General features: G+C 34.2%; 9 protein-coding genes and 2 pseudogenes across 14 annotated transcripts; 4 read left to right on the forward strand and 7 right to left on the reverse strand.

Moving 5' to 3' along the window:
• Nucleotides 1-5,524: 5,524 nt before the first annotated feature.
• On the forward strand, nt 5,525-15,254 carry LOC145604782 (uncharacterized). Its single transcript, XM_081660734.1, has 12 exons — nt 5,525-5,958; nt 7,000-7,110; nt 8,558-8,644; nt 8,801-8,854; nt 9,051-9,196; nt 9,303-9,453; nt 9,536-9,673; nt 10,304-10,375; nt 10,461-10,534; nt 10,636-10,777; nt 13,551-13,629; nt 14,824-15,254. The coding sequence occupies exons 1-12, from the start codon at nt 5,812-5,814 to the stop codon at nt 14,919-14,921; spliced, it is 1,299 nt and encodes a 432-aa protein (XP_081516860.1). The 5' UTR covers nt 5,525-5,811; the 3' UTR covers nt 14,922-15,254.
• A 10,275-nt stretch (nt 15,255-25,529) lies between these two features.
• LOC145604914 (RNA polymerase I-specific transcription initiation factor rrn3-like) lies at nt 25,530-36,543 on the forward strand. Its single transcript, XM_081660900.1, has 15 exons — nt 25,530-25,828; nt 26,867-26,950; nt 27,048-27,119; nt 27,804-27,875; nt 27,946-28,188; nt 29,580-29,693; nt 29,858-29,974; nt 30,182-30,316; nt 30,418-30,486; nt 31,915-32,021; nt 32,485-32,568; nt 32,708-32,795; nt 33,978-34,097; nt 34,226-34,410; nt 35,808-36,543. The coding sequence occupies exons 1-15, from the start codon at nt 25,700-25,702 to the stop codon at nt 36,109-36,111; spliced, it is 1,923 nt and encodes a 640-aa protein (XP_081517026.1). The 5' UTR covers nt 25,530-25,699; the 3' UTR covers nt 36,112-36,543.
• A 509-nt stretch (nt 36,544-37,052) lies between these two features.
• LOC145606302 (PHD finger protein MALE STERILITY 1-like) lies at nt 37,053-39,972 on the forward strand. The gene is made up of 3 exons (XM_081662316.1): nt 37,053-37,368; nt 37,957-38,266; nt 38,489-39,972. Exons 1-3 carry the CDS (start codon nt 37,053-37,055, stop codon nt 39,885-39,887), a joined length of 2,025 nt encoding a protein of 674 aa, XP_081518442.1. The 3' UTR covers nt 39,888-39,972.
• Nucleotides 39,973-41,176: 1,204 nt separating this feature from the next.
• LOC145606073 (uncharacterized) lies at nt 41,177-43,772 on the forward strand. Its single transcript, XM_081662132.1, has 2 exons — nt 41,177-41,305; nt 42,922-43,772. The coding sequence occupies exon 2, from the start codon at nt 42,952-42,954 to the stop codon at nt 43,366-43,368; it is 417 nt and encodes a 138-aa protein (XP_081518258.1). The 5' UTR covers nt 41,177-41,305; nt 42,922-42,951; the 3' UTR covers nt 43,369-43,772.
• Nucleotides 43,773-54,609: 10,837 nt separating this feature from the next.
• LOC145605739 (uncharacterized) lies at nt 54,610-65,549 on the reverse strand. The gene is made up of 12 exons (XM_081661809.1): nt 65,414-65,549; nt 63,634-65,037; nt 63,119-63,126; nt 61,628-61,800; nt 60,891-60,951; nt 60,707-60,805; nt 59,381-59,475; nt 57,520-57,633; nt 56,851-56,918; nt 55,733-55,843; nt 55,243-55,477; nt 54,610-54,946 (listed from the first exon to the last, which is right to left on the reverse strand). The coding sequence occupies exons 2-12, from the start codon at nt 64,935-64,937 to the stop codon at nt 54,836-54,838; spliced, it is 2,379 nt and encodes a 792-aa protein (XP_081517935.1). The 5' UTR covers nt 64,938-65,037; nt 65,414-65,549; the 3' UTR covers nt 54,610-54,835.
• A 2,128-nt stretch (nt 65,550-67,677) lies between these two features.
• Nucleotides 67,678-70,930, reverse strand: LOC145605127 (LEAF RUST 10 DISEASE-RESISTANCE LOCUS RECEPTOR-LIKE PROTEIN KINASE-like 2.1). Its single transcript, XM_081661151.1, has 3 exons — nt 69,883-70,930; nt 69,038-69,067; nt 67,678-68,887 (listed from the first exon to the last, which is right to left on the reverse strand). The coding sequence occupies exons 1-3, from the start codon at nt 70,721-70,723 to the stop codon at nt 67,776-67,778; spliced, it is 1,983 nt and encodes a 660-aa protein (XP_081517277.1). The 5' UTR covers nt 70,724-70,930; the 3' UTR covers nt 67,678-67,775.
• A 5,516-nt stretch (nt 70,931-76,446) lies between these two features.
• LOC145604663 (LEAF RUST 10 DISEASE-RESISTANCE LOCUS RECEPTOR-LIKE PROTEIN KINASE-like 2.1) lies at nt 76,447-79,404 on the reverse strand (annotated as a pseudogene). The gene is made up of 3 exons (XR_014104948.1): nt 78,559-79,404; nt 77,919-77,948; nt 76,447-77,760 (listed from the first exon to the last, which is right to left on the reverse strand). The product of XR_014104948.1 is annotated as an LEAF RUST 10 DISEASE-RESISTANCE LOCUS RECEPTOR-LIKE PROTEIN KINASE-like 2.1 (transcript).
• On the reverse strand, nt 78,815-86,552 carry LOC145604664 (LEAF RUST 10 DISEASE-RESISTANCE LOCUS RECEPTOR-LIKE PROTEIN KINASE-like 2.1). Of its 5 annotated transcripts, none has more exons than XR_014104950.1 (6): nt 86,270-86,552; nt 83,814-84,098; nt 83,309-83,341; nt 81,969-83,071; nt 80,710-80,788; nt 78,815-78,858 (listed from the first exon to the last, which is right to left on the reverse strand). XR_014104950.1 is itself a non-coding variant. In XM_081660573.1 (5 exons), exons 2-4 carry the CDS (start codon nt 84,085-84,087, stop codon nt 81,975-81,977), a joined length of 1,404 nt encoding a protein of 467 aa, XP_081516699.1. In that variant the 5' UTR covers nt 84,088-84,098; nt 86,270-86,552; the 3' UTR covers nt 80,687-80,788; nt 81,969-81,974. The 5 variants fall into 5 exon arrangements, 3 of the variants coding, with proteins under 3 accessions (XP_081516699.1, XP_081516700.1, XP_081516698.1); XR_014104949.1 differs by lacking the exon at nt 78,815-78,858 and adding an exon at nt 79,270-79,332; XM_081660573.1 differs by lacking the exon at nt 78,815-78,858 and having other exon boundaries at nt 80,687-80,788.
• A 422-nt stretch (nt 86,553-86,974) lies between these two features.
• Nucleotides 86,975-89,932, reverse strand: LOC145606289 (LEAF RUST 10 DISEASE-RESISTANCE LOCUS RECEPTOR-LIKE PROTEIN KINASE-like 2.1 pseudogene; annotated as a pseudogene).
• A 2,763-nt stretch (nt 89,933-92,695) lies between these two features.
• On the reverse strand, nt 92,696-96,843 carry LOC145605407 (LEAF RUST 10 DISEASE-RESISTANCE LOCUS RECEPTOR-LIKE PROTEIN KINASE-like 2.4). The gene is made up of 4 exons (XM_081661451.1): nt 95,985-96,843; nt 95,178-95,315; nt 94,849-94,881; nt 92,696-93,980 (listed from the first exon to the last, which is right to left on the reverse strand). The coding sequence occupies exons 1-4, from the start codon at nt 96,802-96,804 to the stop codon at nt 92,836-92,838; spliced, it is 2,136 nt and encodes a 711-aa protein (XP_081517577.1). The 5' UTR covers nt 96,805-96,843; the 3' UTR covers nt 92,696-92,835.
• Nucleotides 96,844-100,955: 4,112 nt separating this feature from the next.
• LOC145606290 (LEAF RUST 10 DISEASE-RESISTANCE LOCUS RECEPTOR-LIKE PROTEIN KINASE-like 2.3) lies at nt 100,956-105,031 on the reverse strand. Its single transcript, XM_081662310.1, has 3 exons — nt 104,272-105,031; nt 103,791-103,823; nt 100,956-102,073 (listed from the first exon to the last, which is right to left on the reverse strand). Exons 1-3 carry the CDS (start codon nt 105,029-105,031, stop codon nt 100,956-100,958), a joined length of 1,911 nt encoding a protein of 636 aa, XP_081518436.1.
• Nucleotides 105,032-115,556: the final 10,525 nt, after the last annotated feature.

The following is a 115,556-nucleotide window of genomic DNA, read 5'->3' on the forward strand; positions in this document are numbered from 1 at the left end:
GTCCTATACCGCTCTCCGGTGTTTGACGATGTTTTGAAAGGTCGGGCACCACCAATTAGTTTTATGGTAAACGGCCATGAGTACAACATGGGATACTACTTAACAGATGGTATATATCCGAACTGGGCAACATTTATACAAGGTATCACATATCCTCAACTCCAGAAGGACAAGTTATTTGCAGATAAACAAGCTGCAGCTCGGAAAGACGTTGAACGTGCGTTTGGAGTTCTACAGGCTAGGTTTGCCATATTACGACAACCCTCACTTGCTTTCGACGAAGACATTTTGAGCGACATAATGAAAGCTTGTATCATTATGCACAACATGATTGTCGAGGATGAACGACACAATTACACTCGTGCCGAAGTTTTGAGAAGGTATTATGAAGAAGATCGCCCTCAGCTTCATAGAGCAAGGTCCGGTCCGAGTACAAGTGCCACAGTGAATAACAACGAGCCTTTCGAATTTGACGTTGGCCGACCACCAAACGTTGATTTTGACGCGTATATTCAAAGAAGAATTACCCTGCGTGATAGCCAAACCCATTTTTCTTTGAAAGATGATTTAGTTGAGCATATTTGGCAAAAATACGGTCGTAATGAATAAATAGTTTTGTAATCGTTAATTTATTTGGTTTGTATGATTGGTGTACGATCATTATGTTCCAATGTTGTAATCGTTAACGTTGTACTAATGAAAAATGAAATTTCGCATAAAATAATGACACAAATAATTAATATTGTACTCATAAATAATTTAATCAATAAAAAAATTTAGTTAAGAATAAATATTATTATTTTATTAAAAAATACATTTTGCATAAATTAATATTAAAAATAATTAATATTGTACTACTCTCATAAATAAATTAATTAATACAAAATTTTGTTAACAATAATATTAAGAAATACTAAATTACAAATTTAATGATGTGTAGGAGAGATAAATATTGGTGGGGTATAGGATTAAAAATAGGAGAGAGAATGGTGGGGATTATAATTTTTGACCATTGGTGTAGAATAAAAATGACCAAGAAAATACCCATGGGGAGGAGGAGTGAGAAAGTGGTTAGAGAGAGATTGGGCAACCAAAAAAATGCCCACTAGTGGCAATGCTCTAATGTATTTCATCTACTTTCTCTTTCTATTTCTTATATACCGTGAAAAAACACAAATAGAAACTATATAATAGGACAAAGGGAGTCCTTTTTTGTTAATACACAATAGAAGTACAATTGAAAAATGCAAATACTAAAGCAACATATCACATATTTTTATTATTCCTCAACTAATTTATGATTATGATACTTTTTAATCAATAATATGTAACTATGTATAACTATACATTACCGTATATGTCATGTATAGTACGAGATATAACCTAACAATTCTACATTACACGAGGTTTAATCTGTTAAAAATAAATGTAAAATCTATCTATATATATTAAAAGGCGTTCCTTTTAAAGGAACGGTGCCACATGGCACTTTTCATGTCACAATGCCACGTTATCATCTAAAGTAATGCGCCATGTAAGCTAGTCACTTCGTTTAACAAATTAAAATATGCTTTTAAAAAGATTTGAACCTATAACCTCCAACATATATAGGTAATACTTTTACAATCTCAACCAACTATTATTAATGTTTCAACTTTCACATAATATTATAATGGTGTTACCTATAATACGATAATCAGAGGTTATATAATCAATAATGACTTGTCAAATGCTTTATACTATTGTGATCTTATGGTTGGAAAAGGATTTGAAGCTGATGCAGACACTTTGTCATTGTTTGTTGGCCTATAGTCTTCTGATAACTTAAGTGACTCAGACAAGGTCCTGCTTCAGAAGTTTATCAACTGAATATCAGTTAATATGTATGCAAAGATTTTGGACTTTGGATATTAGAGTGTTTTTCTAAGTGTTATCAATTTTGTTATGTCCTCCATAAGGCCCTGAAGGTAATCTGCAGCATAAAGTCAAAAGCTGTTGTGCTGTGCTTTGGTTTGTTGTTTAGAAAGTAGAATTCATTTGAATACTTGTTTCTATATTTGCACGTAATTTATAATTAGACTTGTAATTCAACTTTGATCATGATTTTCCTATATTCGACTCAATTCCAACTCGATATTATTTTTATTTTCTAAGCAAAGCACTATTAATTTGTATATATCAGCAGTGTTAATTTCAATTAGTACTCAGTCACTTGTTTTCAGTATTGAGTATATAGGCTTGACATCCTTGTGCATTGTTCTAAGAACTATAGTAACTTGCTCTTCCTGTTCTTCGCTTGAACAAGATGAAAGAAGTTCTTTTGCAGTTTCTCCATCAGGAAAACACCCAGCATCTATCATTTGCTCAAATATCTCCAAGCACATCTTGTACTGCTTCTTCCTCGAGTAAGCTCCTAGGCGCGATGTCCATGTTACAACATCAGGTTTCATATTTTTATTGCCAAGTGAATGGAACAGCTGTTCCATTTTCTCAAAGTTGATCAGGAACCTTGAAAGCATATAATTAGATACTAACTTGTAAGCTTCCATCAGCGCATTGTAAGCATAAACATCAGGCTCAAGGCCAGCCGCTTGTAACAACTCAAATATTTCTTCTGCTTTCTCACATTGTCCGTCCCTTGCAAATGCATTGATTAGTGCAGTGTAAGTGCAAATATTTGGCTTGGCTTTACGAGTTCTCATTTCATTGAACACCTTGAGGGACATATAAGATTTATTTGCCGGCATACATAATGGCCATTTATTTGTAATTCAATCTGATCAAATTATGTCCGACCTATACATTTGATCGAATAACAATGCCAAGAAACAGAATGGTGTTTCAGACCTGTAACTGATTGCAGAAAAACTGCATGAAACTAGTTACAATATAAATATATGACATTGATTTAGGATCAAGAGAAACAGAGAAACCGATTTTAGATGCAATGTATGACAAAACAATCTAGGTGACAGGACGCGATTGATTTGTACCAACTGTATTGTTCTCTTTTCATCATACGAAGTATATAGTTTGATGCCTTCAAGCTTTGATGGCTTTGTTGCCAATTAACCTCAAATTTGACACTCTCTTTTCTTCTGTCCTATGAAGTGTATAATCACAAAATCGCGATGGGATTTTAACCACATCACCCATCCTTTTAACTCTTCTGCAGATGGTTGAAAGCTTTATGTAACCCCTGAATTGAAATTCAATTTGTTCATTTATGTTATTGATACTCTGAGCTGGAAATTTTCTTTTTTGTGCATGTGGATATCTTTAGTAATAGTATTTATAGTGGATGATATTGCAGAGTATGAAAGTTATAACCTGTAAATGTAATAGTTTCTGAACTTAGGGAAGCCACACCAAGCTACTGACTCCAAATGGCTAAGGTTAAAAATGCAAGTTGATCATTACAGCAGGCAAATTCACTAGTCTCACGCTCACACCACGGTAAGTATAGGATGACTTTCTTCTTCTTCCTTGTGTTACTTGTTGAGTATAACACTAGTTGAGTTACTTGTGTTATACTCTGTTGATTTTTGTTGTTTGTTTCTAATTTTTTTGTACAATTATATGGTGAATTTACTACTTACTGTTGAATTGTGAATTTTTTTTTTCTAGTTTTGTAAGGCTTATAACCATGACTGAACCACAGGAATCCTGGCCATGAGCGAAGCTCGATTCTCTGCTGCCTTTTGCCTGCAAGTCTACAATACTCTCATCGATGAGCTAACATGACCAACACTCTCATCACTAAGCTAAGCATAAATTACATAACCTAGCATTAACAAAGTAGATGTCTATATTTCAAAGCAGCTAATGGTTAAAATTCTTGTTTGGGTAAATTGTGATCGTCTCAAGGACCTTGTAGTTGTGCTTCCATCATCCATCCAAGATGCATCAAGTCCACCTAAAAAGACAAAGTTGGAAATGATTATTTTGTATTTTTCTCAACCACATTTGTTTGGAGCCTGTTTATCTTTATTGTGATTTGTGAGTTTACCTTGTAACAAATTTGGGCTGACATGCATATTGCAAATATTTAGTTGCTTGCACTTGACAGCTTTCTTTTCCCTTTCATTTCAGGGATGAGGAGGCGGCCAAGTGTAACAAGATACAGCACCAAGAAATTGAGAAGTATGTGTCTGAGAGAGAGCACTGGCACAGATCCACGGTGGGAAGAAGATTGAGATGAAGAAGATTACTCTGGGAGGACGAGCTGGAGAGGGAGTACGATGCTGCCTTGATCAATCGTGTATCCAACTGACATCCAATATGCTTCGAGTACGACTGTCTTGTTTTTTGAATTGGTCTTGTTGAAGTGATTAATTGAATTTTTGAACAGGTTTTGAGTAATGTGTTAAGAAGTGTGGAACTGATGATGTGCAAACAAGGGTGATAGTAAAAACAGCTATGAAGGACTTTAGGAGTTATCGAGTTATTGTACTGGTAGAACAGACTGAAAATGTTGCAGCTAACGAGTGTCATGAAGGATACTGGTCTTTCTCCTTCCTCTGATGGGAAAAGAAGACCATCAAACTACAGAAACATCCTGTGATTTCAGTGTCATGTACCATGAAACTTGGAAAAGAGAGAATAAAATCTGATTTGTGCAGAGCTTAGGAGAAAGAAAAAAAATATTGTACTGTACTAATTTATCACTATCTATGTTAATATTTATGTTGTGTATTAAGCTTTAAGCTTGGTGCCACCTGCTATGCCTCAATCTTCATTGTTAGCTGATTTGTCTTGAGAACTAAGTATGGAGTATTATTATACTTGACAACTGAGTTTATTATCGTCGTCCCCCTCATCGTCGAAAATAATTGACTAGCTATGTTTGTGAATATTATTAATCATGGATCTTCCAAACCTATTTTAGATTGGTGGTACAGAATAGCAAGGATCTACAACATTAATGTGTTTTTTTTTTTAACACTATAACTTTTTTCACTATTTATTTCATGGCTTTGACTTAGTGAAATACATTTGCTCCCCCCTTGGCTTATTATTATTTTTGGCGTATCTCGGTATCCATTACGGAGTATTGACAAATGCATTTGCTCAATAAAAGTTATATACGGACATACATGAAAGGTAAAAGTACCTGATGATGCAGTGGTAATTGAGGCTGCACTTGGTAGGGAGAACCGCGTGTTCGAACCCCAAAAACTTTGGGAGGGGATTGGAATCTATCAACCCATAACTGAGCCCTGAATCAGGATTAGCTCAAAGGGTAATTCGGATAGACACCATAAAAAGAATTCATGAAAGGTGAAAATAGTGACATTTTGGGAAGAAAAAAAAAAGGGATGAAAAATTGAAGATAATCACTCTCAAGTCTCGGCACGGGATTCAACAAGAGCAGTAGATTGGATCGCATATGTTGAACATCTTGTTAATGTTAATATGGATATTACTTTTTGTAGAAACTCAACATTGTACCCCATTTTCTTTTGCAGATGCACTAGGCATTCCCCTCGGGTGCCCAACACTTTCCCCCTTTTTCTTACATCATTAAAAAATGCAAAAATAAATCCACAATTGTTAAAAGACGTGAGGGTTGAGCTTTGGTCAGGTTCTTCTCCTTACCTTAAAAATATTACAAGTACAAAAATTTATTTACCGTGTCACTTGATTTTTTAATTACTTGTACTCTATTTATTTTTAATTTAGTTTGTGTACAAGTAAAGAGTTTCGAAACGCCTAAAAACCCAAATCATTTCCTTTCTCTTCTACTCTCCTTCCCCTTCTCCACACTCTCTCTCTCCTCTGCAATTTCCGACGAACCCAAATTTGGCGACGATGATCAGCGTCGATGAATCGAAAGCGTTGTTTTCGCTTCTGAATTCAGAACAAAGGTCTTTCGATGAAGTTATGGCGGATTTCACCTCGAAATTCCCTTCATTTCTCCATTTCAGGATATGCACTGCTCTCGCCACACTTATCGAGGTATATATATATGTATATTTGTATTGTATTCATCCTATTCTTGATTTTCTATAGATTGAGCTTATTTGATTTAGATTTTCGAAGTTTTTTACTAGGGTTTATTGTACTTTTGTTGGAACTGGAATTGTTGAACTTGTTTAGGGTTTGGATGATTTCTTGAACTTGTTTAGGATTTGGATGAGTAATCGAACTTGTTTCGGGTTTTGATGAATTGTTGGTGAAATTGATGGATTTTGAATGTTAGGATTTGGTGTGATTTGAACTGGTGAGCTGAAAAAATTAATTGAGATTTTGCATATGTATGTGAGTAACGAAGAAAGTAAACTCTTTTTCGGCTGAGATTGTGCAACTACTCAAAGACATTTTGATTTCGGGTTTTAATTGTGTAACTAAAATTATTTATTGTTCCAAATAAGGTGTGATGGTGATTCTCTCTACAATGTCGGGTTGAAGATGTTGAATTTGAGCTAATTTGTTTCTCTGCTTGAGTGTGATGGTGTGGTGTGTATGGTAGAGTTGAAAAACGTTGGGGTGTTGAGTGTCATTTCAAAATTGAAGGATAACCTTTGCTTGAAGCTATTCCTATGTTTTGAGATCCTAGGGCCCATATTCTGTTTAAAATTGTTTATCCCTTACACTTTATGTTATTCATCAGTTGCTTGCATTATCCGAAGATGTTTATCGTTCTTCGCTGCAGATCAGACAAAAGGGCTTCAGTTCAATTATCTAGACTTTCAACAAATCCATGCTTTGCCATTGTTGCTAGTTAACTTTCACTTTTGTGATGGAATTATGTATCACAGTTTGGAGGTGTAGTATGAAGGCCTAAAGTTATTTCAAGGAACTGCATTATATGATCTATGGACTAGTGTGAAACTTTTTGTGGGTTCTAGATGGCCTTTTTTCCATGCATAATTGCATGATTTGCTTTTACTCATATTTATCTGAGTCATTCACTGCCACAAATAATTTTGATTGTAATGAGCCTTGGGATTTGCTTAACTATTAAACTTACTAGTCTTGATGATTTTGTTTTTGCAGGACAAACCCATGCTTTTTTCGAGTCAACGTCTATATGCAATCTGTATACTCTATCAAGCATATTCTTCCCAGCAACCTTCAGAAAATCCGTTTATTTCCCTTTTGGTCAATGTAAGTATATGTGATTCTCCTTTTCAAAGTATGTCTTTGAATCCAGTTATCACTCTAGTTGATATAAAACACTTTTATTTGAGGCTAAGACACAGCGTATGTATCAGACTAGCTTTTGACACTTACTATGTGCTAGTTTTTCTTTCTTTGGTTGATGGATTTTAAGTATTACTATGGTGAATTGGTGATATTAATATGAATTTCTATTACCCTTTCCCTTGTACAGGTGCCAAGTAGTATTAAGCTATGTAATAGTGTAGTTCTTGTCATTATTAAGTCCCCTCACATTTGCAAGGATATTCTTTATCTTCTGCCCACTAGTACCTCGAGGTTGGTTAGGGGAAAAGAAGGCTTTGACTTTAGTGCCTCGAGGTTGTCTAGCATTGTAAAGCTTTTGAACTTACTGCAATTTTGATATTAGACTGTGATAGGCTGAAAGTTGTAAAACAACTGTATTGCTCCTAAAAGTGGTTCATTTTATTGTTTTTGCAACTGCGTCAGATGTGTAAACCCTAACTCAAATACATGATTTCATGATTCCGTGTTGCTACTGATTTGAGAAACAGTAAACCACTTTTTCTTGTGTCAATTGTTTATCTAAGGATGTCAATCCTTATTTGGAGTTGTAACTATTAATCTACCACTTTTTCTTGTGTCAACTGTTTATCTAAGGATGTCAATTCTTATTTGGAGTTGTAATTATTAATCTATCAAAAGATTTATGAGAAATTCTCCGTTTGCTCACAGATCTCACCAATTTGCCTTAACTTGTAATGTTATTGTTTTTGGTTGTCTTTAAATGGCGCTGCCAGCTACTAACCTTTGTTCCATGAGTTGGTACTTTATATTTATTATTTTTGCACAAATAACTGAAAGAAAGGATGCTCGCTTTTTGAGAAATTGCGGTACCAGAATAACCAGACTTGTGACTTGCAAGCTTTTCTTGATCTGATTATAAAATCAAGGACTACACTGTTCAAGAAATTCAGATTTGATACACTTCTGTGACAAATTCATGCAATTTCTTTGGTTGCCGCCTCTCTATGACTCTATGGATACATATTTTTAAAGCTTTGGTTGACTTGGGAACTAATATTTCAATGTATCAAGTCTGAGGCTTTTTATTGCACTGTAAATCTGCAAAATTATTCATGTGACTGGTGACTTCCTTATCCTCTCGAGTTGAGGAGGTTGAGTTAAGCAACATGTAGGCTACTGATCCTGATATTATTTGCAGTTTTGCCCTTGTGATTAATTTATTTTTTTCGACTTCGAGTAGGACATTATCTGTTGACTCTTCGGTCTTTTCTTGGCATGAGTTTCTGAGATAGCCGGTTTTACTCCAATCTTTTTTTGTGTAATGTGAATTTGCAGTTAGTTCATCTATAATCTTCTTTACTTTGTGCTACTAATTATTACCACCTTTCCCCCTCTTTTCTTTCCCCAGATTGCATCTGATGAAGAAGTTGCCAAATATGAGAGGGCACTGATTCTCCACTTGTTGGGATCAGCTGCCAATGAGAATAACAAGGAGGTATTTTTAATTATTAATCTTCTTCTTTTAGCATTTTGAGTTTGTTTTAAGCTCCTTATGTGTGAGTTGTGCTAGATAAATGAATAATGGTCCAGTGCATTAATACGAAATATTTTCCTGTTAGTGATGTATTTTAGATTTGGTTCATTGATGCAGGTTCTCAAATTGTCCGCTTCAGACTATATTAAAGGCTTTGATCCTTCATCTATTGTAAGTTCGAAAAGCTATACATTTAGGATCTTTTTTTTTTTTTTTTTTTTTTTTTTTTTTTTTTTTTTTTCTAGCTGAAATACCCACATGTGATGTCATTGAGATGCAATGACAATGCAATAACAAATGATTATAGCATTTTAAATGTAGCTTCTTATTGTTGATGAAATGTTTATTTGATCCTTTCCTCCTCCAGACTTTCCCAGCTCGTGAACAGTTGCAAGAGCAATTTTGCAATAAAGTTCTTCCAGAGCCTTATAATTGCCTATTTAAGAATGCTTCTGTCAAAAATGTGATTCCAGATCCGGATGTGCCACCTCAATGTGACGCGACTTCAGAAGAGTATAGCTTCTTGCCATATTTGCATTGTCAATATCTTGAACTTGATATTCAGTTGATTTGTCAAAATTTCCTTCATGTCCTACTCACTCATGGATTTTTTTGTCAGATTTGACCTCCAACCTGGAGCCAAACCCAAAATAGGATCTGGTAATAGAGATGAAACAATAACAGGGCTATTACAAAATCTATCTCTCGAGGGGCTAGAACCTAAGTGGATGAGGCCTCTTCCACCGAGGTTTCCTCTTCAAGACGGGGAGGTTAGACCCTCAGTTAGTTTATCGAATTTGTGGGGGTACCATTTATATGTTATTGGACTTAACCTGTTTAAGCCCTTTACAGCTGGTTTGGCTCAACCCTGACAATAATCATGAGCTTTTATGGGATTATGGCATGTGTGCGGATACAAGTAGAGGAGCAGCTGTGAGAGATTTGATTGCAAAGGCTTTGAAAGGTCCACTTGCTCCTACGCAACAAGAGGTGCTTGATTATATTACTGAACTATGACGGTGATAAAATGTTGTACAATTTAGGTTTAGCATCCTTTTTGTGTCCTATTTATTGGACTATTTGCAAAATGTTTGATTTGTTGTATAGTTTTATGGTTGTCGTCAATTGTAATTCATATTCCTATCAATATTGTACTCAATACAGATCCATCTAGATTTCTAAAAATTATAGATCAAAATTATGGTTGAACAATTACTTGATTGTTCTGTATTGTGCCGATTAAACTTTGTTGTTTTCCTTTATCCTTAAATGCTACTTACCATGCAGTATCTAGCATTGAAGGTGATCTCAGCAAACAAGAAAGATTTTATTGTCTGTTATGGAAATTTGATTGGATTTTTTAATTTTTTTTTTTAAATTTTTATTTATATTTAATGGGGTTGGGGGAGGTATGTTGAATATGCAAGCAGTTACATTTTTAACCTCTTTAAGCTTGTGCACTTGTCTGTTTCTCACTTGTATATTTCGTTGTGAGTTATGAGTGAGTCAGTGCTGTAAATTATATATATTAAGTCTAAAGTTTCTTATTATTTTTTATTTAACTTTATAATTAATATTCCTCTAATCCTTCACTCATTATCTTTTTTTCCTTTTGGTTAGCAAGTTCTGGTGGAATTGGCAAATGATCCTAAGCTGGTCTATCACTGTGGATTGACTCCAAGAAAGCTTCCTGTAATTAATTTAATGATTTGTCTTCATGCTTTAATGCAATGGTTATTACATTGATGCTAATAGGGAACTGTATCTTGCTTTTCAGGAATTGGTGGAAAATAATCCCCTCATAGCAGTTGAAGTTCTTATCAAGCTGATGAATTCACCAGAAATTTCAGAGTGCGTCTTCTAAATTTTGTTATTGTCTACTATCCTCCCCATCCCAACTCCACCTGATTTTTTTCTTCTTTTGATTTTTTTCACTTCTTGGTTGAATGCAGCTATTTCACAGTTCTTGTCAACATGGATATGAGTCTACATTCTATGGAAGTTGTAAACAGGCTTACAACAGCAGTGGACCTTCCTACTGAATTTGTGCATATGTACATAACAAATTGCATATCCTCTTGTGAAAACATCAAGGTTAATTCCTTCACCTTTCTGTCACATGTCTGTTTCAGCTTTTGGATGAACAAATATAAATGCCACTTTCTTTGAGAGTTATAATTTTCTTGATCCCTGGGAGTTCTGCTATCAATTTTTTTCTATAAATGCAAGCATGAGGGTTTTATATTAGGGCCAGTTATTTGCTTAAATTATGTTCTTATGACTTGCTTTTTGTGCATAATTAAGGAAGTGTGGATTCTGGTTGGATCTGTTTCTTTGTAAATTGGGGGACCTGGTTGGTGTATATGCTTCGAGTTAAACAATCTAAGTTTAGATGTGAATCTTGGCCATTTTTGTCGGCATATGCAAAAGCTATTTAGCAAACTTACATCAAATGATTGTCTTAAATGTTGGAAGAGGATAAATTTGATACCTTATATATGCAATTGAATTTATTCGTAGAAGCAAGGTGGTTTATCAAAAAGCTTACTATTTTGCATATCGTGATTGTAACTATTAAATACTCTGTAATGAGAGTGTATGATTTTAGCGTGATGCATGATATAGGCCAAACCACCAAACTATGATCTTGAGGTCATGTCTATGTTGTAAGTGGTGCGAATGAAAGGTTGTGTTCTTGTGCATGCAAACTTGAGGCACTTCTAACTTCTTGTTAACATTTGAATTGATACACGTGAATTGTGAATAAAACCATAAACTGTGTCAATAATGTGATGATTAATCGTGTGAGCTCCGGTCTGTGTATTGGTATTTTCTTGTTGGGCTGATTTAATCAGTACTTCTTAGGTTGTTATTAATTGAAGCTATCGATCCTTATTCATCAAAACTTTCTAAGATACCTAATAATTGAAGCTATTGATTCTCATTTCTCAGTATATTTTTTTAGGAGTTTGTTAGCTGTTGCATTACCATTTACCCTTTAAGATGCTATTTGTACACAACTTCATACGGTTGGCACTTTTTTACACTTAAATGGCCAGTGGGAGTGGTGTGAGCAAGAGCCTGAAATACTGTTGTTTCACTTTTTGGAGTGCTATCGTCTTTGCTCAAAGCATTAGGAGTTGAAGAGTGTCCTTGGGAAACAATAAGGAAAATCACTGATTTTTTTTGTAAGTGGTATGTAATGAAACTAGGCTTTATTATGCAAGAAGGGGGTCTTAGCTTGTGGTTTCTCATAGTGAATTTGCAACTGTAGCCCTCTGGGGTTTCTTTCTTCTTTCTTGTCCTCTGTATGTATGATTTGGTTTTCATCTCGTGGTTTCTCATGGTGGATTCGCAACTGTAGCTGAAGTTGCTCTCTTGTCCTCCATATGTTTTTCAAAGGGGTTTTTTTGTGGTCGGTGTTTGGATTTTGAGTTGGATAGGATGTACCTGGATTTTTCATACCAAGGTTGGCAGGGGTTAAATTTGTTCTGGCATATAGTTCATAGGTTTTCTGATACACATCTTTAGTCAATGAACACAATGGTCCTTGAAGTTATACAGTACGGAGTGTGGATTTCAAATTAAATGATGACAAGTGGCTCGATATCTTTCTGGGGTTGGACATGGTGCTTTTTGGCTTGCATTGCCAGTTGGAGCACTGTTATTCTGAATGGTTTTCCTGGCTGGCATGGCAAGGGCTGATGTATGTGGGCTTGCGGTGCAGGTTGGTTGCACTATTTGGGCTCATTTTTAAGTTAATGTGGTTTTATCCTAAAAAGAATGGCTAGCTATGATCTAAGATTGTCTACCTAGGTGCATTGAAAGGTTCTACCTTATATTTTTTTTAGGTCTTTTATGTTCCTCTTCCATAATTTTACGATTGCCACAATTGCCTTGTAAGAAAGTAAAACAATTGCCACGATTGTCTTGTAAGAAAGTAAAACTTGGGTTTTGTGAGTATTACGCATGATTTTTGTAGTTCCTCTCAACAATTACCCACTTTCTTTATTTCATGCCTTTCCCATGTGGCAATATACATCTAGAGCGGAGGAAGTATCGTACTATGATTTTAGTATTCATTACTTCATTTCTAATCTTCCCCTTTGTTGTTCTACTTTGCTTACAGTTTTTTTATCTCCATGCCAAGCCATGTGTGTAGAAAATCGGGATTGAAGGATATACACCATATAATAAAATTCACTTATGGTAGCTTGTGTTTTCCTGTTAGCAGAAACAGAGGGAAAATTGGCACAAGTAGACGGTTTGGTTCTTTTTAAACCAATCATTTTTGTTTCATATATATTTAGCCTTCTTCTGAAGCTGGGTACATATGCTAGTCACATAAGCACATTGTCGACCCTGTGTGTGTGTGTGTGGGTATATCTGTGTTTCATGTACTACCATGCTATGGCCTTGCCCTATATATGCTTGTCACAATGCCTTGTGGTCTGCAAAGATCTAGCTGAAATTTGGGGGTGGGGGGGGGGGGGGGGGGTGTAATACAGATTCACCTCCTCTTCTGTTTTTCCTCTAGAATATAGATTAATCATTGCTGAGATGGAAAAGACTAAACCTTTATCCGTTTTGATTTGGAATGTACCGTACAGATTCTACACTGATTTTACCTTAAAATATATTGAATCCTGTTCTATTGTTATGTTTGTCGATCTTCTCCTTCTCCCTAGTCCCTTCTGTTTTCTTTTGGGTATTGAGTAATTAGGCAGATATATTGCCCTTACTGATGCTGACGTCAGTCATGGTATTTTTTGTGATTGATCCAACTTGCCTCTTTTTTTTTTCCAGTACTGCCACCAATTGCTCCATTTAAGAAATGAATATCTGACATTTTCTATTTGCTGCACAGGACAAATATATGCAGAACAGACTTGTCAGACTTGTATGCGTCTTCTTACAGAGCTTAATACGTAATAAGATTATCAATGGTGTGTCCATCTTCTACCTCACTGCAATTTTGCACTTTCTCACAAGTTACTTTTATTGGCCTCACCCCTGTTTTTATGCTGAATGATTTATATATTCAAGTTTATGTGTCAGTACTACATTATTTTACTTTTTTCCCACCTAATATCAATAAAAAAAATATGATAAAAAAAAATAAAATTACTCCTGCATTGGAAGCATGGAAGAGGCATGATGCTTGCCAAAATTTTCATGGACTTAGGGAGAAAATGTGTTCCTCTAGGACCTTGATGAACAATTTTGTAATTTTGTGGGAAAATTTTACCACTGTACAGGGAAACTGATACTTGGCAGATTTGCTTCAAGGCGTATAATTTTCTTAACATAATGCAGTAATAATATTACTAATCTGAAAGTAATTCTTCCCATTATTTTTAGAGGGACAATGAAATAATTGATCCATTATGGGTGAAACATTTAATTTGTTGATGCATGAGATCTAGATCCTTCTGTTTCTCTGTTTTTCTTACTTTGGACACAAACCTTGAAACAGCCAATACAAAAGAGTTAAGAAACTTTCCACTTTTTCCCCATACTGTTTGCTGACCTTCTGAAGTTCTTGAAATTTTATTGTATTTTGTAGTATTACATTGTTTTCTTCTTATTTCTACAAGGGAAGGGAATTTAAGGAGGTTATGATGAAAGATGATAATGTAGTATTATCTGTGCTCAAAATTAATTGTGTTTGCCCGCTGACTAGTCCCATATCAGACTTCACATTTGGATTGGGCACATAGATCAAGGATAGTTGTTAACTGTTAAAACGCCAGAAGTGACAATATGAAAATTGAAGATGAAGTGTTCGGATAGAGAGAAAAAGATAGAGAAAGTTTGGGGTAGATAGAGATATAAAGATAGAAGAGAAAGTAGGATAGGCCGAGAGAGAAGAGGGGAAAATTATATTTATTTTGATTAACTTGACCGGAAGAGTGAAGTTTATTTTGGGATTTCTTTGATTGGCAAGTATGATGTTATTATGGTAATTGCTGATAGAAGTGAGAGTCGAAGGGTATGGCTGTATTAGACCCTAAGAAAGCATCAGATTGGGGTAAATATTCAATTGCATGGATGTTTTGTGGTGGGAGGGAATTTAAACTGGCAATCCTGAATTCATAGAGGGAAAATGCTGATAATTCTTTCTGTAATTTATTTTGCAGTTCAAGATCTCTTTATCGAAGTTCAGGCCTTCTGTATTGAGTTCTCCCGGATAAGAGAAGCTGCTGGTTTGTTCAGATTACTCAAAACCTTAGAGTGATCTACGGAAGGTTAAGTGAAGTTATTTCATTGCACTTTATCATCTTGACCATCTATCCGAATTTTGTTTGATCATTCTTGTATATACTGACATTACCCCTCATAGATTGTTGTAAAGAGTTTAGAGCAGGGACTGTTGTATTTCAAGCTTATCTTTAGTTATATTGGAGAAAGTGGCAAATGCCAAATCATATTTTTTTGGCCTGCCATTGTTCCTAGGCGAGGTTTGGAATGATATCATTGCAATTAAGATCTCGAAGTTTCAATTTTCCACTGTTTCTCCATTGCCCCATCTTGCGAACTCTAGTCTAAAATTTGGGATTCAAATATTGAAATAAACCCCTCCATTATTTTGATTTTCGTTTGTTAGGTTGAACAATTGAAGTTTCTCTAAATGGGTAGAGAACTGAAGTTGTACATGTATTCTTTATCTTCATAAGATTTTTTTATAATTTTTTTTTTTTTTTAATACCTATAGGTTCACCTATTTTTCATTATCAACTTTTCTTTACTTCAATTCTCCCATTTTTCTCCACGAACTATTGTGTGCGCTATCACCTTATTCTCAATAACAATCATCCTTGACACTGGACCTCGCTGATTCGCTTTGGCCTCCCACCATTGTCACTTACCCTTGCCTTAACCACCCGGTCAAGCACACCTTAGAAATAAGGAAAAATTGCAAAAAATTATCTTTTATAACAACTTTTTTTGTAAAAAAACACCTTATAAAATTTTTGGGAAATTCTCTTTGGTAACACTATAGTTTTTATTTTTCTTAGTGGTAAATTGCCAAAAAACTTATTATTGTTGGTAAACTTTAATTAGTTTTAATTTTTCAATGGTAAACTTAATAAAATAATTTACCTAATTATTAACTATGGTTAAGATTATTTTAAAATAAATATAATAAAATTCCTAAAATACCCTTACTTAAAACACTCAAATACCTAAAATGCCCCCCTTAAACCTAACCTACCATCATTATCTTCATCCTCCTCTTTTTCTTCATCCTTACATTTCACCATCTGACAAACAAGCTCTACTAACAATAATCGATTTTTGCTAAATTTTGTAATTGATCTTCAAATTGCAAAAATCAAATTTTTTAGCCAACCCCATTGATCTTCTTGTTGTGGCTATGACTGTTGCATTTAGAGTTGAAATTAGGCTAACTTACTAGAGAATTGTCCTACAAATTAATCAGAAAATCAAACCTTGCAATTAAATTTGGGGAAATTAGGTTGATAATCAACTGAATTGGGGCTTTATATGCTGAAATTGACGGGCCACTATCTTAATTGAAGTGGGATAGTTGCGAATTTCGATTGGTGCTGCCTTGAGTTATGTTAGTGGCGAGTGCGGTTGTGATTTTTGCTAGGCTGGGGCCAATTGTTGCCGTTGTTGTAGTGTTTGCGACTGTGGAGCAGTTGATATGTGGGTCAATTCGGAGTAGCGCCGCTAATTGCGGTAGGTTGTGGGCTGCAGTTGGTGGTTAAATGGCGAGGTAGAATTGGTGAAGGTGAATGTTGTAGATTGGTGGAACAGGGGATGTCTGGTGAGTTGGTTGTTGTTGGTGAATGGTGGTGTTGCTGTGATGCGTGGAGGTAGCGGTTGGAGAGGGCTGAGATTGGTGATGCAGGGGTGTATTGGGCAGCAAGGTTGAGTGGCGGTTGGAGATGGTGGGTGACGGTGGTTGTGGTCAGGTGGTGCGATAATAGTTGAGAGTGGGTAATGGTGGAATGGGTTAGTTTGAAGGGGAGTGGTTCTGGGCGATGGCGGCAGCTAGGCGGTGGTCTGGTAGTTTTTGGGTGGAAGGATTTTGGATGAAAAGTTGGAATTGAGATTAGGGCTAAATTAGTCATTAAGTCTTTAGTTAACTAAGGTTAAGCTTATAATTTCATTAAGTTTACCATTGAAATTTATAACTAGTTAAAGTTTACCAATGATAATAAGTTTTTTTGCAATTTACCACTGAGAAAAATAAAAACTAGAATGTTACCAAAGAGAATTTCCCTATTTTTTTTGTAAAAGAACACCTAAAACCGCTTTTTTTTTTTTTTTTTTTTTGCGATATCACACCTTAGTCTGGTTTCCGTCCTTTGACTTGGTTTTCAAGCATTGACCTGCACGTGAGAAGCACGTGTTCCGGTGAGTTTCCCCTTTTCTTTTTTATTTCCCCAAATTACCCTCCATTTCTCCAATTTAACTTTCTCTCTCCTTCCTTCTTCTCTATCAAAATCCCAATTATTCACCTTTGATGAAGAAATCTGCATTTTAAAGCATGAATTGTTGCAATTAACCTAATTTCGAGTAGGGTAAGTTGAGGTATTAATGAAATTTCTTGTATATTATGTAGGGTTTTCGAATTTTCATAAATTAGGGTGTGTAATTGAAAATTAGGGTTCTTTGTTTTTGTTTTTGCCCATAAATGATGAAATTAGGAGTAATTTCGAGAGGCCAATGTACACCAATGTGGTCTTTAATTCAATTTTTTTTATTTTGTTTTTGTATGTGCTTGCTCTATTGGGCTTCAATGGAGGAAGGGGATAAAGAGGTGAAGTGGGGTTTTTGGGTGGATGGGGCTGAAGGGGTAGAATTTTCATGGGAGCATATTGGGTGAGGTGGTGTTGGTGAGAGTGGTAGTGAATTAGTGGTGGTGGTAAGGTGGTGTTGGTGGGGTGGCAGTGAGGTGGTGGCGGTGAGGGAAAAGAGAAAAATAAGAAAGGAAGAACATCACGTGACCCACACGTGCAAAGTCAACGTCGGAAAACCAAGTCAAACACCGGAAACCGGGTTAAGGTGTTACTTCGCAATAAAAAAAAAAAGTGGTTTTAGGTGTGTTTTTACAAGAAAATTTTTATAAGGTGTTTTTTACAAAAAAGGTATTATAAAAGGTGGTTTTTTTGCAATTTTTCCTAGAAATAAAAAATATTGGTAATAAAATTATAAATTTGCATCCTATGTTCTTTTTTCTTTATTTTATTCCCTTTCTTAAATTCGATCCGATCATTTTCTTTTATCTGAAGCAAACAACTTCTAAATTGAATTCTTGGGCACCATGGCCACCATCTAAAACATTAATACAACTAAACTACGAGTAGTTGACATCTATACTAATCTCTTTTTTTTTTTTTTTGCGAATTTAGCCTATATCATTGAGCATTCTTTCTATAGCATATTAATGGTTAGCAACTTAAACAACGGATCTGGTATTGAATCGGAGCATAAACATATTGTATGTTACTATCATCAAGTTATTGACCCTAGATCACATAAAAGTCGATCAATAGTTGTGAAGTAGTTCATTTGTGATTTTACGCTCTGAACCATGCTATACAGTATGATACACCCATCGTATACAAGTTTATGACATTCTCAAACTTATGTAATTAAATGGTTTACAACGGAATTTTTGGGTAAAATTTATGAATCCCGCCGGTGAGTTTAATTTTCTAACCCACCGGCAGGGGGAAATTTTTTTTGAAGTATCCCAGGATCTAACCTGCTCTGATACCATGACAAATTAGAGAGAAGAGTGAATAGAATGGCTTTGTATTGCTTGATCATTATTCATCAATAGGTTGACTATTTATACAAAACCTAATCTCATAAGATAGGAAACAATATTCCTAAAAAATATACTTAATAATATCTTAACATATAATAAACCTAAATATATTATTCTCCTAATAAGATTAATACGGAAAATATATCACACATATATTTTCCGATATTATCTCTAACAATTTTCTTGTTCCTTGCAATCTAGCTAATAGGAAAAGGGAAATGTATCACCTTCATATCATGCAGACCATAGTGTACGTTAATCTTCTAAAAAGATTAGGCTACAGACCCAATTGTCATTTGTCCTATTGTATTTAAGCCAGCCAAAATCCATGAACTATTTTCATCATAATTAAACGTAATAATGTTGGATTACTAATAATGTCCAGATTCATGTATTAGCCACCTTAACAACGGGTACATTCGTTGGTACGGCATGATCATTAATTCATTATAGTCCTCTAAAATCTAGGTTTATTATTTAACATAATATAATATTTGTACATTATGGTACATTATGGTACTAATTATTTAATTAATTTAGGACGCATCTAAATCATAATGGATTATGTTCCTAATTATAATAACGATAGATTCTTTTGTACATTATTGTGCGCCTACCCTAAGATTAGACATCATACGTGGGTAATACTATAACTCAAGCTTCTCTTAATTTTTTATAATTTCTAGATTAATTAACTTTTGTTATATGGATTTGATCTTAAGCACTAAGTTAACAAGGTGTTAGTAATGATCTTCGGATCTTGTGGAAAGCTGTTTTATTCTATTTTTTAAGATTAAGTAAGATTTTAAGACCAAATGCTTAAAATGGCTTTGTTGTATAAAGTTATATACCTTGCTTCTTACTACTACTTGATGTTTCCAAAATTATTTGATCAAATTTATGTGAGACAGGTTACGAAATACACATCTAAGACAGTTCGATTGTAAACCTAATTTTAGGATAAAATGGGTGTATAATGTATGACAAGTCACTAATTTATTTATTTATTTATTTTTGTTTCTTATGCAAGTTAACTTGGTGATCCAAAGCCTATTAAAGTCTGACTAATTTAAAGTCAACTGGAAAACCGTACTCTTTCATAAGGTAAAACATTTCTCTTACTAGCTAATCCAAATACTTTTTGATCTCATAAAAGTCATCTCATATTCTACAAAATAAAAAATAATTTATGTCTTATTGTGCTTGTACTTCTTATAGAGTTGAGTATGTACAGACTCACAGGACTGATCATTAATAGAATAATAATGATATATTTTCTTTATATCAAAATACTCAGTATATGCTTATTTTTATGGTGATCCGAATGTTCATTGTATAAGTAAAGCATTAGAAAGTTTATAATGTATATTGATTACAAAATTTAATTGAAAATTTTATGCATTACCAAAAAGAAAAATGCATATTATAATTTAATTAATTTTTATTATTTTTATTTCAAATGGAAAACATAATCTAATAAATTGTTCACACCATACACTCGAATGGCATATGTGTTTTGTGACTTTTGTCATAAGTTTCCACCTTAAAGTACCAATTTGATATATGTATTCAATGCTTAACATAGTAATAAAGGGTGTTGTTTAATTTGATGAAATTCATTCTTTATCTAACCAAGCATGAGAAATTTAATTAAAACTTTGGTTAAATAAAATAACTAACGTCAATAATATCATGAAACTTGAATATAGATCGAAGAACGCAAAAATTAAATTGTAAGACATAAATGAAGCATATGATCAATCAAATTTCCACCAAAGGTATACTATTATATTCAATTAGTTTCACTAATGTCAATGTATCGACTATACAAATTCGATATGATAAAAATATCAAACTATACACTTCACATGAAGTTCACACAAATCTTCACAAAATAATTTAGCACTTGGATAATATGCCTAATAAAACCATTCTAATTGAGATCAAGAGTTTATACAACTCTCTAACTCTTTCTTCCAATGGTTCCACCACTTGCTCTAATGCCCTACAACTTCTACGTAAATCATCGATTTCGATACTTTTTTGTGACTTCACTTGATCTTGTACAAATCTAGCATCCATCACCATCTTTTCTAATTCATTCATCATCCATGGAGCACACTTCTTTCGCCTTTCGGCCTCCTCGTTCAAAGCCACTTGCAACTCATTCAAAGAGCTTGACCATGTTGTAGACAACTTTGACCTTGACTTTAGAAGCCCTTGTCTAGATTTGAATGACAAGGCTCTTTGAAAAAGTTGGCAACTCATTGATGCTACTTCTCTTGAACCACTTAGGGCTTCATGCAATTCAAGATCTTGTTCACCTTGATTAACATGAGTCGTCTCTTTTCTTCCCATTAGACGACATAATTTGGGGCTACACTTATCTAACGCCGCACATTGTGCCTCAACTTTACTACACTCCTTAAGCATTTCTTGACTACGCCCTTCTATTGCAAGAGATCTCACAACGGATTGTAATGTATCTTCGTACTTGTGAACCACGTCTATCTTTTCTACCAAACCATTACAAGCATCGAGCAACTCGATGTTGTCTTCTAGGTAAGATTCTATTGTTTCCTTATCCAATTTGGATAAAGTTACATTACTAGCACTCTTGATCACTTGCTCTTGTGCTACTTTTTGTGTTACAATAGAAGCATCAAGAACCTCAACTAACCAACTAGCACTAGCATATTCATACTCGGATGCTCTAAGAGCATTAAGCTTTTCTGTAACTTCTTCTGAGAATTGACTCTGTACAGGCAACGGTGTGACCATCGACAAATTAGTCGATCGTCTTCCCGTTGGTAGCCGTGATAGGCTTCTAAGGAAGGATGTAGCTCCCATTTTTTCTTTGTCTTTGAATGATCACCTAAGTCTCAATAGTTTTTCTCCTATGGAATGTATTTGAATTTTTTGAAAGTTTAGGTTGTTTGCTACTAAGTAACGTATGTCACCTAGCTTATATATACATGCATAAAAACCTTATTATAAAAAAAATAATTGGTGCTCCTTACTAAAGGAGCCAAAGGTGGGCCCTCATTGGTGGCTTGTGCCCTTTGGAAGGGTTTAAGGTGGACCAATTATCAACGAGAAATAAGGATTTTTAGTGGGTCCCACCATAACTAAATTATTGGGATTGATGATTAACTACTAAATGAGCTGTATTGAATACTGTGTTCCTCCCAAATTGCGCCACGTATCAAATTAGCATGCCCTTGAATTGGATGAACCATGCATCACCCTGCCACCCGTTACAAAAATATGTCTTGGAATTACAACCGTATAAAAATAAAATACCTTATACTAAAATTTAATTAAATTAATTAGTTGTGTAATTAGTTTAATATAGTTAATTAGTTAGATCTAATCCTATGTCGTGGACATTGTAAGAAAAATGACCTCCACATGGCATGCAAATGAAACTGAGCATGGACTTATGTTGTTTGGTTGTTTGCCACGTTTTATTAATTTGCATGATATGATCATATTTTTTTGATATAATATAATGTTACATGTATAATATAATTGTATAATATATAGTTTTATGATCAATTATGGAATGGGGTGTGATTTGTGCAAAGTACAATAAAAAAGGGTTTTCTTAATTTGGCACTTTATTAGTAGAATTGGAGTATTAAATTTGCTATAATTAGCTGGAAAATTGGTATCTGGTCATTGAACTTTGGATACTATGAAATCATGTGTTCATCATCAATGTTTCTATTTGTATATATAATAATAGGATTATGAATTTTATAATCATCATCAAGTAGGGTTCTTTTACCTAGAATATATGCTAAGGACTAAAGTGGGTAAGCTGAAGATCTGAAGCTGTGTACTACAATTTCTTTAATACAAGTATATTTTAATAATATGGATGTTGATTATTGTCCTTAAAAAAAAGCGGTTACTATTGTGAAATCTGTGGCTACGTAATGGTGCAACTATTTCAGTCGATACTATCCAGACATATTTACAAATAAGTTATAAAAGTTTGTTGCAAATTTTGTATCCGACCTTGTTGGAACACAAAAGACACCCATCTAGCAATAATCGACCCTTTATAGAAAGTAAAATTTCTTATTTTATGCTTTAATCATGATCGGTTAGAGATGACGGGCCTAACTGTAATCCTTGTATGTTGATTTATTTTTCTCATAAAAGTTATAAGGTATTGTTAGAGAGGTAGAAAAACAAATAGCTTTGCAAGCAAAGATGTAGCACAACAAAGATCGATGAAGTTGCTCAAAATTTTGTAATAAATTCACGAGTACTACCACTTTCTATACTATTATTTATTTTACCATTTTAGTGATGGGGAGTCACTAGAACTTGAAAACTGACTCGTATTCAATTATCTGATTCAAAACCCAAAATCATTAATTTGGCTCAATCAACCCTAAGTAACTTGCTAACCAATATCGTTAATAATGATTTTTATATCATGATAAATGTAATGACAATATGTTTAACAGATCAAGGACAAAGGTGGGTAAGCAAAAGATCTGAAGTTGTGTGCTACCATTTCTTTCCATTTATAATATTTGACATTGGTTGTCTTTAGAAAGAAGTGGTCACTATCATGAAATGTGTGACTAATAAGCTTACGATCGGATAGGTGAATAAATAGACGGCAAGCACATGCAACTCAACAACAAAGCTACTAGCTTAATTGGAGTTGAAGTAATACATTCAAACTACTGTATTTTGTTGCCAACTATTGGGAAACTTTAATTTGTGGTTTGAAACTTTGAAAGATTCAAAATATCCCGCATCTCACTAATTTAATGAAGTTTCTATAACTTTTTTAATTAATAACTTTCGCATGAACTTCCACTATTCTCTTCATTTTAGTTTCTTAGTAGTGGGATTATATTCCTTACCTTTTAAGTTTCAATGAAAAAACTAATTTGTATTTAAATATCCATTTTAACACCCAGAATCACACAACTCTAGTGACAACCTAACTATCATCTCATCTCTATTATTCTCTCAAGTCACAAAATAAAAATCCCACATTTTCTAAAAATCCGTCTTGTATAGCTAGCTTTGCTTAGGGTCTGTTCACATTTACTTAATTTCAATTCAGTTCAGCTCCAATCAGTTCAGTTCAATTCAATTTAACTCCAATCAGTTCAACTCATTTCAGTTCAGCTTCTAATTTCCATCTCTCATAAAATATTCATTTAAGCTCAGTTCAGTTCAGGTCAATTCAGCTCCAATCAGTTTAGTTTAGTTCATTTCAGTAAATGTGAACAGACTCTTAACCCTTAACTTAGAGACTTTTTTTTTACCCCTGAAAAATGGCAAAAAAGGGCCCACATGAGAAAAAGCTTTTGCTACCCAATAAGAAAAGAAGGCCCAACAAACAAATCCAACGCCGAGGCTCTACATTATATTGCCGCACTTGGAGCCCAAATCTGCAGCTGCCAAATGTGGTAAAATCCAAATTCCATGCAAGCTCTACACCTCCATTGAATGCCCAATTGCCACACATCACATCTGACATCTCGGCCTATTACAGCATAAGCCCCCCAACAATGATGGGAGGAATTTTAAAGGGAGGTAAGTTAGACATTTGTAAATGCATAACATTGATTAAAATATTTTTAAAACACATGATATAGAGAGAAAATAGGAGAGAGATAGGAAGAGAGAGGTCTGTAGGTGGACCCCACCTATTTTTTGGTCGGAGTGTATCACGTGATGGAAGACCACATGTTGATTGTTCCACTGAAAGTTTATATGGTACCATTGAATCCTCAGTGATACTATTATGCATAAATTTTGTACAACTAAATGCATATATAATACCATTATGTGCATATATAGTATCACTATATATTCAGTGGTACCATTTGATCATCCAATGATACCAGAATATGCATTCGTTTGTACATATGTATAATTACATGAATACCCCTTGTTATGCATTTGTAAATGCCTAACTTTCCTCCATTTCTAGTTCCTCACAATGCTGGCTATGGTTAGTCACCCAGGTTGAATACTTCATATAATTGCAAATTCTATGCAATGATATTATTTGGCTATTAAAATCTACATGTCATCCAAAAGGATTGTAGTCCAAAAGGATGCTTTAGGTATCCTCAATCAAAGAGGCTGACCTAGCTTTCCTCACTCAATAAAAAAAAAAATAAAAAAATAAAAAAATAAAAAAAAATGAAATTTACATGTTGCATAGCCAAATGTAGTAACAAAACTAATTTGAAATAGTATACACCTCACAAGCATAAAAAAATGTAAATACGCATGGTAAAAAGTTTATTCAAACTACATATTACCATATTAGATGAAAATAAAAAGTTCCACTTGAATATGTTTTCTTGTTTTGGATTAACCAAGAGAGTACTAACTACCCTCGATTTTCATTGGACTTTATAAAATTTTCAATTACAAATATCAATTGAAAATGAAAAGAGGTATTGTTTCATTTCATTATTCGATCCAAATTTAATTACAAACAAATAATGAAAAAGTGAGACTTCAAATCATTAATTTGCTCAAATATATAATTTCGTATATAAAAAAAATTAATACAAAAAGTTTGAGATACAAACACATTATAACGTACGGAGTACATACCTTATGACTCAAATAAGTTATCATACCAATTCCTTATTCAAACATGCAAACTTGCAAAGTACGTACAAGACAAAATAACCTATGCTTACCTAGCATTCAAACAAGTCGATACACATTGAACTCATCACCCTCTTTGCTCTTTTAGTTTTAGTTACTTCACTAGTTCATTTTTTTTTTACCTTTTGAGGAATCACTAGTTCAATTTTTTTTTTTTTTTTTTTTAAAATTTATTTTTATAAAACTACTAGTTCACTTTTTTTTTTTTTTTTTTTTTTTAAAGAAATTAAAACTAGTTCACTTCATTGTTTTCGACTTTTCATTCCTGCAATTTTAAGCGCGAAATTAACCGATGAGGCGATAAAAATAAAAAATAAAAACCCTAAAATTAGTATCGGTTAACCAAATATAACGACGACACCTGTACTTTTCCAAACCCTTTGAAAACCCTCGCTTACTTCCCATTATTCTCTCTCCTCTTTCGCGTAGGGTTTTTCCAAACTCTCCCCAATTATCTCCGCCGCTAAATTCGCCGCCGATCAATTTTCCGGCAAACAACGCCGCCGTAGTTCGGAGGAGAGAGATAATTCAGAGGGATTATCATGGGAGTTGAGCCGGCGAATTATACCAAGGAAGAACAGTATCAACATATGGAGGCTGATGATAATATTGATCGAACTGATTCTGAAATTGTTTTTCATATTCGTCAAGCTCTTAAATCTGCTTCTTCGGTATGTAATTTATTATTTTTGAGATTTAATTTGGTGATTTTTTTGTATTTTTTTCAGTGTTTGATGTGGTAAATTTGTGTTTGTAAAAGTATGAATTGAATTTGTTTGATGCTTAGGAAGTGAAAAGTGTTTGATTTGAGGTGATTTTTTTGTTGATTATAGTATTAAATTGTGTTTAATTTTGTGATTGGGTGATTTAATTAGGTTTTTTCTTTAAATGTTGGCTTCAGGGTGATGCATTTTGTTAATTGTTTGTTCGTTTTTTAGCTATTTTTTGTTATCAATCAATTCGCATTGGTTTTGAAAGAAATCGGAATTGAGTCTGTACAAGAACATCTCCAATAGGAAGAGGAGGATGAGACGATGATTGTTATCCAAACTCCTAAGGGAGCTCAACATTAGACGATTTAGCAAAAATGAGAACAATTAGCAAATTGATAACTACAAATATAAGTAGGTCATTTTTTTTTAATAAATTTTGCATAAGTATTATTGATACAAATTATAAGGGTAATGTGGAATCCCAATTTGAGATTCATGGGAGAGTAATACCATTGGACTTTTGAGTGTTAGAAAAAAAATAGATTTTGAGTTTCACTATTGGAGATGAGAAAGTTGTTACAGAGTACAAAAGATTTATGAAACCTAAATTTATTCTCGCCGATGGTATGATTTTATTGTGGATTTTTAAGTACAGTTTTACTCTTGGAGTCTTGGGCACATACTTTCCTCTGCCCTTGCTGAGAGTGTGTTATGGGTGATGTGCTTTAATGGCTGAGTACTTTACTATATCTTCCTTTTGCTTCAATAAGATCAACACTATCAAGATTCTATTTCTTTAAATTTCAAGTACAAATTTCAAGGAAGAAAGAGAAAATATCAAAAGTTTAAAAGGAGTATTGAGCTTACAAAAAGAAGAATTGAAAACAATATGCCCTTAGAGTTTTTGTTAATACAGGGAAGAGTACTGTGATGTAAATTACCATTTTTTTGTAATTGTTTTTGCTGTGCGTTATGAGTTTGACATGCACCTTGTAGGATGAGAATGATGATTACAACGAACTCATTGGGTTGCTACATTACAATGATCATCTCTCCCCCGAGGATGTGGCTATGCTTGTGGTAAGCTTTTATTCAATATGGAAGTTGCTTTAGGTAGTAGTCTGTAGACTATGTACATGCAATTTCTGGCTAAAATGCATCTCTCATTGGTTGGCAGACAAGTTTGAAGGCCTTATCCGGTGCAGTTTCATGCATAGATACTGTGCACCATGGGAGTCTTCTTGATACCGTAAGATTTTTGCACTCATTTCATTAAATTTGTTGAATTAATTTTCATGTGAGATCCTGAGTTTTTACTAATATTGTCCTCTAACTTCTCTTTCCTTTTTTCCTTATGGGTACATGTCTCATATGAATCCTCTTTTATTTTTCATTGTCCATTGGCTGGAAATATATAGTGATTTATAGCCGTTTATTGTGGTGCATTTTTTTTTCCTCGGCTTCTTAAAGTATACATCTTGATTATGGGTGATTGGGTGACACATAGCGTGCTGTAGTTGATGTAAGCATTAGTATTGGTGCACATGGAATCATAACTCATATGGGGTGAGAGAAAAGCGGAAAACAAATTACTTCTAGATTTGTGGCGACAAGGGTATATTTGGGGAATAATGGTGTTGTGTACCCAAAAAAGAAGTGAGAAACTATCTGGGATTTGGGATTGTCTAAGATAGGGAATTTTTGGAAAACATTAGAGGATGGATTGATGGAAGGACTAGCTTTTAGCAGAATAGCAGGATCCATGAGATTACCTTGACCCAACAAGCTTCACTTATTTTGTTACTCTAGAGCACTCTTTTAATACTATGCGTTTAATGCATCTGCTTGATCCACTAGTTCCTAGTGTAATATTTTTTTCACACCCGTGTCTTGCCACAGCTGTGTATAGTAATTAGATTGTGCGATTGTACAGATTTTTAATATGAGCTTGTGGAGCTATGGTCCCGAGGTCATGGACGCTTTGATCGAGCTAATTATATCCCTGGTATGTGATCATATATGGACCTTGATTCTGTAAGGCCTTTGTTTCTCTTGTCTCACTTCACATGCTGCAGGCTGTCTCCAGTGGTAAATATGTTGATTCATGTTTGGATATGCTTGTATGCAACTTCACTCCTCCCAAGAGGTTCATAGAAGCTCTAAAGTGGCCATATGGTGTTGCAAAGAAGGATCACGTTTTGGTTAGGGTGCATTCTGCTTTGGAATATATTTCAGGCCTGGTTCCACTTGCGCCGTCAAGATTATTACCCATTGTTTTGCAGAGAATGCCAAAAGTTTTTAATAACCTGCAAGAAACTGTAAGTTTAGATTCCTGATTCTCAGTTTAAAAGGGATGTGTTTGCTGTAAAATTTTTGTGATGAGCTGTATGCAATCTATGCGTATATGCCCTTCCCTACACTTTGTTTGATGCTGTTATCAAAGAGTTACCAAATGGAATTATAACAAATCTTGAAAGAACTCAGGAATAGCATCTATAAGTTTGATGGTTTTGTGTATATCACGATTTAAAATTAAATTTTGCTCATTTATTATTGTAATCTACTTGTAAATAATGCTAAGCCTATTGTAATAACTATGAACATTCTCATTAGATAAAATAAGGGCTAAAATAAAAGGTTTTAAATACTTAAGAAGCATGTTAAATTAGTTTACAAACTTAGTGAAGGAAAGTCCACTAAATTCTAAACTAATAATATATACTAACCAAACAATTGTAAAATCAACCCAAAATTAGCGAAAAATTAATGAGAAAGAAGATAGAACTACATCAATGTTGCTTCTTCAAGCTGGAATTTTTAAATTAAAGAGTACGGGTTAATGAAGAGAAAGGACAATAAAATTTCAAATTTGAACAACTAAGTAAAGAATAATGAAACAGGTTTTATTGAGAAGAGTGTCTAGTCTATAATTTGATTTAAATCATTCTAGTTTCCAATGATTAAAGAGGGGGTATAGCCCAGGAGGAGGGTGATCAGGCTGGGAGAGAGGTTGCCGTCAGATTACTGGAGGAGGATGGAGGAAGAGAACTTTTCAAGGATTTTTTTTCTTCTCGTGGATGAATACGTTATATGGTCTTTGCATCCTACCTGTCAGATGTTATGTTTAGTATGTTGCTGTAACTCGTTGTATTTCTCATATCTTTTAAAAAGATGTCTATTTCAGAGAGTCATGTTTATTGTTTGGGTGATGATCATTGCCAATATGCCAACCAATATATGGGATTCTTTCTTCCATGAAATACTCAGGATTGTATGTAGTTATTTCAACCTCTTGTTATTGCATCTGTCTTCAAGCTGGCAGAAAGCAAGGGAAGGAAGAAATGGCTTTTCATTTTGATAAGAAGATAGTGACAAAGTCCATGGACTTTCAGGTTAAAGGCAGATTAGAGGATGATGGAAGCCTGACATTTGTGACAAGATGGGAGATAGTGGACCCCTAGCAGTCAGAGTGGGGAATTTTGGAGTACCTTAGTATGAAGTCATAATTTGCGTAGTGGGCTAAACAGCAATGATGCAATTTGTGGATTCAGTGCTCTTACCCTCCCTCCCTCCCACTTTGCCATTCTTATTTTATGTTATATCTCTATGCAGTGTCAAGAAAAAGTATATAATCTGCGTTGATGTGATTTTGTTGTGCCTTCACGTGTTCTTTCAATTATATCACTGTTAATGTGAGATGTTATTGTAGGTGGTGGTGATGTTTGTAGAAAACATGTTCAAGCTGGAAAGCAGTGCTATTGGGGAGCTGGTTGGCAGGAGAATGCTAATCATGGCTGTGGTTGACTTGCTGATAGATTTTGACGTGAGTATGCTGAAGTAACATGTAGTAGAGACAACACTTTGCTACACCCATTACCTTCAAATAATCATTAGCTATTTTGTTTTTCTATGTAAATACCCTTTGTTTTAGCATTTTAAAATGACAGTTTTTACTTCTGTTTTGCTATTGTTCTGTGGTATGTGTAGGTGGAGGTTGGATGGGATGATATTCTAGAGGAGAATCCTCAGAAAGGCATTTTTGAGATGGAGTTGGAAGACGAGCAGATATTAGATGATGAGGATGATGATGACGATGGAGGTGGGGTATGTTGATTCTCTTGTTATCTTGATTACTAAATTATGCATCTGTGGATCTCTTCTGGTTTGATATTGCTCAATTAATGCCAGTTTAAGAACTTTATTTTGGTAATGATGAAGAACTATACTTGAAGAAACTCCCATTTACACCCCCCCAACCTAAAGCCCGTTTAAGTAGCATCTATTGATATCATGCCAATTTGAATTGTGCAGTTTGTGAGAGAAACCTCAGGTCAGAGACGTCTTTGGAAAAATCGAGTAACTGACAAGTTAGAAAAATTGGATAGCCTTATGGTTGCTACTTTTGAGCATCTAAAGTATTGCAAAGACAATGGTCGTTTGGTTGAGGTACTTTCTGAATTTCTTTTTGTGTCAAGTAATGTTCACATACCTATGTTCTGTACTATCTCAATGCCTTTTATTCTAAATTCTTCTTTGAATATGATTAGGTGTTTGAATCTCTCCTCCAGTCATTTCAGATTACAGTTCTGAATGCTTACAAGTCTAAATTTGCACAGGTAAAGTATCTCATGATACTCTGTTAGAATGAATTATCCAGTTTACGAAGATTATCTGCATTAAATGTACTACTAGTTCACATGATAAAGTTTTGTTCCTGGAAGACTTTATAACATTTGGGAAGAAACTTTTGTAGATCATTTTTTATATTGTTTTGAGACTCCTCTTTGCTCTTAGCCTCCTACATCTAAATCTTATGTGTATCTTTAGGTGGTTGCGTGCTTGTGGTTTGATGCTGAATTTTCACATGAGAATTTTTTGTTTTTTCTCCTTCTACTTTGAAGTTGAGGCCACTTCATATTTCATGGTGGAATACAATTCGTGGTGCAATTACCTTAAGCCATGAGTAAACTATAGATTTTTTAAAGTTAACAATCTTTGAGGTCATGTGATTGTGATGATATGACTATGAAGTATTTCAAAGTGGCGCTGAATGACTTTGGGATACTTTTGACTGAGGGGTATCACTGTACCAGTGCTATATACTTCTAGCTAAAGCATCTTTTTGTTTTGAATAATGATTGATATACTTTTAACATTTTTATAAAGCCATTCAAGTACTCCATTTTTTTTTTTTGGGTGAAAACTCAAGTACTCCGTACTCATTATATATGGTGCCTTGTCATTTAAGGCATTTCAAGAAACCCATAATTTCTAACAAAATCATTTCGGTTTCCTCACCATAGTACCATAGCTTTTCTCTAATTGTATCCCTTAAAAGCTTAAGATATAATTTTTTTAAACTGTCAAGTAATTAAGACTTCAATTAACTTTTTTTGAAAATGATTTTTTTAAATTGTTACCTTATTTTGGTCCACTTTCTTTAACAAATGTGTACTTGAAAGTGAGGAGAAATGTAGATAAGTTATCAACAAATGAATATTAATCTACATTCTCTTTGAATCAGGCTCTCTCTTTTATCCATAAAGAGGAAAAAAACGCAATTTCGTTCTCTATCCTCTTTTCTTTGGCTTCAATTAGTAGAATAACTAGGCTGGTCTATGTGAAACAGAGGGAGTACTAATCATAGAATTTAGGCTTAAATTAACTAAATGTAAGGTTCATCATACCTTTTCTTTCCCAAAGTCAAGGGCACTCCTGTATTTTTGTTAACTTATGCTATCTTGATGGAAACTTTTCAAGGGTATATTTTCCCAGTATTTTGCCTTTAAAATTAATACTTTAGAACTAACAATAGATGAGAAGGATAAAAATAAAAAAATTCCCAAGGTGTTATTTATATTTTATTTATTCACAGTATATCTCCATTTATTTCATACTTATACTTCCTTGATGTTAGTCATGGTTCATGCGGCACGTTGTTAGAGAAATAAATTGATGCACTCATGTTATACATTATTTGATGAAGTTTTGATTTTTGATGATTCTAGTCACTTTATAGTAACCTGTATTTTTTCTTGCTGCAGTTTGTGATTTTCTATGCCTGCTCTCTAGATTCCGAAATTTGTGGCACAAGATTTGCTGAATTTCTTGCGGATATGTATATTTGCTGCAGCTTTCCCCCACTTACTAGGTATAATCATATGTCCACTATGTGATAAATGTGATATGCTGTAGTTTTTTATAAATATTCCTGCAATTGTAGGCATTGAACATATTAGATTGTAATTACACTCCCTTTGGAATTTCGGTAAAGGGACATGTTGAGTTATTGGTGTTTTTATTAATTTGTCTGTTTAACTCTAATCTTTTCCTTAAAATTTGTTCCAAGTGCACATGTTGCAATTATAGAAAAAAAAGAAAAAAAAAATAAGAGCATGCACACATGTTATAGACGTACAATATACGGTACATGTTGACCTACTCCTACCATGAAATCTGGTATCTTACCTTTATGTCTTCATTATTCACCAGGCATTTGATATTTGTACTGCTTTTATGTGTAGTTTGTGTTGCTAATTATTTTACATCCCTTTTGTTTTTGGGTGCTGTGAAATGGGCCTTCGTTTTACGATTCTCATGTTGATCTTGTTTAGGATGAGTGCTGTTGCATATCTGGCAAGTTTCATGTCCCGTGGAAGGTTCCTGTCTACACCCCTTGTTGTGAACATTTTGGGAAGGTAATTGATTCAGCATTTTTGTGAAATTAATTTATCTAATCCAGTTTGGTGCAAATGTCTACTAAATGCTATTAATCTTATTTGATTTGTGATAAATTTTTCAAGATAAAGGCAATTTCTAACATTCGTAAAATTTCAGACTTGCCAAGTGCTGCTCAGATTATTGCAGGCTTCAAAGTGGCAATTCTGATCCAAAAATTCATAGAGTATTTTATGCTGGATGTCAGGTAATATCCTTACTCCCCTGCAGCTCGATTTCTCTATTGTTCTATGTGCCCTTTTTGACAAATTGCTTAAGTGGTCCTTTGTCATACAATGTAAATATGTTGATTAAAATGGTCCATCTTGAAACAATATACTAGCTGTGTTTTCTTTTGATGTATTCCATTACTTTTAGCTTTTATTTCTAGGAGAGTTGAGCATTTGAGTGGTGTCAGAAAACTGCTGATAAATTGATAGACGTGTATCGGAAAGTGGGGTGTAATAAGAAAAAAATTTGGATACTGTGGCTGAGGGGTCAAATTATAAAATGCGAGTAAATGTGTAGATATTGTGGGGGTAATGGGTCAAATTATAAAATGTGTTTGCCAAAAATTGAATAAAGAAGAAATGGATACATCCAGCGGCGAGTTTAGCCATCCTTGTGTTGATAAAACAGAGTGTATAATATTTTAGCCTTTTAGAGTTTTAGGTATTATATGTATTCGTCTTATAATTAAAAGTAAAATGAAAATTTTTGTAACATCCCTCTTCCATAACAAGAAAAATATTTAAATAGACGGCATAGGTTGTTTGCTTGGCGTAAATGTTCCAAGTTTGCATTATAAATCTTCATTCGTGGATCATTGTAAAACAGTAAATATCTGAAACATAATTACCCCACCCCTGTTCCAAGTTTGCATTATAAATCTTCATTTGTGGATCATTGTAAAACTGTAAATATCTGAAACATAACCCCCCCCATCCTGAAAAAAAAAAGAAAAAAAGAAAATGTAAAGGGGTTTCAACATCTCTGATTCTCTGTGTACATCATTGAAAAATGGAAATGAAAAGTATCTAATTCTTCCTATTCTTTACCTATAAATCTGAAGAATTTTGAGAGCTATTTTTTTTAGTAAAACATCTGAGAACTTTTGTGTCTGGATACATTCTGTAATCTGAGCTGAAATTGATAGAAGTGGCTATTTTCTACAAGCGAAAACCATGTTATTAATGTCTTGTCCCCCCTCCCACCCCCCTTTCTCCCTCTGATGACATTTAGTACATTTTGTTATGTTGTGTTATTGATAAGCATGAAATGTTGTTGAAGTCTTAGTTTAAGGATTGCTTTGTAATTCTCTTACACGTCCGTTGAAACTAGTTTTGCTACTCTTTTAGGATGCAGCAGCTTCTAATTTCTTCTATTGCAGGCCATCATGTATGTTCTCTGTTTCCGTATGAGATCTATCATCGACATTCCAAATCTGAAATCACAAATCTCTGGTTTTCCCTTGAGTCAAATATTTACGAGTCATTTGGAGCCTTTGAAGGTTAATTGTTTGCTCAAAATTGTCAAATTATCTGAAATTTTCTCCTCTGATATTTGATGTGCCTTTTTAATGTTTGATAGACCTTTCTAATGTTGATTTTATTTTATTTTATAAATGCCAACAATCAGGTTTGCTTGCCATCAATTGTAGAGGAATTTTTACAGCAAGCAAAATCAGCTAATTTACTTCGTAAAAGTGGTACTCCTGTTTTTCATGATATGCTAGAGTCTGAACTTTCTAAAGCTTTTGGTGGGATTGAAAGGCTTGACATGTTCTTTCCATTTGACCCATGCCTATTGAGGAAAAGTGACAGGTTCTCTTCTTATTTTTATTATTTCTTTCTCTATAATATTTTACACAACTTAGCCATGGGAATGTTCACTACCTTGTATACCATGCTCCATGTGTGTGTGCTATGCATATGATGTAGGGGATGACATGCGATCCAATTAATAACTATACTATTATTGTTAGCCAAGCTGTCGGTCATTATATGCATGCATAGTTAATAAATTTTTGGCACCTGATATGAGAGGGGTACCTTCATTAGGAGCTGCTGATAACTCTCGACTCTCAAGATAACAGCCATATTTTTTTGCTACAAACATTGCACTTATGATCTGGGCCTGGCATTGAAAAACTCCCAATATAAATGCTCACTTAATATTGTTAGTTTTATTCTTTGTAAATCATGAAGTGAAGGTAGAGAGGAGGGATTTATAAATTATTCCCTTAACTGGTATGCCAGATGAAGACCATTTGCTTGTGTAGATTGCAGTAATACATGAATCCCTTGTCCCTGCTTTGTAGCCATTGTAGGTGATTATTATACTTTCTCTATTAGAATGTCTGTATGGACTATCATATATCTTCACTATGCGAATTCAATGCCACTATATTGAGTTATATGTCATTCATTATATCTAGTATAATTACGGAGTATATTTATTATTCCAGAACAATCAAACTTTATTTAAGTGGATGCTTTGTGTGAACTGCTGTCCTCATTCTGTACATTTTTCAGTCTGATTAAAGTTTTCTCACTTACCTCCAATTGTGCGCATTTCTTCTATTAAGGATTCTCTAAGACATTTCTGTGTAGAAAATGACATTGGAAGCTGGTTGTAATTTTCATTCACTATGACTTTACTATTACCCTTTATAGTTTTGGCTTTTGAGAACCATAGCAGCCCTAAAGATAATTTAAAATACGAGTAGAATATTCCCTCTCTGAAATTAGAATTTGATGTGAAGATGATTAATGCCAAGTGTTATGTATGGTATGCATATTTAGTTTGTGTGGCGAATTAAGGCAAAAATGACTTGGCATATGTGCCTAGTGTAAGCGAAGTAATGGATTGGATGTTGTATACATTTGGCATGATGTTTTAAGGATCTTATAGTCGGCGGTGTAATCTCCATTTACAGTGTTTTAAGTAACTTGAAATTTACTTGTATGAAATAAACCTGAACTTATTACAATTTATATGAGTTGTAAGTTGAACTTGGGTATTTTTTAACTCTTATTTAAAGTTATTTGTATTCCTGTACATGTATTATTTAAACTTATCTACCCTTTTTAGAACTTATATGAACTTGTTTTTAGGTGCAGATAAAGTTAATAAAACATGGCCATAATATGAATATGTCCCTGGTGTTGTGGTTTCTGAATAGTTTCCATTGTTAATAACCATTGTTTGAATTTTGCAGTTCCATTCGGCCAAATTTTGTGTACTGGTCTATGGTTCGTAAAACATATGAAGATGATGAAGGCAGCAGCGACGAAGATGTTGATGTTTTCTACCCAGAAACGAATAGAGCAGCATCCCGAGATGAAGGGATTGTAGAAAGTTTTGAAGATGATTATCTTGACGAGTTTAATGATACATTGAACCGAATGTCCATCACGCCGAAAGATTCTACACTTAAAAGTAGATTTGGTCGTAATTCACAAACTCCTATGCAAATGCCGTCTAAACTCAGACCATCTATGAGCCCGGAATCTTCGTTTTGAATTTCCATTTTTGAGTGGTTAAATGTCTTCTTGAGGAACCCAAGAATCCAACAATATGCAGCTGTGAGAATATACGCCACAGGCCGCTTATGTCACAGTGACTCTTATGTGCTGAGGGCTCTTCTCAATGTCCCATTTGTCGACAACTATCTCCAAAATGAGATCCGTGGCTAAGATTCTAGGGTGCTAGCAAATTGTGTTGTAATTCTCTTCAAATTTTGTTTGCTTTATGTAATCTCTTAAAGCCTGATTCATAATTTGATGATTAGATTAGCAAAATATGTACCATTTTAAATCCTAGTGTCAAAGATGACGATTAGTTTATATTTATGAGGATCGTAGAATGTAATCTATACAATAACGATACATCAAAGTTGGACTATTTTGTGCTAGTGTAATGAAAGTACAGTTAATTGAAATTTTTATTGAACATGATTCGTATTTAGTAGTTCATAGTTCATCAATATATAATCTGGATTTATTATTTTTACCTTGAATGTGGTAGTTGGCAAAGGAATGTTGCATTTACATGTTTATTTCCTCTTATGTAAGCTCACATTATAGCATCCGTATCTTACCACAAATTTTAACGGAATATGTAACATTTTATAGTATCATTTTCATCTGACCAAAAGCATGCTCTTATTTATTTAACCTTAATATAACAGTTGTTACAAGCGTTGTTGCGACAAGTTTGCATGGTACTAATATTTTTTTTGACAAAGTTCATGCAGAGAGTGTAACACATATAGCTAATTTCATTGTATTCTCCTCCAATTTTATTTGAAGGCACTTACCGTGTGATCGAGCAGCATTATCGGTATATAGCTCTGAGACTTTCTCTCTATCTTACTCTCTCTCCTTCAACTGATATCTTGCTTTCTATTTGCTAGATACTAACATTTTTGTACACTCGTTTGTTTTTTCTTGAGGCGGTTGAAATGTCACAGTTAGAGTACTTGCATAGCTGCAACAAGAGGAGGAAAAGGTCATCTGCAGATCAAAGGGTTTTCAGGTTCAAGTCTTTCTGTGAGCCGGGCTATCCCACTCAGTTCGATGGCCCTTTCTGGAAGAATGTCAGAGCATTACTCGAATTTGGGCACATGGAGAGTATCCATAGTACCAATGGTATGATAAGCTGGTCCTTTCAGCTGGAAGTTCATCGCCATAGACCTGATCACCGTGTCTTTCTGTTTGTTATAGAGGAGCCAATTGAAACTTCAAACTACCTCTACTGCAAACATTGTCGCTACATAGGTACTTATTTGAAACTTGTGGATTGTAGTCTAGCTAATGCTTTATGTTACACTGTAAGAAAGTTGCCTTGTTAATAACACTACCTCTGTCTTTACATAACTAATTTTGCATGTTCCATAAAAAACTAAACATTCTCTGTAAGTTTATCCTCTCTACTTTCTCTCTAACATTGGGCCATATTAATTTACCAAAAACTTGTCGATTACTATTCCACAAAAGGAAAGGGAAGAAGATGGTAATCCCATGTTTTGCGTAGACATACCAGTTAGTGTTTCAAAGCAAAAATTTAGCCTCGACTTTCCATGGCAATAGCAGTGCTCAAATCCCCATAGGGCTAACAATATAAGTGGATAGCTATTCTGATACAGAGGTTTTCGGGTGATTAGCAATATAAAGCCAAATAATTTATTTCCTTATCTCAAATCTTTAAAGAGGAACAACTACTCTTATTATTTAAATACTGTATGGTTACATAAGTCCCCTATCATCTTAGAATTACAACGAATGAAAGATAAAAAAAACAAGCAATTGCTTAAACATCTGAGGCCTTTCAGGAGTGCTATTTACTGCAATTGTTGATTGTAACAGGGTGGGGACAGCATATGATCTGCAACATGAAGTATCACTTTGTAGTGCCCTCCAAGGAAACTGCAGCTATGGCATCAACATGTTTGAGCTGCCAAGGTAATTGCTGTGCTGATGGTACAATTTTAGCTGCAAGATGCGGTACCAAGTCCTGCAGCCTGGTGGAACTGGAGGGTCACACTATGCATGGAGTGTTCCACTGCAATGGCTTTGGGCATTTGCTCTGTGTTAATGGCATTGAAATGAATTCAGACTTAACTGGTCACCAGGTCATGGATTTTTGGGACCGCATCTGCACTGGCTTGCGTGCAAGGTAATCAGTCATCTTATCTGTACTTCAAGTTTTGCCATGTTATTGTTAATAGACCAACAGTAATACCAGGCATGACAGGAATTTTTTTTATATTATATTATTTGTATGTATTTTAGCCGTATATGACCCTATGATGCCTCCTCTACGTACTCTTGATTGAAAAATAAGTGATTTTTTCAGACAGACTACAGTTAACTGATGAAATTTAGTTTTGTTATGCAGGAAAGTGAGCTTAACAGACATATCTCAGAAGAAGGGCATGGACTTGAGATTACTTCATGGACTAGCATATGGAGGGCCCTGGTTTTCACGGTGGGACTACAAATTTGGACGTGGAAGCTTTGGAGTTACAGAATCCATGTACCAAAAATCAATCCAGGCTTTACAGAACATCCCCTTGTGCCTTCTTTTCCACCACTTAAGCCCCTCAGACAATTACCTTCCAATCTTATATTCACGGTACCAAGCCTTATCTGAGCATTCCTTAATAACCCTTAGTGACCTTTTCCACTTCATGCTAGAGCTCAGGTCCCGCCTCCCAAAAGAGACTGCGCCCTCTGAGCTGTTCAACCCTGGTATCCTTCTAGAAACATCCTGTAGGTGGTCCCCTAAACGAGTTGAAATGGCCACTCGGGTCATAGTTGAGTCTTTAAAGAGGGCTGAGCCTAAATGGGTGTCAAGACAAGAGGTCAGGGATGCAGCAAGGGTATACATTGGTGATACAGGACTGTTAGATTTTGTTCTCAAGTCACTTGGTAATCATGTTGTGGGAAAATACCTTGTTCGTCGTAGCTTGAATCCTGTAACCAAAGTTCTTGAATATTGCTTGGAAGATATGTCCATTAGCCATGATCATAACTTGATGTTGAGGGAGTCCAAGTCTAATATGATGGCGGTCACTAGGGCTCAACTCGCAAAGGACATAATGTACCTCTACAAATCCACACTAAAAGAAAGAAAGGCAACATCAGGTTCAGGAAGCACAATTTTAATAGCTAGCAGGGTGATCCTTGACAGCAAACACCTTGTCAAAGAATTTAATTATCAACAAAACCTTCCACCCCGAAACAAATTCAGTATTGGGGAGGGACTAGTTGATTTGTTCTGCACTTTGCAGCTGAAAGACAAGCAAATTATGCAGCCTTACGAAAATGTAAAAGTTAAAGGAAGCATGATAATTGAAGAGTTAAAAAGGGAGGTTGAAAAATGGTTCAAAGATGTATATTATGGAATGAAAGGATTAGTAATTCAATCAATTGTCAATGTTAATGCAAATGACACAGATTATGTTTGTGGGGTGATTGAAGAAGGAAAGGACATCATCTTTGAAGCAGGATTTATCGGTGATGTTAATGGGAACGAGCTTGGGAATGGATCACTAATGCAAGGATGGAATGTATATGAACTTGGAAATTATTGCCATAATCAAGGTTATGGATGCATAGATTGTGCCTGTGGTGCTAAAGAGGATGACGGCGAAAGAATGGTTGCCTGTGATATATGCGAAGTCTGGCAACATACTCGATGTGTTAGGATTCCAAACAATGAAGAGGTTCCAAGAATTTTTCTATGTGATCGTTGTGAGCAAGACATTATCTTGTCCCCTTCTTTGATTATGTAGGTTATTTAATAGATGATTTACGTATCATGCATGATAGTATTAGTATGCACTACAAAATTCAGTTAATATAAGCTTAAGCATGCAAAAGAAGTCTCATATCTAGATGACATATATATAGAGGCATTATATATACAATGTATGTGGTGAAAGAATTCACACAAGAAGAGTGAATATATAAATTTGTAGACTAAACATTAGTTAGATTTTTTGTGTTTTGGATTTATCCATTTTATAATTCAAGTGTTTTAATCTTCCCTTCATTCAAAACTAATAGGTGTTTTTGTTTGGTAACGAGTGGTTTGACCATTAGATTAGCAAATTGATGTGAATTTGGCAAATTTGTGGTTAGATCAATCCAATCTACTACTCAATTTGTTTTGTATGATCTCAAAAAAAAAAAAAAAAAAAAAAAAAAAAAAAAAAAAAAAACTCAATTTGTTTTGCTATGACCTATAAGTCACAAACTCAATTTAAATAGCTAGCCTTGTTCTTTCCATATAGTCAAAAATAATGATCATAATTAAGCGTACTAATATACATGAGTTACCATTATTCATTTTTTGACTAACCCTAAGCCCTATAAATTAAATGTTAACTTGTTATGCTTCAATGGGATTTTCCAGAATGAGAGTAAAGACCATGTTTGATGCCGAGTCAAATTTCATTTGATTTGGCTCTAATTTTCCATGATCTATTATGTTTTCGGTTAATCAATGAGAATCGAACCCTTAACCTCAAAAGAGCATATCCAATGGATGACCCAAAAATCTTGGTCATTGACTATTATATAATTTCTCTCTCTTTCCACTCATCCATGACCAAGTTACATGACCAACAATGACCATAAACTCTCAATAATTGTCCAAAAAAACTTTGGTCATGATAGAAAATAGTAAATAATAGTTTCTCTCTCTTTCCCATTTCCTTACAATAGTATGAAGCCACTTATCAGTTATTATATTCATGACCAAAGTTTTATCTTGGTCATTTTAATAACCAGGTCATTCCATTCTCTCCTCCCTTTTTATCTTTCTCTCAGTTTTTTAATACTTAAAGTCCTTTCTCTCTTCTCATGACCAGGTCATTGGTCATCCAATGGTCTCTCCAGAAATGCAAACTCAATTATTAATATGCATCCAATCAATATTTCTATCTTTAAAATCGCGGCCCATTATATTTAGGCTTTAGATTCGACACGAATACAAACTCGACCCAACTAGTTAATCTAACATGTTTGTGAATTCTAGGAGCCAAACTCACGCAATTAGGAGAGCTTAAACCCTTCTTCCCCTTTTCTCCTCTTTCTTTTTCTGCCTAACTTTTTTCCAATTATTTTGATTAAGCTGCCAGTATCTTCCCTCGCAACTTTCTCTTCTGCTTAATCTACCTGTAATTGCTACTTGATCAAGCTTCTCTAGGTAATCCTCATTCCCTCTTTCTCTCTCCTAATTTCCTGCGAAATTTCTTAATTTTCTGTAAATTTGATAATTTGATTATATTAATTTAAAAATCCCAATTTTTTGAAATTTTAATTCTTTTGTATATTGCAAGAATTGGGCTTTAGGAAATTCTTGGGTTAATGTTGTTTATATGTAATTATTTGGATTTTGATATTTTAAGTTCTCTAATTAACCGAAGGAAACGATGAAATTGTACAATGTACATTGTTTATGGTTCTTAATTTGAAGTGAAAATTTGTAGGAAAGCTTATTTAATTAATTTGATTTCAAATGGGTATTTACATAATTTAATGGTGTGTCAATTTTGATTGTGACTTTATCCTTGATTAAATTTTGCTGATTTTTAAAAACTTGATTATGATGTTTGTTGTGCAATCAAAGATTGTGATGATTATTAGCGTCATATGAAATTTGAGGAAGTATGGTCATTATCATTACTTTGATTAGGGGAGGCCCATGATTTTAAGAGTTTGATGAATAAGGTTGACTATAGTTAGTTTGCTGTCAAGTGTAATTTGAGAACACCTTGATGGTGGTCCTTGAATGGCTTAAGTGTCCTGATCAGGGTCTCAACTTCTACTGGTTGGTAGGATGTACTGATTTAGGAGTTCTATAACGTGCCGCTATGTCGTCTTGCTTTTCTTTAGTTTTTCCTAAGCTTCTTCACTACTTGCAATCTTGCACAGTTGCACCCACCCTAATGGCCTAATGAGATTGAGACCATGAGAATATTATTCTTAATGGTGATAAATGATAAGGTGAGACTCATGGGTAGAATAAAGGATGTTGAGGACTTTTGTCCATGATTTTTTGAAACTAGCCTATCTTGTAAAGGAAGTACCTAGAATAATAGTCTTTATTGTTTACGAATTATTTGGCATAGGTAGAGGGCTGAAAACCCATGAAAGTTTTTTTAGTAGCTTTGTTTTCTTCCTGTGCAAATTGAATTAGATCAAAGCAAACTTTAGTATATGAAGCTGGACAAAAAAAGGGTATGTGATCATGTTTATTGGTTACGGTTAAACATGTTTTGCTGCTCTGCACTGAGGACTTCAGATTTTGGCAAAACTATCAATGAAATTGGGTTGGCTGTTGGGGAAATCCTGATTGTTACTCTATCCAAAGTTTGACGTGGTTTGTCAGTTTTTTTCATAGTAATAGGCTTCACTCGATTTCTCATAGGAGTTTAAGTTCTAAGATAAATTACATGCTGACCATTTATTTATTTATTTATTTATTTTAATGCTCTTCCCTGTGAAGAAGTTTTAAGCTAGCTTCTGCCTTGCACTTTTTCTGTATATATCTCTCTTTTGCTTCTCCCCTCGCCTCAGAGTGCATTGGGATTGGGCAGGTAAATTATCATTCTTTTTGATATAGAACATACAGATTTAGTGGCTTAATAGCGTCAACTTCAAGTTTATTTTCTAGTCTTGAAATTTCTTATGTGCTTTTTTATATTTTTTTAGTGTATTTTGGGATTTTTGACCATAGGATGCAATCTATTTGCTTAAGCATATGATGGTTAAGACTTTCAATGGATTAACTATGGACTTTATCCTTGTGCTGGGGTGTAGACAGTTGTTGACATTTCTAAGGCTTTGAAGATGTCTCTTTATCCTAATGCACCATTAAACTCGGTGGATGAGGATGCATCTTCTGGCTCTGGAGAGGAGATGAACTTGGTTGATGGGCATGATAAACGTCATTCTGCTATCCCATCAAGTTCAGGGCGTCAAAAAAGAAGTCGCAAGGCAACAGGTGATGCCATAGTTGACGCTATGCTAGAAATAGCAGCTGCATCTAAAATGAGAGCTGCTGCAATGATGAAAAATGAAGATCGATTTTCAATCAGCAAATGCATCAAAGTCTTGGATGAAATGCAAGGTGTTGACCAGCGCCTCTATTTTCTTGCCTTAGACTTATTTGAGAACTCCAATGCACGAGAGACTTTTATAGCTCTTAAAACTGAGAGAAGGTTGATGTGGTTACAGGGGAAGTGCAAAACCAATTCTGTGGTATAATCGTATAAGATCAATTACTTCATCTAATTTGGCTTATAAGCTACAATAGGATGTTCTATTACAAATTACAAATTATTATTTTTTTCTTTACAAGGTAAGCTCTTTGTTAATCACAGTTGTCGAGTATTAATTGAGGCCTTTTCTTTTTAGGGGGTTGTCGAGTCCTAATTGAGGCCTTTTCTTTTTAGGGTTTTTAAAAATCTAACCTTTAGCTTCCAGATTAGCATTTAGTCTTTACTATGGAGCACTCAATGTATATTCCTTCTTTGGCACCTTATGAAATTTTTGTAAAGAGAGGAAAGTTTATACATGAATTATTGATATTATAGATTTGCTACTTAAAGTAAGTACCATTTTCCTTTTGTTATGAATTATCTATTGTGCTATGCAATTTCTTCAGATACCTCAGCTGGCATGGAGGATTTTGATATAGAATTGGATGAGATGGAACTAGTTGCTGCTGCAGTTGGATACTATTATCTTAATAGTATAAATAAACAACCTCGCCATAGTCTGTCACCTAATCAACCTAATTACATGACTGGACTAATGGAAGGACCAGAGGATGCATGTCGTGAAATGCTTAGGATGGATAAACATGTCTTCCATAAATTATGTGGCATTTTTCGACAAAGAGGCATGCTTCGTGATACAGCTGGGGTTTCGATTGAAGAGCAACTAGCAATTTTTTTGAACATTATCGGGCATAATGAGCGTAATAGAGTTATACAAGACAGGTTTCAACATTCTGGAGAGACCATAAGTCGGCATTTTAATAATGTGTTGAAGGCCATCAAGTCATTGTCTCGTGAGTTCCTACAAGCTCCACCTATAAACACACCCCTACAGATCCTTGTTAGCAGAAGACTCTTCCCTTATTTCAAAGTATGCTTTTGAAACACTCATGTTAATTTGTATGGAAGTTATGGCTATTATTTTGCACATTAACCCCCTTTCTTTGTACCTCAGGATTGTATTGGGGTAATAGATGGCATGCATGTTCCTGCAAATGTACCTGCAAAAGATCAAACTCGATTCCGTAACAAGAGAGGTTTTTTATCACAGAATGTTTTGGCAGCTTGTACTTTTGATCTGCAGTTTATATTTATATATCCTGGATGGGAAGGTTCAGTTTCAGATTCTCGTGTACTGCAAGCTGTTCTTGATGACCCAGATCAGAATTTCCCTCGCATTCCAGAAGGTGATGATCTTGTTTATTTGACTGTAAAAGTGTAATTATTCTGTCCAAGCTCATGGTTAACCCTTACCAGAAAAGTATGCCTTAATCTTCTTTCTACATTTGCACCTTAATCTTCAGGCCCTAACTTATTAAACCTAGATCTGATACAGAGTCTGCTGAGTGTTTACCTTATTTCTCGCGGGTTGTTTACCTGAAAATTATGTACTGCAGGTAAATACTACCTTGTAGATACAGGCTACTTAAACATGGAGGGATTTGTCGCCCCATTTCAAGGAGTTCGATACTGCAATCATGAGTTCAAAGGTGCTAACTGTCTACCAAGAAATGTGCAAGAGCTCTTTAATCATCGGCATTCAACCCTAAGACAAGCCATCTTGAGGTCTTTCCATGTTTTGAAAGAGCGATTTCCTATACTGAAACTTGCTCCTCAGTATGCATTTCAGGTTCAAAGAGACATTGTAATCGCCGCTTGTGTTATCCATAATTTTATCCGGCAAGAAGATTGCAATGATTGGTTATTTTCCAGTGTTGAAGAACAAATAATGGAAGAAGTTCCAGACTTTGACGATCTGCTTGATATGCCATCAGGACCTCCCTTAAAGGAGGAAATGGGAATGTTGCTACGAGACTCAATTGCAACTTCTATGTGGAATGATTTCTTGAATGAATGGAATGAATGGTGAACTGTTGCATGCCTTGCATCTATCCTGACGAAACTTATTGCCGTTAATCATCCTTGTGTACAGAATTAATGTCTATAGTATTTGGCAAAATCTATGCGCTCAAATATAGTAGGTTTATTTCAATAGAAGGCCCCTTGCAGTTTCTTGTAACATCAGGATCTTGCTTGAGCACTTTGCGTCTTTGCTTCCTGAAGTAGCTGGCCTGTTTGATAAAACTATAGATATAATTTTAAGGAAAAAGAGCGTAGGTAATAGGGACCATGATAAACATCTCGGGAAAAACATAGCGTAGGTATTATAGCTTGTATGAAAACGGGTAAAATGCTCATTTAAAGGCAAATGGGATGGTTTCACGCACCCAATTAAACTCTCGGAGGTATTAAGAACCATGGTAAACATCTCGACAATTTTTATTTCGGGCGAAAAAAGGTTAAAAAATTTTAAAAAATTGAAGGCTATATAATCCACAGTTTTTGAGGAAATATTGAGGTTTCAGGGCCCGGTGGCGAAAAATGATGAGACCCTAAAGCTATCAAAAACTGACACAACCCGAGGACTCGACTTTAACCGAAAATGATATGAACCCAGCCTGTACACAAACCATGGGGTGGATTATAGCCTTCAATTTTGCCACTTTTCGCAATCGGGCCCCAAAACCACAAAATTTCCTAACAAGTGTGGATTATTGCCTTCAAATTTGTAATTTTTTTTTTTACCTTTTTCGCCCGAAAATTAAAATCGCCGAGATGTTTACCATGGTCCTTAATACCCTCCGGAAATCCAATTGGGTCGGTGGAACCATCCAATATGCCCGTAAATGATCATTTTACCCATTCGCAACTTGCACCGATTTTGTAAACTCAAGCTTTCCACAAATGTTTATGACAACATACACCCTCCGGGTTTTTTTTGTTTTTTTTTATTTGCATCACTTTCCTATTATGGGTGTTTTTCTTATAAATTATCACTTCTATATTTGGCAAATTTATATTATGGCCCTGTTTGGGAGAAAACTGAAAGCTGAAAGTTGAAGCTGATTGAGTTAGCTGATTTTGACTAGCTGATTTTATTAACTGATTTGACTAACTTATTGTATTAACTGATTATATAAAAGTGTTTGGTAAATAGCTGATAGCTTAAAGGTGTTAGAGTATGTGAAATGACCAATAAGCTAATTGTGGGGCAGGTAGTTTAGATAGGATTTTAAATTAAATGAGGTTATAAGTGTCATTTTACAATTATTAATGAATAAGCTAATTGAAAAAGCTCCTAAAATGAGCTTTTTTTTAAAAAAAAAGCTTATTTAGTAGAATAAGCTCTTTCAATAAGCTTACTACCAAACACTTGTATTAGCTTGTTTGACTAGTGAATCAGCTAAATTTAGTCAAATAAGCTAATATACCCCTAATAAGCTTACTACCAAACAGGGCCTATATTTTATCATTTCTTTCTCTTATTATAAACGCCACTTAAATCTTTTTATCATCTCTCTCTTCCATGGTCCCCACTTAAATAATAAAATTATCTATCTTCTCTCACATAACTTCTCTTTCATGATCACCATCTTACTTTTACTATACTAATTTATTCACCCACTCACAATATTTTATTACTCTCCTAAACCTTTGTGCATCCTCAAGTGATGCAATCAAAAAAACGGAGGGAGTATAATGATCATACTACCTCCGTTACATATTATTTGCAACGATTAGACATTTTTCCTCTCTCCTTTATGTCATCGTTGCAAATAATGTGTAATGGAGGTAGTATATGGTTTCAAACGGCATTATATGACCCCGAGACGTATCTCTTAGTCAAAGTTTTTCGCCACCGGGCCTTTAAAGCTCAAAATTTCATCAAAAAACGTGGATTATAGCCTTCAATTTTGTAATATTTTAACATCTTTTCGCCCGTAAATACTAATTGTCGAGATTTTTTACCATGGTCCCTAATATCCTCAAGGAGTCTAATTGGGTCGGTGGAACCGTCCAATATGCTCTTAAACGGTCATTTTACCCGTTCACAACTTGTAGTGACATCGTAAATTCAAGCCTACCACGTACGTTTATGACAACATATAATGATCATTATGGTTTCAAACGACATTATATGACCCTGATATGTATCCCTTAAGGACTCAAAGCTTTTCGTCACCAGGCCACGAAACCTCAAAATTTCCTCAAAAAGCGTGAATAATAGCCTTCAATTTTGTTATTTTTTGACCTTTTTTCCAGAAATAAAATTTTCCGAGATGTTTACCATTATCACCAATACCCTTCGAGAGTGGTCGATTGAACCACCCAATATGTCTTTAAACGGTCATATTACCCGTTTACCACTTGAAGTGATTTCGTAAACTCAAGCCTACCACGTACGTTTATGTCAACATACAATGATCATATATGGTTTCAAACGACATTATATGACACCGAGATATATTTTCTAGGGTCTTAACACATTTCGCCATCGAGCCCCGAAACTTCAAAATTTCCTCAAAAAGTGTGGATTATAGGCTTATAGCCTTCAATTTTGTAAAATTTGACCTTTTTACTCCCAAAAATAAAAAATTTCCTAGATGTTTACTATTGTTCCTAATACCGTCCGGAAGTCCAATTGAGTTGGTGGAACCACCCAATATGTCCTAATACGGTCATTTTACTCGTTTACAACTTGCACCGATTTCGTAAACTCAAGCGTACCACGGACGTTCATGACAACATATAATGATCATATATAGTTTCAAACGACATTATATAACCCCGAGACGTATCCCTTAGGGTTTCAAAGCTTTTCGTCACCGGGCCCCGAAATCTCAAAATTTCCTCAAAAAGTGTGGATAATAGCCTTCAATTTTGTTATTTTTTGACCTTTTTTTCGTCCGGAAATAAAATTTGCCGAGGTGTTTACAATGGTCCCCAATACCCTCCGTGAGTCTAATTGGGTCGATGGAACCACCCAATATGCCCTTAAACGGTCATATTACCCGTTCACAACTTAAAGTGATATCGTAAACTCAAGCCTACCACGTACGTTTATGACAACATATAATGATCATATATGGTTTCAAACGACATTATATGACCCCGAGATGTATCCCTTAGGGTCTCAAAGCTTTACGTCACCGGACCCCGAAGCCTCAAAATGTCCTCAAAAAGCGTGGATAATAGCCTTCAATTTTGTTATTTTATTGAACTTTTATCGTCCAGAAATAAAATTTGCCGTGATGTTTACCATGATCCCCAATACCCTTTGGGAGTCCAATTTTGGATCGAAGGAACCACCCAAATTGCCCTTAAACGATCATATTACCCGTTCACAACTTGTAGTGATTTCGTAAACTCAAGCCTACCACGTACGTTTATGACAACATATAATGATCATATATGGTTTCAAACGGCATTATATGACACCGAGATATATTTCCTAGGGGCCTTAACACTTTTCGCCATCGGGCCCTCTAAAACTTCAAAATTTCCTCAAAAACAGTGGATTATATAGCCATCAATTTTGTAATTTTTGACCATTTTTTCGCCCGAAAATAAAAATTACCGAGATGTTTACTATGGTCCCTTATACCGTCCGGGAGTCCAATTGGGTCGATGGAACAACCCAATATGCCCTTAAACAGTCATATTACCCGTTCAAAACTTGCACCGATTTAGTAAACTTAAGAATACCACGGACTCTTATGACAACATATAATGATCATAAATGGTTTCAAACGACATTATATGACCCCGAGATGTATCTCTTAGGGTCTCAAAGCTTTTCGTCACCGGGCCCCGAAACCTAAAAATTTCCCCAAAAAGCTTGGATAATAGCCTCCAATTTTGTTATTTTTTGACCTTGTTTCGTCCGAAAATAAAATTTGTCGAAATGTTTACCATGGTCCCATATACCCTTCGGGATTCCAATTGGGTCGATGGAACCAACCAATATGCCCTTAAAAGGTCATATTACCCGTTCACAACTTGAAGTGAGTTCGTAAACTCAAGATTACCATGTACGTTTATGACAACATATAATGATCATATATGGTTTCAAACGGCATTATATAACACCGAGATATATTTCCTAGGGTCTTAACACTTTTCGCTATCGGGCTCCTGAAACCTCAAAATTTCATCAAAAATTGTGGATTATAGCCTTCAATTTTGTAATTTTTGACTTTTTTTGCCCGAAAATAAAAATTGCCGAGATGTTTACTATGGTCCCTAATACCGTCCGAGAGTCCAATTAGGTCGGTGGAACCATCAATATGCCCTTAGATGTTCATTTTATCCGTTCACAACTTGCACTGATTTCGTAAAGTCAAGCGTACCACGGACGTTTATGACAACATATAATGATGACATATGGTTTCAAACGACATTATATAACCCCGAGATGTATCCCTTAGGGTCTTAAAACTTTTCGTCACCTGGCCCCGAAAACCTCAAAATTTCCTCAAAAAGCGTGGATAATAGACTTCAATTTTGTTATTTTTTTGACCTTTTTTCGTTTAGAAATAAAATTTGTTGTGATATTTACCATGGTCCCCAAAATCCTCTGGGAAGCCAATTGGGTCGAAGGAACCACCCAATATGCCCTTAAACAATCATATTACCCGTTCACAACTTGTAGCGATTTCGTAAACTCAAGCCTACCACGTACGTTAATGACAACTTATAATGATCATATATGGTTTCAAATGGCATTATATGACACCGAGATATATATCCTAGGGCCTTAACACTTTTTGCAATCGACCCCTAAAACCTAAAAATTTCCTCAAAAAGTGTGGATTATAGCCTTCAATTTTGTAATTTTTGACCTTTTTTTCGCCTGAAAATAAAAAATGCCGAGATGTTTACTATGGTCCCTAATACCGTCCGGGAGTCCAATTAGGTCAGTGGAACCGTCCAATATGCCCTTAAACGGTCATTTTACCCGTTCACAACTTGTAGGGATATAATAAACTCTAGCCTACCACGTACGTTTATGACAACATATGATGATCATATATGGTTTCAAACGACATTATATGACCCCGAGATGTATCCCTTAGGGTCTCAAAGCTTACGTCATCGGGCCCCGAAGTTCAAAATGTCCTCAAAAAGCGTTAATAATAACCTTTAATTTTGTTTTTTTTTGACCTTTTTTCGTCCGGAAATAAAATTTGCCGTGATGTTTACCATGATCCCCAATACCCTCTAGGAGTCCAATTGGATCGAAAGAACCACCCAATATGCCCTTAAACGATCATATTACCCGTTCACAACTTGTAGTGATTTCGTAAACTTAAGCCTGCCACATACGTTTATGACAATATATAATGATCATATATGGTTCCAAACGGTGAAACCGAGATATATATTCCCTAGGGTCTCAACACTTTTCGCCACCGGACCCTTGATACCTCAAAATTTCCTCAAAAAACGAGGATTATAGCCTTCACTTTTGTATTTTCTTGACATTTTTTCGCCCGCAAGTAAAATTGGTTGAAATGTTTATTATGGTCCCTAATATCCCCCGGGAGTCCAATTGGGTCGGTGGAACCACCCAATATTCCCTTAAAACGATCATTTTACTCGTTCACAACTTGTAGTGATTTCATAAACTCAAGCCTACCACAGACGTTTATGACAACATATAATGATCATATATGGTTTCAAACGACATTTTATGACATCGAGATGTATCCAATAGGGTCTGAATTAAGGCTTTTCGCCAACGGGATCCGAAACCTCAAAATTTGCTCAAAAAGCGTGGATTAGACTACAATTTTGTAATTTTTTACCTTTTTTCGCCCGAAAATAAAAATTGTTGAGATGTTTACCATGGTCCCTAATATCCTCCGGGATTCAAATTGGTTCAATGGAATTGTTCAATTTGCCCTTAAACGGTCGTTTTACTCGTTCACAACTTGCAGCAACTTTGTAAATTCAAGCCTATCACGTACGTTTATGGCAACATATAAACCCTTTTTTCGCCCGGAAGTAAAAATTGCCGAGATGTTTACCATGGTTCCTAATACCCTCCGGGAGTCCAATTGAGTGGGTGGAACCATCCAATATGCCTTTAAATAGTCAATTTACCGGTTCCAAACTTGCACCGATATCGTGACCTCAAGCCTACCACGGTCATTTATGGCAACATATAAGGGTTATATATGGTTCCAAACGTCATTATATGACCCTTTGATGTATCCCATAGAGTCTCAAGACTTTTTGCCACCGGGCCCCGTAACCTCAAAATTCCTCAAAAAGCGTGGATTATTATAGCCTTCAATTTTGGAATTTTTTAACCTTTTTTTGCCCGGAAATAAAAATTGCCGAGATGTTTACCATGGTTCCTAATACCCACCGGGAGTCCAATTGAGTGGGTGGAACCATCCTATTTGCCTTTAAACAGTCAATTTACCCGTTCCAAACTTGCACCGATATCGTGACCTCAAGCCTACCACGGACATTTTTGGCAACATATAAGGGTCATATATGGTTCCAAACGTCATTATATGACCCTAAGATGTATTCCCTAGGGTCCCAAGACTTTTCGCCACTGGGCCCCGTAACCTCAAAATTCCTCAAAAAGCGTGGATTATAGCCTTCAATTTTGGAATTTTTTGACCTTTTTTCGCCCGGAAATAAAAATTGCCGAGATGTTTACTATGGTTCCTAATACCCTCCGGGAGTCCAATTGAGTGGGTGGAACCATCCAATATTCCTTTAAACAGTCAATTTACCCGTTCCAAACTTGCACCGATATCATGACCTTAAGCCTACCACGGACATTTATGGCAACATATAATGGTCATATATGGTTCCAAACGTCATTATATGACCCTAAAATGTAACCCCTAGGGTCTCAAGACTTTTCGCCACCGGGCCCCGTAACCTCAAAATTCCTCAAAAAGCGTGGATTATAGCCTTCAATTTTGAAATTTTTTGACCTTTTTTTCGCCCGGAAATAAAAATTGCCGAGATGTTTACAAAGGTTCCTAATGCCATCCGGGAGTCCAGTTGAGTGGGTTGAACCATCCAATATGCCTTTAAACAGTCAATTTACCCGTTCCAAACTTGCACCGATATCGTGACCTCAAGCCTACCACGGACATTTATGGCGACATATAAGTGTCATATATGGTTCCAAACGTCATTATATGACCCTAAGATGTATTCCCTAGGGTCTCAAGACTTTTCTCCACCGGGCCCCGTAACCTCAAAATTCCTCAAAAAGCGTGGATTATAGCCTTCAATTTTGGAATTTTTTGACCTTTTTTCGCCCGGAAATAAAAATTGCCAGATATTTACCATGGTTCCTAATAAGCTCCGGGAGTCCAATTGAGTGGGTGGAACCATCCAATATGCCTTTAAACAGTCAATTTACCTGTTCTAAACTTGCACCGATATCGTGACCTCAAGCCTACCACGGACGTTTATGGCAACATATAAGGGTCATATATGGTTCCAAACGTCATTATATGACCCTAAGATGTATCCCCTAGGGTCTCAAGATTTTTCGCCACCGGGCCCCGTAACCTTAAAATTCCTCAAAAAGCGTGGATTTATAGCCTTCAATTTTGGAATTTTTTGACTTTTTTTCGCCCTGAAATAAAAATTGCCGAGATGTTTACCATGGTTCCTAATACCCTCCGGGAGTCCAATTGAGTGGGTGGAACCATATATAATGATCATATATGGTTTCAAACAACATTATATGACAACGAGATATATTCCCTAGAGTCTCAACACTTTAGGCCACCGGGCTCCTTAAACCTCAAAATTTCCTCTAAAAACGTGGATTATAGCTTTTGATTTTGTAGTATTTTGACACATTTTTCGCCTGAAAAAAAATTGTCGAGATGTTTACTATGTTCCCTAATACCCTCCGTGATTCTAATTCGGTCGGTGGTGCCACCCAATATGCCCTTAAACGGTCATTTTACCCTTTCACAACTTTTGGTGATTTCGTAAACTCAAGCCTATCAAGGACGTTTATGACAATATATAATGATCATATATGATTTCAAACGGCATTATAAGACCCCGAGATGTATCCCTTTGGGACTCAAGGCTTTTCGTCACCGAGTCCCGAAACCTCAAAATTTCCTCAAAAAGCGTGGGTTATAGCCTTCAATTTTGTAATTTTTTTGACCTTTTTTTTCGCTCGGAAATAAAAATTGCTGAGATATTTACCATGGTCCCTAGGATCATCCGGGAGTCCAATTGGATCGGTGGAATCATCCAATATGCCCTTAAACGGTCATTTTACCCGTTCACATCTTGTAGTGATTTCGTAAACTTAAGCCTACCACGGACGTTTATGACAATATATAATGATCATATATGGTTTCAAACGGTATTATATGACCCCGAGATGTATTCCCTAGGGTCTCAGCACTTTTCGCCATTGGGCCCGAGATCTCAGAATTTTCCTCAAACAGCGTAGAGTATAGCCTTCAATTTTGTAATTTTTTGAACTTTTTTTCGCCCGGAAATTAAAATTCCCGAGATTTATACCATGGTACCTAATACCCTTCGGGGGTCGAATTGGGTCGGTGGAACTATCCAATATAACCTGAAATGGTTATTTTACCCGTTCGCAACTTGCACCGATTTCATAAACTCAAGCTTACCACAGACGTTTATGACAACATATAATGATCATATATGGTTTTAAACAATATTATATGACCCTGAGATGTATCTCTTAGGGTCTCAAGGCTTTTCGCCACCGGGCCCCAAAACCTTAAAATTTCCTCAAAAAACGTGGATTATAGTCTACAATTTTGTAATTTTTTGACCTTTTTTCACTCGAAATTATAAATTGCCGAGATGTTTACCATGGTCCCTAATACCCTTCGATTGACTAATTGGGTCGGTGGAACCATCCAATATGCCCTTAAACGGTCATTTTACCCGTTCATAACTTGCAGTGATTTCGTAAACTTAAGTCTACCACGTACATTTATGACAACATATAATGATCATATATGGTTTCAAATGACATTATATTACCCCGAGATATATCCCCTAGGGTCGCAAGGCTTTTTGCCACCAGGCCATAAAACCTCAAAATTTCCTAAAAAAACATGGAATATAGCTTTCAATTTTGAAATTTTTTGACCTTTTTTTCGCTCGGAAATAAAAATTGCCGAGATGTATACCATGGTCCCTAATACCCTCCGGGTGTCCAATTTGGTCTGTGGAACCATCGAATATGACCTTAAATAGTCATTTTACCCGTTCATAACTTGTTGTGATTTCGTAAAATCAAGCCTACCACGTATGACAATATATAATGATCATATATGGTTTCAAACTGCATTACATTACCCTATATTACAAGGTGAAAAGAACCTGACCATAACAAGGATGTTTTAAAATACAATTTATTAATATAATGGTAAGGTGCCAAGGTCTGAAAATACACCAAATGATGCCTTAAAAAATTAACAGGAAACTCGAAATTCTGAGTTTCCCATAACATAAACTTTAACCTATATTACAAGATACAACCCTTATCGCCTATCCTATCCATGTTGGCTATATCAATTCAAGATCGACTTACAACAGGTAATAAGATTAACATAGGCAAAGACTTAATTTGGAGATAAAAAATGCACCCTTGCAAGCGGGTATTCTTTTCCGGAGACCCAAACACCAGTTTGAGACCACTGCACATCCTCCCAATCGAGATTCTCCTCCAAAACCTGTCAAAGCAAAAATGAAGCAAATAAGGCTATGTTCCTTTCACCTTATATTCTTTTTTATTTTTTTTGTTGGGATGAGTGCAGTCAATCTAGACAAGTTCAACTTTAACAATTCTGTATATTCAGTTCAGTAAAAGTAAGAGTTGCCCAAGTTTAATTCACAACAAAAATAAGTTGCATACATGGGAGTAAAAGACACCATTTGAGAAAAAGAAAAAGATTTCATCATGCAATTGAAATGAGCATTGTTTTTTTAAAACAAAAAGCAAAAAACTAGACATGTAAATGTGCAGTACCTCCACATGTTCTAGAGGCAGAGGGATCCCAATTGATCGCATAAACTTCTGCGGAAGAGGCTTCTTACACTTAGACCACCGGAACATGTCTACTACCATGTTATCACCTTCTGCACTACTTCTTTCACCATTTGCAGTATGAACATGGTTCTGAGACTTATCTGATTCCGCCTCATGTGCTTGTGAGACAGATGGGACTTTAACAATCTTCTCGCCGGTAAAGCACAGCTCATACCTACATATGATGAACAATGTGTCATAAAAATGCCAAAATTGTTGGTAACAACAGACGTATTAAGGAGAGGGGCCATTCTTTCACCCACTGCATGTCAGAAATAGTTAGCCAAATGAAACAAGCTGGCAAACAAAGAAGTACAAGTATTTGGGAACTATGCCAATTATGAGTACGATATTGCTGTTAAAAATCAACCAAAAACTGCAATAGCCACTAAGAATGCTCATTGAAGAACAAGCATTGACAACATATTACCTGCAAAAATGAGTTTCTAAATAGAGAACTTCTCCCTTCTTCAGACGAGCTGATGTGTACAAGGGCTTCTTTAAGCCCTTATCAGCTACAATACTAATACTATATTTGATCCTGAAAATAGAAAAGGAAAAAAAAAAAGACATCACATAATATGAACAATTAAACATTTCGAAACCAGAGTATTTACTGTATGAGAGGGATATGAAAGCAGATAAGCTCCACTTTTAGATTAACATACTATGAGGCTAGTAGTCTAACCACAACCAGTAACAATTTCAAATATGAGTTGCAATTAAAAACAGGTAATCATGAAAACGATCAATTTAGAGACAGTATGAAATAAGAGTATATCTATATTCCTGAAATACCATAGAGATTAACAGTAATCAAGTCTATTATGAAGGTAATTCAGTTAATACTGCTTTGTTTCTAAAAAACCTCATTTGTTTATTTGCAAATTTGTTACGTATGACTTACAGAATGTTATATTATCACTTCATCTAATTAGGGTAAAAGGATGTGCATCAAAACCTTCCTAAAAGGAGTTTATATTCATAAATTATACACAAGGATAACTCCCCCCTCCCCCCCCCTCCCCCCCTCCCTCAAATTCACTTGATTACTTGAATTCCCAACTAAAGGAGCATGCAATGGCAGACAATTGAAACTTAATATTATCAAGGAACAAAAATGAATTTTGTCAAAAGTGCCTGGTAAAACATATCAAGCATCATAAGTACTCTCTACATCCTATATACATACGAGTAGGCTTGATTGCCTAAAACACACAAATTAAGATAGAAACTGTATGTCAAATGGTGTGCTGGAAATTTACTGCTATAAAATGACAGTAAATTTAACTATACAAATCTCATACTGTGTTGAAACCTATATAAGGGTAATTGTAGATGTATAATGTATTAGTAGAAATTAAGACACTGATACGGGAAAGAGTGCATTGAACAACACATGTAAGGTCTTTATTTCTGTAACCTCTGTCAATCAAGTACAATAGGAACATGCACTGAAATACACGCTAATACGCTTACACAAGCATACATGACAGTAATGTAATATGTTAAAGTTAAACTCCCGTATTAACAAGTAAGATGTTGTACCAAGGTTCATTGCAGAGATTATACTGTATTGTGACTTCTCGTACAAATCTTTGCTGTCGTAATGCATTCTGGAAAACAAAATCAAACAAAACTATCATTATTCAACAAGATAAACAGACAGTAAGATTTCTACGTTCATCAAATTTTTTCAGCATCATTTTTTTTTTTTTTGAAAAAAAAAAATTCAGCAAAATTGAAGGAAACAATAGAGTTCTAATTTTACAGAGTTTGATGCCTGGAAAGAAAACCATGGACAAGGAAGAAAGCTAAGAATACCATACAATTAAGGTTTACCAATTTGTCCATAGTTCTCTTTTCAACATTGATGATAAAATTGAGGAAAATTAAGAGAGAGAGAAAAAAATAACAATAACACTATTATACATACAAATTCACTTATTTTTGCCTTTTGCAAACTAATCAATGAAAAAATGTGTATTTATATACTTCTCCATAGTTTACGATATAAAACAGCGAAACATTCCACACTTCCACAGTATTACTTTTATACAGTCTTCTTCAATTAACTTTCCCGTATAATTCAACATTAAAAAGATTTCTCAACAATAATAGTTGACCAGTGTATGGTTGGTAACTTCGTTGCTTAAACAGCCTATAAATGAGTATGCTGCAAATTCCATGTTGCATAGAGAAAACAAAAAAAGTTACCGAGGCTGCAGCTCTAGTTGTCATTGAGCGCTCCACAGCAACTGGAGCCAAGGTAGGCTCAATTGTAGATGTATGCGTGAGGCAAGGTTCAAGATCAATGGTTCCACCGCCTTTCTGAAATAAAACAAAGAAAGTAAAAAACCATCAAATCAATTAGAATTGATGAATCACGCTGCTATTCTGAGACCAAGATCTTATCTACTGCAAGCATGATGGGATCTGGTCCTTATAATACTTCATCCCCTATGATTTAAATCCTCCTCATAGTAAAGCAATCAACTAGCTTCATTTGTCGAGAAATTTTACTTGAATTGATAATTTTGCAATCTCTTCTAATTAATAAAGCAATCTCTTCTGATTAGTAAAGCAATCAACTAACTTCATTTGTCGAGATATTTAACTTGACTTCATAATTTTGCGAATAAATAGAATTCATTTCTCATTAAGATTATACGGAGTACTTAAATGGCAATCTTCTGTAAAGAATTCATTCATTGAATTAGGCTATCAACAACTATATACCATATATATCCCAATAAATATAGTCCATTTTCAATTTCCTATATTTAATCCAGTATTAAATTAATTTTAAAACCTAATTTTTATGCTTCGTATTCATTATTTCGCAGATACAGGAAGAACCAAAGAATATTCCTCAGTTAATATCTATACTCCCTCCGTGTTTTAATAAGTGTTACTCACCAAATGCAGCTAAGTTTTTTATAAGTTTTACACATCCTTTTTTTTTGGCAAAAATCTACATTTTAATATGGAAATTTTGACTTTTAACACCAAAAAAAACATGAAATTGTTTTTTACCACCATGTATTTTAAAAGTTTTATTTTACCACCAATTAAAAAATTAAATATTGTTTTTTATAACTTGTCGTCAAAAATCTAACGGAATTTTTAAACTCTTTGATTTTCGTGCGCAAAACATGTTTTACATAGGTTAAGGGGGCATTTTGGCCCTACGGGTCCAATTTGAGGTCAAAATTGATAAAAAAATGATTAGAAATGCCTCGTTTTGCGTGTTTAAAAATACCTCAAATTGCGTGAAACACACAAAGCAAGGCATTTTCGATCATTTTTTGACCTCAAATTAGAGCAGAAGAGCCAAAATGCCCCCCAAAACCTTTGAAAAACATGTTTTGTGCACGAAAATCGAAAAAAAAATTTAACATCGTTAGATTTAACGGCTTTCTTAATGGTAGGTGGTAAAAAACAATTTTTTGAGTTTTATTTGGTGGTAAAATAAAACTTTTAAAATACGTGGTGGTAAAAAACAATTTCATGATTTTTTTGGTGGTAAAAGTCAAAAAATTCTTTTAATATTATATCTTACTCATTTAATGGTCCCACCCAGACCCACTACTTCTTATTTTTTATTATTATTATTATTATTATTATTATTATTATTATTATTATTATTATTATTATTTCTTTCCTCTCACATTCATTACATTTCAATAAATAATTAACCCCACTATCTTTCTTTTATAATTTTTTAATACTCCATTTACCCCACTTACCACTTATTTTATTTAAGTAAATTGAATTGCCTAAAACTATGTGCCACTCAAGTGTAACACTTATTAAAACATGGAGAGGGTAAATTGTTATTGTGAGCCACATTAAATGATATCTCTCATTCCCCCCCCCCCCCCCCACACACACACACACAAAAATAAAATAAATAAATAAATAAATAAAGAAGAATAAGAAGTAGAAAGAAAAGCACATCTAGTTTAATATCATTCTGAAAATGGAGAAACATGAAAGTCCCCAAAGGAAACAAAGAGTGCAAGTGTGAAAAATCTTGACTAAGAAAGGAGAAACAAGAGGGATGCAAATAGCGCACCTTCATAATGCAGCAACGTTCAACACGAAAACTACAGCCGATTGCGGCTCCCCATGCACGAGATCGGACGTTGTTTCTCAGAGTAGAAACATAACCTTCAGGTAGTCCAAGTTCACTTGTTAGATGCAGTAGCAGCAAAAGGAAGGATGCATGCATATAAGTGTTTCTTACTGGGAAAAAAAATATCAAAAATAGCAAATGGGGAACAAATATAGACAGCTGAGCAGAATAAGGGTGTCTGTAGTTTAACAAGCAGAAAAAGAGGAAATAGATCGCCAATGCAGCTCATATCACACAAACAAAGCATTGTGCAAAAACTAGCAAAGAACAAACCTGTAGACCCTTATGGACAGAAACAGAAGCAACCATAGACCTTTTATTTAAATAATATATAATGTCCTTTAGATCCACATGCAAACGAATCAGAGCAGATGATCAGAACCAAATACCAAACTCAAAATTCAATGTGAAATATTTGTCATCAAAACAATAGAAAAAGACAGGATGAGTCGATGAGATTTGGTGGGTTAATATTTCGTCTAAAATTGCATATCTTTTTCTATGTAAAGCAAGAAAAAGAAAGGATTGTTTTTTTTATGGAAAGAATCTGGAAGGAAGGAAATGAAATTGATTTAGAGATGAAAGAAAAAGGTGAATATATAAGAAAAAGAGGAAAAGGCAGGTAAAAGAAGAGATGATACAATGTGAGTTGCAACTCAAAACCGGCAGCATAATATAAGGAAACGTCTATCTGCCAGACATATGCCAACCAAAGGTCAAACTTTCAAACATGTATTCTGTGGACAGATAATTCACTTCACGTTGCTCACGTTTTGTAGCTGAAATAACATTTGAGGAAACAAAAAAAAATCCTGCACCCATCTATGTGTGACACGCTGACACCCTTCACGTTAACCAACAATTCCACAATGAGGAGATGATAGCACCACTTTAAGCAAAATATATGCTGATGCATTAGGGAGAAAGCTAGAGGCAATGGGCAACGGCTATAGAAGTAATCTCCATATCACATTTTAAACATTTCCACATTAAAAATATAATTTCAATAGAGCTATAAAGTCAAGACAGAGCTCTCCTAAACACCATGTCAGTATTTAACCTATCTCACTATAACACAACTTTTTACCAAAAATCATCCACACAGAAAATTAAGCATACAATTTACAAACACACTAAAATATGAAAAAACATTGTTGTATGCATATACCAAAGTACCAAACAAATGAGAAATTGCTTCACATCAAATATAAACAGTCATATTGTGAAAATTTAACAAAATTTGAAGTTTTGAATCTTTCGACTTACTATCTTGCGGAGGTAGAATACGTATTGTTGCACGTAACTCTTGAATAGCTGCTGGAGGAGGAGATGCTGTTGGCCGGCAATAGCCTGTATGCATAAGAACTGAAAAGAGAATGTTTACACGTTATGTGTTTCTTCAACATGTTGATCCTTCTTTCAGCTCAATAAATATTATCAAATTACCTACCAGCAACAAGATCTGAGTCATCAGTGTATATATCTGTTCCCCAAAGCTGTCCACCTCTAACCTGTTCAGTAAACATATCAAATATCACTAAAAGTAACATTGGGTTTCCAATAAAGCAAAATAAAAAATAAAAAATAAAAAATAGAAAAAATAAAATAAAAAAAAAACCCCATAGCATACAGACTAAAATACAAAAAGTTCGCAACCTTTAAAACTCGATCCTAGATAAATAGGATATCACTGATGAGAGATACAAATCATTCCACACTCAAACAACCTCACTATAATCACAGAATACTCCAAAAACATCATCAGGACTGTTGATAAGCAAATATGCCAATTGATCCAGCAGTTTCATTAAAGAAAATTATGATTTACCAATCAATTAATTCAAGAACTTAAATAACAATTAATAAATAGAACAGTGATTTTAAGAATCAGAAGAAGAGGAACGCTTTTCATAGGTAGTAGTCTATTACCAACATTTCCATCACAGAGCCTTTATATGTGAATTGTTGATTTTACTAACAAGCAAAGCTCGTCAGCCTTGACAACTAACATTGCATATGGACAATATTTGGGACACTACTCTAGAAGCAAGTACGAAAGCTAAAAAGATCTCAAAATATCAATTCAACAATTTATGGTAGACTCACTGATATAATTATTAAAGAAAAACAGAAATTAGATCCTGGTAATTCTGAAATAGACACAACAATCATCAGGAACTAACTTACTTGACGGTTTGTAGCAGTTACATGCTCAGCCGGTATCCTGATTTCTAAAGTAGGACCATTAGATGAATTATCGCTGCTTTTATCAGCCTGGGATGATTCGTATTCCCTCCATAATTTTGTCAATTCTTGCATCCATTCACCAACTTTATAAACAGTAGACACCTCAGTTTTACCTGTGGAAAAAATGTTCAGTGGCTATATATATTGCAGACCAAAGGCTACCTACATCTCCATTAATCCAAATGTAAGTATTTTGAACTAGATGAATATGTAGTTCTCCATGACAGGGAGTGAAATATGAATGAGTGTCATTACATAGTATGAACCCCTAACTAATGTTCAGTGAAGATTGCCAAACAAAGTAAAGCATGTATCAGACTATACTGTTAAAAATTTAAAAATAAGAAAAGACAGGCTACTCAATATTGACATGATTATTACTTTTGAAAGACTGAGGAGAGGTGGGTCACAGATTTTGCAACAGTTGGATAAGTAGAATAACTCAAGAAGGCCAAAAGAAGATACAATCAAAGATATAATCTAACCCCTTTAAATTAAACCATTGACTGCATTGCACTACAAAACTTGCAACATATATAACAAGCTCTATATACACACGATACGTGTGTTTTATATTAAAAAGTAGGTGAAACAACTAACAATATAATCCTTACATTAATTTTAAACTTATAAATCTATATGGTGTAATGTGTAAGCCAATAATATAAAGTTCAACCATTGTTATCACATTAACCTAATTCCTCTAATCTGAAGTTTTTTATTTGTTTAGAGAGAATGGAGTATAACATAGATGACAAAACTAAGGTCATGATTGTCATTGACTTAAAAGCCAATTTTTACATTCTACGGAATATATTTTGGCACATGGTACATTGATCATAAGATTATGTAGAATAAATTATTTTATTATACGTACAATATAGAATGCTACATAGAAACTTTAAAATTATAATGTATATAAGATTTAAAAAATCCGTAAATATCAATTTTGTACAATAAATTTGAAAAAATGTGGAATCTTTCAAATTGTATTGTATATATAATTTTGAGATTTTTCCTTCAAAAGAAATAAAACTTCACATTCATATCAAATTGATAGGAGCAATTTTAGAAATTTCACAAACACCACTTGTTACCCCTTGGCTTATATAATAGAGAAAAATCATCAGCGACAAAGTAATGATGTACAATAATGAAAAAATAGTTCATCCTTTAGGCTATTATAAAAATGTCCATGGAAGACCTAAAAAGGGCATACATATACCCAAAGTTTACTCAGAAAAATCCCACCATATACCCACCAACTGAAAAAGTTCACATATTAAGTCAATTTTTACTAAAAAGATAAGCAGCAAAATACAATGGGAAAAGAGAGCACCAAGCAACATGTCAAAGCTTATGCCAAAATGACTTTCACAGTGAACAGAAAGTCCATTTTAGTGAATTTTAATGGCAACATATCAGGCATACCTTGAGACCTGCAAAGAAAGCAGAAAGGAGGATTAGCAATGTCTTAGACAATGCAATGTAAGAAGCAACATTCAGCATGTACATAGATGTTTACAAAGTTGGTAGGTCAATACCTCAAAAATAAAAGACAATCATATTCATATTTATAATGGGACTTTCAAAAGCCATCAATGTTAAATCTACATGTAATATTTCAGAACAATCTATGTTAAACCTACATGTAATATTTCAGAACAATCTATGTTAAACCTACATGTATTTCAGAATATTCTTAAGTGTAAATGGCCTGACTACTTAGCAGACACATAGCATCAATTTTTTATATTTGAGTGGAATACATGCATTTTAGAATCAAATGAATTACACCAATACAAACATATATAAGAACTGCCCTAAGCCATAACTCATAACATCATTCACACAACATCTAGATCAAGGACCAGAATAGCATACCAATGAAGCAATTAAAAGCCTAAGCTAAGTAAAAGTTTCTAGAAATAGAGGGCAGGACTTACCCCTCTCCATCTTGACCGCGAGACTTGAAACGTCCATCACGATTAGCAACTTGGGGGCTACCTCTTGGACGAAGCATCCTCTTCCGCTGCTGCACCCCGTAACTAAAGGTGTCTTTTTCTCTGTCTGTAGCTCCATCAACATCAGCACCCCCTTCTTCAGACTCTTTATCATAGACCCTAGTGCGCTTCTCGGGCCTTTCTGCCTCTAAATCAGCATCTCTCTCTTTCCTCCTCTCTTTAGCTTCTCTTTCCATATTTCTCCAAGATTCAGTTGGTTTCTTCTGTTCCACAGGAAAGTTCTCCTGAACAGATGTTTTCTCTGCGATCTCTTTCTCATTCTGATGATTTTCTTTCTCCCCGCCAATCCGACCTTCTCTGTCAACATGTTCCTTTTCTTTATCCTTTGGTCTTTCCTTCTCTTTTAAACCTTCTTTTCTTTCCCTCCCCCACTGCTCAGATTCCCTTTCTTCTCTAATTACTTCCTTGAAATCATTATTACTAGTAGTACCAGCTGCTTGCGCATTACTCTTGTGATCACTCCGATCTTTGTCACTTTCAGGCCAATCATGGTGCTTCCCTTCCTTCCGCTTTCTCTCCTTTTCCTTGAACTTATCGTCGCTTTTAAGGTCAACTCTATTCTCTCCCACGGCTTCACTTATTTCACGAAACGCCACAGCAGCATCCCTGGCAGGGTCAAATTTGGGGCGCATTTGAGTAGCATTCATCCAAAAGTTTGGCATTCCACCACCGCCTGGAACATCAGAATGTTTTTTCCCTCTGTATTGCTCTTTCCAATTAGTATGACTCCCGGACCCTCCATAAACATCCTTATCCACTTTCACCTCACTCTTCGAATCATTACGAATGTCCCTCTCATGTTTCCCTTCTTTACTCTCATCCACCCTACTCTCCTTCTCAGCCTTGACAGCCTGATGATGCACTTCTCTAGGTTCAACTTTCACATCTCTATTACCCTCCCCGCCCTTGCTTTCTCTAATCTCCTTTGAATCCCTTGCTTCTGCCCTAATCTCAGGACCAGCAATAGGATGAGTAGCATGTGCAGAATCAGCAGTTATAGACGACGAAGGCATTTTATACACCGAATGCAAAGGGGATCGTCTTTCCCCATCACGAAATTCTGGACGAGGTAACAATCCTGGTCTAGTAGAATCTTGAACTGCCCCATAATTAACCCTAGGAAAACCAGAATTCTCCTCCTCCTCACCACCAAAACCTGGCCGCATCGAGGAAGACGACGAATGAACGCCTTCCTCATGCGCCCCTCTTTTCGGAGCACCACTCATTTGCTTTTGCTTTTGTTAATTTAACACCCTCCAATTCCCCCCCTCACTCACCCTACAAACAACACAATACTCCCCAAATGTAATAGCAACCAAATTCCAACTGAAAATGAAATCCAACAACAGCAAATTTAAACATTAAGAACAGAAATTCAATCAAAATCCAAACTTTAAGAATTTCAATTGTAAAAAAAGCGTTATGATTTCAAATTTACAGAAAATGTAAAGTGACCCTAATGCTGAAAATTTACAAAAACAAACAAATTGCGATGAATTGGGTTGAAATTAAATTATACCTGAAAATGAAATCCAAGAACAGCATATTTTAACATAATGAACACAAAATCAATCAAAGTTTCATACTTTAAAAACAATAACTTGTAAGATTGCAAATTTAGGGAAAATGTAAAGTAACCCAATGCTAAAAAATTAAAAAAAATAAGTAAATTGTGATGAATTGGATAGAAATTAAGTAATACCTGAAAGGAAGAAACCCTAGATTGGATTGAAAGTGAAAGAATTGTTGCTCTAGTTAAGAGAAAATGCGGTTTTTCTCTTACTACGACGTACAATGAAATTTTATGAGCGAAAAAATAAAATGTTTGATTAATTTATGAAGAGGAGAGATGATTAAATGGTGCTAAATGTTTGCTAATCCTAATATTACTTGGTTTGCAAGGATTTTTTTAACATTTTAATTGTAATTACGTAGGATTATTATTATATTAAAAATATTTTATGCCAAAAATAGCCCTTCTAAACCAAGCTTAGCATGTGTCTAACTGCTCTTACATAGTTACATAGTTCAATGACTTACATCAGCTAACTAGCCTTGGTGCCTTGGTGGCAAAGCCAAATAAACCCGAGAGAAAAAAAAAAAAAAAAAAAAAGAAGAAGAAGAAGAAGAAAGATTAATGTTATAACACAAGTCATACATAAATTTATAATAAATAAAACCAAAATTTGACTATGTAAAAAAACTTATAATTAAATAGGCCCACTTTTTAAATAGAAGTCGTAAAAAGTTTTGAATTTTGATATGAAGGTTTGAGTTCAATTCTTATCAAATGTAATTGAATTTCTTTATGTTATCTTATCAAAGTTAATGTTAATTTAACATTACTTTAGAAAAATAAATAAATAAATAAATAAAAGAGCTAATATTTTCAATTGGTACTGAATATATCCTTTGAATGCGATATTTCATGCCACGTATGTTACGGAGTATGATTTATCTTTTACTTTTCCGACGTTTTTTCTATTTTCAAAAGCGGAAAACTTTGCGAAATACATAGCTTTTTTAGCTAGAAAAAACATCATCCCACAAAATTTCCCAACGGTTATGTTTGGTGAGAAACTAAAAGATGTAGCTTATTGATTTTACTAACTTATTTTATTAGCTAATCGTATAAAATTGTTTGGTAAATAGTTGATTGATTATGTGAAATGACCAATACGGATTAAGCTAATTGTGGGAGTAGGTAGTTCTAGAGTTGTTCATGGGCGGGACGGCCTGCTAAGTCCGCCCAACCCTGCCCGCAAAAAAGGCGGACTTGGACAACTTTTTTGAAAAAAATGGATATTTGAGCGGGCTAGGCCCGGCCCGTTAATATAAATGACCGGGTATGGACAAGAAAATATGTATCGTGGCTAGCCCGCCCGTCCCGTTAATAATACTAATAATACTAATAATAATAATAATAATACTAATATTAATAACAACAACAATAATAATAATAATAATAATAATAATAATAATAATTTTATCTAGTTAGTTAATTATGAAATACTTTGTGTATTTTAGAAAATAAATACAAAGAGACTATATTGAACTATAAGTTTTTATTAGTTTTAATTATTTATTTTATTTTTATACTTTATCATTAACACTTATTAAATAAGTTTTTTCTTTCATATATTTATAACATATGTCATAATTTCAACCTTCTATTTAATTTCTATTACTATTTGTGAACAAAAAATACAAAAATAATTTTAGCACCGGTAAATAATAAAAAGGTTAGTTTAGTGTTACAAATAGTAAAACAAAAACCCGTTAGCTCGCGGGCAAGCCCGGCCCATTTAATAAGCGGTCATGGGCAAAGTATCAAGCCCGCATAAAAGTGTTCAGGTTTGCTACATAAAGCCCGTTGGACAAAGAAAAAAAAAACATAAGTCCAGCCTGCTCCCGTCCAAGCCTGCAAATGATCCGTAGTTCATATAGGATTTTAAATCAAATGGGTATAAGTGTCACTTCGCTTCACCCATGTTTGGGTGTATGAAGATTATGATACAGTATAAAGTAAGAATAGGCTAGGGAATCTGTAGCTTGAGTAGCAAAAACACATTCAGTTGAATTCAAGACTTAGCATCAAACAACATGAATAAAAAGTCAACTGTACTTTATCATCCAAGTTCGATCAAATGGTGGTACTAGACAGCATGATGGGCTTACTGTAGAACAAGTTCAACTGATGACGCCGGCAGAGCAACAACACTTCTAGTCATTTGGTGCGAGTGGTCAATCTTGACTGTTAAAAGAATAGCAGCAACAAAAAGAGAAGCACAAAAAATGACATTAATAACAGACGACAATAACCATTATCTTTGAGATAACTGCATCAGCAAATTAAAACAGTTTTGATTAATCGTTAATGCTAAGTCTTAATATGACATAAGGAACATAAGTTTGCAAAATGATTTATTGTTCTGTTTCTCATTTATAGAATTTTACAACAAAAGTTTACAACAGATTACATTATCAACATGCTTCTGACATGTCTCAACTGATGGTGATAGAAAGCCTTAATATGACAAAAGGAACATAAGCAAAAACAGAACTTATGTGGTGCTCATTAGTGAGGCATCAAACACACATCTTGCAGGAGAAGACGAATGTGGCTTGGGCGGCATTTCTAGAGACTCAAATGGCCCTTCCAACATCTCTACAACTCTATTCATTGGCGGTCTGTTTGAAGGATATGTTTGTATGCACCATAAGCTAACCATAATCATTTTTCTCTCCAACTCGTTTTTGTCATTGTCCTCAATCCCATCAACTGCAGCTTCTTGCACAGGCTCAAGCCGACTGTATATCCATTCAGGAAAGTACAGTTCACTATTGTCGTGCTGAACTTCATTAGTTGGAACTTTCCTGCCACAAACTAGATCTATGAGCATCATCCCATAGCTATAAACATCTGATTTATGGGAAGCGCCACCAAGAGTTCTACAAAAAACTTCGGGAGCAATATACCCAATTGTCCCTCTTGCTTCTGACATTGATATCATACTATTCTTTTCTGGACACAATCTAGCAAGGCCAAAGTCAGAAATCTTTGGACAAAATTCATCATCAAGCAGAATATTATGAGGCTTAATGTCAAAGTGCAAGATTCGTGTTTTACAACCTCTATGTAGATAGTCTAATCCCCGAGCAATTCCAATCGCAATGTTGAACATAGTTTCCCATTGCAATGACTGTCTAATCTCTTTACCATGTATAAACTTTTCAAGTGATCCATTAGGCAAGAACTCAAAGACAAGAGCTCTTCTGTTTCCTTCGAAACAAAATCCTAAAAGAGTCACAACATTGACATGATTAGTCCTGCTAATGCTTAATACCTCATTAATGAAATCTTTCCCATCACCCTTTAAAACCTTCAATTTCTTCACTGCCACGAAACGACCATTGTGTAGTCTTCCCTTGTAAACTCTTCCATAACCTCCTTCACCAAGTTTATCTTTGAAGGAATTGGTTATTTTCTTTAAGTCTGCATATGTGTATCTTTTTGGCGCAAGAGATCCATAACTTTGTAAAAAGGCCGCTACATTTTGATTCCCTATTATTCGCCTACTCCATAGAAATGAAAATTTACTAGTTTTTCGTCTTTTATATACACAAATGATCAAAGCAACCAACATCATTGTCCCTACTAGTGAAGCAGCTGCACCTGTAGGCAACAATCATAGAAAAGTTTTCTAAATTTTCGAATTCTTCATTCCCTCTTTAATAAATCCTTTCTACTTGAATTAATAATTGTAATAACGAACAAGTATATATCAAAGTGAAATGTATGCCGTATCCATGACAAGTATAATACCTGATCCAAAGAGTAGTTTTTGCCGTCCAACTGCACAAAGGAACAACTAGTAGCCATTAATTTGTGCTTATGCATCAATCCCAGACAATTAATCTAAATCTAATATTGCAAGGTCAAATAATTATTTTGGAATTCTGCAAATTTATCTAAGATGGCTTACTTGGCCTTATTATAAATATTGAAATTTGGAGGATAGTTTTAGATTCACACATCAAACGAAAACCAGGAATATTTTTTGTAAGAAATTACCTATGCAATTTGAAAATAAACTGCCTTTGGAAACTTTTTGTCTAAAATAAGGCCAATAACCACAAAAGAATTCTGTAAAGAATTTCTATTTGAAGTCTTGATGATCACTTTACAATCAATACTTCAAATTAACTTGATCGAGTTGGACTCGGACAATTTTCACTGTATGATTTGTTGTAATCTATAACTTTATACTAAAGGCGAAACCAGGAATGACACATGTCATTTCCTGGTTAAAAACTTTCCCTCCAAAAGTTTTCTTTTTTTATTTTTTTATTTTTTTTGGCCAAAGCTTCTTAGAGAAGTTTTATAACTTTGTAATGTAATGCTTAGTTATTTTTATTAGTCGTGCATATATTTTTCTCTCTGTTTTCTTTAGTGTGATAAATTTTTAAATTTTTTTTTTTTTTGTAATTACAGAACTTTCATCCTATTTTGCAATTAGGTATAATTTTTTTATAATTAAATAGTAGTCTTAAACTAATGATAAGTATTAAAAATTACCGTGCATGGCACGGGACTTAACCTAGTTTGTAATAAAGGTCAGGCTGGTTAACTATTCAAAAAAGTAAAGAGCAAAGTATTGAATTATGTACCTGGTTTAGATGCACTTGGTAGCAGGGATGCAACTGGTTCAGAACACACTAGTGGCTGATCAGGTCCATCTCTACAATAACAAACAAACAGATCTGAAGATCGATCTGACCCGCACCTGCCACCAGACTCCTGACACTTAGAACAGGCAGAGAAGTTCGCTTTGTACTCCATCCTAATAGTTGTCCACTTGTTTAAGACACTAAGAAGTGAGGCAGTGCTATGACTGAGGTCATCCACCACTCTCTTATCTACCAGAAAAGTAACATTGTTATTGCACGAGCATGATGAGGCCATCCTGCTGATACTTGATGTTTTACCAAAGTAATAAGCAGTACCATTGGTACCATCACCATTGGAGCAAGAAAAAGTCTTAGAGTAATATCTTTTGTAACAATCACTTGTGCAACCATAGAACAAGATAATATCTGTATAACCGGAGGCTGGCTTTAACGAGGGAGGAAAGGTTGTCCTGCTTGCACCTTGCAAATGACACCCATTGAACAACCTATTTAGGGAAACATCCATTGTATGGGATGATGTATTGATGCCAAGCACCTGTAATCTAACTAATTCATCCTGATGAAGTATTTTCATAGTAAGGTAAATTCGAGAATTATTATTACAGCGGAGCTTCAAGTCTGAGATTCCACAAAAATCAGGCCTATTATCTCCCCAAAATGGGTACCCAATATTTTGGATTTGCCCACAGGAGAATAGAAAAGAACTAGAGCATGCTGTATAATGTGCATTGTCAGAATTTGACAAGGAAACAACAGCTAACAGCGAGATGATGCAGGTTATGAAAGGAAATTGGATGCTTAGAAAAGCAGTGGAGATCATTCTTGATAAAATGAGCAAAACTTTTCTTGCAGCAATATTAGAATAGAGAGAAGTTTGGCCTCATTTAAGGCGGCTATAGGTGAAAAATACGAAAGCCATAAGCATGAAATGTAAGCCACACATATCATCATACGATATTTATCAGACAAAATTTGACACTTTCTTTACTCACAGAAGTACATACATAAGATTAAACTTATCAGCTAAAATTTGACACTTTCTTCACTCACAGAAGTATATACATGACATCAAACCCGGCCAAAATCCAAAACTGATTTGTCAAAAACTCAAATGTATTAGCTAGTTTGCTTTGAATTTTATATGATGTTGAAAGCATTTTTGTGCATCATATACTACTAATTATAATCAAATTACTCCTTCCATCCCAATTTAATCATGTAACCAATCTATGCCAAATTGCCGACTATGCGTATTATATCACACGGAGTAAATTATTGCTAGGGTGTACTCTAGAAAAATAAATGTGATACAACATAAGATAGTGGATTTTTTTTAAAAAAAAAATAAAAAAAAACAAAATGAATTATGGAGAGTGTGAGACCCAACTTTTGGTAGGCAAAAGAAAGGGGCAATTAAAAATTAGTAAACCTATTATAAGAAAAGGTGTAACAATTATATTAGGCGAGCCGAGATGGCTATGAGAGTGTCCATGGAGGCTTTGGGTATGGGCAGAGGGACGCCGGTGGTGAAGCTATTATGGATTTTGCCCAATCATATGATTTAATTTTGGCTAATACTTGGTTTAAGAAGAGGGATTCACACTTGATAACTTTTCGGAATGGAGCAAATGCAACTCAAATAGACTTCCTGCTCACAAGGAGCATAGATAGACAAAGTTGCATAAACTGTAAGGTTATCCCAGGGGAGAGTGTGGTCACCCAACACCGGCTATTGGTAATGACTATTCGTCTGAAAGAGAAGGCGAAGAAAAAAGTTAGACAAGAAGAACCAAGGATAAGATGGTGGACCCTAAGGGATGCAAAAGCTAAGGTTTTTACAGAAAAGGTAATTGAAGAAGCGGATTGGGATGGAGAGGTGGATCCGGACATGACTTGGTTACGAATGAAGAACTGTTTCCTAAGAGTGGCCAAAGAGGTCTTAGGGGAAGTAAGGGGAAGAACTTCGGTACAGAGAGATACTTCGTGGTGGAATGAAGAGGTGAAAGCAGTAATTAAGCAAAAAAGGGAATGCTATCAAGCCTTAGGAAAATGTAGGAGTGATGAAACCTTTGCAGCGTATAAGGAGGCTAAGAGTAAGGCAAAGGCAGCTGTTCGCCAAGCAAAAGAAAAGGCATATCAGGAGGTTTATGAAAAGCTTGATTCCAAGGAGGGAGAAAGGATCATTTATAAGATGGCAAAGAGAAGACAAGAGGCAAGGAAGGATATTGGCATGGTGAAGTGTGTCAAAGATAAGAACCAAATGGTCCTAGTGCAAGAGGAGGGCATCAAGGACAGGTGGAAGGGGTACTTCGATGAATTATTTAATGGAAGTAATGGAGTTGTGATAGGAGATACCTCTATGAGTGATGAAGAAATCAACATGGAGTATGTGCGAAGGATTAGGAGAGTAGAGGTGGAGATTGCACTGAGGAAGATGAAACCTAAGAAGGCGGTTGGCCCTGATGGGGTACCGATAGAGGTGTGGAGGTGTTTGGGTAAGATTGGTATTGATTGGTTAACAAACCTTTTCAACAAGATATGGACGGCTACAAGGATCCCACAAGATTGGAGGAAGAGCACCTTGGTCCCGGTTTATAAAAACAAAGGAGACGCTCAAGATTGTTCTAACTATCGAGGAATTAAGCTTATGAGCCATACTATGAAGTTGTGGGAAAGGGTGATTGAACAAAGGTTGAGGGCATGCACAAGCATTTCAGATAACCAATTTGGTTTTATGCCTGGGAGATCTACTATGGAGGCAATCCATTTGATAAGACAAATGATGGAGTTTTATAGGGTAAAGAAGAAAGATCTTCATATGGTCTTTATTGATTTAGAGAAGGCATATGACAAGGTGCCAAGAGAGATACTTTGGTGGGCAATGTTGAAGAAAGGTATCCCACGAAGGTATGTAGACCTAGTTAAGGATATGTATCGGGATGTGTCAACAAATGTGAGGACATGCGGAGGGTTGACAAAAGATTTCCCTATTACAATCGGATTGCATCAAGGGTCTGCATTAAGCCCTTTTCTTTTTGCAACGGTTCTAGATGAATTAACTAGACCAATTCAAGATGAGGTTCCATGGTGTATGCTGTTCGCAGATGATATCGTTTTGGTGGATGAGACTAAGGATGGGGTTAATGTCAAGTTGGAGCAATGGAGGCAAAGGTTGGAATCTAGAGGGTTTAAGCTAAGTCGGAGTAAGACTGAATATTTGGTATGTCGTTTTGGCACTCAGAGGGGGACAAGCAATGAAGTGGTGAGTTTGGATGGAAAGGATTTGACCATGAGTGAATGTTTTAAGTACCTAGGGTCGATCATCCAGAAGAATGGTGACATTGATCAAGACGTGACCCACAGGATTAAGTCAGGGTGGCTTAAATGGAGAGCGGCCACGGGAGTGTTATGCGACCGCAGCATTCCCTTAAAGTTGAAGGGAAAATTCTACAGGACTGCCATAAGACCAGTGTTGCTCTATGGTACAGAATGTTGGGCTTCTAAGAAAGAGCATATTAAAAAGATGGAGGTTACGGAAATGCGCATGTTAAGGTGGATGTGTGGAAACACTTTAAGAGATAGAATCAGAAATGAGGTTATTCGCAAGAAAGTAGGTGTGGCGGGCATTGTAGATAAATTAAGGGAAAATCGTCTGCGTTGGTTTGGACATGTAAGACGGAGACCCGAGGGTGCACCGGTGCGAAGAGTGGAAGAGTGGGACCATGGAGGGATTAAACGAGGAAGAGGGAGACCAAAGATGACTTGGTTGGAAGGAGTGAGGAAGGATATGAAGTGCATGGATTTACGTGAGGATGAAGTTTTGGATCGTAAGGGATGGAGGAGAAAGATTTATGTTGATGACTACACGGAATAATCAAATTTGGTTCATGTTAGCCGACCCCACTTTTGGGATTAAGGCTTTGATTGATTGATTGATTGATTGATTGATTGTAAAAGAAAGGTACGATCTATGCGACTACTCTTGAAGAAACTTAAGCAAAAGTTCTCTAAAAGCCCCACATAAGAAACTTCCAACCTTGTAGCCTACGATTTAAATCATCAAGAAGACTCTACTTTAAATGGATTAAAGACTACGGCACTAGTTGCCAAAAAAGAAAAAAGACTTAGATGCTACTTCACAAGTTTATAGACTTCATATTAATTGACACATTTCATTTAGACACATTTATCAACGCATTTAAATTTAAATATCTTTAGTTACTTATTAGCTTAGCAAAATTTATACCCAGCTAAAAACTTATATATGAAAAATAAGCGTAGAGACAAATCTAACAATACCCTACATGACCATGTTTCTTTTTTTTAACAGTGAATCACAAAACGAAGTCAAAGTAAGTTATGTGAATAGTATATAAACTCAAAACATATCAACTAAAGAGAAATAAAGTATGTAACATGTAAGTTGTGAATGAATAGGGAGTGTATATACTCTGTAGTGTTTAAGCCCCTACCCCTTAAGAAGAATAAAAACTCACTAAGGTATTTGCTAATATATCCCTATAAAGAAAGTAACTAAATTTCCCCTTAAACCGATCTCTGACTTCAAAGTTAGCAGAGCCCAGGCCATACTAGTTACTATGGATCCCTAGATATACCAAACGGTCACATTAATGCATTATTTTCAGGTATTTTATTCTAATCACTCTACTTAAGTTCTCTTACTTATGGACCTGATATCATAATTTGAACGTTAGAAAGGGTTTCTCGGAACACCCTTGATCTAGCTCACCTTGTTAGTTTGCAGGCGAGCATTGCAGAATGTTGGCATCAGTTCTCCACCTAGACAACTACCACTACACCTAAATTTTCTTCGCAGAAAAATAGGACAATGATTGAGTTTTTAGTCCCACAATATCATGTTCTTCATGCAAATTATAGTATAACTTTTTACTTTATAAATAATTCAAATAACAATATAACGGACTTTCAAAGATATTTATCAAATGACTCAGGTCTGAAGATCATACATTCCCTACATACTCCTCTAAGGTGAGGGTGGCACTATATAAAGGCTGACTGTAATACCCCAATTAGCTCTCCCCTCTATGGCTCTATGTTCTGCCCTCCAAATAATATACCCCAAATTTGGACACTTGGCCATCAGAGGCTCAACCTCGAGGTTTGTAGTTCTATTCACAGGAAACTATAGAAACACGGGTCGAGGACCTGATCAATCATCATTCTTTACAGGTAATTTTGTTTTCATAAGAAACAAATTCTGTGCCTGTTAACATGATGTACAAAGTACTACATTTTACATAGCTATCCAAAAGAGCTGGGTAATAAAGTACGCACCTGATTGAGAACATGCTCATGGTTGCTCCATCTTGGCAATAACAAACGAACTGATCTAATTATCGGTCCCCTGATGATTCCCATCTGCCTCAGATTCTTCACACGTGGAACAGGCTGTGAAGTTCGCTATATATTCTATCTGTTGGGAAATTTGGTCACTCAAAGTGAGGCACTTGTGCTTTAAGCTCACTTACCACACTCTCATTCACCGCAGATGTGACATTGATCTAGCAGAAGCAGAACTTGCCTCTCCTGCCGATGTCAGATGAGTTGCAAAATAAATAGCAGAACCACTGGTACAGTGCCATCGTCATAGGAGCACCTAATAGACTTAAGAGTAATATCTGAAGACAAGATAACTTGAAGTCTGAAATCCCACAGAATACTAGCATATGCCTATTACATCCCAAAATCCGTAACCAAGATTTTGGATGTGCTCACACTAGTAAACAAAATGACATCCTGTATAATTTGCATACTTATTATTGTAGTAAGTAAACAGCAGCTAGCAAGATGGTGAAGGTTATGAATAATAATTGAAGAAAAAGACAACACCACTAATGAAAATGGAGATCATTTTTTACTGGTTTTTTAAGCACTATTGTGTTTCATGTATGTACCTCAGGTCATGAGGAACTCTACATGAAAGTCAGCAGGAAAAGTAAGCACTCAAAAAGGAATTTGTAGCTTGGTTAGCAAAATCACATTCAGTTGAATTGGATTCAAGACTTAGAATCAAACAACATGAATGAAAAGCGTACTTAGAATCAAACAACATGAATGAATTCCAGCCTCACTGTGCTTTATCAATCGCTCCCAAACTCCTGCTTCTCCATCCTAGTTGTTTGATCAAATGGTGGTACTAGACAGCATTACGCGCTTACTGCAGAAGTTCAACTGATGAGGCTGGCAGAGTAACAGCACTTCTAGCCATTTGGTACGACTGTACGAGTGGTCAATCTTGAATTCTTGACTGTTATTTCCTCCTCTACCTTCACCTACCATGGATCTATCATAAAGTTATTGGAAATTGAAATGGACAGCAGCGAAAAGCTGAGAATCAGCAGCAAAAAGAGAAGCACAAAATAAGACAATAAGACTGACCTAAAAAAACGAAGCATGATAACAAAATGTTTATCTTTTTTTCCCTTTAAAACAGACGGCAATAGCCAATTATCTTTGAGATGACTGCATCAGTAAATTAACACAGTATTGATTAGTCGTTAATGCTGTTACAAAAATCAAATCCCACAGAAATGATTCAATGTTCTGTTTCTCATTAATGTCATACTTTTGGCAGTCATAGAATTACAATAAAAGTTTATAACAGCTTCGTACACCTATTCTATAAATCATCAACATGCTTCTGACATTTCTCATCTGATGGAGATGGACAGCCTTAATATGACATAAGGAACATAAGCAAAAACAGAACTTATGCGTTGCTCATAAGCGAGGCATCATATACACATCTTGCAGGGGAAGATGAATGTGGCTTGGGTGGCATTTGTAGTGACTCAAATGGCCCTTCCAACATTTCTACGACTGTTCATAGGCGGCCTGTTCGTGGGATATGGCTGTATGCACCATAAGCTCACCAAAATCATTTTCCTCTCTAACACTTTTTGCCATCGCCCATAACCTCATCAACTGCAGCTTTCTCCATAGTCTCAAGTCGATTGTATATCCATTCGGGAAAGTATAGTTCACTGCTGTCCTGAACTTCATTAGTCGGATTATTCCTACCACAAGCTAGGTCGATGAGCATCATCCCATAGCTATAAACATCTGATTTATGGGAAACGCCACCGAAATTTCTACAAACAACTTCTGGAGCAATATACCCAATTGTCCCCCTTGCTTCTGACATTGAAATCAAACTATTCTTCAGTGGACACAATCTAGCAACGCCAAAGTCAGAAATCTTTGGGCAAAATTCTTCATCAAGAAGAATATTATGAGGCTTAATGTCAAAGTGCAATATTTGCGTATTGCAACCTCTATGCAGGTAGTCTAGTCCCTATGCAATTCCAATTGCAATGTTGAACATAGTTTCCCATTGCAATGACTGTCTAAACTCTTTACCATATATAAACTTTTCAAGAGATCCATTGGGCAAGAACTCAAAGACAAGAGCTCTTTTGTTCCCTTCAAAACAAAATCCTAAAAGAGTAACAACATTGACATGATTTGTCCTGCTAATGCTTAATACCTCATTGATGAAATCTTTCCCATCATCCTTTAAAACTTTCAATTTCTTCACTGCCACAAAACGACCACTGTGTAGTCTTCCTTTGTAAACACTTCCATAACCTCCTTCGCCAAGTTTATTTTTAAAGAAATTGGTTATTTTCCTTATGTCTGCATATGTGTATCTTTTTGGTGCAAGAGAACCATAACTTTTTAAAAAGGCTGCTACATTTTGATCCTCTATTGTTCGTCGACTCCATAGAAATGAAAAATTACTAGTTTTCCGTCTTTTGTTTGCACAGGTGACCAAAGCAACCAACATCATTGTCCCTAGGAGTGAAGCAGCTGCACCTGTAGAGTAACAATCATAGAGAAGTTTCCTCAATTTTCAAATTCGTCTCCCTCTCTGATAAATCCTCTCTACTGGAACTAATATTTGTAGTAAGTAACAAGTATATGTCAAAGAGATATGTATGCAGTAAACAAAAGAAGTATAATACCATTAATACCTGATCCAAATAGTAATTTTCGTCGTAAACCTGCACAAAGGAATGACTTGTAGACATTAATTTGCTGCATTGTGCTTATGCATAAACCTTGATTGAGTAACGCTAATAATTTGCAATGTCAAATACTTTTTGAAATCCTTCATTTTTATAAATTCATTTCTTCCTTAAACCCTAACTGAGACAGACTTGGTTTGCTTATTGGGCGTTGAATCATTATTAGGAGTGAAAAGATTCTCCTAGTTTCCCATTGTTAGGTTCATTTCATTAGGAGTACAAATTTCATTTTAAGAGTACTGTGGATTCACTTTTTTCTATATGTTAATTTAAAAAGAAAGACTATAAAAAACCAAGTGACCCAACTATAAGATTTCCATTTATTCAGAAAATTTTACTTTTTTGATGTGTTATCTGACTTCTCTCCCAATAACCAAACATGGTAAACTTGAAGAATCCATATGTTAAAACAATCAAAAGTAGTTAGCTTTGAAGACTTGATAATTACTTTATAATCTAAAAAAGTATCAACTCGATCAAGTTGACCCTAAAGCAAATAATTCGTATTTAATATTTCACTGTAATCTATTGTAATAAAGCTGGTTAGCATTTCTAAAAACAAAGAGCCAAGTAATGAATTATGCACCTGATTTAGACGTACTTGGTTTAGTACACTTTAATGGCTGAGGTCCATCTCGACAATAACAAACGAACCGATCTGAAGATGGATCTGACCCGCAACTGCCGCCAGACTTCTGACACTTAGAACAGACAGTGAAGTTCACCATGTACTTCATCCTAACAGTTCTCCACTTGTTTAAGACACTAAGAAATGAGGCATCTGTGCTACGACTGAGCTCATCTACCGCTCTCTTATCTACCAGAAAAGTAAAATTGTACTTGCACAAGCATGATGAGTTACCTATTCTGCTGATGTAAGTGATGTCTGATGTATTACCAAAGTAATAGGCAGTACCATTAGTCCCATCATCGTGAGAGCAAGAAAAAGTCCTCGAGTAATATTTGGAGTAACAGTTATTAGCGCAACCATAGAATAAGCTTATAAATCTATAACCAACCTCAAACTTCAATGTGGGAAGATAGGTTATATTGTTTAAATTTGGCATAGTCAAATAACACCTATTGAACTGAAGATTTATGAAAAAAGCCATGGTATGGGAAGATGTATTGATGCCAAGCACTATTAAACTTAAGGTGGCTTGTGCATTTTGATATACGATCATACCAGGGTTATTTAAACTGGAATGTTTACAGTCGAGCAAGAAGTCTGTGATCCCACAGTATTTGGGCCAATTACCTCCCCAAAATGGATAACCAACATTTTGGAGATGACCACATGAGTACGGAATAGAGCATGATGTATATTGTGCATCCTCAGCTTTTGACAAGGGAACAACAGCTAAAAACAAGATGATGCAGGTTATGGGAAGAAAGCTGATGCTAAAGAAACCAGAGATCATTGTTAAAAAAATATTAAAAAAAAAAAAAAAATTCTTGTAAAAAAAATATTTAGAGAGGACAATGTATAAGTGGTCAAATTTTAACTTTCAACAAGCACTTATACATACTGACTGAAGGTTTGCCGCCGTTTTGGCCTCATTTAAGGTAGTTCAAGTGGATATTGGTGAAGAAAATTATAGTCATGTGTGTGAAAATATGAAATGCAGGCAGCACACTTCCCCTTTTCTCTTTAAGTTGCATCATTTAAAACGTTTATGCTATTCACACACATTTCTTAACCATCTCTTATTCTTTTGTGAACTTAATATAAGCAAAAATAAGATTTAGGGAACTGGATAAGTCAAAGTTTTTACAAAACACCCTTTGACTTTAAAATATGAAGTAATAAATAAGTCAACAACTATTTAGTCTTACAAAACTCTATGCAATGAATCAATGATTGATGTGACAATTTAATTAAAACAGGTTATCATATAATCATGAAAATTATAGTCATGTGTGTGAAAATGAATGGGTTAATTAAATTCAGGGCATGCATGAAGCAATTGAAGACATAAAAGCAATGAGACTCAAGTTCACATAAGAATCTTCCTATCATCAAGACTTGAGTTGATCAAAGTTGACTTGGATTACATATATGAGTAACCTGAAGTTGTGAATGAATGAGAATTTATGATAAAAATTAAGTTTTAGTTTCACTGTATCATCTTCTTGCATTACAAATTTCCCTTTTCTCTTTCTTCTCCTTTCGTAAAGTATATATTTGCAATAGTATTTGATCATGTGTGTGTGTGTATCTGTGCGCAATGATACAAATCAAGTCATCTTTGCAATTATGTAAATCAAGTCTTGTGTGTGTGTGTGCCATAAATCAAGTCTTGTATGTGTGTGTGGTATATCTTTGCAATGATATAAATCAAGTCTTGTATTTAATAACCCTCCAATTTTAACTTTTAAAACACAAAGCTATCAAACATATTCATAAACAAACAAACAAACAAAAAAACGACTTAATTAAGCTACTCCCATAAAAGTCTCACTGAATTAAAAAATAATAATTGTATTTAAATAAGTCTTAATTTTTATTAACTAAACACTACTATCCTGTTTTAAATTTTCACCTTTTAATCAACCAACTCCTATTATCTGGTTTTATTATATTCATTTCTAATCAACTAAACCCCACTATTTTTTTTTTTTTAACAATTCACCTTTACTTGAATTTCATCATCTTCCTTTTTTATTTACATTTCTAAATATATAGAAAGCAAAAGAGACATTTATTTGGGGACAAAGGGAGTGCCAAAAATAGTACCTTTTATCCAAAGAAACTTTAGGTCCATCAGTGGGGATGGAGATGGATGATCAATTTAGTGACTTGAGCAGGGTGTTGCCTGAAAGCAGGAAGTTATTTAAAGAGAAAACTAAGAGGGAAAAGAAGCTCACTAGAATCCAAGAGGGAAGTTGGGGGGGAGGGGGGGGGGGGGGGGTGGCGATGATTTCAAACGGGGTTTACACATAGTGAGGAGGCAGCATGGGGGGCTCCTACAAAAAATGGAGAGGAGGAAAGGAAATAGAGTTGTCTGTCTGGATTTAGCTTACTAGTATCTCAAGGCTAACTATAATGAGCTTAAATTTTTGTCAAACAATACAACCCTAGTGTAGGTCTCCCTGATGATCCTCAAGACTCAATCTGCCTCCAAAGTCCAGACTCCTCTCACTTGGAACAGGCTGAGAAGTTCAGCAGTTTTCTATGTTTTACATCTGTAGTGGCCACTCATTTGGATACTCATAAGCAGCAATTATGCTTAAGCTCACTAAACCACTACTAAACACTGTAAAGGTGACATTGCTCTTGCTGGAGCAGGAATTACCTATCCTGATGATGTCTGATGGGTTATAAAGTAATAAGATGAACCACTGATACAGTAGTACAGTACCATTGTAGTCAAAGTAATAAAACTATAAAAGTAATTACATCAGTCCCATCAGTCATATATTAAACAAATTTCCTAGTAACTGCCGCCTGGCTTTGGTTTGGAAAGCAAGGTTGACATACTCATACCTTGCACATAACAATTAATAAACAAACAATCTTGAGAAATAACCATGGTGTGGGAGGTTAGATTGATGCCAAAAAAGCTTGATCCAACGAATCCATTATGAAATATGTTCATAAAAAGGTGATTCTGATCATAATGACAAGTGAGCTTAAAGTCTGAAATACCACAATACAAACCTACTACCTCCCCATAACATTGGATATACCCGCAACAGTAGGCACAAAGGAATGCTTTACAATATGCAATTTCATTATTTGATAAGTGAACAGCAGCTAACAAGATTTTTTTTTATAAAAAAAATAAAATAAAAACACTATGAAGAATTGAAAACAAAATAGAAACTAATGAAAATGGAAATCATTATTATTGATATTTAAAGCCACATGATAACATATATCATTTTGATATCTCCTACAACAATAACTTCAACAACTAAATGTTCAAAAATCACATCCCATTGCCATATAAATACATTTGACATATCTCTCATTGTATTAAAGCATGGACATACCTGACCTCATGTGGTGATTATAGACAAGGAATCCATCGTGGATCCTGTAGGAGAAGATAGATTTGGTTTGGGGGGTAATTGTAACAACTCTGATGACCCTTCTAACATATCTACAACTCTGTTCATAGGAGGTCGGTTTGCCGGATATGTTTGTATGCACCATAGGCTCACTAAAATCATCTTTTTCTCTATCTCCTTTTTACCGTCATTCAACATCTGATTAACTGCAACTTCCTCCATGGACTCAAGTCGATTGTATATCCATTCAGGAAAACACATTTCAGTACTGTCATGTGCTTTGGTATTTCTACCACAAACTAGGTCTAAGAGCATCATCCCATAGCTATATACATCTGATTTATGGGAAATGCTGCCGTAATATCTACAAAAAACTTCTGGAGCAATGTACCCAATTGTCCCTCTTGCTTCCGACATTGTTATCATACTATCCATTGGTGGACACAATCTAGCAAGGCCAAAGTCAGAAATCTTTGGGCGAAATTCTTCATCAAGAAGAATATTATGGGGCTTAATGTCAAAGTGCAATATTTGTGTATTACAGCCTCTATGTAGATAATCAAGTCCCCTAGCAATTCCAACCGCAATGTTGAACATAGTTTCCAGCTCCAATGATTTCCCAATCTCTTTACCATATATAAACTTGTCAAGAGATCCATTAGGCAAGAACTCAAATACAAGAGCTCGTTTGTATTTTTCAATACAAAAGCCTAAAAGAGTGACGATGTTGACGTGGTTAGTTCGGCTGATGCTTAATACCTCACTAATGAATTCTTTTCCATCACCCTCTAAAATCTTCAATTTCTTCACTGCCACAAAACGACCATCATGTAGCCTGCCTTTGTAAACAATACCATAACCTCCTTCACCAAGTTTATCTTTGAAGGAGTTGGTCATTTTCTTTATATCAGCAAAAGTGTATCTTTTTGGGGCAAGGGATCCATAACTTTTCAGAAAGGCTGCCACATTTTGATCCCCTGTTATTCTACTCCATTGAAATGGAAATTTATTGGTTCCTCGTCTTTTATATGCAAGTATGAACAGAGCACTCAGCATCACTGTCCCTAATACTACAGCAGCCACACCTGTAGAGGAAATTGGAGAGAAAATTCCTTAATTGTAGATGCAGTTGAATTACCAATAAAGAAAATTTCACATAGAATCAAGAATTTCATATGATACCTCTCTTACATGTACTCAATTTCAGAAGAAAAAACATTAGAAAATCAAGTGCATGTAAAATTTATTATATGCATGTATGGGGCATCAAATCTCTTCACTGTTGTATACAAATCAAATATACTTTCTTTGTTAAACTATACCTGATCCAAGGATTGTTAACTTTCTTTGTTCACCTGCACAAGGGAAATAAATATTAGTTTGTATGTGCATATCAAACACAAACATTTTCGTCCCAAACTTAGTCTCCCATGATTTATTGCAGATAAGAGAAATTGGAAAAGGCATTACTTTAACACCCCTTAACATTCATGAACCTATGGATTGTAATTGTACTGACTTATACAGAGTACAAAATGCTACAACAACAACAAAGCCTAAGTCCCAAAACGCTACATTTATAAATCGCAAAAAAATTATTTACTCTTATCACACAAGTCAAATACTTGATTAGGTATATAAGTGAAGGAGAGGGTCTTTCCCTGTGCTATTTTTGTTTGGTCTTGTAGTTGTCGGTGGATTTATGCTGAAAGAAGGAAATAAAGTTGTGCACAATTCAGCTGATTTCCTTCCTATAAGCCCATTAGATAGAGCAAACATGACATTCATAATTTTCTGATTTAATTAAAAAAAAAAAAAAACATGTACCTGATTGAGAGCACACAAATGGATTAGGTCCATCCTGGCAATAACACACAAACTGATCCAAAGATGGGACATCAACTGATGATCCACATCTTCCGCCAGACTCCTCACACTTGGAACAGGCTGTGAAGTTTACCATGTACTCCATCTCAACTGGCCTCTCTGTTAGGATACTCCAAAGAGACGCGTTTGCACTTTTAAGTTCATCTAACCGACTCTTGTCCACCGGAACAGTAACATTGTTCTTGCACGAGCACAACTTTCCTATTCTGCTCATCTCTGATGGGTCTTCAAAGTAATAAGCCAAATCATTAGTATGATTATTAGAGTTGGTGCAAGTAAAAGATTTTGAGTGAAATCCAGAGACACAATCAGAGCAACCATAAAATAAGCTTATGTAGCTATAATTGCTGTCCGGCTTCAATGTGGAAATCATGGTTATTTGACTTGTATCTTGCAAATAACAGGTTTCCAACAGCTTAAGTCGGGAAATAGACATGGTATGCAAAGATGTATTGATGCCAAGCACATCTAATCCCAAGTATCCATTATTATATATATTCATAGTTGGGAACTCTGTCCCAGCAAGACAATTAAGCTTAAAGTCTGGGATGCCACAGAATCCAGGCCTGCTATCCCCTACCCAAAACGGATACCCAATGTTTTGGATCTGTCCGCACGAGTATAGATTAGAGCAAGCTGTATACTTTGCATCCTGACCATTTGACAAGGAGAAAGCTAGGAAAATAATGAAGGTTATGAAAGTAAAATGGATGCTAACAAAGAAACTAGAGATCATCATTCTGATGGTGTTCAAAACGCTTTTGTGCTTCACTCTTTATGAATGTCAGCGTGAAACCATAAAATAAAGGCCAGGACAGCGTAATGATGTAAGAAAGTTCCAGACAAATTAAGCAGTTAAACGTCGTTATTAGCAAAGATATTTGACTTGATTTGACTAAAAGACTTTGGTAACATGAATGAACAGGAGTCCAGGCATAAAATGAAAAATATTCCCCAATTCTTAAAAATCCTCTAGATTCAAAGTTGCCAATAAGGACCCTTCTTGGCTTTTTAGTGGGAGTAGTTTTCCCTTTTTTTGATGATGATGTGTTTTTTTGTCTCTCATTCATATGATAGTTCTATAATATTAAAGAATATAGTACAAATATTTAAATATACTAAGATGGAATCCCGCATGGAACTTCTAGAGCATATATTACATTATCTATTACTTTGTATTGTTTATGATTAGAATGCCAGCTACCATGATTCCAACGTTAGAGTTGCAAAAAAAAGTGTAGTAGATGATGCCTGGATTATAGAACAATTTTATATTCGATAATCTATTCTACTCTTGTTTAGGCAGGGCCGGGTCTGATATTCTATGGAACCAGTTGCGAAACAGGACTACAGAAACCTTATATAGTACAGAGTCTGTAGCGTATATACTATTTGTAGCTTGTAAGACTGTAACTAGATTTGTAGCTCAGCAAGAATCATATAAGCAGTCTGACCAGTTTATTAGAAAAAATACATATATTTAAGCAAATACCGTCAAAGAAACACATAACACTTGGTCTGATCATCACATTGTTAATAGTAAACGATTTTTTATGACTTGAACACATGATTTCCTAGAGAATGATCATTTGAACATAAAAGTAAACACATACTACTATGCCTCTATGAGTAATACCTCCGCTCTATAAAGCTCAACAAATTTTCGATTTCAAGCCGTTTTATGGACTTTAAGTATTTAATATCATTCCTTTATTCCTTTCTTGACCATGGAACCTCACCCTCTTCCACCACTCTATTTTACTTTAAATACATTGAACTTACACTGAATTAGACAAAACAAGTGATCTATAAAACTTACACACTCATTTTGCATAAAATGGTGTTGACACTATTTTGTCAATATAGAATCAAAATTAGAAACTAAAAACGATATAGAGGAATCCATCAAACTTACATCCTTTCTCGCCTAAAACATGCCTCCATTAAGGTCCGATAAGTTCAGATAATTAGCTCAAGTAAGTTTAAATAAGGTAATACTTCTTTTGTTCCAATTTAGTTGACACATTTTAACATTTGACGCTATCTACAAACTCTAACTCTAATTTTTATTGTTTGAAGCATTTTTTTTAATTCTATTATTGAAACTTAAAATCTCTAACAAAATACTTCAATTGATAAAGTATTTTTTTTTTAATTCTATTAGTGCCACAGAAAGAAGCACAGAACCCTAATAAAGTGGCAATAATCCCAATTCAATTACAATGTTAGAGAAATTACTACCAGATTCAATTGATAATTAAAATGCTGAAAACAAAACCGACGCTTCAAATTTGCTGCACTTTCCTCTTCAAAAATTAGCATTTAATCAAATCAAATAGCATCACAAAGAATTTATAAAAAATAAATAAAAATTGATGTGTAGGATAAATTATTACCGTGAGTCCGTGAATGCTGGGAAATTGATGAACTAGCGAAATGCAAATTGAGCAACTCATTGAAGATTGAAGATAAAAATGGCGGTTTGAAAAAGGGTTCATTTTCGATTAATTTAGGGAATCTACAGATAGAATGAAGCTGAAGTTCAGCGGAGTAAAAGATTGTTCCAAAATCCAAATTGGACCCTGTAGAGAGAATCCCTAGTAAAATTACTCTGTTTTGTTAGAGTGACCCACTAGCTTCTGCAAAATTGTACAGTACTTGAAAATTTAGAGGTGTTAATTAGGATATTTGGATTGAGTTTGGGAAAGTTGGATTAGGTCGGGTCTATTTGAACTTGAGTCATGATAATTGTACTTCGTATATCTTTGCGAGTTGAAATAAATATCGGATATTTTTCGGATCGAGTCGTATATGATTCTGACATCTTTACTTGAATATACTACTTCCGTTTCACTTTATTACAAAATATAATAATAATAATAATATTTGTACAAATAGTCGAATTTATATGAATGTTTCGTCTTGATTAGAGTGTAAACCAAAATATTGATAAAAAAGGGAGAAAAATAGGAAACCATAGAAAATATAAACCCTGATTTAAAGTGGTTCTTTTAATAAAATTTTGACCACATGAAATATAACATAAAAGGCTTAGGTCATTAACTATAATATAATCGATTAGCATCAATTTACATGTACGGTTAACAAAAATTGTCTTGAGTGGTTATCATAGACGAAGAACCAAACACAAATGTTGTTGGGGAAGAACAATTTGGCTTAGGAGGCATTTGTAATGACTCCAACGACCCTTCTAACATTTCCACAACTCGATTCATAGATGGGCGATTCGCGGGATATGATTGTATGCACCATAAGCTCACTATAATCATCTTTCTCTCTACCTGTTTATCCTCATTTATAATCTCGTGAATTGGAACGTCTTTCACATGCTCAAGTCGATTATATATCCATTCAGGAAAGTACATTTCACTGTTGTCTTCAGTTTCATTGGTGTCAATTTGTCTACCACATACTAGATCCAATAACATCATCCCATAACTATAAACATCTGATTTATGGGAAACATTGCCATAATATCTACAAAAAATTTCAGGAGCGATGTATCCAATAGTCCCTCTTGCTTCTGACATTGATATTATGCTATTCTTCTGTGGACACAATCGGGCTAATCCAAAGTCTGAAATCTTTGGGCGGAATTCTTCATCAAGAAGAATATTATGAGGCTTAATGTCAAAGTGCAATATTCGTGTATTGCAACCTCTATGTAGGTAATCTAGTCCCTTGGCGATTCCAATTGCTATGTCGAACATGGTTTCCCATTGCAATGGTTCGCCAATCTCTCTACCGTGCATAAACTTTTCCAGAGATCCATTCGGCAAGAACTCAAATACAAGAGCTCTATTGTTTCCTTCGAAACAAAAGCCTAAAAGAGTTACGACATTGACATGGTTAGTTCTACTCATACTCAACACCTCATTGATGAAATCTTTTCCATCACCCTTTGAATACTTCAATTTCTTCACCGCCACGACACGACCATCGTATAATTTGCCTTTGTAAACACTCCCATAACCACCTTCGCCAAGTTTATATTTGAATGAATTGGTCATTTTTCTTACATTTGCGTATGTGTACCTTGTTGGGGATAAGGATCCATAGCTTTCTAAAAAAGTTGCTATATTATGATCCCCAATTGCTTTTCTATTCCATAGGAATGAAATTTTATTAGTTTTTCGTTTTTTGCTTTCCCAAATGATCAGAAAAATTACCAACATTACTATTCCTAGTAATAAAGCAGCTACACCAGCCCCTGCACCATGACAATAATATAGAGCAGAAGATTAGAGAACGTTAACTATCAATTAAATTTGTTTTTAATTTGAATATCTACTCCATATTAGTTAAACTGTGTGTCAATTGTGAATTGTCAAAGGGTTAAGTTGCAAGTAAAAATAATTAAGAACGAAGGTAGTATGCCTTTTTTTAAAGAATAAAAACCCTACTGAACTAGCTTTTCTCACTATACTAATCTTCCCATCCAAGCTAGTTACACTAGTCGTCAACTCATGACAAGTTCGTACTTTGTACTCACAACGACTACACTAAGGTCACTTACCTTTTCTTTTGTATGTAAGATAAGGAAAATGACCCTGATCAACCTCAACCCTCGGGATTTTTTGGTTCAATATTTGCAGGACAAACACTTTAAAAATGAGGGAGAAGGATAAGGGATTCATTTACTCAAAGATTCAAAGTTCCTCTAGTGGAGATTGAATCCCCAACCTCGAAGGTACAATCGCTAAGGTTACTTACTACATTTGCCCAAATTAGGCTTTTTTGCTTTTACATTATACAGAGTACAGTTGCAATTTACAAACACTTAATAAAGAGGAATTATACTCCAATCCGTAGTTACTAACCACATTTTATGTACCATTTGTATGTCACATTTCCTTTTGGCATTGTTTTGATGGTGAAGAATTACTTGAAGACATTACATAAAGCTAGGTTGATGGTCATCAATGAGATGTTAAGTATGACTTTTATGAGTACAAAGAAGGAGCACTAACCATATTTAAGGGCAGTAGATTTTATTCGTCCACCTGCACACATAATTAAGAGGAGAGCTTAGTTAAATTGATGCGTAGATAAAAAATGTTTTAGTTCAACTTAATTATTTGTCTCCCATATATTACTGTGGTCTCTCCTATACCCGATAACCTAAATCTAGTTTCTATGCTTATTATTGGTTAACTAGTGTATGTAAATAGGACAATTGTCGCATTTATTTTGAAATAGGTGGAGTAGGTAAATATGCACGTACCTGATTGAGAACATGCTAACGACCAAGGACCATCTGGGCAATAACACACAAACTCATCCGAAGAAGGATATGAACCACATGTGCCACCAGACTCTTCGCACTTAGAACAAGCAGTGAAGTTGGCCATGTACTCCATCTTAATTGGCGTGGTTAAAATACTTCGAAGTGAGGCATTTCCGCTTCTAAGCTCGTCTAATCTTCTCTCGTGTACCGCAACATAGATCTTGTTACTACACGAGCACGACGACAATTTAACCGTGTCTGATGGCACTGAAGGCATTGACGGGCCACCAAAGTAATAAACAGTACCACTAATGGTACTGTCTTCATCTTTGGAGCAATTAAAAGAGTAGTAAGGGTGGTACCTAGAGACGCAACTAGCGCAACCATAGTACAAGTATATTATCTTGTAATTTTTGGCTGGCTTTAAATTGGGAAGCAATGATACCTTGTTTGTGTCGAACAAATAACAATATTCAATTAAATTATCTAGGGAAACCAACATGGTGTGTGAAGACGTATCTATATTAAGTATGCTCAACATAGCATATCCGTTATGAGCAAAATTCATAGTGGGGTAATTTTTTTTATAATCGCTATCACAATTGAGCCCGAAGTTTGAGATACCACAAATTTGAGGCCGATTCCCTCCCCAAAATGGGTACGGGACGTTTTTAAGTTGCCCGCAAGAGAATGGAGCCGAGCATGCTTTATAGTTTGCATCCTCACCATTTGACAAGCCAACAAATAAGAATATGGTGAGGATTATGATGAAAGGAAATTGGATGCTATTAAAGAAAGTAGAGGAGATCATTTTTTATTTTTTGGGTGTATTAAAACAACCTAGTACGAGATATGTCTTAGCTTTTATATGCTTGTACAAGTTGTATCCTACATGAAAAATAAAAATAAAAAGTATATTACCTACTATATATAATGTCTTTTGTATGAACTATGAAACAAACATGAGAAATTAAATTCCAAATATTTTTTGCACTCTTAAGTCAAGGCTAACAAGTATGTTAAAAGGGACCTTACATGTGAGGGGGAGTGTTGAAAAATAAACCTCCTAAGTATCACCACATGTAAGTGTTCCACATTAGTTGAAGAAGGGAGAGTTAAATACTTAATTTATAAGGCTAAGGGGCTACTCTTCCTATTGTCATATGGTGTTGGGATGGAACCTACTTTGAACTTGTGAAGTGAACTATCTCTCTTGGTTTGCAAGTACGGCTCAGACCCGTATTTAACATGGTATCATAATCAGGTCCATAATATAAGTCCTTAAATGGCTAAAGTTCACTGGCCAAGAGTTGGTCTATGTGAGGGGGAGTGAGGAAGCACTCTAGTTCAAAAAATCCACATGAGACAAAATTAAAAAGGAACTTACATGTGAGGGGGAGTGTTGAAAAATAAACCTCCCAAGTATCACCACATGTAAATGTCCCACATTGGTTGAAGAAGAGAAAGTTAAAACACTTCATAAGGGTAAGGGGCTACTCCTCCTATTGTCATATGGTTTTGGGATGGACCTTCCTTTGGTCTTGTAAAGTGGAGTATCTCTTTTGGTTTGCAAGTGCGGTCCAGACCCGTATTTGACAATTCTCGTTAAATTTGTCAATGTATTTGAGATTTTAAAAACAATTGTGTCAAACAAAAAGTTAAAAAATACTTGTAAAAGCTACTTTGTAGTTCTTATGGTGTGTTCTATGACTTTTATCCACCTAATTTTTTCTTATTAATTTTTTTGAACATATTTTTCTCAAATTTTTATAGTCTGAAATAATTGAAAATTAGAATGAACAGAATAAGATCTTACTTGCAACAATGCCCACAAAAAAAAAAAATAACAAGCACAGCACAACAACCGACCATAAGCTATATGACATAGAAAGATTCAATAAAAATAACAGCAAGTTTTGTTTTGTGGTATACTACGAGTTATAAGATTGTAATAGTGTGTGTGTGTGAATAAGAATAAGTAAGGGGAAAAGCTGCGTTCCTTAGAAATTGTCATTTAAGTGAGTGTGAATTGGTTTTTGATCTAATTTACACTCTAATTTGCTTCATAAGTTGAAACCAAATTGAAACTAGGGCGAAAAAGACTTTTTGATGGGATCGAGGTATTACGCAACAAGCCAACAAAAGATCGAGCTTTACTTAATTGACTTTATCTAAAAACTTTGGCAACATGCAAATGATGGGATCATGCATTATGCATGAATGATGCGCGTACTTTAGTTAAATGATATTTTTAAAACAATGTCTTTGTTATATTTTATGTAAAATTGGTTGAAGTATTAGGTCATATTCCGTTCACCTTATATTGCTCTAAATAACGCATTGACAAGTGTGTAATGAGAAGTGCCAGAGTACGGAGTATTATAAGGGGCTATGGAAGTCTACTTCTCACTTTCTCTTAAATATTTCCCTATATACTTTATTCAAATTCTTTTAGTTACAAAATACAAAGTCAAATTTGTGCATATGGATTGACATATTTGTTGATGAAGCAAGATTTAGATAAAGATAGTAGCAAATAGGGTTATAGGGCAATCTTTTAAAACAAAAATTTACTTTTAGAGGTGTTAAAAACTAATCCGATCATTTAAATTTTATCATGTATCATAATAATTTAGCATGATCCAGATTTAAAATAGACCCGACCTCAACAAACCTAACCCGATCATTGGAGTTGGCATCGGTTGCTACTTGCTAGTACTATAAGCACCAAAATTCCAAAAATAAGGGGTGTACGTTAGATGGGCCAAAGCCAAATAATGAAATTGCACCATGGAGGCATGGAGAACATACAAAGCCCACAATGCCAATCATGTGTATTGCGTTTTTAGAGGTGCACTTTAGATGATTTAAAGTATGTCTTTGTTATATTTTTTTCACTTTTCTAATTAATTGTTTTTTTTTTCTTTTTTTTTTTTTTTTAATGAAGAGTTTAAAAAAAAAAGAGGAAGGAGTAACAATTGAAATGCACCCATATATAGTATTTGTATGAAACATTAAATAAATATAGTGAATTAGTAATACAATTATGTTTTTTTTTTTAATATTAAAAAAATAATAAATAAGGGAAGGGTATACGTTTGTTAATTGTGGTTTGTGTTATTATAGTACTAAGGGCTTGTTCATATTTACTAAACTGAATTGAATTGAACTGAACTGAACTGATTGGAACTGAACTGAACTGATTGGAGCTGAGCTGAACTGAACTGAAATGAATATTTTATGAGAGAAGGAAATTAGGAGTTGAATTGAACTGAATTGAACTGATTGGAGCTGAACTAAACTAAACTGAACTGATTGGAGTCGAATTGAACTGAACTGAAATTAAGTTGAAGTGAACAGACTCTAAGTATAGAGTATAGATCTTGTCAAAATGTATAGAGTATAGATATCGACATTCTAATAATTAACTTCATAATTTAAAATTTAGAAGATGTTAGCATTAATTTAGAAGATGTTAGCATTAGTTTAGGGGTTTTGTTACTTCATAACGTACGACAAGAAGACAAAAAAAATAGGAGAGCATAGAAACTATATACGAAGTATCTAAGTCACATATCTCTCTAAATTTTTATTGATAAAATTATGAGTTTGTGATCACATGCAAATATGCAATATAACAGAAGAGGTTTAACCATGAATCCATGATACCATTTATTAGTATCAATTCACATACGTGTAGTAGAAAAAATGGTTCTATGGTTGACACAAGTCATCTAAAGTGGTGATCATAGACGAGGAACCAAACACAAATCTTGCTGAGGAAGAACGGTTTGGCTTGGGAGGAATTTGTAATGACTCCAACGACCCTTCTAACATTTCTACAACTTGATTCATGGATGGTCGATTTGTCGGAAATGATTGTATGCACCATAAGCTCACTATAATCATCTTTCTCTCGAATTCCTTATTCTTATTATCGTCATTCTTAATCCCGTGAATTGACACGTCCTCCACAAGCTCAAGTCGATTGTAAATCCATTCAGGAAAATACATTTCACTATCGTGTAGAGTTTCACGGTTACCTATTTGTCTACCACATACTAGATCCAAGAGCATCATCCCATAGCTATAGACATCTGATTTATGGGATACACTACCATAATATCTACAAATAACTTCCGGAGCAATGTATCCAATTGTCCCTCTTGCTTCTGACATTGATATTATGCTATTCTTTGGTGGACACAATCTAGCTAGCCCAAAGTCTGAAATCTTTGGGCGAAATTCTTCATCAAGAAGAATATTATGAGGCTTTATGTCAAAGTGCAATATTCGCATATTGCAACCTCTATGTAAGTAATCTAATCCTTTGGCAATTCCAATTGCAATGTCGAACATAGTTTTCCATTGCAATGGTTTCTCAATTTCTCTACCATGCATAAACTTTTCAAGAGATCCATTTGGTAAGAACTCAAAAACAAGAGCTCTATTGTTTCCTTCAAAACAGAAACCTAAAAGAGTGACGACATTAACGTGGTTAGTTCTACTCATACTTAACACTTCATTGATGAAATCTTTTCCATCACTCTTTGAATACTTCAATTTCTTCACTGCCACGAAACGACCATCATGTAATCTGCCTTTGTAAACACTTCCATAACCTCCTTCGCCAAGTTTATCTTTGAATGAAGTGGTCATTTTTCGTATATCTGCGTAAGTGTATCTTGTTGGGAAAAGTGAACCATAGCTTTTTAGAAAGGTTGCTATATTAAGATCCCCAATTGCTTTTTTACTCAATAGGAATGAAAATTTAATAGTTTTTTGTATTTTGTTTTTCCAAATGATCAGAACAACCAGCATTGCTATTCCTAGTAATAAGAAAGCACCTACACTAGCCCCTGCACCATAAAAATAGATCAAAAGATTAGAGAATGATAATTAGTAATAAACTTATACTCCCTCCGTTTCATAATGTTAGTCCCATATACTATTTTGGGCGTTTCAAAAAGATCTACTCATATTAAATATATTCATTTATAACTTGATTTTTTTGAAATTAATGGATTGTGGATTGATGACATGACTCTAAGTAAGGAAATTTTTACCTTAAATTATGCAATAATGAATTGTGCTTTCCTAATAAAAAATCAAAAAATTTAAATAAGGTAAATTATTTATGAATTATGTTGTACTTTAATGTTAGATTCCAAATATATTTGTTTTCTTATTTTATGTGATTGATTCCATATGGGACTAAGGCCCTGTTCTCTTCACCTTAAAAAAATAATATTAAGTAAAAATAATTTCAGTTCAGTAAAAATAAGTTCAATTCAGTAAAATTAATTTCAGTTCAGTAAAAATAATTTCAGTTCAGTAAAAATAAGTTCAGTACAGTAAAATTCAGTTTTCTTAAAGAAGAATTATAATAGAAAATCAGTAAAAATCATTTCAGTTCAATAAAAATAATTTAAGTTCAATAAAAATAATTTCAGTTCAGTAAAATTAAGTTCAGTTCAGTAAAAATAAGTTCAGTTCAGTAAATATAATTTCAGTTCAGCAAAATTAAGGTGAATCAAACAGGGCCTAACATTATGAAACGGAGGGAGTATTAAATTTCTTTGCCAAATTAAATAAAACCTATTGTAGATATTACTTGCAATAATTATATAAAGATATTACTTTATCAAAATAAGAATACTTGAAATAATTAAATAAAGGTTGATGGTCATCAATGAGATGTTAAGTATGAGTAGAAGGAACACTAACCAATTAGAAGGGCTGTAAATTTTTTTCTTCCACCTGCACAAGAAAGAGGAGAGCTTGTTTAATTAGTCTCCCGTGATTAAATTGATATTTAATCAAACTCAAAATCTTACTAATTTACTATCCTTATATATACTCCGTCAGTCTCTATTTATTTGGCTTTATTTGGCTTTTAATGATCTTTAAAATACATTTTAAAATGTATATATATCTTCATTTCCTTATACATATATAAATATTAAAAAAAAAAAATATTACTAAAATATATAATAAACCTGTATTAAGTTCACATGATATACATATATATATATAGAGTAAAATTAACTACGTACCTGATTGAGAACACACTAATGGATGAGGTCGTCCATTCTGACAATAACACGAGAAATTTTGTAGAGATGAATTCGAATAACCTGATGATCCACATCTACCACCAGACTCCTTGCATTTGGAACAAATCGACGTGCTCACTAAATATTGATACATAACATTGAAACAACAGGATCCCATAACAACATAAGTAATGATGGAAATTAAATTTACTTTTTCACTAGAGAAAAAGGACAACACATTTGGAAATTGGACACATCATATGTGGTGAAATTTCACCTCAAACCTATTACGTTTTTTTTTTGAAGACATCAAACCTATTACGATTAGTTTAGCATAAAACTGTGTTGAACTTATACATGGTAAAATAAAGTATATATATTCGTAATTTCCAATCCATTTATAGTAGATGTTGTAAATTAATTGAAATGAAGATAGTAATTTAATCTACATAAACATAATAAATGTAGTTATGTAACTTGAGTCCTACATAATTAACATGGCCCAAATTTAGTGTCTGTTCACATTTACTTAATTTCAGTTCAGTTCAGCTCTAATCAGTTCAGTTCAGTTCAATTCAGCTCCTAATTCCCCTCTCTCATAAAATATTCATTTCAGCTCAGTTTAGTTCAGTTCAGCTCCAATCAGTTCAGTTCACTTCAGCTCAACTCTGTTCAATAAATGTGAACCGGCCCTTAGCATGATTTATTGACTTGGGTCCTAATTAAATGAGTAAAATGACATATTTTAATGCGAATTGACACATCTAAATTTTAGGTAAATATATAAATGCACGTACACGTACGTACCTGGTGATTGAGGACATTCTGACGACTGAGGTCCATCTGGGCAATAACACACAAACTCATCCGAAGTTGGCCGTGAACCACATCTACCACCAGAATCCTCACACTTAGAACAAGCTGTGAAATTGACCGTATACTCAATCCTAATTGGCGTTTTTAGAATACTCTCAAGGGAGCCATTTCCGCTTCTAAGCTCGTCTAACCCTTTCTTGTATACCGGAATGTAAATCCTGTTGCTGCACGAGCACGACGACGACAACGATTTACCCGTGCCTACTGAAGGCACTGATGGGCCTCCAAAGTAATAAACACTACTAATGGTACTACCGTTTTTATCATTGGAGCGATTCAAAGAGTAATAAGGGCGGTACCTAGATACGCAACTAGCGCAACCATAGTACAAGTATATTTTCTTGTAATTTTTGGGCGGCTTTAATGTGGGAAGCAATGATACCGTGCTTGTATTGAACAAAACATACTTTTCCAACAAATTAGGTAGGGAAACTATCATGGCTTGTGAAGACCTATCAATAAATAACACGCTCATCGTAGCGTATCCGTTATGAACAAAGTTCATGTACGTAGTTGGGGAATTTTTATCATCGGTACCACAATTGAGCCTGAAGTCCGAGATCCCACAAGTTCGAGGCCGATTTCCTCCCCAAAATGGATACCTAGCATGTTTGATTAGCCCGCAAGAGAATCGAGCAGAGCATGTTTTATAGTTTGGATCCTCACCTTTTGACAAGCTAACACAACATAAGAATATGTACAAGGTTATGATGAAAGAAATATAGATGCTACTAAAGAAAGTGGAGATCATTCTCTAGCTTGTTTTTTTTGGGTTTGTTAAAACAACCTAGTATATGTCTTTTATATTAGTTGTACCCTAAATGAAAAATAATTATATTCCTAACCTTTACTCAATTATAACGAGTCGTCGAGTCAACTCTCGAGTATGCAAAATGACTACTAAGGATATTAACATGTTTTGTTGTGGTAAAGTTTTGTGTTCACTGAGGGTAGAATTGTCATTGAGGGTATAAACTACTAGAATAAACTAACAGAGTTCATCCAAGATACTATATTCATTCCAGAATAATTGACACATTTAAACTTTTATCACTTTTATGATACTATATTTACTTTTACTGACGTAATAATAAAGACAATTATCATCATGAAATATGTAATAAAATAGGTATTATTATAAAGTTTTATGATATCAATTTTTTTTACTATTAATTATTTAGTTATATATAAAATTATAAATAAGCTAAGGTCAAACTAGTGTAATGACATGTGTGTCATGTTTGATCGTGTCAACTATTCTTAAATAGAGGGAATACTTATTGGATTTAAGCTAGCAAGCACCCCAATTAACTTATTGTATAGGTCAATTAGCAAAAATTGATCAAATCCGGCCTCTAATTTTACTCTAATAAGCTACACCAAACACCCTAAAAGGTTTGGTACATCTTTTGTGTCATAATAAGTATTTTGTACTTTTTTTCCTTTTCATTTTTAAATTGGTCTTGTATGGACCGGTCTACAATAAATTATTGTAGACCCAAAATTTGACACTTTCAAATAATATAATCACATTCTGAATGATATAATCACTTTTTTAGATTATATAATTATCTTTTTGTGAGTCATATTTTGAATTATATAATCTCATATTAAACTATTTAATGTGATTATATAATTATCTTTAGGATGATAAAATTTAATCATCTTTTTTGAATGATGTAACTTACTATTTGATACTTTTTATAATGATAAAATCACTTTTTGAGTGATACATTTACATAACAATTTCAGGATGATATAATCACTTTTGTAGTAATATAATCACATTTCGTATGATATAATCACATTCGTATGGTAAACTAGAAGGTTGGGTCTACAATAAGTTATTGTAGAGCGGGTCTATTCTAGTCTTTATATTCATTTTTTACGAAATTAAGGGTAATAAAAGGAATATGTAATTCTTAAAACTAAGGGCATTTTTTATGGGAAAGAAAAAAAAAAGTTAATAGTGACATGAAAATTTGGAAAAAAAAAATTGTAAGTGTACATTATGTTGAATTGGAAAGTTCAAAAAATAATGCATTATGAAAACAGAGAAATTTCAAGCAAGGAGATTTTTGATAAATCTAACAAAAGCATGATGAATTTCAAACATGGAGGTTATTGATAAATATAACAAAAAACATAATGAATAAAATAAGAACTTATTTGGACGGAAAATGCAATAATATTCTAATAAAAACATACACACACTAACAAACTAACTCCTTTATGACGACATTGAAAGCTTTAATGAATCTGAAAACGTGTTTTGTTTTTGTGGTGTGTAGATAATTAGACATGAGAGTGCAACGACTATACGAGTAATAAAATGGTCATGATCATGGTCATTTATGTAAGAGTGAGTCGAATTTTGATCTATATACAGTGTACTTTTATTTATTTGATTTTAAAGTTGAATCCAAATTATTGAAAAGAAGGAAAAATCAAAGTGTTTTCCTCCTAAGTCTTAAACAAATTAAACTAGGCCGAAAAAGACTGATGTTAATGCTTAAGTTGACTCTTACGAAGTATTAAGCAACAAATGAACTCAATTGACTTTATTTGAAAGCTTTGGCAACGAACATACATGCAAATCATGATGCAAGATCGATGCTTACTTATTACTGTTAATCTAGCTAAACAATACTTTAATTTTTATTTTTTTTAATTTTTTTTTACAAAGAGATCTATTAATAAATTAAAAAAAAAAAAAAAAAAAAAAAAAAAAAAAAAAAAAACTAGATTACAACCTAAGCTAAGTAAAAGAAAGTAAAACACCACACATACACTACACTCTACCTCGTGCAAACTAAACTTAAACAAACCAAACACCTGTAAAATGTGGCTTTTGCACTTGATGGAGGCCTGATTGTTGGCTGAAATTCACGAACGGTAGTGGTAAAACTTGTCAAAACAAACTACACCTGCGGAATTGATGAGTCTATTATATATGTATATGTATATAGTTATATATATACATATATATTTTATTCCCCGTCCCACGGTCATATTTGAGCTAATTTGATCTATGCGGAGCTATTTTTCTTACTAATATACGTTTTTTAGTGTTTTTGTAGAGTTGGTATTATTTTGTAGGAATTTGCAGATTTCTAGCAATTTCCCAAGCTTATTACACCACTATGAAGATATTGGAGAAGGATTGTATTTTTATGACCGTATATTTAAAGCTCAAGGCCATGCTAAATAAATTTAGTTCGGCGAATAAGGGCTCAAGTCAACATATAGCCCAAGTTCGAAGCCCAATTCCTGATCGGGCATGAGAGTCGTAGTGAATATCGGATTTGCGAGCACCAATTCTCATGGAGTTTTATTACTAGTGGATTTCATTGTTGAAGCCCAATGGAATTAGGCGGTTGAATGAATTGTCAGACTTTTGTTAGGATTAGTGCTTCTTGGAATCCTAGATATCTTTTTATGTGGCTTATTTATAAGCTTTGTATTTTTATTTTCTGGGAGAAGTTTTCACGTAGGCATACGTACTCAGTAATTAGTTTTCTTAGTTTTAGTTTTAGTTTTGTTAGGGAAGAATATTGTGAGGCTTTATGTCAAAGTGCAATAATCGCATATTGCAACCTCTATGTAAGTAATCTAATTCTTTGGCATTTCCAATTGCAATGTTGAACATAGTTTTCCATTGTAATGGTTTTTCTATTTCTCTACCGTGCATAAACTTTTCAAGAGATCCATTTGGTAAGAACTCAAAAACAAGAGCTCTATTGTTTCCTTCAAAACAAAAACCTAAAAGAGTGACGACATTAACATGGTTAGTTCTACTCATACTTAACACTTCATTGATAAAATCTTTTCCATCACTCTTTGAATACTTCAATTTCTCCACCACCAAAAACGACCATCATGTAATCTGCCTTTGTAAACACTTCCATAACCACCTTCACCAAGTATATCTTTGAATGAGTTGGTCATTTTTCTTATATTTGCGTATGTGTACCTTGTTGGGGATAAGGATCCATAGATTTCCAAAAAAGTTGCTATACTATGATCAGTAATTGCTTTTCTATTCCATGGGAATGAAATTTTATTAGTTTTTCGCCTTTTGCTTTCCCAAATGACCAGAAAAATTATTACCAGCATTACTATTCCTAATAGTAGCTGTGAAGATAGATAATTTAGGTATGAATGTTTGATAAAGTAGCGGTTGACGAGTTGTTACATACTCCCTCCATTTTTTTTATATGCATCACTTTGAAAATTGCACTATTCACATACCATGGTTGACTTAATTTTTTCACCTATAAAAAATAATTAAATATTATTATATAATATATCATTAAATTTGTCATAATGTCTAGTTTCATAATATAATTTTGTTTCAATTTTTACTAATACACAATTAAAGATATTAATGGTCAAAGTAGTGTCTCGGCAAATGTGCTGGTCAAACTGATGCATATAAAAAAACAGAGGGAGTATAAAAATCAATATTTTATATTTAAAACTATAGATTAAATTTTCAACAGTTACATCAAAAGCTACCTCTACTTTCTAAAGCTAATATTTTAACTTTTGATAAAAGCTACCTCTACCACTAAAAGCTTCCCTAACCACTACTTTACCAAACACTCACATATTTTGTTAAGTAGTGGTTTGACTGTTACTTAAAAGCTACTCAAACACTAGCGCTGAACACACCCATAGTCTTCACCTGAATCATCTCCAAAAGTCATCGAGGAACATTGTCATACAATTTAAATAGGAAAACATAAAAACTATCCAAGTCATACATCTCTCTAGATTTTAATATTGATAAATTATGATCACATGCATGCAAGAAAACACAAAAGTTTTAGCCATAAAACCATAATACCATCTATTAGAATCAAACACATACATATATCTTTCATGTATAAAAAAATGGTTCTATGTTTGACAAACATTATCTAAAGTGGTGATAATAGATGAGGAACCAAACACAAATCTTGCTGGGGAAGAATGATTTGGCTTGGGAGGAATTTGTAATGACTCCAACGACCCTTCTAACATGTCTACAACTCGATTCATGGATGGCCGATTTGTTGGATATGTTTGTATGCACCACAAGCTCACTATAATCATCTTTCTCTCCGATTCCTTTTTATTATCCTCATCCATAGTTGGAACATCTTTCATAGGTTCAAGTCGATTGTATATCCATTCGGGAAAATACATTTCACTCTCATGTTGAGTTTCACTGTTACCGATTTGTCTACCACATACTAGATCCAAGAGCATCATCCCATAGCTATAAACATCTGATTTATGGGAAACACTACCGTAATATCTAGAAAAAACTTCTGGAGCAATATACCCAATTGTCCCTCTTGCTTCTGACATTGAAATTTTGCTATTCTTTGGTGGACACAATCGAGCTAGCCCAAAGTCTGAAATCTTTGGGCGGAACTCTTCGTCAAGAAGAATATTATGAGGCTTAATGTCAAAGTGCAATATTCGTATGTTGCAACCTCTATGTAAGTAATCTAATCCCTTGGCGATTCCAACTGCTATGTCGAACATGGTTTCCCATCGCAATGGTTTGTTAATCTCTTGACCGTGCATAAACTTTTCAAGAGATCCATTCGGCAAGAACTCAAATACAAGAGCTCTATTGTTTCCTTCGAAACAAAAACCTAAAAGAGTGACGATATTGACATGGTTAGTTCTACTCATACTTAACACCTCATTGATAAAATCTTTTCCATCATCCTTTGAAAACTTCAATTTCTTCACTGCCACGGAACGACCATCTTGTAATTTGCCTTTGTAAACACTTCCATAACCTCCTTCACCAATTTTATCTTTGAACGAACTGGTCATCTTTTTTATATTTGTGTATGTGTATCTTGTTGGGGCAAGGGATCCATAGCTTTCAAGAAAAGTTGCTACATTATGATTCCCAATTGCTTTTCTACTCCTTAAAAATGAAAATTTATTAGTTTTTTGTCTTTTGTTTATCCAAATGATCAGAGCAACGAGCATTACTATTCCTAGTGACAATGCACCTATACCAGCGCCTGCAGCTGCACCACATGAAAATAGATCAAAATTAAAGAATAATTAGAGAATATTAACTTGCTAGTAAACTAAATTAAATTTGGTTTTGGCTCTCATAAATCTACTTCAATACTTGTTCCAATCTATATGTCAATTAAAATGTTATGTTGCAAGTAAAAATAGCAGTAGATAAAAAGAGAGAAATTATGAGTCACGAAATATCATCAGATTCGTGAATTATAAGCTCATAGCAATTACATACTATGGGTGTATTTTCTACTTTTCATGATATATATGAACACCTAATTATTAGACTAGATGAGAGTGAAGAATAGCTAAAGTGGTTAGAACTCTCTTGCCAATTCCAGATGATCTTGGGATTGATCTCATCCTTGCCTTAGTTGTGGGCTCTCTAAACACCAAAAATATTACTCCGTATTATTAAAAAATAATAGTGCACCCGGGTGCATTATGCCCATGGTGCATCCGGAAAGAACATTAGACATATTTTAAAGAATATGGGCGAAAAAAAGAACATACTAGATTATTAGCGTTTGAAAAAGAACATACATATGTTTGATAAAATAACATGTTCGTGTTTGACAAACAACATGATATTATAAGGAACAAAAAGTTTTTACAAAAAGAACATGTTTTTTTTATGGTTTTGTTTGACAAAAGAGCATGTTTGTGTTTGACAAAGAATATAGCATTACAAAGAATATTAAGTCTTAGAGGTGATCATTGGGTGGGCCTAGCCGAGTTTATTAGGGTCGGGCCAAGAGCAAAAAATTAGCCCACTTCTTGGGTCGAGCCAGGCAAGGACAAGATTCAGGCCAGAAATTTTGTGCCCAAACCCACCCAAAAAGGCCGAGCTGTGTGGGCTTTTCAGGACGGGCCAAAAAAACAACCAAAAATGCATCAAAATACATTCCCAAACCCGTCTAAATTTAAAAATATTTGGGCTGGGCCAGACCTAACCCGATTTTGAGCCGACAAAGTCTGCCCAAAACCCATCCTAAATCGTTTGAGCCGAGCCTGTGGCGGATCGGGCTAAGTATGATCAATTCTATAAAGCCATTTAAAAGAACGTGGTAATACATTAAAGAACATGTCCTTTATGGTTACTCAGGTGGTTGAATTTATTATTATTATTTTTTTATGTACATACATTAAAGAACATATTGTATAATGTAAAGAACATATAGTTCAAACTTTAAAAACATAATGATTAAACTCAAATATCATATTATGCTTGCGTTCTTTATAAATGTCTATAATGTTCTTTTTTTCGCCCATAATCTTTAAGTATACCCAATATTCTTTTCAGGTGCACCATACGCACGGTACACCTGGGTGCACCAACCACACAAGACCAAATTGATTATACATAATTAGCCCTGTAACCTTTTATTTATTTATTTTTTAAAAAAAACACCCTAAGTATTTTGATTGTATTCTTTATTAATGCATTACTTTGTACATATTTGTAAGAAGTATCAAAAGTCTCTTCAACCCAAGATATGCTTTTTTGAACATTTTTGCAAAAGCTAAAAAGCACAGAAATACAAAGTACTAATGTGGAGCACGTTTAATGTACCACTCGTATGTCATTTTTTTCCCGTTCAGCAGAGGCGAAATGATTATTGTTTTGCAATAGTGAAGAATTACATGATGAAATTATATAAAGGTAATATGTTAAGTATGAGTAGAAGGAACACTAACCAGTTAAAAGGGCTAGAAGTTTTTTTCGTCCAACTGCATAAATAAGAATCGAGGAGAGCTTGTTTATTAGTCTCCCAATTAGGTAAAGCATAATACAGCCTTGTTTCCAAACTTATTGCACATAATAAGTTTATTAGAATTTATTTATATTTCACAAATAATACCTTGTACATAATAATTCACGAAGGGAGTAATAGCACCAGAGAAACAGTAAAAATAATTTGATTAAGTTCACTATTTTAGTAAAAATAATTTCGTGGACATATTTTGACGCCTAGACAATTAATTTAAGTAGAAGTATCAAAAAATAACTTAACCCAAAACAACCTGATTGACCTAATTACAAGTGATCAAATTTATAGACATCATAATTTAGCATGAATCAGGTACAAAATGACATGAACCCAAATATAGCATGACTCGACTCTTAAATTGTACGGAGTATGTTTTAAGTGCAAATTGGATATATTAATGCACGTACCTGATTGAGGACATGTTGACGACTGAGGTCCATCTCGGCAGTAACACACAAACTCAACTGAAGAAAGATTCGAGCCACATCTACCACCGGACTCTGCGCACTTCAAACAAGCTGTGAAGCCTGTGTATTCCAACATAATTGGCTCAGATATAACACTCCGAAGGGTGGCATTTCTGCTTCTAAGCTCGTCTAATTTATCCTCGTGCACCCTAACATTAATCCTGTTGTTGCATGAGCACGACGACAACGACGACGACTTACCCGTTTCTGATGACAATGAAGGCACTAATGGGCCTTCAAAGTAATAAACATCAGTACTGGTACCGTGTTCGTCGTTGGAGCATTTAAAAGGGCCATAAGGGTGGTACCTAGAGACGCAACTATTGCAACCATAGTACAAGTAAATTTTCTTGTAGCTTTTGGATTGCTTTAAATTGGGAAGCAATGGTAATAACTTGCTCAATTTGAATAAATGACATTTATCTATAAAATTTTTTCGGGAAACTAATATAGATTGTGAAGACATGTTGATTATGGACACACTCAACAAAGTGTGACCGTTACTAGCAAAGGTCATAGTAGGGTGATTTTTATCATCTTTACCACAATTGAGCTTGAAGTCCGAGATCCCACAATTTTGAGGCACATTCCCTCCCCAAAACGGGTAACCTACATTTAGTTGGCCGCAAGAGAATCCAGCGGAGCATGCTGGATCAAACCTCACTAGAGACACTTTGGTAAGTTTGCATCTCCTAACCATGAGGTTGTGGGATCAAACCTCACTAGAGACACTTTGGGGTGGGGACTTATAAATTATAATTCATAACAGTTATGTGTTTTGTACTACTGGGAGCATGTAAAGTACTACTGAAAAATAATAGTAGTACTTTTATACCTCTCAGTAGTACTTTCAATTTGTTATTATTTACATAATTGCCACTGATATGTACTCCGTATTTGTTTATGCCTGTGAAAGTTTTTGATTTGGTAGAACCCTTCTTCGTACCCCAAAAAAAAAAAAAAAAAAAAAACAAAAAAAAAACACTAGGATACAATTTTCAACCTTTTTAGACCAAAATGTACCGTATATCATATCGCATTTTATCGAATCGTCAAACAACAAACTGTTAAACCGTTTTCATGAATTTTTTTATTATTTTTGTAAAAATTATTATGTTGCAATCTTTGATTATTAGTTGATGCATGGTTAAAAGTTTTAAAATTCAAATTAAAATCACAAAACAAAGTTTTACTTATTTATTTATTTATATGGGTAAATACAAACTAATATATGAAATACACAAAATTTGTTTATCACATGGCAATTTTGTAAATAAATGAACAACTTTTTCAATATAAGTGGGTCTCACAGTGATGATAACTGGATAAAGTTGTTGATTTATTTACCAAAATGTCACGTGATAAACAAATTTGTTTATCCCAGAGATTAACTATATATCCTATTTTTTTTAGTTGTAACTTTGGAGTATTATTTATGAGATATAAAATATTCTAAAATTACAACTAAAAAAAAACCGGAGATAATATACTCCATCCGTGTTTTTTTATGTGTTACAGTTTGACTGACACATAGTTTTAGGCAATTTAATTGACTTAAATAAAACAAGATGTAAGTGAGGTAGTTTGAGTATTAAAAAATTGTAAAAGAAATATAGTGGGGTTAATAGTTTATTGAAAAGTAATGAATGTGAGAGATAAGATATATAATAAAAAGTAGTATTAGTGGGTTTGGGTGGAGACCATAAGATAAGAGAAATATAATATTTTAATGTAACTTTTTGTCAAAAAAAGAAAGTTTAACACTTAAAAAAATACGACCAGAAATGAAAGTACTTAAAAAAAACAAGAAGGGAGCATAAAATGTGGTAAACAACAACATACCATACCAAACCTTATTTTCCAATGTGTTCTGACAAAATTGCAGCAAATCACGCAATTGGAATCCACTACACCAATTGAACAGCAAACATTCCTAGCTACATGAAAAATTAAACTCCTAACCTTTTGGGAGAGCCTACACGATTATCATAGCCAATTGCCCAATTGTAATGAATTGTAGCGTCAACTCTCAAGTCAAACTATATCATTTTGTAGGGCGATTTAAGCATGTATTGTTCATTTTGGATGTATGATTATGTTATTTGTGATTTGTTCTTATACATTTGTTTTTTTTTTTAATTATTATTTAATTTGAATTGTTTTGTGTCATGCAAAAGCGTTGACCTACTGTTTGTAACACCTACTTTGTCAACAACTATTCATTTTTCTCACACATATATGATATAACTAATTATGAAAAAAAAATGTGGTTAACAATAAAGAATTGTGATAATTAAATATTGTTAATAATTTTTTTTTTAAAAAAAATGTAATCTAATATATAATTTAAGAGTTAATTTGGCAACTTTTCACCACAGCACTCCAAAACCCAATTTCTCAATTCTCATTCACTCCCTTCTTTTTTTTTTTTTTTTTTTTTTGGGCCCCTCCAAATAACTTCCACCTATCATTTTAAAAATAAAAAACCCTCCAAAAAAACTTCCACTTTTATTTTTCTTAATAACACACACTACCCCAAAAAACTACCACTTTTATTTTTCTTAATAACACACACTACCCCAAAAAACTACCAATGTAGTATTTTATTATATTATCCATTTTCTTTTTAAAAACACCAATATTACAATAATTGCACATTTTTTCCCAAAATTATGGTTACTTTTTTTTTTTTTTTTTTAGTAATATCACTACCATAAGTTCCACTATTTTCCTCTTTAAAAATTATTCCAATTGTTTATTATATTTTTAAAATCAGTTAACTACCTTATTATTAATTCAATAATCATCGAAACAAAAGATGCATACATAATGTTTTTTATGTGGCAACACGTTTTATATTTTTTTTTTTTTTTTGCGGCAAGCAAACTGGAGTAACCTCTATAACAAAAAACGCATAACCCTTATAACATTGGCGAGATAACAATAATAACATTGAACGGGTAACCCCTATAGCATTGACAGTGTAACACCTATAACACTGATAAAGCAACTTCTATGATAGCTAGGTACACCGTACATGGAGTACCCAACCACATAAAAGAGTCAGTTACTATATCACAAACAACTTCACGTATTTAAAATATATTATTGTTATTAGATCTTTGTAATACTGTCTTTCTATAAAATATATATCCCGTGCATTTTGCACGGGTACACTCTAGTTATAAATAATTACAAATACATCAAATCAAATACTAGTACATATATTTCTTTCGTTTTTTCAGTTGTATCACTTAAGTTTTCACGGACCTCTAGGCAATTTTTAGAGCTGAGAAAGATAGAGAGAAAAAAATAAGTAAGGCCCATGTAATATATTAGGAGAGAGATATAGAGAATTTATTAGTTTAAAAGGAAAGTAATGCAACTAATTAATTTAAAACATTCGTTGTAGAAAATTAAAGTGATGCAACTTAAAAATGGAGGAACTATTTCATCATACAATGCAACTTTTTAATTTGTAAAAGTGTTACTTGTATAAAATAATTTACCTAGTATTAGGAAAGTTAAATAACACATGGGACCTATTAAAATTATAAGAGGTACTAGTAATTAGCCAGTGTGAAGGTTTTAGTTTAAATTGGAGTATACAACTATACATATATAGTTTGAAAATGATGATGTATGCATGTAGCAACCCAAGCCAAAGCTATCAATTGTAGATGCTGTAATACTTCAAAGTGAAAGTTTCCAATTATTTGTATCATGTTTCTTTTTAACTAATACTCTCTATATTTCATAATAATTGCAATTAGGTGTTGCATAAAGTTGTAGGAAAATTTAATTTGAGAGTGGGGACCAAAAGGTGACTTTTATAATAGTATAAAGTATAGTTAGTGCAAATATATTTAAGAATTTTTTTATTTTTAACACCACAAAATAACATGAAACTGGATTTTAATACTACGGAAAAAACAAAATATAATTTAACACCACAAAAAACTTAGGAACACTACTACATTTTTTACCTATTGCAACCCCTAATTCCGTTGCATTAGACATCAAAATCCGTGGCATTAGGCCTATTGCAACGGCCATTTACCGTGGCATCTGCTGGCGTTGCAGTAGGTATAATGCCACGGTATATGACACCTAATGCCACGGTATCTATGATCCGTTGCATTAGCTCAATACCTGATACAACGGCACAAATTATCCGTGGCAATAGAGTATGACTAATAATTATGATGAAATTGGCACCTAATGCAACGGATGAAACTGATACAATGATATATGGAGTACGTATCTACTGCAACGGCATTATTATTATTATTATTATTATTATTATTATCATTGTTATTATTATTATTATTATTATCATTGTTATTATTATTATTATTATTATTATTATTATTTTCGAATGGAACAATAATATAATATTATATTAGTTGTAAATCACCAATTAGTCACTACAAATCCAAATATACTAACAGAAACAAAAATCAATAAATTTATATATAATAATTATAATGCTAATAAATAAGTACATTACAAATTATTACTTACTTGTTTTCGGTATGACACCCTACTAATAAACTAAAGTTAAATAATTAATTTAATCATCCAAAATACAAATTCCAACATATATATAAGTCGGATTTTCCAAATCTTCACAAACTTGAACTTAATAGAATAGGAGTCGCCAACTTATTTGCATCATATTTAAGATGATGACTAGTCGTCTAGTCACTATACTTCATCTCCATTTTGCTCGCCATGCACCTACACGTAAAATAGAATAAAATAATAGAACTAAATACTAGAAAAATAATTTAACTAATAGAACTGAATCAAGGAAATTCATAAAGCACAACAATTGTAGTATTCAATAATTAACTATTGCTTTTGACAGATTATAAGAAAGTGATGTGTGATGAATCAAGAGCAAACTGTACAACCACCAATGCCCATTTCTAAGTTTATAATGCCTCATTACCATTGGTGTTAACTACAGGAAATATCAGTAGCTATCCAACTTTATTTTTATTTCAGCTTCACTAAAGAAATTTCATCAATATATATGGATACTTAATCGTTGGCTCTGTTATCTACTTCATCTAATGCCTTTAGAGTTTCGGTGCTAATGTACCCTCTTTACAGAATACTTGTTTCACATCCCCCTTGTAGTCTGTTGTGGTAAGGAAAATTGCTATTTTGGAAGTTTGGTTATCTTGGGGGGGAAACTGATATTAGAGATGCACATATATATCATTTAATAGATGGAGATTCCAAGTATTCTACGGTATATCTAACGGCTAATTTTTTTTTAGAACTCTAACAGCTACATATTAAGAGAGTTACTTTAATCAATAAGAAAGAACGAACAAAAAATCTGTTTTACAACCACAAGGAAGAAAGAGAACAAGTCTAAAAATCAACTTGTACTACACAATGTAAGTTGTAGTCATGACTGATGAGTTGTGATACATAAAAGCATTTTTAGACATACATTTTCATGACAAAATATGTATTTTATTGAAAACAAAAATCTATCATAAGTCGTCAACAAATTACCAACATACTCCAACAAACAAAGCTGCCTCAACCAGCAACTGATAGAAACCAAAACAAACACACCATATCTATGCATCATCTTCCTAAACCACTCTTGATTTTTCCTAGTTTTTACAGGCATCACAAAATCAGTTCTATGCTAAATATCATACATGTCCTTGATAGCCATTTATGGTCTTTTCAGAAATATATTATAGTAGCAATTCAGTATTAGATCTTAAAACTAGTGTATTTCTATTGCCAAGGACAACTTTATCAAGTAACTGGTAATTAGTAGAGCTAGCTACAACACTAAATAACCAAGGTGCAACACCTGATACACTAAGACTTTGTATAATCCAATAATAATACATTTTCGTTTTTTAATCTTTTTAACAAGTTTGCCTATCAATTAGTATGAGTTAGAGCTTCTTTAATTGCTGGAAATGAACCATAAGATAAATTGTTTAACAAAATCATTCACATAGCCCATTTGATGCCCATATGGTGAGAATGGTAATCAGCAAAGCATTAAAATAAACTCCAAACAGATAGCTATAACTGCAATTACACAACAATTTCTAAAGAATTTCCCATTTTGATAATTAAGGGCCTGTTCTCATTGACTGAACTCAGCTGAGCTGGCTCAGCTGAACTGAAATGAATATTTTATAAGAGAAGGAAATTAGGAGTTGAGCTGAGCTGAGCTAAACTGAATTTCAACGTAAGAGAACAGGCCCTAAATCATACCAATTTTGATAATATAAGGCACTATACAGTGGTAGGCATCAGGGTAACCAATATATTATTTGAATAATTAAAGGTTATAATTTAAATTTGAAAAGCACAAGTGATTGAAGTGAACAATCAACACCCCACCACCCCATAAAGAATATTCTTACTTGAACATCTAAATCTAGTCAAATTAAACGTGTTTACCCAACAACCAATAATAAAACGAAAGAAAGGAGTATCAAACTTGTATTCATACAAATTTAATATGACCTACTTTATATTAATATAGTAACAATGAAAAAAAATGAGATATTAAAATGAGGCAAGTGTAATTAGCAAGGAAAGTTAAAAAGCCTTAAACTAACTATAGTAGCAGGGGAGAAAAACATATCATAGTATAATCATTCTTCTAGTATTTTAAGAGCCACCATCAAATAAACAATATAAATCAAGATAAACAAATGGACTAAAACATGACAAACAATAAGAGTATAAATACGCATTTATCTAAGGTGGTTAGATTAGAATTTGTCTTACATCACATGATCACAATATATAAAAATTTACATCACAATGTTAAGCATCTACACTCATTTCCAGTAGATACAGTTTCAATAATGCATTTAAAATAAGTGAAGAGACAAGGCTTTGTAGAGCCATGAACCTAATTACATAGATTTATTAGCCACAATAGATATTTGTTAGAAAGGCACGCACTTTGTAGTAATACCAAACTAGTGAATCAGTAAATCAATTGATGCATTTAGCTTAAAAGTTCACTTACAGATTTACATCAATCTAAATGTTTGAAATCAAAGGATATCAACAACTACCACACCTATTACACCTCACTGGCATTACCGGTTTAGAGAGTATTTTTTTTTAAAAAAAAGAAAAAAATCATAGACAATTTTCTTAAAAAGACACACAGTTTACAAAGGCTATGTAAAATCACAACAGCACTCAAAAAAATAAGATTCAGAAAAATAATTCGTAAATACAAATAACTAAATAATTGCATTTAAGTGAAATTCACCCAAAAAAACCATTTTACTCTACTAGGTTTCAATAATAAAAAATAAAAAATAAAAAATAAAAAATAAATTAAAAAAAAAAAATCAATGCGGCTAAAAGAACCCAGTAAATTCGAGCAAAAACACCCCAAATTTCGAGCACGATATACACCAAAAAATTACAGCATTTTTCCCATATAAATCAAGCAAAAACAACTAGAAATTCGACCCAACATAGCCCATCAATGTATAGCATTTTCCCAGTAAAATTCGAGGAAAAAAACCCTAAAATTCAAACTCAAAGAATCAAGTAATTCCATCTTCCATGGCCTCAAATACAAATGCCCAAAGACAACAATAAAAACTTCAAATATAAATTATCAAAATGCAACAACAAAAATTTCAATTAATAAATCTCAGAAACGAAATTTCGTTGTATACCTTGAACTGAAATTCGAGATATCTGCCACAAGGAAGGGACATACAAGATGAAAATGGGACTTCTCCACTAAAATTACGCCGCCTAAAGTTCGACCGACCAGTCGTCGCCTGAAGTTTGAGCAACAAGCCACCTCTTGAGTGCCGCCTTCGTCTACTTCCTCATATTTCTTTGCTTAGTTTTCCGACCTCTCAGAATTTTCAAGAAATTATGAGTAATTTTACTCTCTGAATTTTAGAGTAATTTATGGCCTCAAAAATGGAGAATTGGGGAAAATTGAGAATTTGAAGTTTTTGAAATTGCTTAATTAAAATTGCTTAATTGATGAAACAGAAATTTGTAGTAAGAGAATCGGGGAAAATGTGAATTAGGGAAAATGGAGAATTGGGTAAAATGGTAGTACAAATTGTGAGAAAATAATAGTACAACCTATAGAGTTCTTTTGCTTTTCTATTTTTTTCCTTCTTTTTGGCCCTTGAAATAGTAACACGTGTATAAGGGTTCAAAATATTTGGGCAAAAAAATTAGAGGGAAGCTGAAATTTTCAGCCGCCTCCTACTCATAACACATACTGTTGCATCAGCTTCCCTTTTTGTTGAAATATCTATGCTAATGCCACGGTTCGTTAGAGCCGTTGTAATAGCTCCACCTCTTATAACATTAGTGCTGAATCCGTTGCAATAGCCTACTCTATTGCAACGGTAATTAGAATACCGTTGTATTAGCCTTTATTAGGCCGTTGCATTTGATCAAAAATGTAGTAGTGGAAATTGGATTTTACCACCACTTATTAGTTTTCGTCCAAAAATTCGTTAAGTGGGGTCCATAATGACACATGTTGCCATGTTATTGGTTTAAACAAAAAGAAAAATAAAAAAATATCCTAAAAGTACCTAGCCCCACCACCGCCCCCCGCCGGCACACCCCCTCCCCTAGCCTAAATTTGCCACACCGGAGCCTTTCCCTCCCTTTCTCCCAACCATGAATCGCCCCAACACCGCTAAAATTTAAGGACAGCTCACATATAAAGGGGAGTGTTGAGCCCATGAGCAAACCATTAAATGTGGTTAAAACAGTCGGTAACACCATTACCAATTATTGGGCCATGGGTAATTGACCATTGTATCGAAAATCATTAGTAAGTGTGGAATTACCGATGAATTAAGCCGTTGGCCTGGTAGAGGATTTACCAACGGTTTTGATTGACCATTAGTATTTTTAGATGGCTTTATGAAGCTGTAGTTTTAAAAACATATTAGGAAAGGCAAATGAGATTAAAGGTGTGATTGGAATTTTGATCATACACTGCACAGTTGTACTCTTATTTATTTGCTATAAAGTTGAAATCAAACCTATACTAATAGATTAAAAGGTGTTACTAAAAACGTCTATACATCACGTAGGCCCCTTCATTTCGCCACATCACTATATGGATGATGAGAAGGTTCGAACACTTGACTTCTTAGAAGAAAGGTTATTGTTTAACCATCTAGGCTAATTGCAATTATGCTTTAACCTTGTACAATAAATAATATTATACTCACTATAAAGTATAAAGGACACATACTACATTCAAAATGTTAGATGCTTTTAAAGATTTCAGATTTGCATTGCACAACTATGAAATTAGTAACTCGAGACAACATCTGGACTATTCACTAACTATTGATGAAAAAGACGAAGGAAAAATCGAAGTGTTTTCCTCCAAAGTCTTTAGCAAATTAAGCCAGGCCGAAAAAGACTGAAGTTGATGCTTAAGTTGACTATACGAAGACCTGTATTAATTGAGCAACAAAAGAAAGAATTCAATTGAATTTATTTAAGGCAACATGCTAATGATCTGATAAGATCATGCATGATGCAAGAGTGATGCTTACTGTAAATCTAGCTAATAAAACAAAACGTAATGGATTGATATCATGGACTACTCTAGTTATACACTTATACCATTACCATGTTTTAATCATTTTACTAGTGTGTGGCCAGATGTTTTTTTTATTTTTTTTATTTTTTTTTTTGGAACACTTGTAATTGAATAGATAGGTTCATTCTTTATTATTTATTTATTCATTATTTGTGTATAACTTATAATAGTTTTTCATTAAAAATTTAAATAAATTATTTATAGAACAACTATTGATTAATAATACAAATGTGTTCCTGTCAAAAAAAAACTATATAAACATGTCTTTTGTTTATAATTTATAAAATAATGAAAATAAAGACATAATTATTTTCAAAATAATTAAATAACTAAAATTAATTTATAACAATAGTTATTTTTTCTTGCTTGCATATATTACCTCAATTAGCATAATTAGTAAATAATAGGTACTTTTTTTCATATAAAATTACATTTATTAAATGTTTAGATCTCCATCCAATCCATATATATATAGGAGTCGAGTATAAAAGTATGATTAATATATGGATGAGATGATAAGACACCTAATGCATATTTTTGTGGTTATGAGCTCGAATCTCATGTTTATAAGATAGATAAAAAAAAAAAAAAAAAAAAAATTAACCAGACAAATAATTAAGTTTCAGTAAAATAACTTATGTAAAGCGGATATCCCTCAAAGTTTGTATTATTCAGAAATAATTAAAAAAAATTGACTTATTTTTAACGGACCGCTTAAAGTTTGTATTATTTTTGACAATTTTTCCTATATATTATTGTTACGGGTTTTTTTATTGAGCAAATGCATTTCTAATACTCTGTATCGTTTTAGAGTAATTAAAAGACCGGTGAAAGATCAATGGTGTTTTGTTTGACAATTATTTCTTACAAACTTGTATATAATCGAATAAAAATAACTTGCCCATAGTTTAAGTGTTTAACCTTTAATATCTAAAAAAAATCTTTATTTATACTTTGAGCTAGCTTGTTGTAGTTTGTAGGTTTAACACATTTCAAGATTTCTCTCAAGAGCAAACGAATGAAGCAGTAGACACTGTCGTCGTAGTACTAGTATATGGTATGACGACTAAAGCAAACACCATCGAGGAAGAATTAGAAAATATGAAGCTACTTATTGAGAAACTCTTCGAGAACACAAGGAGAAAAAAGCACATTCGGTATTCCAAAGAAGCACATTCGGTGTTCGTGTCTAATATTGTCCCAAATTCTTCAAGTTTCTACATACGTACTTTTATTAAGACAACGTGTCAGATTTGTTCACATCAATTCACACATTTATTGACAAAGATAGAGACATAAATAACACGTAGTGTTGCAAATGGAAAATTTTAATAATTAGAATATGGTATGTTTAAGAAACATACAAATTTATAAATTAATATACATTACTTCGGCCCTGTTCTTATCACCTTAAAAAAATAATATTAAGTAAAAATAATTTTAGTTTAGTAAAAATAAGTTCAGTTCAGTAAAATTAATTTCAGTTCAATAAATATAATTTCAGTTCAGTAAAATTCAGTTTTCTTAAAGAAGAATTATAATAGAAAATCAGTAAAAATAATTTCAGTAAAATTAAGGTGAATCAAACAGGGCCTTTATTGGT

Source organism: Chenopodium album, chromosome 22 (assembly GCF_948465745.1).
Source record: "Chenopodium album chromosome 22, dcCheAlbu1.1, whole genome shotgun sequence".
NCBI classification, from domain to species: domain Eukaryota; kingdom Viridiplantae; phylum Streptophyta; class Magnoliopsida; order Caryophyllales; family Amaranthaceae; genus Chenopodium; species Chenopodium album.

Coding starts and splice junctions, on each gene's coding strand:
- LOC145604782 (XM_081660734.1), top strand. CDS start 5,812: ATGATCAGCGTCGATGAATCGAAAGCGTTGTTTTCGCTTCTGAATTCA. Junction 9,197..9,302: donor TGTGACGCGACTTCAGAAGA/GTATAGCTTCTT, acceptor TTTTTTTGTCAG/ATTTGACCTCCAACCTGGAG. Junction 10,535..10,635: donor AATTCACCAGAAATTTCAGA/GTGCGTCTTCTA, acceptor GGTTGAATGCAG/CTATTTCACAGTTCTTGTCA.
- LOC145605127 (XM_081661151.1), bottom strand. CDS start 70,723: ATGATCTCCACTGCTTTTCTAAGCATCCAATTTCCTTTCATAACCTGC. Junction 69,068..69,882: donor ACCAAGTGCATCTAAACCAG/GTACATAATTCA, acceptor TCCTTTGTGCAG/TTGGACGGCAAAAACTACTC. Junction 68,888..69,037: donor AAAACTACTCTTTGGATCAG/GTATTATACTTG, acceptor TGTTGCCTACAG/GTGCAGCTGCTTCACTAGTA.
- LOC145605407 (XM_081661451.1), bottom strand. CDS start 96,804: ATGATCTCCACTTTCTTTAGTAGCATCTATATTTCTTTCATCATAACC. Junction 94,882..95,177: donor ATTAGTGTGTTCTCAATCAG/GTACGTAGTTAA, acceptor TTTCTTGTGCAG/GTGGAAGAAAAAAATTTACA. Junction 93,981..94,848: donor ATTTACAGCCCTTCTAATTG/GTTAGTGTTCCT, acceptor TTTATGGTGCAG/GGGCTAGTGTAGGTGCTTTC.
- LOC145606073 (XM_081662132.1), top strand. CDS start 42,952: ATGTCTCTTTATCCTAATGCACCATTAAACTCGGTGGATGAGGATGCA.
- LOC145604664 (XM_081660573.1), bottom strand. CDS start 84,087: ATGAGCAGAATAGGAAAGTTGTGCTCGTGCAAGAACAATGTTACTGTT. Junction 83,342..83,813: donor ATTTGTGTGCTCTCAATCAG/GTACATGTTTTT, acceptor TCCCTTGTGCAG/GTGAACAAAGAAAGTTAACA. Junction 83,072..83,308: donor GTTAACAATCCTTGGATCAG/GTATAGTTTAAC, acceptor TTTCCTCTACAG/GTGTGGCTGCTGTAGTATTA.
- LOC145606302 (XM_081662316.1), top strand. CDS start 37,053: ATGTCACAGTTAGAGTACTTGCATAGCTGCAACAAGAGGAGGAAAAGG. Junction 37,369..37,956: donor CAAACATTGTCGCTACATAG/GTACTTATTTGA, acceptor TGATTGTAACAG/GGTGGGGACAGCATATGATC. Junction 38,267..38,488: donor TGCACTGGCTTGCGTGCAAG/GTAATCAGTCAT, acceptor TTTGTTATGCAG/GAAAGTGAGCTTAACAGACA.
- LOC145606290 (XM_081662310.1), bottom strand. CDS start 105,031: ATGGTTAGGAGATGCAAACTTACCAAAGTGTCTCTAGTGAGGTTTGAT. Junction 103,824..104,271: donor GTCAACATGTCCTCAATCAG/GTACGTGCATTA, acceptor TTATTTATGCAG/TTGGACGAAAAAAACTTCTA. Junction 102,074..103,790: donor ACTTCTAGCCCTTTTAACTG/GTTAGTGTTCCT, acceptor GCGCTGGTATAG/GTGCATTGTCACTAGGAATA.
- LOC145605739 (XM_081661809.1), bottom strand. CDS start 64,937: ATGAGTGGTGCTCCGAAAAGAGGGGCGCATGAGGAAGGCGTTCATTCG. Junction 60,952..61,627: donor TAACTGCTACAAACCGTCAA/GTAAGTTAGTTC, acceptor TTTACTGAACAG/GTTAGAGGTGGACAGCTTTG. Junction 54,947..55,242: donor TGCCTCTAGAACATGTGGAG/GTACTGCACATT, acceptor TTGCTTTGACAG/GTTTTGGAGGAGAATCTCGA.
- LOC145604914 (XM_081660900.1), top strand. CDS start 25,700: ATGGGAGTTGAGCCGGCGAATTATACCAAGGAAGAACAGTATCAACAT. Junction 27,120..27,803: donor ATGGGAGTCTTCTTGATACC/GTAAGATTTTTG, acceptor GCGATTGTACAG/ATTTTTAATATGAGCTTGTG. Junction 32,569..32,707: donor GTTGTGAACATTTTGGGAAG/GTAATTGATTCA, acceptor GTAAAATTTCAG/ACTTGCCAAGTGCTGCTCAG.